Source organism: Ixodes scapularis, unplaced genomic scaffold, assembly GCF_016920785.2.
Source record: "Ixodes scapularis isolate PalLabHiFi unplaced genomic scaffold, ASM1692078v2 PGA_scaffold1__304_contigs__length_218370807, whole genome shotgun sequence".
NCBI lineage: Eukaryota > Metazoa > Arthropoda > Arachnida > Ixodida > Ixodidae > Ixodes > Ixodes scapularis.
Window position 1 is genome coordinate 192,403,448 of NW_024609846.1, and position 144,179 is coordinate 192,547,626.

Genomic DNA, 144,179 nt, shown 5'->3' on the forward strand with positions numbered 1-144,179 from the left:
GCTGCAAGAGGAAGTCGGCGAGAGCATTTTTTTTAACACCACTCAAGCCAGAGGCAGTGTGCTCTGATATCTGCGATAAATCGGAGCCGCGCGAACGGGACGGGTGCCAACAAATCTGCACGGCGCCGTCTCTTTCCGTCCAGTAAATTCGGTCGGAAGCAAGAGAGTTTGCCGCAATTGATAACATTCCCAAGAGTGAGCACGATACTTCTAGAAAAACTGGCTTTTAATTAAGTGATAACCCTGATAACAAACGCCGGGCATCGAGCCCCGAACGCCTTAGTGGAGGTCCGTGCGTTCCCTTTCGGCCACGCAGGCGGTTAACCCCCCCCCCCCCCCCCCACACACACACACACATACACCTTATCCCCTACCTTTTTTTTTCAAAACCGCATTGCCCCGATGCAACCTAGAATAAATTGTCACAAATCTAAACCACATAATAGCAAACACTAAACTACGGGGTCGTCTGAACCCTAAACGGTGCCATAGAGCATAGTACGGCTTGAGACAAACCACGTTCACCACATCAGGTCGTGACTGACGGCGTCCTTGTGGTCGGGTCCCATCGGAGAGCACCTCGCATTTCAAGCCATCAATGCGTCGAATAACCTCGTAGGGCACGAAGTACCTTTTTGGTACTTCCTCGCTGAGACCACGGCGATGAATAGGTGACCACAGCCTCACTGTTTCTCCCGGCTGAAATGGCAGAGCCGGTGCACGGCTCCCCCATTTTAAACGCGCCAGCACCTTGTCCTTTACACTCTGGAATGTCGCTGGAGCTGTGCAAAGTTTGAAACACATCACTTTAAACTCCTGCGGTCTATCGAGCGTCACGAATGCTGTGTTCTCGCCTCCAGTTGGTTGACTTCGACCTGCTAGTCGCAACTCTTCCAAGTCCATCGACGAAATGTATTGGGTGTGGCGCAGACGGTCTAGCTGTCGTCCTTGAGTAGACGTCTTTCTTCGTTACGGAGTTCATGCATCGATAGCCCACGCAAAACCTCAGCGTTCCGTCCTTCTTGACTAGCACAACCGGCCAAGCCCATGTACTGCTTGAAGTCTGGATGATGTCGACGTTTAGCGTTTTCTGCACTTGTTCTTGAATGATGTCCCTCTCTTTTAAAGAGACTTGCCACGGCGACTGGTGGACTGGCGGCGCGTCGGCATCGGTAACAATGCGATGCCTCGCGAGCCCCGTTTGGCGCACCTTTAATGACGTGGAGATACAGTCGCTAAACTCGGATAATAAGGTTGGTCTGCTGTCAACGTTCAGGAGCTTTTAACCACTGGTCGATATCGAAATTCGAGGGCTGAGTACACTTGTGCGGCGGTGGTGATTCTTCAGAGATGGCGGTAATTACTCCCGTGTCCCGGATTTCCCTGACGTTGCCAACAGCAGTACCTTTGATAAGCTGCTACGCCTCCTGTCGAAAATATTTTAGGAGCACCACAGCGAGCACGTTTCAATGTTCCGTTATCTCTCTTGCAACGCCGATTCCTCTCCCAAGGAGCAGCTGGGCGCTGCCCCTAAGCAGACCATCGCCGGAGGGACAGGCGCATGAACACTCGACCGCGGTGGCAATCCACATGGTTAGGGAGGACCCGGGCAGCGGCTGACGTCGTTTCGGAGTCATCCGGCGTCAAGGGCAAATCCAAAACTCCGTTTTTTTTTTTTGTTTTTTTTTTCGTTTTGTTTCGGGGGGGGGGGGGGGGAAGGGGGCGGGAAATTTGAAAGGGTACCATTCTGCCATGCTTTCTTGTGCACCGGGGGTCCACTCATGTCAAATTGCCCTCCAAGAAGGGGGGAAGGAGGGGGTTGGACTTTGTTTGAGGGGGGGGGGGGGGGTCGGGGGTGACGGCCGGCCCCATTGCCCACCCCCCCCTCCACCTTGGATCTGCCCCTGTCCGGCGTTAAGGGAGATTTCCCAAGCGTCAACTTTTTTGCCCTCAGGTCACTTACGGCGCCCTATTCAGACAGAAATTCCATTCCGAGAATAACGTTCCTGGCAGAGTCATTAAAGAAAACAAATTTTTCTTGGCACGATTCGCCGTGGATTTCGGCGCGAGCCGTGCACCTCCCTATTCGCGTGATAAGGTGTCCTCCGCCGGTTCGGAATTGTGGACCATCCCATAAATTTTTGGAACATCCCAGAAAAGGCCAGGACGACGTCCCAAACTCAGCTGAGCTGAGTTTGAGACGTTGTCCTGCCCTTTTCTGTTCCTTCGACTTATATGTTCACTTCTGCTCCAGTCTCAAGTTATTCAACGTCGTTAACATTCACCAGCTCGCCTGCACCCTTACTATATTATTTGCGAGGCTGCACGTCGTGCTGGAATGCCTGAGGACAGTGTGTGAGGGTGTCCCGGTGTCCTGCACGTTGACCGCGCTCCCCCCCTCCTCTCTATTCTCCTCTGTCACGTGGCCCGAGGGAGAGGAGGGCACCAGCTGCGCGCGAGCTCAACACCTCTTAGAAATAAGGCCGTAGCGCTCTTCTCGTGACGTCGCAAAGGAAGGCCATTGAGGGCGCGCGTCGAGGCGAAGGCGACGCGCGTGGATCGACCGTCGTAACGCGCTTTTAGTCACATACCCTTGTCTTATCAACTAAAATGAAAGCTGCACATAGCAACGGGTCTAAGAAACACTTTCTTACACGGGCAAAACATTACACCGCTAAATAATCGGTACGAAATGGCACGAGGTATGCGTAGATGTTCATAAAAAATTATTGTTTTAAGTTGAAACCATTGGGTCACGCAATTACTGCTGTAGGAATGCATATTTTATACAGAAATACTTCGACAAAATGGCGAGGCACGCAGCGATCAGACACAGCAAAACAGATCACAGTTAAAAATCAGGAAGACGTATTCAACACGGCCACGGCTCGACAACTCTCACTTACAGTCATGCAAGCGATGTTATCGCGTGCCGTCACTCAACCAAAATTAATGTAATTTCGATCGAATGACAATATGGAGTCGGCAAATCAGCTTGCGACCCACGTATAATCACTGAAGACAGAGAGCTGATTAAATCTCATATCATTTAATAAAAGTATATCAACTTTTCCGTGTGGCAGGGGCATTAAACGTACTCTTTACAGTCAACTGATTTACTTCTCCCTATGGGCTCGGACTGCCTAAGAGCAATATATAACCTATTTTGTATACAATAATACTATTACCTTAATACAGTCAAGATTCCAGAATAAACGCGGTAAAGGCAGTAAAATAACATTAGTCTAAATAAACAGATAAGCACAAACAACACACTTTCAATAATCACACAAACTTGTTATTTACCTTCCAGTAAAAACTAGAATATTACCACGCATACTTACAAATGTCAACTCATTAGCAAACGGATAACGACGAAGAACAAAATTCCATTCAATTACGAGATCTAAAAAAAGTCTACTTCAGCGCTTTATTCGCGTTTTACTTGACCAAGAAAGCCCGTAAATAACTTGTTTCTCACCTGTCGATCGTATCCATACGTCCCACAATATGCATCACGAAAACATTTGAACACGAACTTTAAGAAGTCTCTCTCTGTCAAGAGAGAGGTCATAAATCAGTGTCATTGTTGACTAGTTGCCACACACGTCACTCAAACCGCAGAAGGACTTGTTCCGCCAATCCACGTAAATGCCGTAGGATCAAGCGAATACAAATAAGACTACACGAGACTGCGGTGACGTCAGAGAAATGACGGGAACGAAACAAGTCTCAAAAGAACCTCCCACGAGAGTATCAGCAGCCGGACGAAAGGCTTAACGTTGTCGACCCATCTCTTGCTCCTGTGCGCTCCTTACGGCGATGACTGGATTTTTTTTTTTTCGGTTCCGTTCCCTTCTGAAATTCCTCAGCGTAATCATGTTTGATCCAAACGGATCGACATGTTTGTCGCCGGTTCGATTCAAGCGGGTTGACCAGTTTGCCACCGCTTTGAATTTCAAATATGTTTTTTTTTTCAGTATGGTGACGGAGCCATAGCGTGCCCGGTCGCAGATTTGGAGCACGAGGATCTGGTAGCAAAAAGCAATTCTCGGGGAGCTTGTAGTCAGCAGACAGCTTTTGCACCAGCGAGGACCAGAAAAATGGATTTCAAACCCGACGAGAAAAGAAGCGGTAGCCCGAGGAACGCGAGAAGCACGAGCGGACATTCCATCGCTCGGGACAATTGTGTTTCGGCGTCTCGCCGCAGCGGGGCGCCCGTTACATGCCTCTTGTCTGCCGCTGTACCTCATCACTTTCGGCGACCGCGTCTCGTGGCGATCTGCCAGGCATTTTTCGGTATAGAGGAGGCTATGGTAGTGGACATACTTCGGATTATGTTTCACTTTTAAGAACGTCAGTCACCACTCGCACCATTTTTCCAAATTCTAGTATAAGAAAGTCCCTCGCTTACTGGATTTGGGTACCACCCAGTGTTGGTGGTAATGCGCTACGAGTTACGGTGTTTCTGGGAATGCCGCGTTACTTTTTTTTTGTGACGTAGTAATATGCTTGTTATCTTTTCTAAATACTGTAACAAATAACGTACCTGCTTTACTTATTTTGAGTAACGTGTAATATAGTCAGGCAACCATTCCATCTTCTCAAGACCTAAAAAAAATCTGCATATCATTTTTTTTGTATTTCCAAGCGTCAAGTCATCAATTGATTGAGTATGGTTTAGTGGCACAGCAGCATCCAAGGCCATAACGCGCCAACAACTATGACTATGGCAGCAAACCAGGGTTGTAGAGAAGAAAGAGCTGTAGTAGCTTGTGAGTTGTGAAAACTATGAACATGAGAAAATACCCACATGGGCATGATTCAAGGGCACATGCTAAATTATAGCTGGTCTAGTAGTCTAATATCTCTAAGATAATTAAAACACACTTGTGTGGTAGTAGCGGTTCGTCACTGAGTAAAATGGGCAAATGTAATTGGGTATGCTCTTGGTAAATCTGTGCAAAATGTCTGTGACATTCATGGCCATACATAGGGCATACTAGTAAAATATGCAAAATGCTTGATGGTATATGACAGCGTTCAGACTCCGGAGCGTCCTCCCCTCGCAAAAGGTGCCAAGGGTAAGACGTGTATGACCAATTCGGAGTCGGCATACAACTACCTCATAAAATCGCTCGCGATGACGTGCACTCTCCCGCTTCTGAATTAAAGGTTTTACTGTTTGCAACTTATTGTTCATTTCTCGGTTCCACCCCTCCTGCCGCTTGCACTTAGTAGACTTTTTTCAGAACACGTCTATAATCTCTGTAGGGTATTTTGTGCCGGTCCACTTGTCGATCCTTAGCAGTACTCGCAGCACGGTCAGCATCCTCATTCCCAGGAATTCTAACATGTGATGGTACCCAGCATAATGTTATTTCTTTCTTCCTTTTTGATGCTGAAAATAACCGGCTTCTTATCGCAACAACAAGTGGATTTTGGACATCCCCTTTTATGTCTAGAGCAAGTAAGGCACTAAGTGGGTCAGTGTAAACAGCTGACTTACGAATCTTCTTTTTAAGAATGTTGTCTATGGCAAAAAGTAAGCCATAAAACGTGCGGCAAGAATACAGGCACTATTGTTAATTCTATGGACACACTTCACAGAAGGCCCTATTACTGAGCAGCCTACATAGGAATCAATTTTCCTCCCATCAGTATAAAAACTTCTGAAGTATCGGTACAGGTCCTGAAGTACGCAACATTCTTTTCTCAGCACTTCATTAGGGGTCTCTTTCTTGTTGTATTTTGTTAGTTTCAGCTCACAGTGTATGGACATAAGGTCCCAAGGAGCTACTGAGTTCAAGTGTTGGAGAACTGAGGGTAGCACAACCAGCCCTATGGACTCTACAGAAGAAAGGATTCTCATGGCAAGCGGTGGAAGAAATGAAGGCTTATTTATGAAAGTCTGCTCATAAAAAATGTACTTGTTCTATGCAGTCCAGGGTCAGGGGACCAGCAACAAACCTAATTCGCAGAGCGTACAGGAAGCCTAACTTGAACTTCCTTTTCTCGAGTGAGCGCACATTTGCTTCTGCATAGGGACTGAGTATTGGAGATGGGCGAAAAGCACCAGTGGAAAGCCGGAGCCCCTGATGATGAATGGGGTCCAGCATCTTGAGAACCGATGCACGCGCGGAGCCTTACACAATACAGACATAATCAAGTCGGGACCGTACGACCGAGCGGTAGATGCGCAATAAACAACACCGATCAGCCCCCCAGGACACGTGCTACAGGACCTTCAGTATACTAAGTGATTTCACACATTTCATTTTGAGGCTTTTAAAATGTGGAATGAAAGTCATTTTAAAGTCAAATATAGGACCTAAAAACTTATGTTCGTTCTTTATTGCAATAGGGACCTCATATATAATTAAAGAAGGCTCAAGTAAAATTCCGCGGCGACAAGAGAAGCAGACGCATATCGTTTTCACAGGAGCAAACCTAAAACCATTTACATCTGCCCATTTGACCAAATTTTCAATTGCAAGTTTAAGTCGACGTTCACAGAATGAAGGAAAACAAGATGAGACTGAAATTTGTAAATCATCGGCATAGAGCGACCACTGAACAAATGGGGGTATAATGCGAGCAATTGAATTCATTTTTACGATAAAAAGTATGACGCTAAGCAAACCGCCTTGCGGGACTCTATTTTTGGCGTAGATTCTTTACGAAGAGTTGCCCCACTCTTACACAAATCTATAGTTAAATTCTTTTTAATTTTTGTTGAAAATTTTTTTGGAGTCGTATTGAATTTCTTTTTAAACTTTGTTGTTCTTTCTTTACTTTGTTTTGACAACTTATTTAACTCCTAGTTAAAACTGGCCACTTAACTTTTTTAGAATTCCTTCTTACATTCATTCTTTTGAATTCCTCCTTACATAAAATTTATTGAATTCCTTTTGACGGAACCGCAGATTAACGTTAAAAAAACACTCAATCTTTTAATACATTTGAAAATTTCGTTAGGAAATAGTGTCTTTTGGTACATACACATCCCACAAATAAGCAATGTAAACAAACACAAACACCATCAAGCACTCAACACCAGAAACACAGTCCTGTTGACAGCACCAGAGCCTTATATAGCCTACATATCGAAGGTAATCATTTGGCCGGTGACCACCTCAGCACTTACTAAGTTTCCAAGTCTCCGGTCTCCTTCTCGAAAGTCTGTCAAAGGGAAGACAGTGTTTCGAAGTTCGTGGACTCTATCTCTTACTAAAAAGCATTGGTACAACTAATAATAAATTCGTGTAGTTGCTAAAACAGCATCCACACAAACGGCTCATAGAACAAATGTTATCGCTTTTCTGCATAGCACCACTCAGGACGAAGTCAGTCAAGGCGGTTGCTCCACTTTAAAATTGTTATTTAGCTCCTCTTTACTAGTTGAATAGGGTCAATAATGCCACCATAGTCATTTACAAAGTGAGAACGGCTGGGCCTGTTTGTCAAACGCCTGGCCTCCAGCACGAGCCCCATGCCTTCCGTCGAGCTTTGACTGCGCTGTCGACCTCGAGGGGTACGAGACGTCGAAAAGTTGTCAAGGATAGAAGGCTAGCGCTGGAGGCAGGAGAACGGATCTCCTCCCTACGGTTCTCAACTTGTCAGAGACTATTGAGAAACTTAGTGATTTTGACATTTAGTCAAGATTTATTATGTTCAATAAAAAGTCAACAGAAAGTCTGTAGCTTTTCTATTGACACTAGCTACAGAAAATCAACTGAATAATTTAAACACGAAGTAAACAGAACGTCTGCAGTATTTCTGATAACACTTTCAAAAGGAAGTCAACAGAAAAAGATCCAACGTAGAGTTAATAGAAAGTCAATAGCTTTTCTTTTGACTCAGGCAGAAGAAAATAAAAAAAAGTTTCAACACAAAATCTACAAACTTTCTGTTGACCATGTCAACAGGAAGTCAGTCAAAAGAAAGTTATCAGAGTGAACAAGAAGTCACCACATTTTCAATAAAAAGTAAAAAAACAAAAAACATCTGTCATATCGGACCCCGCACACGACCGCAAACAAAACAAAATAATAAAAAATGTCTCTTTTTATAAAATAATATAAAGAAATAATGTCAATAAGTTGTGTTTTTATTTTTTGGAAAATAACCTACAAAAAAACGTCGTTACAACTTTTTTTAAATTTTTTTTTTATAAATAAGTCTACAAAACAAAATCTATTGTTTTTCCTTTTGAATTTTTTTAGAAAATAACCTACAGAAAAACGTCTTTACAAGTTCTTTTTATTTTTTTTATAAATAAGTCTACAAAAAATTCAATATTTTTTTTCTTTTGAAAGTTTTTGGACAATAGTCAAAACAAAGTGCGTTTATAAAGGAATTCAGTAGGATCGCGGAAAGTCAATAAGAAGTCTAAAAAAATTAAGAAGAATGTTGAGACCAGTTTTTGTGAGGGCAAGCTTCACACGAAAAGTTCGGTCCCGGAGGTAACTATGGACGGCACCTAGCATTCTGCTCCGAAGACCAATGTTGAACAAATCCTTCAGTATGCCATAGCGCCAGGTCGTATCAAATACCTTTTCCGAGGCAAAAAAAGACAAAGAAACAAAGCTGTCTATTTACAAAGGCCTCTCGCACAGCAGTCTCAAAGCGGACATGATGGTCTACCGTCGATCGCGCTGAGCGAAAACCACACTGGTAACGGTCAAGGAGCTTGTTTCTTTCAAAATAAAATATAAGACTTTTATTTGTTATTCTTTCTAGTTTCTTTGAAAAACGACTTGTGAGCACTATAAGCCTAAAGCTAGACATACAGGTAAGATCCTTTCCTGGCTTCAGCAGGGGAATAATGATAGCCACCTTTCAAGATGAGGGGAAGCATCCTTCAAGCCAACTTCGGTAGAACAAATATAAAACAAGCTCGAGCGTTGATGGATGGAGGTGCTGAAGCATTTTGTAATGAATTCCGTCTGGCCCAGGTGAAGGAGCGACAACACCGGGCGAAGCAAGGTGACATGTTATGGGCAAGTGACGCAGCAGCACAATGCGAGCGCCGACCTCAGCTATGACAGGAGTACAGTTTCCATTACGCACCTGCTGACCGGCATTTGAATCGCCAGTTCACGGAGCTTCCGTTCGGTGCGTGGTTTAATAAACGGGCGTGACAGACCGCGGTTTCCGGCAGATGCGAGTGAAGAGGTTCTAAATGCCATGCATTTTAAACGCCTTTCGAAAATTCCAAAAAGAACGCCAATTTGTAGGTCGCATTTTTTATTGTGGCTTTTCCCATTTTTTACGTCGACAAAGGAAGAAAGTGAATCTCCTCTAATTGTTTCGTTTTTTTGCCACCCTGCATTTACGATGTGACTGAAAGGGTATGTATAGTGAAGTCGAAAACTCGACAAAAGTTACATTTCACTCCATCCATTAGTATTTGACAATGTGCATAGAGCGTCATAACCTCTCCAAGCGGTGCAACCGCCCGCGTCCGAGAATGCATGTGCGTTGCAACATCCGGGCGCTCGTCGAGATTAAAGAAATTGACTCGTCAAGACTAAAGTCAAGTAACTTTAGTCGAGACCACCGAGACCAAACCGGTGTACCAGTGTAATGCGCCGAACGTGTGACGCGGTGTGTCCTCACTGATATACGCGAGTCATGTCCCACACTGTTTTTGGACACATTTTCGTGATGTCGGTCCGAAGCTATCATAAAAAAACAGGCTTATTTCTTACGGTAGCCCCTAGCTGAGTAGTCCATGACGTAAGGTTGCGCCACTCATACCAGAGTGAAATCCGCGAGGCTGCGGTGCATCCAGCCGTTCAAACTACGCAAAACCTGTCAACGTAGAAGAGGTATTGTCGAGGAGCAAGAGAAAATACAGATTGCGTTTCTGTTCTATTAACGCTGTTTAAACACTGCTGCTTTTTTTTTTTTTACTATCTATGTGGTGATGAAATAATATTCTCTACATTAGCCACTTTCCCTAATAAGTGTAGCATACTAATTTATTTTAAATTAGCTCTGTTTTTTTTTGTTTTTGTTTTTGTTTTTTGGCACAGTGTGAAACGGAATGTCCAGAATTCGTATTAGAACATAAAAGATGAACGAGAAGATTGTTGAATTGTAAAAGAGACTCGTGAAGCCTGATTTCAATTAAGAGTACATTCCCTGACTCGGTAGGCTGTTACACCATTAACAGATTTGGATGAAGTATACGCGAATGTACTAAAAGTAGTAGCTAAATTACGGAGTTGTATATTTACGACTTATAATAAGGTAATTTGGAAGGGAAGTACATGTATACACAATTTTGAAGCTTGAATAGGAAACCTCAAATATTCGAGTGTTTGCCTATGCGCCTTATTGAGTTTCATGAGTTGTATGTCACTCATGTTATTTAGAAATATAAAAAACAAATTGGCAATACTTACCCTGCCTTTCCGTTTTGTGTTGAAGCCAAAAGCGTAGGAGTTACTATAGCTTTTCCAGTAAGTTTTACAAGAAACAAAATACGTTTGTTTTCAAAAACGTAAACTCACAAATAGACCACAGGTAATTATAATGAGACCTTTCGAGCCTCTTTTGAGGCATAATTGGAGTGTGGCTGTTTTTGTTTTTTTTAATATCCATTAGTGTACTCGTACGCCAGCTTGTAAATCGCGGGAACACTAAATACATTTACAAAAAACATCCTCTGAGGTTTGTTTGGCCAGATAGCGTGAAGTAAGCAGTGTAGAGCAGGTGGAAAGTTATGGCGAAACATTTGAGACGTCACTTAGGCATGATGGAGAGAGTGAGAGCAAGAGAGGAAGCTCGGCTGTTAACTCTTTCGTCGTTGAGTTAATATATGCTAAACCTCTCGCGCATTTAGAAACACATGAAACGCTTGTCACACGGCAGTTGAAATTCTGTGGAGAAGCAGCAAACTACTCTTGGGGACGCTTATTTGGTAAGACCTACAGATAGAACTCGTAACAACCAAAAGGGGGACATACTATGTTCGTCGGATATGATAGCCTTAGCCTGGCTACTTGGCTTGTCCGGTAAAAGGAAAAGCGTGCGAAAGAAATATGTTGACGGTTCCTACTTTATTGCGTCGTTTCACCTGGCACTTTCCAGTTTCGTCTTTACTCCTGCCGGCGTTTTCGGGAAACCATACCTTCCGATAGAACTTCCGAGAAGCCAAGGTAAGTAGCCGAAATTTCTGCTATGTCTATCTTGTGATTAAATTATCTAGTAAATTTATTTTGACCTGGAATTTTAAACATTTAATTACGCGCAAATGGCACGGCTTTAAGAGGCGAATTCGCGTATCCGTTAGCCAGATATCAAAGTTGCAATCCTAGCCGACAATATGTAATTTTTTTACAGAGAAGTTGATATGGATATGGTTACAACTTTTCTGTTATTTAGCACTCATTGAAGAGAATTAGCACCAGAAAATATTTTAACAAAATAATTGTGTAAATTAGTTTTGAACTGTATTAAAAAGAAAAAAACGTTGATATTAAATATATTTTAATTTGATTACAATACATGCCTCCACACTTGGAAAAAAACTGTTTTATGAAGCTTCCGGCTGTTTTTACGTAAATAAAATTGTTTCGTCGTAGGCTCAGAGATATGTGAAGATGTAATGATGCCTGTTAAAAACTATACATTAATCTTTTTAAAGTAAAGTGACTTGTAGAATAAATTACTCAACGAAAAAATACAGATATTGAAACGTTTGAATAACTCGTCCTTTTTGAAAACAAAACTCAAGAATTACCCAACCATGCTTGATTCTCATAAATAAGTCAGCTCGTTATTAACGTACATATGGGGAACAAATAGATTAACTCCTTTTAACGTGCATAAACAACGCTTACATTTTAAATAACAGAAAACTGTTATTCAAATAATTTAATTATCTACCGATTCTGCATTTATCGCGCGAATAAATTGAATGTCTTCAATCTCTGATTTACATCTTGTAAAATATGCGCTTGCAAACTAGCATGTATAGGCTCCATAAAATATCAAGGTGCATGAAGAATGCCAGCAAATCATCAATGGATGTGGATGGCAATCATTTGGATGTTGGGTGGCTTCCGACGCAAATTCAATTCTTACTACAGACATCATTACAGCCAACTAGAGCGACAATGGAGCGCCTCAAACAGGATCCGCTGCACGGCCAGGACTCCCCCCGAAGCTGGATCATTCTGGGATTCTGCTGTTGGGCAATCTTTATGGCTACGCTCACTTCCCAGTGCATGGGCGTGATCTACATCGGAATCCTCCAGAGGTTCGACGTCACGCACGAGGAGGCTTCCTGGCCACTCAGTCTGCGAGCAACCTTGGCTGCTATGTCGGGTGCGTCGGTACTTTAATACTCGCTCAAACGAAATGCTTGAAAATCCACCTTCATAGGGTTGCTTCATAGGCATTAGTGCCAATAAGAAAGGTACGCTTAGAGTATTGGCACTACCTTCCCTGATTCTCTTAAAGATGTACGCCGCCATTTTGGCGCTAAGAGCAGAGCGGTCGCTACTGGCCATCGTTACGTTTCGAACACGCGACTTCCACAATTTTAGATGCTGTGCCTGGAAGCTTAGATGCTGCGGTCTTTCTTTCTCGCAGACTGTTTTATTATCTCCGGAGCACGAAAAAATTGTTCTCTGCGCTTTCAAATCACTCTTCAAATAAGTGACAACAAAACTTTTAAGAACCAAAATAACTAAAATGTGGTTACTCTGAAGGGTCGCTGAGTTAGTGAATTTAATCCTCGCTTCCCTTAGGGTGGTCATATCTGGCTATTTTGATCGCGAGGATTTTTACTTTTTCTATTGTTCCGGAGCGAATCAACGATCGCATCCCGGCCAGATCATTTGACTTTGACCATAGCCTCCTAGATACTGAAAAAGCCTGGCAAATCGCCACGACAAGCGGCCGCCAAAATGGAACAGGTGGAGCGGCAGACAACGGATCAGGGAAGAGCCACGTGACTTGCGCCCCGCTGCGGCGAGACGCGAGGACCCAAAAGTGTGTTTCGGGTCCTCGCTGTTGCAGCATCTATGCGCTGACGTCCAGGTTCCCCGAGAAATGGTTCGTTGATGCTCTGTGCTTCCCGATCCTTACCCTCCAAATCTTAGACCTGGCACTCTATGGCTCCGTCGTCGAACTGCCAGGATTTGTGAGTACAGAGTAGGCTATTCTTTGACGGTGCTATGGCGGCATTTTGTTTCTGGCAATTTCTTCGTATGTTCCCTTTGAGCACGAGCCATAGGCGCGCGCATACCGGAAGTCTAAGCTGAAACACCCGGTACACTCGCTGACAGCTTAAAGAAATACTGAAACTCCCCAAAATATTCATTTTTGATTTTTCGTCAGCCGATTTAGTATAGTATCGTAAAATTTTCTTCAGCTGAAACGCACGAACCCCAATGCACATTCAGTAAATGTTCGCAATTATAAAGTTTAGGCGTTAATTTTTCCAGCTCATTTTACTCTGTGAGATTCACTAGAGCTATTCTAATCACAACAGCGTTGTCTATCTAGACTGAATGTCTCACTCCGCTAACAAGAAAATCCCGTAGCCTGCTATAAAAAGAAGTAAAAATAAAATTGGATACTGCACCTACTCCGCCCAGCTCCCTTGGCCACGCACCGTTTCGCTTGCATAAGCCATCAAATTAAAACCAGCGCGAAGCCGGAGGAAGGTTGAGTAAATGCACACAGACAGAGCGCTGTCTGTATGCACTTAGTGACGAACGGACGAAGGACGGGTAAATGTGCACAGACAGCACTCTGTCTGTGTGCTTTTTCTTGTACTTCGTCCGTTTTGGCGCTTCCTTTTTTATTTCACAATGCAAAACCAACTTGCCCCAATGTTAACGATACTACATATGCCTTTCTTTGATAGAATTTGGCCTCATGTGGTTGTCGCACAAATAGTATTAAGATCAGCGCACACACTTTAAACCACTACATCATAAAGGGAAAGAAGCACACAGTAATAGTAAAATGTGTGGACTGGACATATGTTCGTTTTAAACCGTACAAACAACGCAGAAATAACACACCCATGTTCCACCACATTTTGCTTTGTTCAACTTTGTGTTCAAGATGAGTAAGTTGTAGCACTGCGCACTACAATCATCGCATTCAACAACCACGTGAATGCCGTGTTCTTCTGCTTTTAATTATTGCGCTCTATGACGGTCGTGAGTTTCACCTTGTGGTGAATATCGTGGGACCGATATTTGTCAGACTAACTCGTACTCACTGTGGAGTAAGTAAAAAAGGCTGGCAGTCAGTCGTCGAGCAAAGCGCGGTCCCCTGAAAGCTGCTTTCTGCCGGTTTCGTCCTATCGGTGACGATAGTCAGGACACATTCGCACGCTGTTTGAAAAGAAATGACAGTGAGGGGTTAACTGTAGAGAGCGGGAAAATTTAAACTTTTTCAAAGGACATAATATGTAGTGTGCCTATTCGTGAAAAAATCCCGATGTCACGGGTTCGGGTGGAAAAAATCCCCCAATCAAACAAACTTGTGATTTGAAGGGGACAGCTGCCCAGGTGATAGGGCCACAGCTTGGCGATGGACATCTTGAGAGGCGATAGGAATTGTTAAACGTGGTCCCAATCCCTGTAAACGTGAGTCCCGCCGACGGAACCAAAAAAACTTCATGGAAGTGTTCTCGTCGTTGGCTGTCCAGTTTCGACAAGAAGAAAGACGACCTCGACGCCTACCTGATGCGCTTTGAGAGGCAAGCGAGCGGACAGAAGTGACTCCGCGAACACTGGGCCACGGCACTTAGTGTGTGTTTGGCAGGGGAGACACTTGGGGTTTTATTTAGGTTAACCCTGAAAAGTCTGCCGAATACGACAACGTGAAGAAAACACCTGCAGAGGTTTCGGTTAACCGCGGACGCCAGTTTGTCACATATTCGGGTGGAAAAGATTCCATAAACAAACAAACTTGCAATTTGAATTGGATCGCTGTCCAGGTGTTTGGGGCCAAACCTTGGCGATGGACTTCCTGAGAGGCGGTAGGAAATGAGAGCGAGTTGTGCCTGGCGTTACGAATACTATTTAATAGCAACCTAATTCAAAAGTAAAGAAAATGTTCACAAAGCGCACACATAATTCGTGACAAAAAAAAACTAATAGAACATATCATGCGCGTGTTCCACTCTTCGTAACCGTGACACGATAAACACACTAGCACTGAAAGCATAACAGCAGAAACAGAAGTTCCATCAAAGTAGGCATAAAGTTCAGTGAAGGAAGAGAGTCCAATCAGGGTCCCAAGATGTTGGTGGTGGCCCGGTCTCTTGCGCGGTCAGTCGGGGTAGAGATGTCATGGCGGCTTGGGTGCCCTCAGTGCCAAAAGGCGCTCATTCACAAGCACACAAACATCGTTGAAGATTAGCTCGGGACCGATTCCCCACAAAACTGAAGCCTTGCACAGCGTTCCAACAGTCCCACCAACTGTTGGAATGAAAACTGACTACCAAAGGGAAAAACAAAAAATAATAATAATCCTCAGCTGATGTTCCTCAACAATTTTTCTCGGCTGATGTTTTTATTCGACACGTACTTGGAATATCAGTAACCGATGTTTCTTTTATCATATTCTGAGCTTTCTTCTGTTTGAGTGTGTTTTCCTGCGTGCTTGCGTTTTTCTTGTCTTTTGGTACATATGCACGAGTGTATTTTACCTTCACAACTGTGTACCCCCCCCCCCCCCAATAATGCCTTCGGGTGCTGCGGGGTAACCTGAAATAAATAAATAAATCACAAATGTTCGCATAATTCTTCCAAGTTCGTTCCAATGCCAAGTTGGAGCTGCCTCCCTGTTTTTATTTTTAATTGGCTTTAAGAACTAAAGAAAGTATGGCCAATTACGGCCCTCATTTTTCATTTCAAATATGATTAACCCTGTTATACCGTCTGGTGATGCAGGTAGAGAGAAACAGTTTATTTCTTTTATTTCTAACTCTCACTTAGAAATTGAGTAATTGAGTGCCACCGACGAAGCCTTGCTCCGGGTTCGAACAACCACATCGCGCGCGGCTTCCAACTTTTTCTCGCCTTTTTTTCGTTTTTTTGTTTTCTTTGAGCTTGTGTCCTCGGCCCTCGCGCATTCTATTCAAAGCGGAAACTAACAAAACGAACAAGGACAAAAACCGTTCAATTTTGTGACACCCGAGATCCCACTGTGAGACATATGAAGTGTCTACTTTCCCGCCAATATTATGCAATCTTGTGGGCAGCACGGGCGAGGAAAAAAGTTGAGAACAGGACACAACTAGGCGCCTCGTTGTGCCCTGTTCTCCCCATCTGTCCTCGTCCTTGCTGCGCACAAGATTGCATAAGATGTCAAACCAACTCGACCAAATAACCACTCTTCTTGAATTTGCCGCAAAGCACTCGGGAAAGCCAACCGCTGAAATAAACGGAGGAGCTTATCAAATGACGAGTTTGAAAATATGCTTAGACCTAAATATACAGTCTGCGCCGTGGCACTGAGCACGCTGAAACGTCACAATCAGGGCCACAGAGCCAGGTGTTCTTGGAGCCAATATAAAATCTCTGACCTCATCGCTCACCCGACTCCCTGCGTACATCGCAGCGATTAGCTCTCAGGGTTTTTGAAGAAATGTAAGCACTCCTGGGTCTCTAAACTCGTCAAACACGAAGTTGAAAAAGAACGTTCGCGGATCGCGCCAATCGGACGTCGGCTAAAAAAGTGCCCAGTCATCGTCGTGGTGCCCTCCCCCCCCCCCCCCCCCCCCCAATCGGCGCAATCCGTCAACTTCAGCCCCAACTTTGTGTTTCACGAGTTTAGGGTTCCAAGGCCTCTAAAATCGTCCAACCCAAAGTTGGGGCTGAAGTTGACGGATTGCACTAATTTGGGGGGGGGGGGGGGGGGGGGGGAGGCCCACCACGACGATGACTCGGCACTTTTTTTGCCGATGTCCAATCGGCGCGCTCCGCAAACTTTCGGCTCCAACTTCTTGCTTGACGAGTTTGAAGCCCCAGAACTCTTAGAGTGACGGCAAGGCGAGAACTGCACTTGTGTACGTGACGAGCTGCCCTCACGTCCCGCCAATCCAATTAGAACTAGACGAAAAGGGCATAAAGGTTGCGTTGGACGTCTGTTGAATACAAATTAAGACCAGATAAACTCTCTTGTGACATGCCGCAGCGCTGGAACCTCGGGCGCATTTCCTGTCTGAGGTGTGAGCAAAAAAAAAAAAAAGACATTTACAATTTTTTTGTAATCCGAGATTAGAGTGCAGCTTTTGGGGAGGGCACGGAGGGGAAGGTATGCCCCTCCTTTCCCTCTCTATCTTTCCCTCCTCCTCAGCTCCCATTTAGCGAGAAATTTAGCGAAAATTTCCCCGCTAAATTTTTCAGGAAAATTTCTCCATAATGCAACGCGCGGTTACGCCCGGTTGCATCACTCCCACAATGCAACGCGCGCGGTTACACCGACGACACCGCTCATCCCGGAAACGGGCGCCTGAGAGTTGCGCTCTAAAACGGCCGGCGGGTCGGACCTTGCTATGTCGTTTTCATGAAAACCAGTAGAGTCCGGCCTTTTCAAAACACCGCGGGGGTCTGCAGCTTGGGATGCACCGAAGCCACTAGCAAGGTGACTACTAGATCACTTTTCCTGTGTTTTATGGCAGCCAAATTCGGCTTAGAACGAGGAGTAGTACTTTGAATAGAAAGACCTAGATGCCGTTGGACCACCATTGTCTGCGCGAAAATCCCGTGCTACGGGTGAATTTTCAAAGATTTGTGGTCGTCGAATATATTTATACTTTAAAAGCATAAACGACGTAGAAATGACACGTTGAGCGGACAACCTGAACCATGTCTAGGGCGTCTTCGTGTTTAAACAGCTGTCTGCGCGTTTAAACCAACATACGTTCAAAAAACAAGTACCCAGAAATCTGTGCCACTGCATGTTTCCACTATTTCTTAGCGGGTTACGGCGGCGCTCCCACAGAAGCCCATGTATTTAACATGCAAATATTATCATAGCACCGAAACGTTAGCCTTTGAACTAATTACCATGCTACTAATTCATTATATCACATACCGCTATTCGTGCGCCAAAATTTCAAGATGATGACGTGTAAACTTCTGGTTCCTCAGTCGCATAAACGTCTTGGTGTACTGCCACTACAGATAGTAAGTGAGTTTACCTAAATGTACAGCTTATCTTTTAAGTATGAAAAACCTCGTTATTATTGTATAAATTGAATACAATCTCTATCCAATATTATGACAAACTCTGTAGTCTCTAAGATGTGTATTACATCTGTAGCAAAATATATTTGGTAGGCACCTCACGAAAATTTTTGATAAATAGCGAAGTTCAAACGAGGACAATTTAAAAATGCAACAAAGTACAAGATTTTCCATGCGCCTTCAATAAACTAGAAAAAAACTATAATGTGCTGGGGATATTCTTTCTTTTTCACATCATTACTTTCTTGGGTAAAGATCTGTACATTTTACGGGCAATACCTGCCAAAATTTTGCCGTAAAAAGAACGGTGCATTCTATCTAGTTTACGGTAAATTTAAACGGTGAACGAAGAAATCTATGGTGACTGAAAAAAAATGACTGTACACCAAATTTACAGTGCACCGTTATATGTGCGGCGGAACTTTGCAGGTGCAGCATCGACTGCCTGGTATTTTCCCGTAAATTTTACGATTCATTTTACACTGGTATTTTATTCATATTACGGCCACGCACGGTGGAATGCGACCCTAAAACGTGCAATACGATGGTACTGTGCCGCACGAATGGAGTCATGTTAACGGCGTAAGATATAGCGCAAAAAACTGGGCCGGGTGTTTTTGGCTGTTACGCTTTGCACTGTTCAACTGACTTTAATCTCGTACATCTAAAGTGAATAATCAGTCATGCACAGACAGTTTTGTCTGCGGCGAGGTCGGCTGGTCTTGCGGCATCCGATGCATTAATAACCTTCGTTACACCTGCTGTATAACGAAAGTACAAATATCTTATATTTATTTGCATGTCCATTCGAATTCAGACATGTCGATAATTAACTTAATACCTTTTTTTGTTTACATATGTTTTCTTGATTTTTTTTCGGAATCCTCGGTCAGGGTTGATCCTGACGAAACATTTGTAAGAACAGATATAAGAGGTAGTGTTTACTACCATAGCTCATTAAATGCCGCGAAAAAGCAATTAGTCAATAATAAATGCCTAAATTGTCCACGGATATACTAGTACCTTCTACGTGGTGCTCGAGGGCGTGTATTTTATGATGTACCTGTTTTAAAGGACTGATCTTTTGAATGCGCCCAAGTAGCCTGGTACTCGATCTTGTAGATTATTAAATAAAGCGCCCATATAAAAATCTCAATTCACAATTCACGAAAGAGAATATCTGCCGGTTCTCAACTATAGTCTGTTATAAGGCAACTTATGATAGATTCAACATTTAGCAAGTGTAATGGAGGCTGCGATATAAGGAACCACATTTAGTGCTGTAAAATAAATCTATGTCGTTGTTGTTTTCTCGTTCCGCACTAATCAAGTTCTCTGGAATTATATATGTCCCTACGTTAAGCAACTTTCCTATTTTGGAATGGACACACTGCTATTATTATGTAACAACCATATCCAGTCGATTTTTTTTTTTAACTAGGCCTCTATATCTTCGGGATGCTTAAAATGTTAAAGCTGGGAAAACATATCTCTCCTGAATCTAAATCTGCAACAGCAGCCCTTGTAGCTGATCTATCTTGTCGTTTTGCGAAAAGCAAAAGTGGACATAAAAAGCCTTGTTGTTTTGAATAAACATCCTAAGTCTTTTTGAACAAATACTAGTCGCCGGTTGCGACATGAGGTAGATACAGAGAGTTATTCCTTTATTTTAAACTTAAAGTACTACAAATTTGAAATCTCATTTCGTAGCCTGCATCCGCACACTACCAAATAAATTTGTGGAAGCGAAGGACAGGGAACACGAAATCAAATAATCAAATTTTCTTTTTTATTCTACATCATCTCACCTTAGCATGCCGCTAGTAGTGATAGGAACTCTCGCTGCACAAGTTTTCATGCAAGCAATGGACATTATAAATCAAAGAGCTTGTAGCGACTCCCATGGCCAGCATAGACCGCTAACTAAAGACAATAAAGAAAGCGGCAATGACCCAGCACCGCAAGCAGATAAAAATCATTTCGAATCCTGCTGCTGCCTGAGCTGGTCGTCTTCGTCTCCAGCTCCTGCATTTGTGACCCGGACGTCTTTGCCTCCAGCTCCTACTGGCTCCCGTCCAAAGTCATTGGTGAAATTTTTGTTAGATCAGATACAAAGGAACAAAAAAAATCAAAGGATTCCAAAAAGCACAGATGAGTTCAATACCTTTGAATAAACCCCAAAGTGGTAAATATTTTCCCTGGGTACGCATTGTTCAAAATGTAGTACGCGCTGAATAGTACAGCCAGTGCTTGGTTGAACATGTAAATTTTGTCCGTCACAGTTATTCCATCAATGGAGATCGAGTACATGCTGGCTGAATTTATGCTTTCCCTTACAAAAGAAATTAAGGAACAATGTGAAGTTAGATATTAAATGTAGTAAATTGCATAACTATTGAAGCATTATAAAATTAAAAGCAATATTAATAACTTGTGGTTTTGAAAAGTGACCATTGAATGCACACCATGAAATAAGTGCATGGAAAGATGGGTGGTGCATCTTGATTCATCACAGTTGATGACTGGTCTTACCGACAGGTACCATCACAAAAATCTTCCGAAAGACCGGGTAAGTGGGACTCGTTCCTAGGCTTGGTCAATACCTGGCACACAAATTTTTTTTAGGATGCATTTTAGTGTTTCTTGGAGACATCCAGAAAAAGAAAGGTCCTTTTGACCACAACTACGTCCCACGTAGAGACTCACGGTTTCCACATAAGCAAAGTGCTCTCTTAAATATGCAAACAGCATGTGTGTTGTACAAAATAGGGTTGCATTCAGGTCCATAACATCATTGGACTCTATGCCACACATAACTTGGGTGGTTTCGGTTGAACCAAGCACGTTTTGAAGACTTTCTGCGAGTTTGCCGAACATGCATTGTTTGTTCAAGAGATGCAGATGATGAAGTTCATCAATGAGTTTTGAACTGTCGCTTTCGGCATAAAGGGCTTCCCTTTCAACTTCAAGTAAAAAATAGCAAAATCATTATCTTCGGGATCTTCGTTTTTCTTCCGCGGACAGACATAAACACGTCGTGTTTATCATCGCTGGGATGCATCACTTTTAGTGCCCGGTCTTCATTAGAACCCGCACCAGTCAACAAAGTCGAAGAGTCCTCAACCTGAAGCGGGTCCGCAGGCGATGCGCCGTCGCCCAAGGAACGCGTCACTCGTGAATGTGCCCTGCTCAAATGTGCCGTGAACGATGATTTCACTCCTAATACATTCTGGCAGTTGAAGTACGGACACAAAACCAAAATGCCATCACTGATGTGTACTTTGAAATGTTTCAGCAAAGCCTCCCTTGTTTGGCACCCGACTAAGCATGTTTGCAAAGTGCACTGAAATTTTTCTAAACTCCTCGGTGCAAGGCGAACTCCCATTTGGGCGTTCGTATGCCATTGACTTCTAAAAATATAACACTTGACAGCAGCATGCGTGAAAAACTGGCGACATCTTCGTCAACACAAGGAATAATTCGAGAGCCGAATGCGTGCTCATCGAAGTGTCTAGCATGACCAGCAGGCCTACTTGAACAGAAACTACAAATTCTGGAAGTAACCATTTTATTATGGTGTTAGATTTAGGCCACAGTTGCACTATCCTGTGTGTGTCTGCTACTCTCGGAGAAGGGGAATCTCCGTAGAGCCTTCCTTACGAATGCACCAGACTCCCATCCCGGTAAAGAAGGAGCACAAGTTTCTGGGTCTTATTTTCGACCGTCAACTGTCCTTCATATCTCACATAAAGAATCTGAAGATAAAATGTCAGAAATCACTGAACCTCCTTAAAGTTCTGTCCCACAAGACATGGGGCTCTGATCGTCTATGTCTTTTACAAATTTATCGTTCTGTGATTCGCTCACGTCTGGACTACGGTAGCTTTGTATACGGATCTGCTAGGCAATCAGCTCTTAAGGCACTAGACCCCATCCATCATCAGGGACTTCGTTTAGCACTTGGAGCCTTCAGAACGTCGCCTGTGCTCAGTCTCTATGCTGAAGGAAATGAGATGTCCCTTGACAGACGGCGTTTCTTCCTAGAGTTTATGTATTCGTTAAGGATACGTTCAGTCGCTCAGCATCCAGCCCGGGAGGTTGTGGAGAGCACTAGATACCAGAAGACATTTGAAAACAAGCCTAGCATTATCCCTGCATTCGTGATGAGAAGCAGGAATTTGGCAGAATCTATTGGGATAGACAGTAAGCTCCCAGTTGATACAGTTGCAAGGATGGTGGCTCCATGGGATTTTAACTGCATACGTTGTGATTTTTCATTAACAAAGTTCAATAGGAAGGATACCCCAACTGAGGTCATGCGACAAGAATTTTTCGAACTCCACAAGGAACACAATTCTCATTCCCACTACTACACAGACGGCACAAAAACTGAATCATTTGTTGGCTGTGCCATGATTGGCCCTTCAGTAAGAAGTGTTCGTAGGCTTAATTCGTCCGCTACTGTTTTCACTGCTGAACTGCATGGCCTTCTGCTTGCAGTAGATCACATCATCCAAACAAGTAACTCTCGGACAGTTGTATATACAGATTCGCTGAGTGCTTTACGGGCTCTGACATCGCTTGAAACCCCAAAGAATGCCCTCGTTGTTTTATTACAAAACAAAATAATAACGGCAACCAGGAAAGGATGTAATGTTCTATTCTGCTGGGTACCGAGCCATGTTGGAATCCCAGGGAACGAAGAGGTAGATCGTGCTGCGGGCACTTCTGGCTCCCGTGCTGTAGACATTAGGAGCATCCCGTACAGAGATTACTGTGCCCTAATTAAATACCATGTTAAAGCCCAGTGGCAAGCAGAATGGAGCCTACAGGTGTCAAACAAACTGCACATGATAAAGCCTTTTCTTAGTGAGTGGCAGAGTGCTAGGCACAGAGACAGGTTTTATGAGGTCGTCCTTTGTCGACTACGCATAGGACACACGCGGCTCACGCACGGACACCTCTTACGTGGGGAGGACCCTCCTGGATGTGAACATTGCCAGGAACCGCTGAGTGTCTCGCATATCCTTCTAGAATGTCCTGCGTATGAAGAAAAACGCCTCCACTACTTTTTCCAACTGTACAAAGAGCACGTTCCTTTACACCTATGTGTGTTACTTGGAAATGAACCACTACTCCCACCCACCCAGGTTTTTAAGTTTTTAAAAAGCGTTGATCTTTTACACAAATTGTGGCATTATTTATAATGTATGGTCTTACTCTTATTTTATACATTTTGCAAATTACGAGCTACTAAAGCTCTTTCTTCTCCAAAATCCTCTTCTGCAATAGTATCATTTCTTGGCGCATCATAGCCTTAGCTGCTTTTGCGCCACAAAACCCCAATCTACTACTACTACTGTCAAGGAAGCAACAAATTGATGATGAAATACCTATCTCAAGTATCCAATTGCCTTCCGCTCAAACTTCCCAGGCGCGCAAACCGCCGCGAACGCCAACAGCGAACGAGGGCAAAGTGGCGCGAAACGGGCGGGAAAATGAATCGCGCGACTGCCCCTTTCATTTCTTCCCGCGTTGTCCCAACGGCTCAGCAGGCCTCAACGCAGACGGCGCCTTCTTTCCTCCACGCCTCTCGCCCTTCGCAGTTTAGCTCTGTTGTTTTTCGTTAGATGTTTGCAGCTACAGCAGTTACGGTCTGCGTTGGCGGTTGGCGGGCGGCGTCGCGTGTTGAAAGGAAGGACTAAAAAAGGAGCCGAAGAGGCGAGAGGCGCCTCTCTCGGTTCCTGTAGCTCCCATGGTTATTACCAAAGGTCAAGCGTGCTGACCAGTAGACCTTTCCAGAAGGTCTACTGGTCAGCACGCATAGGCATAGGCCTCCTTTACGCATAGGCCTCCTGCTTTGCTCAGGAGGCACTGTGGAAAAACCAGAGCAACTGTATTGAGGAGTTTCAGCGAATATAGGGGGCGCTCCGATCGCTCCAACTTGGCGGACAAGAGGGGGATAAATTTGCGACGCCCGTAGACCGGTAGCGTATAAATAAAGCAAAGCGTGTCGTTCTCTGTTTGTTCCCGTGTACGAGACGATCATTGTTTCAACCAAGACCTTTCGTGATGCTACAGATGAAGTGTTCAAGCCAGTCGAACGCAAGAAATCTTGCCATAGTCAAGATATGTGTGCAAGTGTTCGGCGTGAGCTCTCACTCTGGTGCAGCTGTCATCAAGTTCAACCGAATGTACGCCGGTCCAAAGAAAAGTACTTATCAACAATTTTCGCGCGTTGAAACTATGACGCGTACTTTATACAAAACTAAACTTATCGGTCTGTGGCTACAAACATTTTCGTTGACGTTGCTTAGATGATGTAACCATTCAGGCCTCGAGTCAAAAGGTGTGGCGAACTCTTCGGTTGTTCTAGTTAATTGTGCTAAAAAGCGGTTGGATGGAAAGTATGACAACTACAGCATACAAGGGACGATTGAGGTCTTTATTCTGCGCTCTATCGAAACATCGGTATCCTTGGTGTTATATTGCGATCAGCTGGTCGCCCATTGTCCTGTTCGAAACATCGGTATCCTTGGTGTTATATTGCGATCAGCTGGTCGCCCATTGTCCTGTTCGAAACATCGGTATCCTTGGTGTTATATTGCGATCAGCTGGTCGCCGATCGTCCTGTTTTTACGCATAATGTAAACAAGTCCCGGAAGCGCCAATCTCATTCCAATGCGCTTGTGCATTGAAATGCACAAGGCAAAGTCCTCGGAGGGTGCTAGCGACGACGTGAGGCCGCGTCCGGTAGTCTAGGGCTACTGCTGTAGGCTCAATAAAAGTTTTACACATACACAATGCGCTTGTGCACCCCTAAAAGCCTCGTTTTGGCTCTTGTGCAAAGCTTTATTGTAATAGCAATAGTCTCATCGGTCATTCGAGTTGCATGTGCCACGGTGATATCTGCTGTCTGTGATCTGCTGACAAACAAGTCTGTATTAAATGCCAGAAGGAGAACGAAGGTAAAGATATACGCAGTTGATTTTCTGTTTGTTTCTGCATTGTAAATTGGAAGATATGTATCAGCAGAAGACACGTGCCCTTTTGAAAATGTCTTTTATTAGGGCACAAATAGGTTTTCATACACAACCGACGAGTTCGCAACACCATTTAATGCGAGGCCTGAATGTTTACATCATCTAAGCAACGTCAACGAAAATGTTTGTAGCCGCAGACCAATAAATTTAGGTTTAGATAAGTAGGCGTCATAGTTTCAGCCTCAAACACGGAAAATTTTTGATATGTACCTTTCTTGATGACAACTGCACCAACGTGAGAGAGCCCACGTCGTCAAACACTTGCGCACATATGTTGACTATGGTATGGCAAGATTTCTTGCTTGAAGTGAAGATCATCTCGCTACGACTAGCTACGACCACCCACCGCAGCGATGCAGGCGTCGAAGGGGCGCAACGCAGTCAGTCGCCGTCACCCGACGCTGCTCGTTTGGCATTCACGGCTTTCCGCCCAGGTGTTTCGTTTGTACTTGGCACCGAGTGTTATTTTCTCTGCTTGCTGGATATAAGCCTCAAGAGCAGTTCTTTAGGCTCAGTAGCGTTCGCCGAAGAACCTATGAAAAAAATGCCACCCAGGAACAAAAGCACGAAGACCCAACGCACCACTTGGCGGACTATGCACTGGGCGCGGAAATTGGCCCTGTGGAATATACACCAAATGCAAACTATCTGAAGAAAACAAAAAGTGAAAGCCGTTTACAACTCCCTGTAACACCGAATTAGAGCGCAGCTCTTGAGGGGGAAGAGGGAAGGGTACTGGGGGTGAAGTGACCCGGGGGGGGGTCACGTGACCTTGGGGAGTCACGTGACCATGCCGATGATGTCATCAGTGACGTCACTGATGACGTCATCAGTGACGATGACGATGCGGACTCCGATGACGTCATCAGCGATGATGACGATGACGATGCGGATGTCGGTGACGTCATCAGTGACGTCACTGATGACGTCATCTGTGATGATGACGATGACGATGCGGATGCCCCCCGAAGTGACGTGACACTACCCAGCTCACGTGACCTCCGCCGAGGTCACGTGACCTCCCCGATGACGTCATCGTCACTGATGACGTCACCGGCATCCGCATCGTCATCGTCATCATCACTGATGACGTCATCACTGATGACGTCATCAGTGACGTCACCGGCATCCGCATCGTCATCGTCATCATCACTGATGACGTCATCAGTGACGTCATCAGTGATGATGACGATGACGATGCGGATGCCGGTGACGTCATCGATGACGTCATCGGGGAGGTCACGTGACCTCGGCGGGGGTCACGTGACCCTGGGGGTGGTCACGTGACCTGGGGGGTGTCACGTGACCGGGGGTTCACGTGACCTCGGGGGGTCACGTGACTTCAGGGGGGTCACGTGACTGGGTGTCACGTGACCTTGGGGTGACCTTGGGGGCCACGTGACCTTGGGATGACCTTGGGGGCCACGTGACCTTGGGATGACCTTGGTGACGCCGACGCCGCTCAAGCCGGGAACGGGCCCCTAAGAGCTGCGCTCTAAAAACGTTTTTTGGCTCAAATTGGCTTCTGCGGACTATACGCCTGGACACTGGTGCCTGGTATTATGCATTGTATATTCACTGTTGTTTGTTATGGCTTGAGACTGCCTTCCTGTAATGATGCAGAGGGGTCCACTGAACCTTGAAATAAAGATATTTAAGCACATCTAGATGCAATGTCCCTTGAAGCCAGATGGTCAGGGAAAAGATGTGCCATTACCTAATTTGCCAACAGCACACCAATCATCACAATCAAAATTCACCAAGTCAATGGGCAGTTCTCCACCACAATATTTATTGCCGTGCAATCACCAATTTGGTCCATTAAAAATCTTAAGGCTGTAGCCTATAGCACATCCATTCTGGATCTGCAAAGCTTGTGCTGTAGAAATGCATCATCACATGAGCATGTTTCTTATCAATCTTAAACGTAAAACGCTAGTTATGCAACGAAATTCCCATATCATCACATTTTTAGCAAATTGAATGGTCCCACCTGTCACACTGTTAGCTTTGGAAGTAAACCAATTCACAATACCACCAGTGGCATACATCGTGCCAAGCATTATGCCGCATGTGGCACAAAAATGTTCTAACGAGGGAAGCAAACTTAATCGATCGTGTTGATTAAAGCACTTAAGTACGGGAGAAATTATCAATCAAAGAAGGTCACTCGAAAGGGAAGTTTTCTCGCTGAACGAATATGACTTTTTATTGGGCGTTCCGCAATGTAAGGCCGAAGACATTCACTCCGTGATCGGTACAGAAGCATTTGCTTAGCAGTCAGCCGTGCGTGCTAAAAACAACAACAAAAACAAAGGGGGATTAGAAACGCGATAGATTCGCCTTTGCACGGAGTACTTACACTCAAAATTGTGTCAACATAAAGCGACTATGACCCACCTGGCTAGCAGCAATCTTAAAATTTATCCGTGTAGTCGTCGCACCCATGCACCAACCGAAAGCGTTGCTGCAAGCCCCTCCGCCATCAACTTTGAGTCGCTGTTGAGTATGAAGAACTACTCTATGAGGTCCATATCCAGCCACTGAGCACATACACAAGCACAGGAAGTAATACTCGGTTCCAAGTACAAGCGAAGAACCCGGGGCGGAAAGCCCTGAATTCCAAACGACCTGTGTCGGGCGACGGCGACTGACTGCGTAGTACACAGGTTGCGCTCCTTCGACGCCTGCATCGCTGCGGCGGGTGGTCGTAGCTAGTCGTAGCAGTTCGTGTCACCTCTGTTGTTCGTACCGGAACACTAGAGCCGCGTAATATTCTTGCTCTCGAAGTTTATAAGCCTACGTTCGCGGCCAGTGCATTTACACAAAGCCAACGCCCAGCGAACCTATCCCCCTCGTTCTTTTTCGGCGACCGGCCGCCAGGGCGGTGACACCGTCGCTGAAACTCCTCAATAGGCTATGCTTGCAGAGCCAGAGTATCGCGTTCCTTTTTCTTTCGCCGTTATCTCCGTATTGACAGAGGAGTGGTCACGTGGGCAGAACTGGACCCGACCATCATGGCGGAAAGCGGCCTTGCAGAGCGCCGAGTTTCGGGGGAACATATTTTCCGCTTTGAGTTTGCAAAATATACATCCTAGAAGGAACCGAAAGCTTCTAAATCATTGGAAATTATGTGTAGCAACTGGGTACAGTACAATCACGTTTTGTTTTTAACCGCCAGCGATGTTTTAGAACATCCGTTTCCAAGGTATGGGAAGCAGACAACACGGACGACAATCGCGTGGCTCGCGTCTCCGGCTCTCGCGGAGTAATATGCAATACTCGACCGGCACATCTGGCCTACTTGGCGAGTCGGCGAGCTGTCATTCGAAAGCGAGGGGACAGGGTTTTCGTCAGCCTCTGCGCTGTTTGCCGCAATGAATTTTGCACGCGCGTAGAAAGAGCCCCGTGAAAATGACAGTCTCTAGTGTTACAAAGTGCACAAATCGCGCGGACAGCGGCAACAGCTTGTACAAGATTCCGTCGGCGAGAAACGAAGTGAGACACCGCCTTCTCTGGCGTTAGCGTATGAGAAGGAGTACGCTAACTCTTAATGACGCAAGAATGACTCTATGGGGAAGGCCCTTCAAAAGGTGGACAGACAGCGGGCTGACAGAGCGCTGACTATGCTATGTTCCGGCTACAGCGGCTTGACGACTTTATTTCACCACGACACGACACCACACCACCAACCGTGGAGCCATGAACACCACACACCACGACGACGCGCGATCCGCGGACATGCTTTTCGCAATCGAGAGGTAAACAGGAAATGACGGGACAACGATGACGGCGCATGCGGATCGTCGCCACACGCCGCACTATTTTGCTTACGCAGCGCGCCGCAGCACGCCACAGCACGTCTTCTCGCGTCTGCGCTTTCGTTTCGCCTGCAAAACCGACCGTGGCTTCCCGCAGGCTTGGCTCCAGAATGGTTCCATTGCGATACTCTGCTACGCAAGCGTAAGATATACAGTTACTTTAGGGAAAACCGGTTTGTAGCGCACCTTACGATTTGTTTATCGGTATTGGGTAGTACAAACTTCCGAATTTGAATTTGTCCTGCGTGAAAACGTTAGCCGTCGGTATGAATTCCTCCTTTGCGATTGTTTACGGCATGGAATCGAGCCAATTTCTAACGTGAAACGCTTCTATCGTTCCTCAACACTTCGCAAAGCGAAGAAACTCAGCGATGCATGCTACTGCAAACTGCTTCTACACTCTCAACAAAAGGGTAGTCGTTGGGTACTACACTTGGGGTAGTCAGAAGCCGTCACAGATATCGCTACCCCCCCTTTCGTTATACTAACAACCCCATGGGCAGTCACACGGCACGCAATCAGCAGGTAATCACAGTGAGCACCCCCTAAAGCAACATGGCGGCTGGCAAGCGACAGTGGCGCAATACGAGTAAGGCCTAGCGAGCTGGACTGCTTTTTGCTAAAATACGATTCTCAAGTGCGTACGCCCGTTCGCTGCCTTCCGTGCACACAAAGCACTCCGAAACGCGCCTCGAAGCACCGGCACCGCACCTAATACGAGTAGGGGCGACGATGTGAGGGGGGGGGGGGGGGGGGGGGGCGCATTCGAGGGGGTTTGTCCGCGGTTGCTTTCGCGAGGCCGGCTGCATTTACTTCGCGGCCAGAAAACATTCAAAGAAGGAAACAAAATAGCGACAAATGGAATGATGTCTTTATTGAACAGAGCATCTGCTTGCTGTGCTTGCCGCAAGTGATCCGGCGTTTTCGGTTGACAGCGGCGAGGCGAAGCATCACCGATTTAAGCGGCGTCGGTTCCGATCGTTCAACGCTCCTGCTCGCCTGTTAGCATTCGTTATCCACTTTCAAGTCCCTGGTAATCCTCACCGCGTCTGTGCACGCACTTGACGCTATTCACCGCACGGAACACCCATTCAACTGGCTATGGGACTGATCCCATTTGGACAAGAGGCCGAGAACCGAACCAGACCGAACCCTTTGTGGCTGCTACGTGGAGCTACAGTGTACTAGTACACTGTAGTGGAGCCATGGCCTCCATGTTTTTCACTCAAATAAGTAGACACATAAACGCGCGACTCCTTGAATTGGGCGGCGACACGCGCCACCTAACGGACAGCGCTCAAACTAATGAAAAAAAGAAACCAGCAATTCTTACTCTGAGCGCCTCGCCAGTTAATGCCGTATGTACGTACATATCCCACGCCACACTTCACTCATACACGACATGCAGACATCACAGCATTTTATACATCAACGCATTCAGAAACAGCACAAGATACAACATCATATATTGACACTCTACATCCCTATACACACGTCTAGTGGACAGCACCAGCTTATATACTACTGTATTTTATGTGACCGATTAGGATGGTGGCCACTGTCATATTTTGCATAAATACGAAAAGACTGTGCAAGATTTAGCCGTATATATTATTTTCCTCTACTGCCCTTAGGAGAGCGCTCGTATCTCTAATGTAGGGCCATTGCAAACGTAAACTGCAGGTTATAAATAAATTTCAATAGTTGCTACACGTTACATTTTGAACAGTTTCGTTTTCTCGCTTGCCTACACTTCAAGTATACAGAAGCCTTTTTAATGAATTGTATTAATTATCAAAACCGATTTCTGCAATCACAACTTTCTGAACACACTGATGCATTTTCTTTTTTTCTTTTTACATATCCAGACTGACTTTAGCGGCGGTTGGGTACACGTTGAGTACACTGAGCACGCGCAGGTGATTTTAGCGAAGCCCGTCCGCCGGTCCTCCCCGAAGCGTTATTTCAGTTTTCTTCTTTTCGCTAAATATGCATTCTATGCGCTCGCGCTCGCGCCAAGAGGACACTGCAGAATTGCTGATTTCGGGCCCGTGCCTTCACCTGCAACGAACGCGAAATACGTATCCTAAATTATCTAAATCCTGGTTGAGACAGTAGTGTTTGACTGCGTGCGTCTGACTGCGTTGCGGCAGCAAAAAATCAGGACATCCCTGCTGCTTATATCGCGTGCCAAGATGGTTCCTTGAATCGGATTTCACGCTTGATACGAAGCACAGACGTGCCGGTGAGTGGCTTTCGGTTCTCGACGCAACGCTGTGAAACGCTAGTGTCTGAACCGGCCTTGTTTGAAGCATTTTTTTATCGAGTATGCTCGATGAAATCAGCCAAATGAACCAGAGAAGGCGAATCATGTACCTCGAGACAGAGAAATAGTGAAATACACGGACATGATCCCAGATATCTGTGTACGTTCGTCCTGTCCGGCCTCAGTCGTGGTGTTCAATGCTTCATACTTCACTGCACTTGAAAGCAAAAAAATTGGGTGCGACAGGCGCGCAAGTTCGGCGGAACCGAGGAGGCCATTTGCAACTGATCTGCATGCAGAACTGACCGATCACACCTTTATTGAGAGCACGCTCTTTACTGAACCGCACAATAAAAGACGACGAGATTATCTCGTCCGGCGAACATTCAAGTCACTCACGCCTGTGCGTAGCTTCCTGTGCTTTTCTAGAGATTTGGTTAAATTCCTCGAGCACGACGCCAGCTGCCAGATGTTTACTGCTGTTTATGGTAAAACCCGCGACGGAACCAAAAAGGACAAGCGCGATACATTTCATCTGCCTCGGGTTTTAGCAGGTGCCTACCAAGGTTGCCTGTACTTGTTTGTTTTCTGCCAGTTTAGGCAAACTGAGCCACACGCTTGTTTCAACCGGTTCAAATTTGAATAAATGATAACCAACGCACAAAGAAAACAAGTTTCAAGTACTTTTTGAGATTTTTGAAGTGACTTTTACTATTGAACGACTGCATGCACTTGAATGTTCAATTCAAGAGTTTATAAAACGTGACTACCCCATGCTTGTCACCTGCCAACAGGGTGCTTAGAGTCACTAAATGAGCTACGCTTAGAGTATCGGCATTCCGTTCCCCGACATTGTTGTGGGCGCCGCCATTTTGGCTCGTATGCAGAGCAGACGCAACTGCCGATCGTCATGATTCAAAAGTGCGACTTCCTCGGCATTCGGTTCGGTGTTAGAAAGGTTATGTAACATTGCTTTGCTCTGCCGCGAACTGTTTGAACAATTGTGGAGGGCGGAAAAGCGCTTCCTGTGATTTCAGATAAAGCTTCAGATAACTGGCAACCATGATTTTAAGACACAATATGGCCAAGTGACGTTACTCTGAAGCGTAGCTTATTTAGTGGCACTAAGGGTGCTAACTCTCAATGGCTCGAGCCCAGTGGGTAGTTAAGTAAGCCTGTGGGGTAGTTACAGCCGTCAAAACGCACGATGACGAGGGAGGGTGCTCACTTTTTCTTAGAGTGTATGCCGTACATGAAGCCGCAGAAATGGTGTAAGCGCGCAGTCATTCGCAGAAACAGCGAGCTCCCTATGATGTCGAGTTGAGGGTGGTATAATGATATGCGTTAACGTGTCTTGTAAGCGAAAACTCCCAAACTGTTGTCCCTCCGTACAGCCAACGCGATCAGCTCATGACCAATCTCATAAGTGCGTGAATGCAGACGCAAGCGATCGAGCGGCGACCTATCGTCTGTCGGCCGAGCAGATCGTTTTTACTGAAGGCTGCTTCTAAACTCTTGCGCCTTTTCTTGCGCATTTACGCTGTAAGCTTGACGCAACATAAGGTCAGCAGTAGAGAAAGAATTACTTTATTTGGTGCCTGCAGCTTCGGCCCTAACGGCCCTAGGATCCGGTCTCACGTCGCTTACGACGACCTCGAGGGGCGTTGCCTCTCAAGGAGCCATGGCCTGCGAAGAGGAACACACAGCGTGTTCCTCTTCGTAAAATTCGCATGACACATATTTAGATGCATGCCAGGGTCGCTTGATCGTGTAGCTGTGCTTAGCAGAGCAACCTGGAGAGAGAGAAAAAATAATTGTCTCGCTTACTCAGTGCCATGGGCGGCTGGTATCGTTCCCTCTGCTTGACTTCGTACGGTTTCGATTGGAGTATGTAGAGGTTTACACCGGGGTTAAGCCCTTCGTGTTCTTGAGAGTTGATGGCGCAAAAGTACCGTCGATTGCGACGTTTCGATCGAGGCCGCACTTGTCGCTCCCGGTTTCGGCATGCTTGGGCGATGGAAAAATTACTAGCTTGCGGCGAGCTCGAGTGTCCGGGGTAACGTTGTGCGGTGACGACCGCGAGTGACACATTTCGAGTCGTGGCCACGCGAACGCACAATTAACAGCGGCGTGCAGAGGTAAACAGCTGCCCGAACAGGCTTGTTATTGTGCGGGGCCGCGGGACTTGTAGTACTCAGACACTCTATCGCCCGCCGCCGGAGGGCGCCACGATACGTTCAGAGCTTCAGCACGTGAAATTATTCAAGAACCGAGCACGAAGTTGAGATTGATTTACCACTACGCAGAGCAGGCAGAAGGAAGACAAAACAGAGTATAGGATGATTTTATTTTCCGTTCACTTTATGTGTTTTAGTGTTCTGAGCTCCTAACGACAAAAAAGAATCAATGTGCCGCTCCCAGAGTATACGAAGCGTTTGAGCTGGCACCAGTGTACATCTGAACAGCCCCACAATTCCCCACGTTGCAAGGCCTCCTGGGACTTTCCGCAAAGGCCTATCAGCAATGTGTGTCTTTTCGTTCTATGTTATTGTTCTATGCAGTTTTGCGGTTCACTTTTTCTCTATGCATTTTTGCGTTTTCTTCTCGCTCTATTTTGCTCGTTCACTGTGAATTTCAGGTCATTCCTTTTCACGGCGCATTCGCAGTTCTTATTCAGCGTATATGCCGCAAATTTCACGGTTACATTTTTACAGTGAAGCCAACAAAGACAGCTTGATCATATTACCATAAACTAAAATAATAAAAACAACTTGTCAAAATATTTTCGGTAATATTAGTAGTATGTGGTTCTAACAAAGTGATTGTTATTTTACGGTGTTGAAGCACTGTTGTGATTACCCAGTTTATGAGAGGTTGATTGTTCTTGTGAGCTTAAGATTCACATGTCAGAAGTAATATTTAATAGCGTACTAAATGTTTATATTAAATGAATTATCCCAATCACGCTACCCACAAACAGAAAAAAAAAATTCGAGATAAGAGCGTATTGAAAATTCGTCCTGATATCACATCCCTCGAAGAGGTTGGAGGCCCAAGGTTTTGACATAGCATCGGCTTGTAGTCGGAGGCACTAAAGCTTCCATTTCGTCGCCAGTTGAGAGCCCAGCCGAGCTCAAAACGTCTCCGGACAAGGCGCGTGTTCCCAAATTGGAAATGGTGAACCAATGCGTGAGAACAGTTGGACCATGATGATGATGCAATTAATTCAAAGGCGCAAGCGAGCTAGACGAGAATGACGAAAATAATCGGCTGCGCACTACTCACCTAGCTGTACATGGAAATTTGTGTTCGCCCATTGTCCCCCTTGTTCCCCTTCTCTGGGGATTATTATCGTCTCAGTTGAACCATGTCCAGTCCAAGTTACGTTTTCTCAAAGATTGCTCCTTTTAGAGGATTTGCCATGGCTGTAGCTTCTAGTCGAGAATATTAAATTTTGTATTTCGTAACCAGCTAAGCTCTCGGTCTACCTCAAAAATTCCCTAGGATGAGGCTCGATCGCTAGAATCAAAAGATGACCGCACGCGACAAAATGGCCAAACCATCCCCACTTTTGGACCGTTTTTAAAAAAGAACCCATTTTGAAGCATCTGCCATTGTACCAGGATGTGCTCGAGGCCTTTACATTTTATTTTCCGCCTTCAGTTGGACACTGCGTTACCCTCAAAATGTCCCATGGCGCGGCGCGGGCGCCCGAATTTCAGATGATCAACCAATGTGTAAAAACGGCCGAACCAACCCCAATATGTGGCCGCCTGCCTAAAAAAAAAACAATATACACTTTGGAGTATTTGCCATAGTACTAGGATGGGATCGAGGGCTCCACATTTTATATTCCACCTTCTGTTGGGAACTGGGTTGCTCTCAATATGTACCCCCGCGAGGCGCGGCTGCCCGAATTTCGCAAGATGAACGGATGCGTAAACAAAGCCGAACCTTATCCCCACTTTCAGATTGGTTTCCTCCAAAAGCATTGGTTTTGGAGTATTTGTCCTAGTTCTAGGTTGGGCTTGGGGACTCTATATTTAATATTCCTTCTTTCGCTGAAAACTGGGTTGTCGTCAAAAATCTCTTTTGCCAGGCGCGTGTACCAACATTTTAAAAGATGAAGGAATGCGTAAAAACGTCCGAGCTATCCCCACTTTGAGGCGATGCCACTTGGTACACGTTGATTTTTTTTTAATGACTTGACGTGATGGAAGCGGGTGGTGAAATTATCATGCGCGGTTTCGCCCCACCAGCCTTGCGCCTGTTGCTCGAGTAGTAACTTCAGCGCACCACCGCTTTTCCCATTTGCTTGGATTCTTTCTGAAATATAGTGGTTTTCGATGACGCTCAGCAAGTTTTTAATCTGAACAATTTGTTTACTTTTACTAATTAAAGCTATTCAACGCATGTTTGCTAATTGTTCAACTTATTGCAATGAATAGTGTCCTATATAATCTACCCCTGGCTGTATAACTTACGGGATTATACTGCATCAGAGTATTGAATTTAAAAAAAAAGAAGGTTTTGAAGAACTTGAAATAAACACCCCGTTTACATAATATACACGTAATGAATTTAATACTGTACATTTGAATCTGGTGTAAATTCATCATAGTCGATAGTTTTTATACTTACTTCAGCTTAAGTCTAGACGAAGTTTACGCTACGAGCGATATGTACCAGTGAAGCAGCTTCAAAAGAGCAATTCACTGGACTTTTTCTGTTTCGGATTGGTTCAGGGATGATGTAACACACAGAAACACAACGAACACATTGATTGTGGCTTCTGACTCTGTTTGATTTGTCACATAAGCTCGTTGCGTCGGCGGTGTCTGGACTTAAAGGCGGAACGAGGTACAGGCGATATTGCCCCGTGCGTGGCGGAGTTGGCAACGCATGGGGCTGTCGCACGGAGGAATGGGGTTCGAATTCCTCTCGGCCCTGATCCACATTTTATTAATTCTGTACGATTCTAAGAAATCAAAAAATGCCAAGCCATTATCGCTGTCACCAAGCGTCCTCGTTTAGAACATTCCTGAACATACCGCGCGTACAAAAGTAGCGACGACGCGCTGCTTCGGGTCAGTCACCCTTCCGTTGCCAACGTAAGATGCGTGGAACCTTTCCCTTTATGTTTGTACGTACTATTCCCTCCCATTGAATGTTTATTTTGCTTTCTAAATTCCCCCGATATTTTTATTGGTGACAACATTTCAGTAGGCGGAAAGTGAATACGAATGAACGGGTGATGTGCCTAAATCCATAAGCTGACAATTCATCCTTTCATACGTCCTGTACGAAATCAATCGCTACTAGCATACGTTTTATGCCTATACTCGCAACACAGTTATCTGTGAAGTTATATAACTATATCGCAATCCAAGTCAAATATAGGAACCGTGAAAATGCATGCGATATAGTTTGGTAACTTCAGCGAAATTGTTTAGAAGTTCCGATATCCTTCCTTAGACTACAGTATACGCCTCGCAAGTGGGCTCATTTTCGTCTTCTGCGCATGAAAAAGGAAGTAGCGGTGACGTCAGAACGCCGAGCCCTGATTGGCTGATCGCAACCCCCTAACTTAGCGTCGTCTGCTCCTTTGCAACGTCGTCTGCTCGCAACATCGTCTGCGTCTGTCTTACCTTTCTTGTGACTTTCGGAACTACAGGTCTTTACGAGCGAGCTCGACTTCGCCTTTCAGGGAGGGCAGACGAAATAACTCGAGCGGTACGTTGTTTTTGTCTAACAACTAGCAGACGCGCATCAAGGAGGGAAGTCAAAGGACTCACTGGCGAGGTGTCCCGAAGCGCCGAGGTTTGTTCGCTAAGAACCGAGAGTAAGCGTGTTAGTGCCCGCAAGTTCCCTTCCAAATGCTTTTCCCCTCCTCTCGTGTGCGGCGAGACTCCACTCTTTAACGGCGTCGGCGGGTTGGCGCAGTTAACGTCGTCTGCTTTTCGTCTGCTAGTCAAAGTGATGGCTGCTTTACCTTTCCTGCGTCTGTCGGAGATTCACCGCTTTTTCACCGGCGAGAGTCACCGTTGCCTCGGGAAACATGGAGATAACAAGAGGAAGAAATTGACATCTTAATCTAAAATTGAGGACAGCGATCAATGTATAATACGGGAAGGGTTCACAAGGGTCGCGCGGGCATATTCCATTCAGCACGCCAGCCGGTCGTGGGCAGACGGTCGCCGAGTCACGGAGTGCCTGCTAGGCCTAACTGCCGTACTCGCTTGGTCGTGTTCGGTGGGATCGTGGCCGTTGGAGCTTTTCCCGGGTGTTTGTGGATCCAGCGTTCTTGTTCGTCGTGGTCTGTTGCAAGTACTTTTTACTTTTTTCTTGCTGCTTGAAGTCGGGACGCGTGAGAAGTGCACGTAGAAAAATAAACGTCCGTGGGTCGTCGCGACCGCGACGCTGTCGGCCATGCTGATTTGATCGTAGAAGTGCGTAAGACAGCTTCGGAGCTGTCGTAGGATTCCGTCGTAACCTGCGCAAAACTTACAATAATTTCGTTTCGCGAATACGAATTTGTTCTCAAGTTTTGTCTTACGCACATTTTTGGCGTAAGATCGTTTTGTGAATCTGGCCTCTGCACTTCCGAAAGTCGCAGGAAAGGTAAGACAGACGCAGACGACGTTGCGAGCAGACGACGTTGCAAAGGATCAGGCGACGCTCATCAGATAGGGGGTCGCGATCAGCCAATCAGGGCTCGGCGTTCTGACGTCACCGCTACCCTTTGCGCAAGAAGCAGACGAACTTTCCCTCCGCATTGCGTTGAAATGGTAACAGAGAATGGTACATTTTTCAGTATTTCGCAACCTCAAGGCACTCATTATCTCATCATCTTTTAATTCTTGAAGTTACTGTGTTTTTTTTTTTTCACTCAGCCTACACACTGCTTCGTCGGGAATTCGCACACGGCGTAAAAGGTAAAGGTGAATACGCCACGCGGAGAGAGATAAGCGAACTAGAAACGCATGTCACAAATTTCTGGCCATGAGACCACGTCATCGATCTAGGTGCCATCGACATAGTAATTGCACCACAAACAAATTGTAGGCTTGTGATGTTGAAGGGTATCTGTGATCAATACGCTTCGTGTGAGTAGCAGAGGTAAGGAGATATTGATCATCGGAACCGACAATGATTTAGTTATCTCTGACTCACACGGTCCGGTCCCGCTGTTGCGACGTCGAACAGCGTAACTTCTGTACACGCTTCTTTCCGTAGCCGAAGATCAGTTGAGCTGAGAATTGCGAGGACAATTGCACCATGTAATTCAGGCTTCGGCGTCGATTTTGTAGCCTTCGCGCAGCGAGGGTCAAACGTCACAATATGAGCGCAAAGTTTGAGAGGTGTAACAAGCCCTGCCCATTTTGCTGTGGCCACTAAACTACTCAGAAAATTTTGAAAGAGCACGGGGACTCACACCGATGCTGACAACATCGTATTCCACTTGTTTGTTGACGGCTGATATTGAACAATGAAAAAACGGTGAGTGCGCAGGCGAGCTGTTGGAAGTTGATCATGATGCAGAATACCGGAGACTGTGGAAAAAGCTGGGAAACTTGGTCGAAGAAAAAAGAGAGGAGAAAAGAACGTCTAAAACTCAGCCACTGCGTTTATTTCCTCAAAGACTTATATACCCACAACCTAATCACCGACCACCGACGTCACAAAGTCAACCTTTGTTACACAATTCTACCCACACTGATCTTCACCACAACCGTAAATGGTGACCTCAGTCATAATCTGAAAACTTGGGACCTTGAACAAAAGAAACACAACAAAACAAACAAGCGGATCCACTTCCCTTACAGCCGTAGTCTGAAAGGGCTGCGTTTTATCTAAACGAGAACTGATATGACCTCCAACTGAACTCCTGCTCCCCAAGATGACTCACTGCACGTTCAAAAAAAAAAAAATTGACAAAACATTACATTTTAAGAAACTTCTTGGAACTACTTCCGAGTTGCATCGACATCGAAGCATGGCTGATACAATTACCCATGGATTTGATACGAACTGTCTCTCTTATGAGTATCTTAGTATTGTTGCGCTCTCTGTGAAAACAATGTCAGTTTGCGACCAATGTGCTGATACAGTCGTTGCACTCACTCATGTGTTTAGCAATCTCTGAATTGGGTGCGTCTACTTTTACATTTCTTTTGTGCTCAACCAATCTATCATTCACACACCTTGTCGTTCGACACACATAGTTGAAATCGAATTTCAGTGGCATTTCATAGACAACGCCTTGCTTGCAATCTACCGACCTATCACGGTGCGTTTTCCGACACACTTTTTGACTCGTCTGAAACGGTGTCAAACGGTTCAGTTTAAAGTCGCTACATCTATCCTAAATGTTTTTGCGAATGATTTAAGGTTATGAGAAATTGCAGGAAAATGCGGAACAACCGCATAATGCTTTTTCGCTTCCTTTTCTGGTCGTTGTTTAGCCTTTTGCTGCAATTCCAATTGTCTTTTTACGAACACACTGTCATAGCCTGCATCTTCTAACCTTGACCACTGCCTTTCTACCGCACAACCCATAAAATTGGAACGCGAATAATCCAAAGCATTGCCTATTAGAGATCTGACTACACCTGCTTTTACTGATTTAGCATTTCAACTTTTCCTACTCAAAAGAGGTTTTCCGGCAAGTTTTCTGTACTCCCAACATAAACTCCACGTGAATGCTTAGGTCCAGACTCTGTAGAATACCATTGTCCGACTTTTCTAAAGTGAAATTAAGTTCCGACGCTATCCGTTCCAAATCAATTACATCCTCTTCGTAAAATGAGCAGATCAATATGTCATCGACATACCTCCTTACAAAACCCGTATTCGATGAAATACAGTTCAGTTTATCTGTTACGGCAGCATCCATGTTGTTAAGGCATATTTCTGCTAGCATTGGAGCAACTGATTAACCTATACATACGCCAACTCTTTGTATGAATCTATGTTCATTGCACTCGACCACCGTTGCCTGAAGATACAGATCCAGAATGGAAAGAAAACTATCCACCGTTATTCCTGAGTTGAACTGAAAATGAACCAAATTCAATTCCAAAGTCTCACAAACCCTTTGCATTAGACGTGCCTTTTCTAGCGAATAAGATAAGTCCTTTGTGTTCATGGAGACTACAGAACATCTCTTTCCACGAACTCCTTTCAGGATACTGATCAATTCGTTCAAATTCTTAGGGGCCAGATTTTTTTCAAGCTGCACAAGATTCAACCCTTGTTGAAGAAATCGCGAGATGGTGTGCTGCCACGTTCCGCTCTCGTTCACCACTACACGAAAGAGCATGTCTACTTTTTGTTGTAAATGAACGTGCAATTACTTAATTTGCGGTGCAGGGGTTCAGATTGGAGGTTATATCAGTTCTAGTTTAGATAAAGCGCAGCCCTTTCAGGACTCCGGCTGGAAGGGAAGTGGATCCGTGTGCTTGTTTTCTTGTGTTTCTTTTGTTCAAGGTCCCAAGTTTTCAGTTTGGGATTGGAGTTACCGTTTACGGTTGAGGGGGAGACCAGTGTGGGTAGAATTGCATAACAAAGGTTGACTTTGTGACGTCGGTGGTCGGTGATTCGGTTGTGGGTATATAAGGCTTTGAGGAAATAAACGCAGTTGCAGAGTTTGAGGCGTTCTTTTCCCCCGTCCTTTTTCTTCGACCTAGCTTCCCAGCTTTTACTACAGTCTCAGGTATTCTACATCACGATGTTGAACCTTCTTCCCCGCACCCCTTCGCACTTCTAGGCGCCGCAGTATAAAGAGCCTCGATTTAGGGGAGAGAGCAACTCAAACCATAAAGAGCGTTTGCAATTGAATGGCGGTCGTCTCCTGCGCCCATTGGCTGTAAGTGCGCATGCGTTGCGTTTTCAAGTGAGCTGGCAGAAAGGCGTAGTTTTTTGAAGACAAACGCAGCTCATAGAGCACGATTGAGTAGTTGGAGACACACTGAAATCTAGGCATACGATACAAACATGACTCGGTTTATCCGTGGATGAGTTCAGCAAGCAACCGCACATTTTTAAAACGGTCCTGTATAAAAACAAATCATGCAATTAATTGGTAACTTAGTACGTGTTCTTTTTACACATTCTGAAAGCGCAGCACAAAAGTGTTTGTTTCATAAATATTGACCCCAGTCATGGGGTCGAGTGACAGAGTGCGGGATCACTAAAGAAATACGGTTAAACATTTGCACGAAATATCGAAAAGATATTGCCTGATGTTTAAATATTCATGCAGCCCCGGCCTTCGGCTTCTTGTGCGAGCTGGTGTCGTGGAAAATCCTCCTGGTGACCTCTACATTGTTGACGTCTTCTGGGATCATGGCCTGTTACTTCTGCACGAGTGTGTCCCTAGTTATTTTTTTCTATGGCGTTGTTCACGGTAAGAACCTTTGTTTGAGCCATATAAAATATTACTCTGAAAGTAACTCCTTCTATTCATTTTCTTATACAGCAAGAAACACGGACAGCGCAAAAACACTTCATAGTGCATAATGACATTTACGAAACCCTACTTTTAACCAAGTCCCCATAATTGGCTATGTATTTTCGCCAGCAATGACCAAGAACTTCCATACCGCTCCCCGGTTAAAGTCTGTACTGATGGAGGAGACCTAATGCTTCGAAGCACAAAAGACGGCATCGCGGCTAGAATTATGTTTCCCACGCGGTTCATCTTTCGTCGTCCTGAAGTGATAGAAGTCATAAGGTGCCGAAACCTGGCTGTATAGGTATTGCTTCAGGACAGCCCAAACACAAGTGGCAAGGTGCTGCGCGGTCTTCGAACTGGTGTAAAACCTGGCGTTATTGTGTTACGTTTTACTTGCTCTCTTGCATGATCCTATCAGGTCGGGCATTTAGCTCAGTCTGCGTCGCACTGTAGCATTCTAAGGTACAAAGTTTTGTGGTAGTAATAGGCCGATTCGAGCGGATGAGCTGGTCGAGTCCCCTTTTATTTTGCGGTATGACACTTGTACATGGCCATCCTAAACGTGGCTTGTCTTTCACGTCGCAGTCGCCAGTCCTAAGACGAGCGGCCCGTCACTTCATATCAAATGTGCGATTTCCGTAAACGTCAAGCATGCAGGAATTCAATTGCACACTTTGGTGTTATGCGCACGTTAATGTCAGATGCCATTTCGTCAGAGTGCCCCAGCACTGCCATTGGCCGCAAGTAACGACATTTACTTAGTATTGCCGAGAAGGGTAAACCCCGTCTGTGTACTACCACCGTCCTCTTGTATCGGCCTGAACCACTGATCTCTATGACAATTGCTGGATCGCGTTTGCCCGCCCCGCGAATGCGGCCACTGGCAGCCATCGTTTTGGTAGAGTTGTATCACCTCTAGACAAGGTACAGTTGCTGCAGCCACTATCATCCATCCATGGCAGACAGCGTTGTGGCAGTTGTGGTGGCAGGCTGCCATCAAAATAGCGTGGGTGAAATTTCGTGCTTGATTGAAATTGCTTGACGAAACATAATTTTGAAACCTGGCGTGAACGGTGGCCCGATCCTTGAGGACCCGGTGAACGTTTCATGAAATCGCAGCACCGGGGAAAAGCAGCCCAGCACGCGTCGAAAGTCCCATCGAAAGAAGTACCGAAAGCAGACGCCGGTACGCGTAGTCTGCTTTCGATGCAAGCTGCGCTGCTTTCCACCGGTGCTGGGCTTTCGTAGAACTTTCGCGAAGTCCTCAAAGGTGAGGCTACCTTTAACGCCGGGCTTCAATAATTTGCTTCCTCGAACAACCTCAATCAAGCACGAAATATCACCCACGGTACAGTGAACTAGATCCACGGCTATTTTATGGTAGCCTGCAGCCATTGTGCTGTCCGTCATATTACTATGATCGCTAGAGATGATATAACTCTACCAAAAAGATGGCCGACCGTGGCCGCACTCCCGTCCATAGGCGGAGCTGGCCAAACGCAATCCAGCAAATATACATAGAGATCAGTGGCCTGAACTAACATAATAAAATAGGAGTAGGGCTGTGCGAAGAGTTGCTGGAATCGAATAGCACTGCATCACTCATAGCCATTACACTGCAAAGAAAGGCTACAGTGTACCGGCTCGCTTTCCACTGTTGAAGTTAGGAATGATGCGACGCTATTCGATTTGAAGCAATATTCGTTCACCCCCCAAAAAAAGGTATTACTTTTGAAGCAACCCTTGTACTTATGCACCTTTCCAGCACTTATCATCCAGGTAAAAAATAAATGCCGACTCATTGCGCTGTGGATGCGCGCGCTGCATTCTAGTTTCGAATAAGTCTACTTCTCGCACTCAGAGTGCGCCCAGCACCCTTGCGGATAAAGGAAGTAGAGCGCGGAACACGGTTACTAGAATTGTCTCCAGTGTCTTGCAACATTAGAACTGCAGAATAGGCTTTCTCCCAAAATTCCCAGAGACAATTTCTGTCACTATGTTTTCAGTACAAATTCGCCATTTTTCTTGCGTCATAAAAAAGGCAGGAGTGCCTGCCAGCTCCTTTTTTTTTCTTTTTTTAATTCGAGCTCACAAAATCAAAGCTTGACCTAATGCACAAAACTCCTTGGCGCATTGGGCATTGGTGGAGCCTTGCATTTTACGGACGGTGCATGTACTGCAGTATTTATACTGAAACAGACTTTAATATGGCGCATAATGATGGTACATATAACATTGTTTCATTGAGTGTGTTATAATACCGTTTTCCAGTTACAAGCTTCATGTGCTTCGCTACTTTTACTACATTTTAGCACACGATCGACTTTTCAGGTGGCACTGTATGCGGAATTTTTATCATCGTGGATGTCCTGTGCTGCCAATGCTTCGTGAAGTGGCGAACCACTGCCTGCTCCCTGTCCTGGGCCCTCTGGTCCCTGGGAACTTACTTTACCCCTCAGCTGGCGAACTATGTCCTCAACGAATACGGCGCGCCCGAAATGTTCCTATTCATTGGGGCCCTCACACTGAACGTTTTGCCTTGTGCCTTCGTCCTCAAACGTCCGCCTTGGATGAATCGCCAAGCATTTTTCAAAGCAGGTGGTGATTGTGAGAAGCTGGGAGAAGGATCGCTTGAGGCGGTGTCAACAACAAAATTCAATGAAAGTATAAACCTAAAAAACTACAAACTACTCAACGTCGAAGAAGCCCTAATCAACGAGCAGGAGATAAGAAATTGCCCGGACATCGTACCGTCTCCCAGAGAAAAAAATATAATAGATCCTTCGGGGCGAGACTTATATCCCAAAGATACGCAAATGACTGCAGCTTCCACTAGCTCTAGCGTCTTCTTCAAAGGCGTATTAAGTGTGTTTCTCTCGCCCATATTTCACATAGACGCAATTGGCTGGACACTTATCGACTACACAAATAGCGCTTTCATTTTAGTGCACATCGACATGGCTCGAGACAGAGGCATAGACGGGAGCCAAGCAGTGTATCTCCTTCACGCTTATTCTTCTACGAGCTTCCTCATGCGCCTTCTCGGAGCTCACATCGTGGACAGGGGTTATCTGACACTACGGTCCGCCTTTCTGTTGAGTTTTCTGGGTACCTCTCTTGCGTGTATCTTCATGGCCTTTTCTAGAAAGTTGGCCTTCCTCCTACTGTGTTCCCTGCTCTTGGGCCTCAATCAAGGCTTTGTAATCGCTGTGCCATCCCCAATGCTGGTAAAAGACTTCCCGGACCAGCCTATTCCTATCATGCTTGGTGGTGTACTCTTCATTGACGGCCTGGCGATGACGACTTTGCCTTCACTTGTTGGTAAGAATCCGTTCTTTAGCCTAATTAGTGGCTTATATAGCTTTTTTCTCGTACTCTCGTCCCCGGCCACCTGGTAGACCTACGCGGGATGGGTGACAAGAAAATAACAAAATATTTCAACATGTAAATATAAAAAAATAGAGGTGAGGCGAAACGAGTACGGTTGGCGGTTACGGTTATACCCTGAATGTGTTATGTTAGTGCGGATACGGCAAAATGCTTTAGACTATACTGGAAATGAGAAGATTCAAGATGGCGGCGCCCACGTAAGAAAGGTATATAAAGGAATGTGAATATCGAATATCTCTTTGAATCGAATAGCGGGGTTTCATTCCTAGCTTCAACTCTGTTAGGAATCCGGGTATGTCATGGCATTCCCATCCCCCAAAAGGTTATGATTGACGCAGCATTATCCAGTTCGAACACCTACTCGGAAACTCTGAATGATGTATAATAAGAAAAATATTTAACCAATTTCTTTGAGGGTCCCCGGGGTTATATCAGCTTTGAAACTGAGCTTTAAATGTATCCCACTTCCAAATATATTTGAGACTATAAATATTTATTAAAGCGGCATACACAATATGCCAAACTACCCTCGCACCAAGCAAACCGCTCGCAACGTAGGTTGACTTGCTAAAAGAGCTGCCTTCACATTTATGAAACAGTAGAATTAAGCACGCAAAAAAAGGACGCTGGGAAATCACGCGAACGGTGACATTTGTTTCAGGTGTTTCCTTTACAGCAGTTACTTTTGCAGACACCATTCTTCCCAGACCGTAAAATACACTCGCTGCATGCTCTTTGGTGCCTGGGTAATTTAATATAAGAACGCAAAATTGCGTAGAACTATGTGGCACTCATCATTAAAACCAATTCCTGGTACAGTCGCTGCTGCTTAAGAAATTCAGCTTGTTGAGAGTCCCGAGCAGGTTGTTGTCGCTCCTTGACCATAGAAATTGCGGCATTAGCCAATAAGAACGGCGAAACACAAATCCCGAAGCGGCAAGCATGAACACAAGCAGCCGGGCCGTGAGTTTATTAACCTGCCGGTAATTATAGTCGAATTTGTTTAACGTGATTAAAATATTATAATTATATTAATAGACTAAAGTGTTATGAATTGACGATGAGAATATTAACACACTAGTATCATGGTACCGTTTCTATTCCTGTCATAATTGATATTAGATGTATGTTTAGTCGCTAATCGCTGAGTATTTGATTACTGTTCTAGTTGGCAGTTCTGTCTCACCTACGATTACTTGACTTGTAGAAACCCGTACATGTAGTAGTCTATTCGCACCTGTAGAATTAACCTATGATTAGGAATGAGACAACATTGCTAACGTGACCATAATCAGCAATATATGGGTAGCTATCATGTCTTTTTATTGAAGCGCTTGTATGTATGGTCTGATGAAATCGTGAAAATTTCGATAGGTGGAATCGAAAACTAGGATGCCGCAAGAAGCCAAGAAAACTGTTAAACAGAAAGCAAAGACCTTTCCGTCTTCGCTGGCGCTTAATCTTTTCCTGATAATCATGCACCAAAAGCATTAAAAAAATCATCACAAAAAAAACATTACAAGGGCATATTAAGCCATTTTACTATGAGTGACCAATTAAATGGTTAGCATACCTTGTCGGTTTAAAAAGGTAAAGACAATGAATGAGTATACGGTAGCTGCATACTTCTGACGCCCCATTTGTCTAAATGTAGTGCACTGCGCGACCATGTTAGAGCGAAGAAACGATTGCGAATATGTCTTGTTTCTCTCACAACTGAAGGTTTATGGTGAAGTTTTATAACGACCCTGAAGAACATCATAAGCCGCAGATTAGGTGTTAGTAATACATCTAGGTGGAACATAAAAATGAGCCCAAGTCTTGTTCGCGCTAAACGTTTCGCACAGTCAACTCAAGTGCTTCTATTTCAAATCATCCCTGTTTGTTTCTCTCTTTCAGGTTATTTTCGAGACAACAGTGGAATCTACGACGGTCTCTTTTATACCCTGTCGGCTGCAAGTTTGTTCGTAGCCATTCTCTGGACACTAAAACCATTACTTAAACGAAGACAGCTCGGGCTCCTCTGTCACCAACGCGTTTAGTCATCATCATCATCATCATCATTTATTTTCCTTGAGGGCCCGTGGTGCATTATACAAGGGGGTGGCAATAAAACAAAAACAAATGGAACAGTAAACACAATTATAACACTGTAAGCTAGCTAAGTAGATTAGATAAAAAGAGGGTAATCGGTTGAACACATTTAATAGTATCATTAATAGAAACGACTTTATGAGGTAGTGAATTCCAATCTTCGATGGCCAATGGTAGTGTGGAAGTCTGGTGAGAAACAGTTGATTATCAAATTGGACGTAATTTACATAGGTGATCTAGACGCGGGGAAATACGATGGGGAGGTGATAGCAGTGATTCTTTGAGGTGGCTATTGTGACAAACAAATTCGGTGGAGGAGAGAAAGGCGTGATACTCGGCGGTGAAGGGAAAGTGAATGAAGGTTAGCTGATTGCCGTAATCCTGGGATGCAGGTATATAATGAGTAGATGTTATAAATAAAACAAAGGGCTCTGTTTTGGACGTACTTCAGATTATTTGCAAGGTAGGACTGCCATGGGGACCATATAGATGAGGCGTATTCTAACTGCGGTATAATAATAGTTGTATACGCTAATCGTTTTACGGAGGGTGTAGCAAGTTTGAGGTTGCGGCGCAAATATCAGAGAGAACGGTTAGTGTCAAAAATAACAGAAGTTATATGAGTAGTCTATGGATAGGTCAGAGGTGAGATGAACACCCAGGTATTTATAAGATAAGCATGCTATTACTTTAGTGTTAGGGAGGTAATACGAAAATGGTGTGCGACGCGAACTGCGGGAAAATGATAGGGATCTACATTTATTGGAGTTTAACGACATCTGCCATTTTTCACACATAATGGATTACAGACTCTAGGTCTTCCTGAAGAGCATGATGATCATGGTATGAAAGAATGCGTCGGTAAATGACACAATCGTCGCCGAACAGGCGCACAGAAGAAGCGATATTAAGGTGGAGATTATCACTATAGATTAGGAACAGAAGGGGGCCAAGTACGGTTCCCTGGGGGCTTCTGACGTTACGGTAGAGGTGGGAGATTTTAATTTGTTAACGGAGGAATATTGCTTACGGTTAATTAGGAATTCAGAAATCCACTTAATAACAGAGGGATAAATATTAATATCGTTAAGCTTTGTTAAAAGACGTTGGTGGGGTACTTTGTCGAATGCTTTGGAGAAGTCAATGAAAATAGCGTCGGTCCGAATATTCAAATCGAAACTTGAATAAATATCAGTAAAGAAGGCGGTTAGCTGGGTTTCACAAGAGTAAGATTTACGAAATCCGTGCTGATGTTCAAAAAGAAGGTTATGAGAGTCAAGAAAGTTTATTATATTTGAGTAAAGTATATGCTCCATGAGCTTAGATGGAACACTGGTGAGAGAGATGGGACGGTAATTACTTATTAGTTGGCGATCACCAGTTTTGTGAACAGGTATTGCCGCTTCACAAAACTGAACAGGTAGTGAACAGCTAGTCTGATGAATTTTAAATTTATCGCAAAATATGCTGTGAAACTAATCAAATAATGAACATTACTATGATTTGCTACGGAACTGCATGCGCTTTGGGTTTTCAAATTATATATATATATATATATATATATATATATATATATATATATATATATATATATATATACATTTTTTTTAATGTCGCAATTAATACAACAGTCACGTTTCAGTCCGGAGGATCAACGCTACCATACGTGTCCACGCCCCGTTTTCGTATGATCGAAAAATAAGTGGAGAGTACAAGTGAAATCTCAAAACTCTCCCTCGAGCTTACACATCTGCCGAAGAGGTTAAATCTGCATGATATTGTATATTTCGAGATATATGTGGTCTGCCTCCGTGCCGCTGGGGTAAACCGCAAGGCATGTGCCGCACTTAAACTTAGAAGCAAGCAACAAAATAGAAGTATGTAGTAACGCTCACAAAACGATATGTGCTGCATGGGAAAGGGCAGTTATATTCAACATCTCATTATCCTGCGGTAGATGATGGATACGCCAAACTGGCCGTTGCTTTAATGAAGGAAGAAGATGAGATGCTGCTTCATTGAACAACCTCTCAGAAGAACACCTACTAGTTCATCCCATCGACAAGAGTGCCAATTCAATGCAAGGTTGCACACCATTTTATACATTGAATACGGCAGAGTCGCGGAAACATTGCAGAGAAGGAAAACGGTCACTCGCTCGCGTTCGCCTATTTTTTTCTTTTTTCTTGCGTCGTTCTCTACGCATGTTCAAAAGGTCTACCCATCTCTTTCCAGCTGACGCGTAATATATTCCTCTACCAAAAATCATCGGCGCACGACTTGTTATAAAGTGTTTCCGGATTTGTCTGTTTCGCATTAACGAACTATCCCCTCGCTACATCTGCTACCATGCTGCACACGCACTAAAATAAATCTGGTGTGTACCCTTTCCGGCAGCGCACTTGGGAGAGCCAATCGCCGTAGTCTACAAAGAGAACTCGGCGAATGACTTGCTTGAAATTATGTTTATGCCTAAAGAACAGTTTATGGTGTGACACTGAGCGTAACAGTTTACGTGTTTTGCTAGGAGGTCTATGCAAAAAGGTTTTTAACCGATAGCTGCTATGGGTTATTTACACCACTGAAAATGACGTCCGCTGTTGATGTTATAGTATTTGATTACCATGAAGATATTAACCTGAGACTTGAGTAGAAGAAATACATCTTTCTTTTAGTGGAAGAGAAAGTAACAAGGACAGACCGCATCTTCACACTGTCTGTTCCTGTTCCTTTGTCTTCCACTGAGAAAAAAAATAAAAAAAACATTTCCTTCTTCTTGCCCAGTCTCGAGTTAATACCATCATGGTAAACTTCCACCAGCTCGCCTGCGCACTAGCCGTAATTTAGTATTTGATGTTTTGGTTGTAGATGCTGTCGGTGTTGATGCTGTCGTTGTTGACGCTGTCATTGTTGATGCTGTAGTGGTTGATGCTGTAGTGGTTGATGATGTAGTTCTTGATGATATAGTTGTTGATGATGTAGTTGTTGATGCTGTGGTTGTTGATGCTGTAGTTGTTGATGCTGTAGTTGTTGATGCTGTAGTTGTTGATGCTGTGCTTGTTAATGCTGTAGTCGTTGATGATGTAGTTGTTGATGCGGTCGTTGGTGATGCTGTCTTTGCTGATGTCGTTGTTGCTGCTGCCGTTGCTGGGGCTTTAGTTTGCGACGTAGGGTGTTCCTTGTTGAAGCTGCCAAATTCTGTAAGGAGATCGCCCGCCACCCGCGGGAATCAAATCTGGGTCCGCTGCGTGTGGAGCTGAGGCGTTACCACTGAGCTAGGCCACAGCTCTTCTTTTTTTTTTTTTATCAGCACGTATTTACGAGTGCACAATTAAACGTACGCTACCCGGTGCTTTCGGGCGTAGCTGTCAGATTAAAATTGGTTCTTTTCAGACATGCTTTCCAACACATTTGCTCAATCGAGCATAGCCTGGTTGTACATAGACATATTGTTGATTTGTGAAATCATCTCAATAAAGAGGTTACGTGCTGACTTTGGTGGTTGTTCAGCCAGGGGCGGATCCAGAACTCCGGTTTGGGGGGGGGGGGGGTGATTCGTGTGCGTGTGTGTGTGTGGGGGGGGGGGGATCTAAAGTAAGATAAACAGGACCCTGGTTGTGCCTTTTGTTTTAGCCGCCGCAGAACCACACTCCGCCGACGGCCCCTAGATGTGCGCTGCTGCGCCGAGTTAATGGCTCCAAGCCGTGCTTTGAAACCGACGCCGCGGACATCAGTCTCGGTTGAAGCGACGTAGTGGTTCTCTAAGTTCAGAGTACAAGTGTGCCTGCTGGTGCGACCTGCCCTATTTTGAACCCTCGCGCTTGAGTACCGAGCCTTCTACCACCTGGCAGGCCGGTGGTAGGATTTGTTTCGGGGGGATTCGACTTTGTTTGGGCCGCCCCCGTCACTCCCCCCCCCCCCCCCCTCCCCCTTGGATCCGCCCCTGCGTTCAGCGAGTGTCATAGGCAAACGGGACTTGCACATACTAAACAACGCAAGAAGCATAATTCAATTGTACAACACAATCATGCTGTTTGACAGGAAGAAAACGTATCCAGTATGCTGTTATACAAACATTTTTATAGTCCCTTTCAGGATATCCCACAGAAATATCGTATCCTAACAATACAAAAAGGGATCCTCTTTCGTTTCAGGTTCCTCACACAATAGGCAGTTGATCCCTCCAGGAACAAATGAATCCCCTTCTCCCAACCAGATTTTCACTTGCAAGCTAGCAGTGTGTAAGCGAAAGAAAAAATGAAAGACGTTTACAAAATCTTTGTAATACGAAATTAGAGCGCATCTCTTGAGGTATTTTCATTTTGCGATATACCGTGGTAAACAATTTGAGAAAGAAATATAAATATATGTGTACAAATATAGATCATTCCCCCCACATACTGGTTCTGCACCCTCCTTTTCTTCCGTGCCCTTGTCCTTCCGCGTACCCTTTCCTCCGTACCCTCCCCTCCTCCCACAGATTCCCCGCTAAATTTAGATGGAAAATTGACTCCACGTGCCCTCAACATCAATTCAATTACTCCGCTGAATTTAGGGGAAAAAGGACGCCACATGACTTCGTGTCCCGTCACTAATAAACAAATTCAGTTTCTTCGTTATATTTAGCGGGAAAATTGACGTCACGTGATCTCAACACCAATTCAATTCCCCGATAAATTTAGCGGGAAAATTGAATTGGTGTGTAGGACTGTGACGTTCCATAATGAAACTCTACGCATTCAGTTTCCCCGTTAAATTTAGCGGTACAAACATACGATACCTTTGTCAGGTATTGTAAGTTTGCCGCCAGCCGCGCACGTTAGGCGAGCGAGGGAGCGTGGGAAGCCTCGAGGACAAGTGGAGCCATCTGTGAGATGCGGTCGGAAACCAGCATTCCTCCTGCTGCTTCTCACTTACGGCGTCCTCTCAAAGACTAAAGCAGTTTTTTACTTCTAACTTTTTATTCCGGTACTGGTAAGTTTTAAAACTTCGGCATCTTCCTCGAACGGCTGGGGCTACGTTCTGACATAGTTTGAGCTCTCCGAGATAGTTTATTTTTGCGCGGCGAAAAACAGGGTACGTGTGTCTCGTGGACGCACGGTATATATGCTATACTCCGCCGAAATTAATGCGCCTGAATATGATCATGCGCACATTATGTACCATATCTATTTTTATTTTCCCACCATGAAACGCACTATGCATAATTCTGCCTCTAGTTAATTCTCGCTCCTAAATTCGGAATACACTTAGCTTATTTCTTTAAGCGGTGTAGCGTCACGAATGAGTAAGGAAGTTATTTAAAATACAAAACACACAGTTAATAAAATGACACTGCCGCCTACTTTTTGTTACTTTTACTTTTCAAAATTTAAGACTTTCATACAAACATTTGATGCAATCCAAAGAACTCACTCGGGGCACCAACCTAATGGGGTCGTGCAACGATATTGGGCGTGAATGTTTCTTACTTTACAAAAATTAGTGGCACTCTATCACCCAAGTATACCCGCACTCAGCACCACTGAACAAGACCCGCTATTGTCGTCGCGCAATATCGGTATAAAACAACATTTTGATTCAGTCTGTCCTTCAGAAAACTCGATGACGTACTGACGGGGTCTCATTGTTGTCGTGGGCAAGGGGATTAGCAATTGATGATGATATTTCAATATAACTCATTGGTCGTGTTCACGCAGTGGTCGTGGACACGACCACTGCGTGAACACAAGTATTAAACTTGTGACGACCAATGCCTCGACAATGAATCTGGCAGTGTTCCGTGTCAAATGTGAAGGTCACGTGGCCACTTGTTTCAGCTGCGAGTCAAGGAGCAAAGCACCGCTATACTTCGTTTCAGCCAAAGTCCAGGCGCACTCGACCCTACGAGGTATTGGGACTTATCAAGCAGAGTCAAACGCGCAAGTGATTTTTTTGTTTGTCTATGATTAGTTAAGTGATGGTACAACGCGCACAGAAACTTGACGAACACCGAACACCACTATGATGGTACTGTTTTGACGCTGTCTGATTAGTTCCATCAGGTCGTAGCGTCGGCAGCGTCTGGACATAAGGTGAAACAAAGACCGTTAGTCTTCTGTTCTTTTTTTTGCGATTGCACCAATGTGGAGAAGAAAAAAAAAGTAACTCGTAATTCCTAGCTCATAAACATTGAAGATTAAGTCTAAGCGGTATTAAATGAGAGTACGAAAATTGGTGCACCGCCACTTTAAGTGCTAAGCTTTGATGCCTGTCAGAGTAAATGAAAAAAAAACTGCGCCGACGTTATGCTTGTGCTAATGGGGTCGCGTGGCTGACAGAGTTAAAGCAAATGGTTGCATTACGAATAGAAAAACAAGTATATTTAAACAGTTCGTTTAAATTGTGTTTGATAAAGCATCGCGTCAAACAAATCTCTCCAGTCAGTTGGGCAGTACCACATTTGTAAGCGCTCTCTCAGGGCCGGCTATACACCATCAAGCGCCCTGGTCAGACTCCGACCATGGCGCCCCCTCCCTTTCCCTTTTTATACGCCCCTATCTACTAGACACGACATCACGTTGGTTAGTAAACATGTGAGCAGTGACCAAACACGAGTGTTTTGTTACATGAGAACAGCGTTGCAGAAACGACTGGCGATCGAGCATATAGCGTCGTGTCGGACGCTGTATTGGAATAAATAGAAAAGCGAAGAAAATTTAAAAAAGGACGAGGGCGCCCTGCGGCAGCCCCATATTGATGGCTGCCTGGGTGACAGTCTAGATCGCCCACCCCTAGGTTGGTACTGCTCTTCATACCCTGGTCATCTTATTCAACTAACATCGTTGTTCTGAGTATTTTAAGCAAGCTTTTTTCAGATATAACTGCTACCACTTTTGAGTCGTGAAGACTTATCATACAGTCGCTTTGCGATTATTAATTATTAACCAGATAAATCGAACATCAAGCGTTCCTTTTTTTCTAGCCAACGTCCTTGTTGTCCCGTGTCGTGAAAAAAAATTCTCCTGAACGTTTATTTCGAGCAAATATTTCTTTTAATCCACTAAATGGGTATGAGGCAAGCCGCAAGATCTTTAATTACTGGGCGATATTCTTCATTAGGGCTTGAGGCAATCACTGGGTCACTGATCAGAAGCCTATATCAGAGAATAAAACCTGCCCAGCTTGGCACTTTCCGATAGATGAACAGGCTGGCTGGGCTAGATGGGCTTGCTTAGCAGCTGTGCAAACTGAACAGCACTGGCACCACGTGACATGGGCGAATAACTTGGTGAACTCACAACGTGCGCATAAGAGCAGCAGAAAGGAGGCAATTAGGAATGGAGGAGGAACATCAGTGTCGCGTTCCATACCACAGTTTTTCGGCCACACGGATCGGCGCCGCCATCTAATCGTTCAACTAATGGCTTGGTCAAGATTGCCGTCCTGAGACAATCCAAGTAACTCAGATACTTACCTTGACCTCACTCTTGGCAACGGTGTTTAAGGCTGAATTCCTGACGTTCTAAAAAATAATTTAAGTTTAAATTGCACAACGTAGTTGGCCGGTAATGAGAAAAAAGCCGAGACTAAAAATCATCAGTAAAATTACAGGTCACTATGGTCATCTATAAACACAGATCTCAAAGATTCCTTCATCAATTTTTAATTAAAAAAAACGAAAGATATGTACACTTTACAACTGAGTGGCATTCATTTCTTGAATTTCATGAGGCCCGAGGGCATACTTTAAACCAGTAACAGGATAATGTATTCTCTGTGGTTCTTTAAAATATAAGTTTCAGAAGTTGATGCAGCAGTTGCGTCAGCGCGTGTGACAAAAAATCTACAGAAGTCACTGCCGTTACTACGTATGTTACTATTACATTATTCACAAAACTATGCGCAGATCATCACCTTTATTACTGAGAAAGCTGGAGAGGGTGGAGAATGTTAGAGTCAGCGTAGTCTATTTCAATTAACCATACCAAATTGTCATCATTGAAAGCTCCTATTCAACAGAGCTGGAAACTTTGGAATAAATAATCGATATTTTTCCGAGTTTCTAGCGAAATTTAATTTCTATAGTTTTAATCAATATAACCCTACGTCTACTACTCTGGACACACAATTAAAGAAAGAAATCAAACAACTTAACTAAATTGTTTTGAAACAACTCTGTCGTGATATTCTCAGAAAGTATTCTTCAGCATTCAGAATGGTATTTTATTTACTTTTCTAGTCCTCATGAGGCGTTTAAGTTAAGTGTCGTAAATGTTTCGCACATTCAAACACTTCTATACAAATTCTTGTATGCGTATATGGGAGAAAACATAATGGAGCCATCCCAATATTGTACATGGGCAAATGTGTGATCAAATCACAGGAATAAGGTTGCACAAGTTCAACACTTACAAAAATTGCTCACGTCGTCTCATTTAAATTGAATTCCTTCTTGACCTGTTCACAAGATATGAGTGATTACGCTTTTTTTTATTTCTGCGCGAACAGTCCAATGAGGTAGATGGGCTTATAGCGATAAACCGGTATCTCGGTCACGAGGCAAAAGTGACCCCCATCACTGCAGCCATGTTCTACAATTTAGAACAATAGACACGTGACCGTACCAAATACTCAGGCTTTTACGCAAACCTCAGCCGATATTTATATTTTGATCGCTGTAAAAAAAAAAAAAAAAAAAAAAAAAAAACATGAATTATTTTTTTAATACTGTCAGCCCCAGAGATCAGTGTCTAGCTCCGATAAAAACACAAAATACAGCACCGCGGCTGACGGCATCTAGCGCAGCCATTGCGAAGCTGCCCGAGTCTTTATTGTAAAAGCACATTTTGGACTTAAAACTCCATAAACATAACTTATCTCGTCGGTACTGTTATTAAAGATCATTAAGCCATTATCTGTGCGCGGTACTTCGTTAAAATCTAGACGTAAAACTTTAAGGTCACATGTCTAGTGGCCAAAAATGTGCAACATGGCGGCGGCGAATTGGGGGTCACTTTCAGCTGCCAGTTTATCGCTCTATATGCCCCATACTTCGTTGGAACAGTCAATAAGCGACGAGATGTTGTTGAACGAGGGGGTCGTGTCATTCTTCGAGGCGGGCAGCAGTGAGCTAAATCCTGCACTGGCGCCCCACGTTGGTCGCCAGTGTAGGATTTCCTTTCGTGCACTCCTCCTCGCAGAATGACACGAGGCGCTCGTTCAACAACACGTAGTCATTTATTAAGTGTTCACGTCGCGGGCCCCGGCACAAAAAGCCCCGCGCATACTTCTGGTCGGCCTTTTATCAGCGCGGAGCGCCGCTGGGGTGACCAATTACGCTTCGAAGCCTCGCGGTAAAAATCACGAGGGATAAATTAACATTCGGGCAAGCTGCTCGAAGGCTGTGGATCACCAGGTAACGCGTATATGTCAAAGAAATGAGACCAATGTTTAGAACGATGTTGTCCAGTACGACGGCCCACTTCGCGACAGCGTGCGGGGTAAAGAAAATGTCGTACTCTAGCCGTATCTAGGGGCTCAAGGCCGAATAAATAACAAAAAAATAAAGCTTCCCTAGGCGGCCACCGAAGCAGTTGCTGCGGCGTTATCAGAATGGGAGCGGATACAGACGTCGGCATACGCAGCTCTCGAACTTCCGCTTCAAAGCAGAGCAGTCTCTTCGGTCACAACGGCGTAGACAAGGCAAGTTTGGCGTGTCTAGTTGCCGTTTTATTTAGGCAAGTAACACCGACAAATGCTACTAAGGTAGCGGCCGTGCGTTACGATCCTAAAAGTCTATGAATGTGATATGGGGGTTTCCGCTTGCGAGTAAATGCAAGCACCGCCCAGCCGCTGAAACGTATCTCGTAAAGATAGCTGCTTTCGCAGACATTCTTCCGTGTGCGAACTCCGGGCAGCTACACTTTTATAAATAATTCATCGCACACTGCATGGCTATACCCTTTGAATTCTGGGGTGAGGTTTGCAAGTGCTCCACTGTGCTTTTTATTACTTTTTATGTAAATTGCTTTTGTTATATATTCTACAAATCTGACAATACATACTTCTGTTGCAAGTTAGCCCCTGTGTGTGTATTCTACCTTATTCCGTGTTTTGTGTCCGCTATACGTACTGTTATAGGCGTTCACTTTGGACACAAATCATTAAACTTAATTTAGACATTTTAGTCAGTAATGAGGTTGATCGTCGTACACTGGTCGATGATATGGGCTCAAATGGATGAGCAGCGATCATACAGTACTGACCACACAATCGCACAGCTTGTATGAATGCGTAAGAGGGCGGGGAAGTATCGGGCGGGGGGTTGAGTTTTCACATTAAAGAAAAAAAAAAGCCATTGCCATTCTCGCGCTTCGCTCCCTGACAACTACATTGCGTGGTCTGCACGTCTACTCGTTGCTCGCGAATTCCAGCGTAGATCCCCGGCCGCTGTATATCGGTAGGCGCATGCTATTTTGATGGCAAGAAATGTCAAGCTTTTTTTTAAAATTGTCCCAAACAGCACACCATTCTTGAACCAACCTCGGCCCAGCACAGGGAAAAATTGGCTTCAATATTGGCTTAACGTTGGCTTTCTCGAAAGCGCTACCCGATCCCGTGTTAGGCCATTCACTACTGCCAATGTTGAACCACGATTCAACCAATATTTAAACAAACATTGGACCATCACTTATGCCATCGTTGGACCGTTTTTTAACCAAAATTTTAGCCAATGTTGGGCCACAATTACACCAATACCTAAGCCATCATTGGGCCACCGTTAGTTGTGGGTCTTCGAACCAATATTGGAATTCATGTTTAATCATTGGCTTATCAAATATTGGATCCCAGCTTTCGGCATCCGATTTCAACCGCAGACTCTACTATTTTCGGCAGCCATTCTAGCGGCCATGTTACTGAACGCTATAAAGGCATCTGAACAGAGAGCTGCGGTGGGCCAGCTACATTCACTACGGAACATCTTAAATCAACATTTTATGCAGGTAAATATAATTTACCTGCATGAAGATATGATACACATTTTGTTAAGAATTTCGACTAAGAAAAATTAAAACAAAAATTAATACCAGGATCCATCACTGGAAGCTGTGAGCCGGGCAGGTACTTGATGGGATTCCACGAACGGGGCTGGGCACAGCGTTCTGAAAGAAACAGAAGAGTGGGCCTGAATTCAGGTGAAGGGTTTAAGGGGACACATCTCAACAAGTTCCGACTAGACCGCCCTGTACTACTGTCATTTCGAAATATTCCTTTGCTTTTTATCTTCAGTCCCTGTCAGTTTTTTTCTTACGCGTGTCAATAATGAATATCAAAGTAAAAAATCGCTTTATCATTCGTCGCCCTTTATTTCACAAATCGATCAATCGCTTCAGTCCTCCTCCAAATATAAACTCTCCAAAAGGCCCACCGAAGTTTATATATATATATATATATATAGGAAAGTAAACGTACCTCGAAGGCTTTTTGTAGAGTTTTATTTTATATAGGTCGACGTTTCGGCCTGAGCCAGGCCTTTTTCGAGACTGGTACATGAGATGTCAGATTGACGCTCCTTGACTACGTCACGTGGTATTCCAAACATCTGGTTTCTCTCAAGAGTTCATGGTACCCCCCGACGCAGGCGTCCCCTCCCCCCCGCCCCCCCCCCCCCCCCCCCCCGTAAACCTGACCCTGGGGAAAGAACTCATACAATATCGGAAAATCTAACTGAAGCAAAGCGGTGGGGGAGGGAGTAGGAGGTGCAGCCACAAGAACAGCAGGCTCCAAACTCTCGCCGGGAGGGGAAAAAAACAAAAACAAAAACAAAAACAGCTTTTGAGAAAAAATTTTTATATAATGGCGCTCCACCGATAAAAACTAGAACTTAGAAAAGCTTTCTTTTTCAGCAAAATATTTCTTCGTTATATTGTACATTATAAACTTTGAGCGTTCTAAGAGAAAACAGTACTGCCTTTAAAAATAAATAGATGCGCAGGTAAGACACTTTGGCCGACTTGCTAGAACCACCGTCTTAGCTGAGGCTGTATGAAAGAATAAGCACTGCCTTAGCCTCCTATGTACTGACAAAGCCTGATCGATTGCCACGAGAAGCGGCCGCCGAAATTGAAAAAGGTGGAGCGGCAGACAACGGATGAGAGGAGAGCCGCTTGACTGGCAGCCCGCTGCGGCGAGACGCCCAAAACACACTTCTCCCGAGCGAACAAGTGCGTTTTCGGATCCTCGCCGCTGCGAGAGCTGTGCGCTGACGTCCCAGGTTCCCCGAGAAATGGCTCCTTGATGCTCTGTGCTACCAGATCCTCGTGCTATAAATCTGCGATCGGGCACTCTATGGCTCCGTTGTCAAACTGCCAGGCTTTGTGAGTACAACCGCTCATTCACACTGGAAGCGGATCCGCGTTCGCAAAGCGGTTAAGAACGCGGCTGTATAAAGATTCAGTACAATTGCACGCGCACTTGATGTCATCAAGTGCGCGTGCAATTGCACTGGATCCATAGCAGCGAGATGTTTTGGTGGCGCCCTCCTATGGTTCCCCCTTGTGACGTCATTAGCTTGCGAACAACAAGTTCGATGGTGTCTGTAAATAGCATGGTGGAAGGCTGAAATCATTGCGCTCTCAAAGCAACACTGCCAAAACCGTAGAAATTAGAGTTCTTTCATTCCTCTTATTTCCGTCGATGGTATACCCTTTCCGACGTCATAGTCAGCTTTTGGGCCAATCGTGGAAGGCCGACCACAGCGACGCTTTCGGTCGCGCACGTCGCCAATACAACCACGTTCGCAACCGCTTTGCGAACGCGGATCCGCTTCCAGTGTGAATGAGCGGTAAAGGAGGCTATAGGGCACTGCAGAAGCCAGCGCACGAGCGCAGTGGCACCTGAAGCCGAGTCTCAAGCGCTCGCGCGCACCAGGCTTGGCAGGACTTTTTTTCACACAGTTTAAGCTACAACGTTTATTCTAGCAAGCCGGCCCTGTGCCGGCTGCCAGAAGAGCGTCTCACTGAGACTGGGTGAAAGAAAGCACTGCAAAGGCTGGGGGGGGGGGGGGGGGGGGGGGGGGGGGGCGAGTGCGGGGGGCGAGCATCTTGAGACGCGGTTTGAGCGCCGGTCAGTTCGTGCGCTGGCTTTGGCTGTGCTTTTTTTTTATCCCAGTCTCAGCTGAGACGCTGTTTCTAGGAAGCCGGCCCAGGCGTTTACTGTTGTTTTGTTGACCGGACTTGTCCTAACTCAAAACTCAACTGATCCAGATTAAAATATTGATAGTGGATAAATAAATTAATCGAATAGTCGGAAGGTTAATTCAACGATTTCTTTGCCCTACACTTGCAAACTCCTAGGGCCGCTAAACCTGTCATCTAGCCTAAGACCTCTTAAAGGGGCACTGACACATCAAAAATATTTTTTTTATTATTCGAAACGATTGAAAACAATGCCGGGACATTACCCTCAAGATTCGAAATTTGGGAATTCAGCACTTGAGAAGTAAAAAAAACAATTTCCAAATGCCGAATTCGAAGTTCCCGCGCGATCCGCGCTGGTGCGTTGACGTCAAATATCGCGGAGTCCTGAGAGTCCACTTTCTTTCATGACTCCCTGCTGTTGCCATGGCGACCCAAAGCGAGGAGGAAAGGAGCTAGCGCCGGCGGACCGGTTTTGAGCGGTGTCGCCTGTTTTCCGTGGGAGGATACAAGTCCAGGAGACGGCACTACAACGGACTCCGATTTTTGGTATTTCAAGAAGAAGGGCCGTAGTGCGTTCGCAATTGCGTTAAAAAACATGTTTTACGATTGCCGTTATTAAATATTATAAAAATTTCGCCTACAAAGCTTCTAAATTTCATGATTCTTGACATCACGATTCCAAAGAAGCGAGGAGGCGAGAGGCGGGAGAATCAAACGCCAAAAATAAAAAGGCGCGCGCGCGTGCGGGTAAATTTTTATTTCGCGATGCGTTTTTTTTTTTTCGTGTTTATGACTGCAACTTGCATCGTTGTAGACAATAAAAAAAATACGACCTTTGGGGTGTCAGTGCCCCTTTAATTTCAATTTCCCCATTTAAGTTCACATCTATATTTCCACGTTGACATAAAAAAAAACCTGATTTAAGTCTCGCCGCATTTGCAGTACAAAAATATGCAGTTAAAGATGTGCCCCTTGTTGCCTCCATATTATTTACAAGTTATAAATCAAACAGCTGACCTCTCTTTTCAGTTCACCAGTGTAAAATGTACTACTAAATTAATACTCTAATAAGTAACCTGTTTTATACGAAAGGAACATGACAGTTGAACAGAACATAACACTTCAATCAATCGAGAATTTAAAATAAATCCCACACATAAAAAAGCGTGTCTAACGAAGACAACTACTGGCAAATACGCTCACATAGTGGGGTGAGAAACTGACACTCCACTCCCACCCAACAAATTAAGTCTTGGCAAATAACGACTGCTCAAAGTTTCTATAGTATTCGGCGATGCACATACTGAGAGGACTTTACTACAGCACACATCTCCCGCCCAGAAGTCAACTCTATCTAAAAAAAAATGATTTCGACCACAAAATTGATTAATCAGAATGTTTCTCGCGGTCTATTATGCTAAAAAAAACACTTACAAAGACAGCTGTACAGGGCCTTTCGGGCCGATCACTGTAGATTGCACTCTGGACACATCGGACATTCCTAGCCTACAGTTGAACACCGTTCAAACTTATCGGATCATTACAAAACGTATAATGCGTAGCAAGAACACCTGTCTCCGATGATCAAGAGGTCCTCTTCTTGTAACTCACAGGTAATGGAAGACGGTCCGTCGAAACTCGTGCTCACATGTATGCCCACAACAAAGAACGATCACCGGTGTATAGGCGCTGCCGAGAGAATATCGATGGTCTTGTCAATCCGAATGTTGAAGATCGCACTTAGCATTAAGACGAAATGCGCTGCTGGTGATCAGAGCTCTAGAACCAGTTCTTGCCGGTTCCACTAGAAGTAGAGTAGATGGCGGAGATAACGAGCGGCTTCGCCCGACAGAAACAATACGATAAGCAATAAAATGCACTCAAGCAATTCAAAAACAGACAACACAGTGTACTGAGATGCGAATGTTGATCTTGCCATTATTTTCACTGGGAGAAAAGAGCTCTTTCTGCCGTAAAATTGCATAAATTGCGAAGCGCATATGCCCATTTGCAGTTGGCGGCTGTGCGACTGTCTCCCTACCTTGTCATGTGGCCTTGGTTCACAAGGCCCCAATTTCTGTGTGTGTGTGGGTGTGTGGGTGTGCGTGTGTGTGTGTGTGTGCGTGTGTGCGCGTGTGTGCGTGCGTGTTTGCTTGTGTGTGTGTACGTGCGCGTGTGTGAGTGTGTCTGTGTGTGTTTGTTTGTTTGTTTGTTTCGCGGGCTGGACTCAATCACCCCTAAGCTAAGAGTGTAGAGGGAAGCTGAGGTACTCCGAGAACCAATCATGCGTCTATTTTTAATCACGTGGTCAAGCTCCCTTCCGCAACCACGCGCAGAGAGCGCGGCAGGTGATGAAAAGGCAGCGATTGTCTGGTCCGGCGGGCGCGTAGCTCCCCCGGCACCGACAGCTATGGAATGAACGGAGTCCTCCTCGCTCAAGGACGTCGAGTCCTCCTGGCTCAGGAAGGAGAGATTTGAAGAGATGTTCTTTGGGGAAAACGGGAGGAGGATCACCGTCGCTCGCCCTTTTCGGGGGAGAAATAGGGTTCTTGCGCCAGGAGTGTGGCCGAGCGACCTTCGTAAGCAACCCGTTCCAACGCCGTCGGCGCGACCCTCCCCCGGTAGACTTCCCTCTCTCAATTATTCCTTCAGTCTCTGCTCGTCGTATTGGCTATCCGGGTGTCCAAAGAGCACTCTGGTAGAGATTGCTTAGACACAGTAACTCTAGAGCAAGGGGACAAAAAGGGTCGAACAGACACGGAGCAAAGATGTATGCATTTTCCAACTGAATTCAAGCGTACATTGGGAAAAAATCTGAATATAATTACTCTTTGGAATAAATCATTATTGGAATGTGGCCTTCAAAATAAAATGGCCATGTTCTTCTATTTAAAATATTTAAATAATAAGCTGAGCAACCTTTTTTATCTCACATTATTTCTTATAAACAGGAGTGAAGTAAAACTAAGGCATTCTTGGTGATTACGAACAACAGCACACGAGAGAGTGCCCTGGCCAGAGCACGTACTATCGGGGAAAAATGAAATGCGAACAGAGGAGCGCGTGGCTCGCGGTACAGGCTGCGCCGCCTGGAAGTGAGCCTAGGAGCGAGGGTGCTTGGCCTACTCCGACGCGTTCACGCCCCTCCCTCTGTGCTCCCCACTGATCTCAATGACAATTGCTGGATCGCGCTTGCCGCTCCCGCAAGTGAAGCCACCGGGCGTCACTCGCTTGGGATACGATTTGCCGTTTTTGCTAACCTTTGCTGCGGTTTTCCAGCGTGCTGACGACACGTTTTCTACTCGTTCGTCGTCATTCGCCGAAGAAGTTTTTTGAAGACTCTGTGTATTGTTGAGACTTTCCGTTGTGAACACGTGGAAAATTTTACGAAAGTGCAGTGTCGCAGGAAAAAGGCACAACGCGTCGAAAGGAAGGGCTGGCGGCGTGTTCAAAGCATCCTTGGCACGCCGAAGTGCCGTGTCTCTGTGCCTTCGCGCGCTTGGATACCGACCAAGAACCGACGCCGTGTGAATGTGTTTAGCGAGTGCAATGTGCGTGAAGCCGTATCAAAAGGTACAACTCGTCGAAAACGTGTCGCCGGTGTCGCGGCGTGATCAAAGCTTCCTTGGCACGCCGAGTGATGCATCTTTGTGCCTTCGCACGCTGGATACCGGTCAAGAATTGACGCCGCGCCAAAGTTCTGAACGTGTGTCGCGCGTAGATGCCTTTAGATCATTTATATATATCGGCCACGGAGTTCTGGATCGTCCAGCTGTTCCGGTGAGTTGCTATCAATAAAAGGGGGAGATCCGTACGTATTCTTATGTACTATATTAACCATGGCTATGTCCCAAATCTACTCTAATAGATTCCGTGGGAGCACGAATAGGGTTGTACGTGGAGCCAGGGGGTTTTCGAAAGCAAAAGTACAAGACGGCGAGAATGAAAATCTTTGAAGCGCGGCCGATATGGTCGTGTGCAATCTGTTGACCAATTACAATTAGGCGAGTCGCGTAGGTTGATAATAAGCCAGCACTGATCAGTGATGAGGAGCTGTTGTGCACGGTATTGTGTAAATCGTCTAAGGACGAAAAAAAGACGTACCTTCTCCCCATCTTCCGTCGCTAGTGGACGCTGGATTAAGCTCGTTCCTAAACCGCGAGGGGAAAAGACGCTGATCCAGAGGCACGAACAGCTTCACGCACATTGCACTCGCTGAACACATACACACGGCGTCGGTTCTTGGTCGGTATCCAAGCGTGCGAAGGCACAGAGACACGGCACTTCGGCGTGCCAAGGATGCTTTGAACACGCCGCCAGCCCTTCCTTTCGACGCGTTGTGCCTTTTTCCTGCGACACTGCACTTTCGTAAAATTTTCCACGTGTTCACAACGGAAAGTCTCAACAATACACAGAGTCTTCAAAAAACTTCTTCGGCGAATGACGACGAACGAGTAGAAAACGTGTCGTCAGCACGCTGGAAAACCGCAGCAAAGGCTAGCAAAAACGGCAAATCGTATCCCAAGCGAGTGAAGCCCGGTGGCTTCACTTGCGCTGCAGCGAACAAGCGGGGAAGCGCGATCCAGCAATTGTCATAGAGATCAGTGGTGCTCCCCAAGCTTCAGCAGTGCGCCTCTTAGTGCGCTGAAAGCTATCACTGCTATCTTTGCTGGCTCAGCGCGTGCGGTGCAAAGAAGCTCGCCGCACTCGCCGAGCAGGCAAAGATAGCGGTGACAGCTTTCAGCGCACTGAGAGGCGCACTGCCGAAGCTGGGGGAGGGCCAATCGAGGGGCGTGAACACATCGAAGTAGGCCACGCACCCTCGCCCCTAGGTTCACTTCCAGGCGGCGCAGCCTGTACCGCGAGCCACGCGCTCCTCTGTTCGCATTTCATTTTTCCCCGATAGTACATTGAATGAGTCCGGCTACTAATGCACACACCATTATAGCAATAAGGGAACTTCATTTGCCAAGGACAAAATAGGTGTTCGAAAACACGACCTTTAAAAATAAAAGGAGGAAGGGAAACTTATTTTTACGTGCTCACAAGCCACTCGTGACCTTCAGTGTGGTACTCAACAAATACATATTAACTCTGAAAGAAGCACATATATGATTTATTGAACAATGATTTTGGGCAGCTACAACTACTCATTGGTAGTGGCATAATACACACAACTTGAGAGCCAATGATCCGTTACTCAGGTAATGGGTAAGTGGCAGTAAACGTTCTAACTCCCGACGACTGAAAATGCAGCTCACGTGGTAATCTGGTCCTTTCTAGCATTACTAGATCTTGATTTTTTTTGTCGGTTCCTGAAATAAGCGCGATTCTGGATGCTGGCTCTTGCCCTTGAATTGGCTTGAAATCTTTTCTCTGATGCGCTGTTTCCTAATGCTTTTTTTTTATTACGACTAATGTTCAAGGAATAAAAATATTGTCATAAAAAGAACGAACTCTAATTTATGTGTCTTGTAGCCTTGATGCTAATGTCGCATAATAGTTGCATATTCCAGCTTAGGTTGAAATATTGTTTGGTACGCGATTAATTTTGTTGCAACAGGGGCTTGAAGGAGGCTCCGCCTTATTTAACCAGCGGATTTTGGTGATCCGGGATGGTATTGGAAGCGGTAGGTCTATAGGCCGCCGTGCTACAAATAACGCTACTTCTGCCGCCCAAATTAATGATGGTGAACAAAATAATCGGTACCCTTCCATTTCTATCTATGAGCATCATTTGACCGACATAAACCGCGAAACATATCTTTGACGGCGACTGATGAAACGATGGAGGGCGAGCCCTGAACGCTGCCCCCGAGGTGCCACTGCCCCGTTGTTAGAGTGTACCATTGAACAAACTACGGGGGTTATTTGTGGATATATGAATTAAAATGTAACGTAAATATAGGGTGAGTAATGTCAAAAGTGTAGTTTTATTCGCGCGATTTAAAACAGTACACGAAACCTTATCAGGCACGACTAGAACGTCTGAAATAAAAAAAGGAAAAAAATCCGCGTAGTGTTGGACGGGTCCTAATGAAACAGTTCGTAATTGTTCTTTTTTTATTTTTAACATCCCGCTCGTCTTATTTTAAATTCATTTCTTTTCATAAGCGCCGTGACTATTAGCAGTTTTGACTATATTGCTTGATATGTTACCGCATTATATGTCTGAATATAACCTATGAGGTGAATTAACATGGAATTTTACTTGCCTTGCTTCTTTTTCAGATATTGTAGAGGTTATCACTATTTCCTTTACCTAAACAATGCAGCTTTATCGGTACTTGCTACTTGGGCTCTTTGTAGCCGCGTCTATTATGTCTTCAACTGAAGCCGATTCAACGATGAGAGTGGCGAGTGTCACCTGGGACGGCACAAACGGACGATTTCAGCTGCACGACTCGAACCAAACATACAACAGCATTGCTTGGGCAGTGTTCACCGATCACAGAAACACCACCGGGTATGTTGGTTCTGCATTGATAATCTGTTTCAGTTGGCTTCCAAACAAAATATAATTATGTTGTGGCTATTTCTTGACAGTTTTTTATATATTAAATATTTCGATTTTAGTGCTAGACAGATTATGCGTCCACTTAAGATTTTATGCATTTGCGAGGTACGCTTTTGAACGTATTTGTTTAATTTGAAATTAGTGTGAACGTTAGGGGGTTGCACTATTTCACGCAGTCTTATGGGATCTCTTGAAAACGGTTCCCTTTCGCATCTCATCTGGTTTTGACTATTTGCGTAAAGTTGTAGTCGCAAGCTCTTAACCACGTCATTTCAGATATTTCCAACCTCTCCGAGCGTAATAATAAAACAACCTGCTCGGTTCGATTTCCAATATACCTGACCCTACCGCATGTTTCGAAATGCTTTCGCTAATCATTTTTGTCGCGATTGGTGACCTGTATTTTTTTACACATGTTAGTTGTTCATTTGTTGAAGCATCACAGCCTATTTTTTCATGCATTTGCTTTTCCCTGGTTTAATGTCTTCGGACGCTGAGGGTAGATTCCCTGAATAAATAAATAGTGCGGCCTCCTACGTCATGCCTGGTAGCATGCCCTTTTATTTGGACCAGGTTTGTAGACACGGTAACGTAACGATGAGGTTCCCTGTGGAAACAATGAATGAACAGTGCATAAGTCTCGTTCCTTAAAACAGAGAACTAAACAAGAAAAAACCACTTTTGCAAAGATACCCAGGCAGCACGCAAAAAAAAAGTACCCAGCTCGGCAATCCTAGATGTATAGCTTGAACCTAATACGGCTTTTCTCCAAGGTTAGTGCCAAAGTATTTGTATGACTTTTCTCTGGATTGTCACATAAATGCCAACTTTCCAAACACGAGCCATATATGCCAGGTATCAACCGAGCAACTAGCAGTGAATCCTAATTCTGGCACTGGTTAGCCAATTTTGGCCCAAAGTTGCCAGGTGAATACAAACAAGTAAAACTTAATTCTGGAATTTTCTCCGATACTGAGGCCTAAAGGAGCTAAGTGACAACAAAACAACCAGGTAGTGAAGCCTAACTATGGCACTTGTTTTTGTAACTGAAGGCCAAAATAACAAGTATAGTTACACCCTGGCACTTCGCACCTTTCGTAGGCCTGCACTGCTGGACCATTATAGAAACAAGTATGATTCCAGAAAACCATTATGCTTAATGTGAAAATAATTGAATCCAGCTTAAAAAAAGAAGTGCTTCTGACTCTCAAGAAGGGCGTGCGTAGATGGTTTTTGTTAAGTATTTCTTCGGGGGGAATTGTTCCTATGGCGCGAAAGATCCTCAGAAACTAGTTTATACGATTTGTGTGCCATTTATTAAAAACAAATTACTTTATTCCTGATGTAGAGTAACTCATGGCTTTATTGTCTTCGACGTGGAATAGTTGTGCTTTGCGAGATAGAACCATAAACCTCTTACTCGCCTATGTCAAGGAACATCCACCAACGTTGTGTTTTTTCTTCAAACGTTTGTCATAATTAGTTGAGCATCACTTCTGATAATTTCTCTACATTGAACCCCCAAAAAGAGTTATCGGGTGTTATCTCAAGCATTGACTGTTTCGCGGTCAAAAACATTTCAAAGAATTTATTAAATGATTTCAAACATTGGTTTAGGAGTTCAAAGGTTGCTGGAAAAGGATGAAGCCTAGCTGTTTTGTTTCAATGCAAATCTAGTAAAAGAGTACATTGCCGATAGCTGAAGAGTTATGTTTAATATTGGTAAGGAAAAGAAAACATTGCCTAGCAGAAAGAGACCCAGCACTTTTTAGGCGGGTTACGAGCACGGGAAGAAAATATTCAGACTTTATTTAAATAAGACCTCTGAAAAACGTGAGTAATCGGTTCACAAAAAACGCACGAATCTATTTTGAGGAGATGTGGTGGTTTATGTTCGAGTAGTTTTGTGGCGGTTCACGCTAGAGTTAGTAATTACCACGAGAGGAGCTCAAATCGGGAGCGTCCACTTTCCCGCAAAGCAGTTGGGAAAGCCAATCGTTGCAATATACGGAGGATACTCCACTGAAATGTGTTTAGATCTCAAAAAACCGTCTCAGCTCTGGAACTGCTCAATGTTAAAGGTCATACTTAGTGTACGATCGCCGACTGTATTTTTTTAGGTATGCGGGGAGCAAGTCATTTGCTTCATTTGTAGGAGTTGAGGTGACGTCAGAAAGACGCCGAGCTCTGATTGGCTTTGAATGAAGGATAATGGGTAGAGCTCAAGGCAAGCCGCCTTGAGGTCTACCCACTATTCTTCAATCAGAACCAATCAGGGCTCGGCATCTTTCTGACGTCACCGCAACCCCTGCAGAAGATGCAGACGAACTCCCCTCCTTATGAACATATTTTCAGGCTCGTCATCCACCGAGCTGCCTCCGTATATTGTAGCAATTTGTTCTGCCAAGTGGCTCACGGAAAAGTTGACGCACCAGATTTCTCAAGGCTAGGTTTTAACTGGCAGACGATACGACTGATTCAATGTGCTTACCCAAAAATAAGTTAAAGAAAGAACACACTAAGGTAATGATTCACGTCTCTATGTCCTCCAAGGGCTACCATTGAGAGCAAGAGGGGCGGAGGTTGGTAGAGGAAACCAACATAAACAAACGCATTGAATACCTTAGGCTAATGCTGCGTTAAAGCCATTAGTCGTTCGTTAGACTACTGATTAATTTAGTATATCTTTTTCTGGAGCATGGAGGAAGTATGAGGGGACGTAGTTTTTAAGTAAAGGATGCAGTCATCTCCAGGGAAAGAGATGGAGCACCCAATCAGCAGTTGAATAAAGTCTAAATTTTCTTACAAGAAACCGTCTTTTTATTTTTATTCTTTAACATAACATTTGTCTTACATAAAAACGCGTAATTCTAAAATTAAAATGTGTAAGGACTAAAATGGTTCCACGTACTCTTGATGCAGAAAGCATAGCTCTCTCTGTCGGCCTCAAAGGGTACTTGAAAAGTAATAACCAAACGAAGAACCATGAGCCTCTCTTCACTTTGGTGTGTCCCTTAGCTAGACCATACAATGCACGTGCCTTTCTTACCGCAGGTGGTCATCTATAGTGGTGCACACAAACGAATTCTACCTGGACGACCAGCAAGCATTTGCTGCGGGACTGGTGGAAGGCCGACTCACACGGACTCTAATTCAAGAGCAGTTTACAAATGAGTTCAACAAGTACTGCGAGGAGGACCCCCGATTCTGCGCTGAGCTTTTCAAGTACCTTCACGCAAATATAGAGTCTATGGTTGCGAATGTAGCGGAATATTCAAGTACAGATCCTTACTGGCATCAGGTGAGAAAAACTGCTTTCTATAACAAACCTACAGAACAACGCAATAAGGCGTGTTTTGGACGTTCCAACCAGCCGGTCAATGAGTTATTCTATACGAAAAGGTAAGCGTGTATTTCATGGAGTCTTTTAGGATCATACGAGTTTTAATTATTAAAGGTACATTTCAAGATTGCAGGTTCCACTTATAAGATACAGTCTCTCTTCGCATGATGTTTCTTGTGTAGACAGAGCGCTTCTTATGTGCTTTACAGACTTCAAAGACAAAAGACAACGAAGGTACACGCGCTCGGTCTGTGCAGATATACCTACGCAGACCGAACGTCTGTATCTTCGTTAACTTGGACCAATAACGCATGCATTATGGTGGACATGAAATATGAAGCTAATCGTCACGATAAATTGATTAAATAATCGGAATGTGTTAAATAACTTTTTAACTTCCCAAGAAAAACATATGGGCACAATTACAAATGTGCGGAACGCAATAAGAAACACTAGATGAGTTAACTTATATTAAAAAAAAAAGTTAGAGCGTGTGGGAAGCGCAGTGATGCAGTGATGCGGTAAGAGGCGCAAAGCCGGCAGTGCATGACTGAAAAACCGCGCATGCAACGGGCACGAGGCTCCGGGTGCGAAAACAAGTCTGAGCGATTTCTCTGTTTCTTATCACCCACGTCTGCGCACTGCCAGCTTGTCGCCTGTTGCACGAATGGTGAGTTTCGTGTATTACGATGCTTCCCTCGCGCTCCAAATTCTTCTAAAATTTGTCGATTAATTTGTTTCCGATGACGCACAGCAAGTGTCTCATTGAGACCATATGTTTATTTGTCCCGAATGAAAAAAGAGTTCAATTTATCAAACTTTGAATAATTAGCCATGTTACATGACTATTCGACCCTAGTATAACTGCACAAACGTAGATAGTAAAGCTTGGAAGGCATTTTATGAAAAAAAAAATTATAAAGCCTAAAAAAACACTTGGTATATTTCGCTTTCAAGTGGCAGCTTACTTCAAGATCCGGTAATTTTAGGTAACACATATTTCTAATATGGAAGATCTTCGGTAGTATATTAGGCTTTCTGGTGAAATGTGACTGTCACTTTTCGTGCTATATTATGCCGAAATTGTTATAAGATCAATATTTGGCGTGCACCTTCTTTTCAAATCACGCAATAGTATATAACAGCGCCTCTGCTTTAGGCTGTGTGACTGCGCTTCAGGAATAATTCTAAAAAATGCTGCATTACACTGTCCTTCATCGCTAGAAGGACAGAATATTTATCCTGTCCTTTTTGTTTGGATATGCACCAAAACTAAAAGCAGCTTTAAAAAATAAGCAAAAGCTCAGTGTTCGAACCCCCTCCTAAGTATTCCCTTGACTTTCACAGGGACCTAGTCAGGAGTTGTCAAAGAATGCATTACGGCTGGGCTCCAGAGGGCGAATACATGCTGCGAAGAATCGACGAACTTTGCCTGAAAGCTTTAGCTCCGCGTGTTTTATCGTCAAGCTGGCTGCTACGTTGCGCGCAAAGCGAGCGTGCCGTCGGACGACGTTCGTCAGGTATTTTGCGCATAATTCACTCCGTGGAATTCAGGCTTTAATTGAGCGGAGCAAGTGCGCCAGAGGACGCCTTTACGCGCATCAGAAGGTAAAGAGAAACGCTCCAATCAAAGGGCGGCGGTGAGAATGCCAAGAGAACGTGCGATGACGAGGCAGCCAAACGCGCGCCGTCAATGGCTGATGTCGAGGGTAAATAAAAGCACATGAAATTAATTGGTGGGCCATAGCCTCCTGTATACTGGCAAAGCCTGGCAGATTGCCACAAGAAGCGGCTGCCGAAATAGAAAAGGTGGAGCAGCAGGCAACAGATGAGAGGAGAGCTACGTGACTGGCGCCCCGCTGCGGCGAGACGCCGAAACACACTTCTCCCGTTGAACAAGTGCGCCTCGGGTCCTCGCCGCTGCAAAAGCTGTGCGCTGACGTCCCGGTTCCCCGAGAAATGACTCTTTGATGTTCTGTGCTACCAGGTGCTCGCGCTCCAAATCTGCGACCGGGCACTCTATGGCTCCGTCGTCGAACTGCCAGGATTTGTGAGTATAGAGGAGGCTATGCGTGGGCAAGCAAACGCAGGTGGCGCGCATAGAGCCCACGAACTCTCGTGCCGTAAATTTTGTTTTCAAGATAAGTTATTGGGGGGGGGGGGGGGGGGGGGGGGGGGGGGGAGTGATTGACCAGCCCGTAGACCAGTCATCCCTTTTATGTGTTTCTATTCTGTCTTTCTTTTTGTGTTGTCTACAACGCGGTCGCCATAGCTAACAAAAATACAGCGCGACTGCGTTCGTCGACTTTTTTATGGGTCGGCTCGTTCAGCTTTTAATCAAAACAGTCAGATCGTTAGTTTCAACGTGGAAACGACACACTTTATGTCGCAGCCTTTCCTTACACTGCGAAAGCTGTCAATGACGTAGCGCTCCTCGATTATGGCTGCTGTTCGCGCATCCCTACTTCTTTGTCGTCTGTTATTTTCCACCGACCAAATGGGTGCCAATAGTGCGCCGGGGCCTTACGCTTTTAGTCGGTGTACATATTTTGTGTATCTGTCGGCCTCTGGCCATGTTCTGACGTCTAGTGTATCGAAATATTGTCAGTATATTGACAACCGCGCCTGCAGCCATTCACTTCAGGTCGGAGGTCAACACACAAAAATTACATTGTTTCTGCCGCAAAAAATCGGCTGACGTAGCCGAACCCTGCGTCAGCGCTCGACTACGTCACGAGTCCCAGCTAAACGTGGCGTCAGCGTTCGGGAACAACAGCATTTGGCTACGTGACTAGTCACAAACTATGAAGCGCCTGTTAATCACTACACTCTAAGAAATGTCTGAGCGTTTACTTACCTGCAAAAATAGACAAAGAGCTAATCTCTGCCATCTATAAAATCAGCTCAGCGAATGACGAGGCGGAACATCCGTTTAGAACTAAAATTGAAGTCTACGCTGTGGCATTGCGCAATGCAAAGCGTCATACTTGCATTGCGTAATGCCACCGCGCAGACTTCATTTTTTGGTCTAAACGGATGTTCCGCCTCATCATTCGCTGCGCTGATTTCGCTGATCGCAGAGATTAGCTCTTTGAGTGTTTTGAAGGTAAATAGACACACAGGCATTTCTTAGAGTGTACGCTCAGCGGAACCGTCACGCAGCACTCCTGTCCAGTCTGCGGCTCGCGCTTGATCAATATAGGTGACGTGAACAATCGAGGGCACGGCCCTTGAGTTGAGTAAATTCCGAGATTTGTAAACAAGCTGGAAAAAGCGCCCCTTATAGTTTCCGGCTGATAGGAAATCGGGCTATATGTTCAAAATACTAACTCTTATTTACCTTAAACTTGAACACTCTCCGGCAGTTTTCCACAGTGCCAGCCTCCGACTATTCACTTCATTTTCTTTGTTTCAGCATAGCATGTGTTTCTTTCTTCTTTTTTTTTTAAGTCACCACGGCGAATTGAATGCCTTCTCATTTCCCCAGGTTGGCCTCTCGCTCAATCAGTTGGCGGGGATGCAGATGTCCCTGTCGGGAAACACCAACTTTGTTTACGTGGGCAACAACATGGTGCCTGCTGTGTCTGAGTGGATGTAGGTAAACATTAGGGCAGATATTTAACGGATACTTTGCGTTTTGAGTGTTAGACCTTTTACCGAGAACGTCGTATTTTTGTCTTCCTATACACTCAATGTGTGACAAGATGCAGTGATAAGTTAGTCGGCACCAGTTGGCATCTGTCGTGTCCGCTGTAGATGAGAGGTCTAGCCAGCAGTACGACTGCTAGCCTGGTGTCTTTAACGTGCACCACGCAGTAGTGATACACGACCGCACGCCGGTACGATGCTCATCCAGATCGAAACGGGCAGGGGTGGGGATTGAACCGAGGATGCTCTGGATTCTGCAGCGTGAGCTTTGTCTCCGCGTGCTCGGGGATGTGGCATGCTAACACACTCGACCACCAATCTCCCCGTTTTTACTAGGCCGTTCACCTTCACTCCCAGTTAAATTCCAGTGAACTCAATTATTAACACGTGTGACCTTCATACTTATAAGTTTATATGTTCAATTTCTACCCCCTTCTCGCAAAACGCTAATTGTTCTGTAATCAATGAGTGTCTCAGATAGCAATGAAGAAAACTATTCTCACAGCTCGATGGCTTTTTCATAATGTGTTGGGGGCCGATAAAGTTCTAGAGCCGTAGTTGAGAAATCCTTCTTCCCGTTCATTATAAGGAACTGAGTGTTTTGGTGTTTTTAGAGTCCAGGGTCACCTTTTTATTTTGTTTTTATTTCAATACCTAACGGGCCCGTGAAGGACATTATGTAAGAAGAAAGATGGACATAAAGAATAAAACAAAAGTTCAGCCACTCGAAATAATACAAAATATGGCATATTTATACAATTTAATTTATTGTAACACGATATGTTGCGGAAAACACTAACAAAGTTTCAACAAATGAAAAGTAGCTTGACGAAACATAAGAGGGTCAGAAATGATAACAATTTCGTCAGTAATGCCGTTCCAGTCCGCAACGGTTGAAGGCCAAAAAGAGAGAGAAAATAAAGCTGAAGATCAATTAATAAGGCACTCTTACAAGAATTATCGAGACGAGCAGAAATGTAGGAGAGTGGTACGAGTAAAGATGAACGTAGTGATTAGCATAGTCAACTTTGTAAAAGAGACTGAATTTAGACAGTCTGCGTCGAAACTGTAAAGGTTCAAGATCCGCAGAAAGCTTTAAGTTAGTGTCATTCGTTTAAGTAAATAATTAGAATAAATAAACCGCACGGAACGGTTTTGGAATGCCTCCATGAACTTTGTTAACTAACACAGGTGGGGGTTCCAAATATTAGAAGCATATTCCAAGCTAAGACGGAGTATCGACACGTATGTTAGACGTTTCAGAGACGGGGCGTTACTAAGATTGCGTTTGAAGTAACCGAAGCTGCGATTTGATTTAGAAAGGACATAATTACGTGAACGTTCCATGAAAGATCAGATGTGGTGTGAACGCCCGAGTATATATATGAATCGGCCGGCAGTCTCAAATGGAGTATCATTAACATAGTAAGTCACTTGAAAGTTAGAGTAACTTTTGCTGAAAGGAACATGTTTGCATTTGTTAGGATTTACCACCATTAGCCATGAAGAACACCACGATTGTATTGTCAGCGAGTCAGTCTACAAAGCATTAGATTCAGTCATGTCACACACACGAGGATAGATGACGCGGTCATCTGCAAAGAGTCGTACTGACTATGGTGCCTGGAACGCGTCTTCGACTGGCGTGTTTACTGCGCCCAAAATAAGTGGTCCCTCGATATTCGCCTGGTGACGTCACAGAAGTGTCCTGCTGTCGCCGGTCGCAATCCTGGCGGCGTCCCAATGGTGGTGGTGTATGTGGCAGACGCCTGTTCTGCTGCAGGTCGCACTCCAATCTGGCAGTCCACGGAAGCTCCGGCAGCCAGAAGTTGGGACGCCATGACCACAGCGACGCTCGTGTTCGCTCGTGCTTTCCAGCAGCAATTTTACGACAACCACCATGATCACGATATCCAACAGCATGACACTCCGGCTTTTGTGACGTCGTTTGGTGCCTCTTCGGGACCACTTTTGATGTAAGGACGGGATAGGACGCTAAACACACCGGTCGAAGACGCGCTCCACCAAGCACCATAGTACTGATGAACGTAGTGTTAGCGAGGTCAATAAAGTATATAGAGAATAGTAGAGGACCCAGAAGTAACCGTTGAAATATTGAATGCAGAGTTATTGAAAGTAGTATATTGGAACCTATCTGTTAGGAAATCAGTTATCTATGCTAGAATATTGGCATCAATCCCAAGTACAGAAAGTTTAAGGAGTAGACGTTAATGAAGTACGCGATCGAAGGCTTTTGAATAATCCAGAAATTGGGCGCTAGTCTGATAAACTCTATTAATGTTAAAATGAACTTCAAAAACAAATCCAGCTAGTTGTGTTTTGCAGAAAAACTTCTTTCAAAAAGTATGTTGATGAGTAGGGAAAGTTGTCCTCTGGGAATTTTGCAAGATAGGAATATATTATATGTTCCAGTAATTTACAGGAAATACTGATCAAAGAAATGGGCCTATAATTATTCACGTCAGGTTTAGAGCCTCCCTTGTGGACCGGAACGACCTTACCAATTTTCCAATCAGATGGTACGTTACCTAAAAACAGACATTGTGAAAAAATATGATAAAAACAACTGGATATTTTCTTAGAATAAATAATTAATTTAGCGCTGATACCAATTTCACCTGCTGAGGAAAATTTAAGTTATTTGTTACGTTTAGAACACCGTTTCGGGGGGGGGGGGGGGGGGGGGGGGGGGTCATGTTAGAATTTGCTATTGTATTTAAATTATAAGAAAGAGAAGTCGGCTTGGCTCCAGAGCTCTCTTTAGTAAATACTGTAGCAAATTCGTTGTTAAGAATCTGCGCAAATTCACTCTCTGGAACAGCATTCCCTTTAGTGTTTTTAAAGTTCAAATGAGATGAACGTCGGGGGTTCACTATGCTCCAGAATTTCCCCAGACTATTTTGTAACATTAACTAAAGACCTTCATTATCAAATGTACTACGCACTTCGCGACTCGCGTTCTTGTATTCAAGATGATAAATATTATACTGATCCCAGTCATTGAAAGTGTTGTTACATTTAGCTTTACGAAAGAGGCGCTTTTTTAAGTTACTTATTAGCTCACGGTTAAACCACGGAGCAATAGCGTGATTTTTATTGAAATAGTGGGAACGTACTTGTTAGCTAATTCAAGCGCTTTTATCTCATATGAAAGCCAGGTTTTACTGACGCGAAAAAAAAAAGAAACAGGTATTCCTGAGAAAACAATTAGAGGCTAGTGTTGATACTAACATAGTGACCTTTGCTATAGCTTTTTATAACTTTTATACAAATATTTTTATTCAAAATTGCGAAAAACATTTTAAAATGAAGAAGCTTATGGTCGCTTATTCCGTCTCTATTGGTGTCTGTCACACAACAGACACCAATTCGGGGGTGGTCGTTAACACAATATCCAATATCGTGCTGCATTCGGGGTCACTCTGGACACAAAAGTGACAAGCTCTGAAAAAGTGAAATCAGAACACTTATCTCGGAATCTTCCAGCATCAGAACTACGATGTAAATTTACAGGGACAGACCAATCAATGGAGGAGTAGCCAACGTCACATAAAAGGGAAACTGAGCTTTCTCGGAAATGAAGAAGAAATATGTGAAAGCATTTCGTTTAATGCGCCATTGAAAGTATTGTCACAATTGGAGGACAATAGGACACACCCCACACGTGACCAGGGAATTTGCTGTCTACTGATATCTAAACCGATTCTAAACACGTAGAAACATTTAAGCGTGAAGAAGCAATATCTTCCTTGACCGCCATGAAAACATCCCCACCCCTCCTGTCAACCCGGTCGCCAAGATAAATAGAAAATGATGACGCTGTGTCGAAAATCTCTTTATCTTTTACATCAGGGTATAACCCCGCTTCAGTTAAAACGGCGATATAAGCACAACTTGATTAAATACAATGCTTCACTCATCTAGTTTTGAAAAAATACTACGTACGTTAGTGAAAATGACTGCCAGTTCGGGAGCACTTGAGATATGAGCTGGCTTCTTTGCTAGCTATTTGGGCGTTGGAACAACAGAGTGGCTGGTTATTACTAGGCTATATACTTTCCGGTTTTAACCCAAAAACACCGATAAACATCCGCGGGTGTCGAAAATACCAAATCGGTTAAAACCGAAAAACACCGTTTTTGTATATTTTTGAGCAAGCGCTTTTTTTTTCACTGAAAAAGTCCTGTATACTTCCCAGTTTTAACCATAAAACACCAATAAACATCCGTCAGTGACAAAAATGAATATCGTTCAAAACAAAACAAAAAACACCGATTTCTCAATATTATTTATTTATTTATTTATTTATTTATTTATTTATTTATTTCATAATACTATCAGTCCACCAGCGGGGACTATAATAGGAGTGAGTACAAAAAGCGATAGACAATGTAATACACATGCCCTAGCAATGTGCTTAACGTAAATTTACGTAAGATTTTTTCAGTGAAAAAAAAAATCTTTTTTTTCGCTGAAAATATTTTTGCGCAAACTTCCGTCAAACACATTATCTTACCCGTAATCATGTACTTTTCCTGTCTTTCTTTTGTGACCTATGTTGTCTTGGATTCTTGCAGGACAGTAGCTTTAATTCACTGTTCTCTGAGGTCAGTGGTCCTCCAGGGCCGCCGAGATTGAAGATCACTTTCAGTGGCCTGAGAGGCTAGTCGCAGCTGGCTAGTACTGTCCCAAGCCTCGTTGGTCGTTTTGGGGCTTCCCGTGTCCAGCGCAATCGTTGGGCAAGCAACCTCAAAATTGCGCGTCGTCAACAGGAAGAAGCGGGCGTCAGTGACAGACACGAGCCTATGCGTGCATATACTACAATAATCGAGTGTAAAAGGGACTGTGTAAAAGATGTAAATGCATTGTGGTCTTTTTTACGTTTTCAGTGGTAAATTCGCAATTCCCTCTCCCCCCCCCCCCCCCCCCCCCCCCCCCCGATAATCACCGTTTTTAGCTCTAGACGAGAGAATTCACCGAAAAGCACCGGTATTGGTGAAATAAATAAACACCGATAAAACATCCGCCAATTTTTGCCATAAATAAACACCGGAAAGTATACACCCTAGTTATTACGTATACATAACACATATGTCCCACAAACATTTTGTTAAAACGCAGCTTGAGTTTGTTATTCTGAGCCTTGGCAAACTCGCGAAGCTTCCGTTAGGCCTCTCGGACTGCCGGTGAAAAGTCTTCTCTAATAGAAATTTCTGTTTCTTTTAGTTCATGAGCGACCCCTAATGATTACTATTCGTGCTTAGTATGTGTGAATTTAACGGTAATTGGTCGATTTCTTTTTCAATTAAAATGCTCAAGGCAGTGTGCTCTTTCTATACAGTTGCTATCTCAGCGCAAACAAAGCTGTTTGGTGTACAGCTCAAGAACAAGTTCCTCGGACATTGCTCAACTCATTCAAGCCACATACCCGTGTCTCAACCGTAGTTACTCTTACAGCTAGGTTAGCTGATGTGGCTTCTGTACGTTCCTGATCTTCACGATATGATTTAAAGTCATTGAGGACAGTAGCGTGACCTTCCTGAAGGTCACGCTACTTCCTGAAGGTCCATGAACGCGCTGTCTTGCCTCCTGTAGAACTCTCAGCACTCCACTGATCTAGGTTATCAGCAAGTAAATAATTGTAGAAAGCTATTAGAAAAGTGAACACATGTATATGTGGTTGCCAGTGTTGGTGGTGCCATAATTCGATGTTAAGAGAACCTAAATCACTTCGTTTTTATAACTCTAATGAAATACATTATTGGCATATTTTCATAACTCTTTTTCTTATTTTGCCATGTTTTGCTAAGATGGAAGTATCCGTTTCCCCAAAAAATCGTCCATATTTTGAGACTTTAATCATAACGAATCATCACGCGACGGCCTTTACTAAATGTAGGGGGTGAGGGCGTATATGGCCTTCGCGTAACCCATGCAGTTGGAGAAGAGGGGAAGGAGGAACTCCTTGAGTTTAGACTTTTGAGTGTGCATGTCGTTACCTGCAGTATCGCTTTTTTTAAATTATGTTTAATGTACACCAACTCGTTTGCACACTCACATTTATTTCATACGAACCCTCTTTCGTGTGTCCGAGACGTCACTCTGTCCCCTCAAAACATTCACTCAATTTTTCTTTTACAAAAGTGGGATTCTTTTTTTTTTTGTCATTGATAGCACTGCGCTTCATTTCGTCATTGATAGCATCTGTCATTTTCTCATTGATAGCACGTGTCTCTCTCCGACGTACTGATTGGCTCGCTTGGACCGTAGCTTTCGCCGTCTGCCAAGTATCAGTGAAACGGCGTATAGGAGAAATTAGCCTAAGGGATCCAAGCTCTCCCGTTCCCCAAACAGTGACGAGTTCTACAGTGAGGTGACCTAGCTGCTTTAGGGTTCATTCTTCTCTGTTCCCGGTTGTATGTCGCAGACGAGCCCAAACAACCGTAAACTGCCAGCGGTAATGACACATTTTACGTAAAATACAAAAACCAAAACATCTATTGGTGCGCAACTCTTATCGCAAGACCTGCAACACACATCTGGGTCACACTGTGACCCCTTGGGTTCACTGATATATCGGTTAAAAATTAAAGGCAGCGCAAAACGCGGGCAAGAAGGAGAAGGTCGAAGAACAACAGTGCTGACATACAACTGAATTTTATTTGTGCTAAAATTGAGTAATAAAACTGCAACGCCAAACAAACAAACCAAGAAAAAAAAAACTTGAGAAGGACTCCACGTGCTCCTTAAAGGAATACTGACAGGGTACCGCTCGCCAAGGTTTTCATTTGTAGATGACATATGAGAGCCCAACTACCCAGAACACAATTTACGGCTCGAAATCCGTTGTTTTTCCGCCCGAAAAACGACGATCGAGAACTGGCCGGTTTGAGTAGCGCTCACTTTCTTCTCTGTGGCCACGTACCGTTCTATGTGGTTTAAACACGCAGACGAAATATAATTGAAGTTGTGGGTCAGCAAAAAAACACACTCATTATTAAAAAAAATATAAAAAATGGAACACATTTATAGTGGTTTCTAAAAAGCTGTTAATAAGTTGACTAAAAAAATAGTTGAACTGAGTACCGGCAGTACTATGTGAATTCTCTGCTTAAATCTCAACATGGCGCCGCATCGCGGAAGTCGCGGGCTGGTCGACTGTACGGAGCGGTCTCAGTGATGGCGGTGGATGACGGGCGGGGGACTTTTCAGAACTGTCGTTCGCTGTACCCAAGAACCTGTCACGCTTCGAAACAAAATTTTTTATCGATTATAACAACCAGGGTTTATTCCGTACGCCTCGCTCTACAACCGAGTTGATTCGCACGAAGACGTCGCCAAGTCGTCGTCCCTTTTCCTGACTGAAGACATCGCTCGTCTTACGAACGGGAATTGGTAATTAAGAGCTTGAAAAACATGCAGGCGTCAAGTACGAAGTGCTTGACGTTTGCGTAACCAATTTAAGTTCTTGCAGCTGGATTAATCCTTCCATTCTCTCCTTTTTTTGTTCTCTCCAAGCCGGGATAGGTTAAGTTAGTAATGTCTCGGTAATACAGGCTTCTTTTATAGAGATACCCAACTATATTCTCATTATTTTCGGGGACAAGCTGGGCAAATAGATGTATTTTCGTCTCGTTATTATAGACAACTCACATTATGGACGCATTTAATAATAATAATAATAATACTCTTTATTGGCTCACAAGGGCCGCGGCAGCGCAGAAAGGCAGCAGCCCGTTCTTTGGAGCCCTGAGGTGCCGCGTCTAGTCATTGTGATTATGCGATGATGTAATATATAAGATTGAAAGTGTTAGTGATTATTATATGATATGAACAAGTGCATTAAGCCTGGCAGCGATCTTTCCGATGGTGGTCTTCGCGGGGCCGCCACGGGCTGTCACTACACGAGCAGGCCGGTCTCGAGCGCCTGGCCAGGGCTCCCTGCGTGCCCGGCATACGGACGAGCCGGCCCAATTTCCGGCGCCGCAGGGAATTCAGCACCACCGTGGTGCGGCTCCAGGGGTTGGCGCCGGTGTTAGCCGGGTGGCGGTCTTCGCAAAAGCGGGCCTTAAAGTCTCCCAGCTTGCGGTCGAGCTCGTAACTGAGCAGCATGAGCACTTTCTCTAGCTAAGACATGGTGTGCACCACTGGTCTGGCTGGCTCTCTGACGATGGAAAAGACACGTCTTACGCCCAGCTCGCTTCGGGGGAACGGAGGTGTCTATGTTAACGGGGCATCACTATAACACTACAATTAGCAAATTTCTACGGAGAGCTCTTAATAGATTACAAACAACATTTACAAAAGTCGATTCAACATCTTTCAGTTTTATTAAAAGGAAGCTGAAGAGAATCTTCTAGTTAGCTAGTTAGCGGCTAATTATATAGTATTTTTATTCTGTGAATCTGAAGATCACGTTTGTTTTACCCAAAGATATAACTAAACGCGAGAAAACACGAAGAACTACTGACCTATCGTTATGTCATACTAGGACCTTTCGGCCGCTAAGCGCGTGTAGCTCGTGTGGGCTGCGTATGCAATTTGTGTGGTATATTTCCCCGCACTGGCAACAGTTCTGACGTCTTTTTCTGGCCGCTTTAAATACAGCAAGAGTGCGCAAGCACAGCTTTTGGTAGGCGCTCAAGATGCGTGAGAGTAGAGATTACGAAATCTCTGAATATGACATCACGCTCCCGGAAGGAGGGGCTTCAGTAGTGCTTTGAAAGGGATTTTCCGCGGCCTCCGCGCACCACATTGAAAAATAATTCCGATATTCGTAAATCTGGACGACAATAGAAGGCGCTATAAGTGTTTTTCCTCAAATAAATAACCGCTTCGATTTTCCTTTAATCTTGTCGTGCTCGATTACATTCATTACTTTTGAGATAGCGTGCTTCCCGCTTTCTAACGCGTTTCTTTTTTTCTTGGCTTTTCGCTGAGTAAGTACCGCTCCGAACGGGAGCGAACAACCGTTCTATGATAACGATTTCCTCACATCTGTCCAGTCGTGTTTTTTTAAGAATATGTTTTCTATATCATTTTCTATTTGATGACATCCTGCTTGGGAAACAATGCATAACTGATCCAACCAAAGCTTTTTCTGAGCTCGTTTTGAAACAACTATCTTACTCAAACTCTTTATCACCCGCATTTTTAGTTGCTCTTTGAAAACTTCAATCGCTCAAGTGGTCTGGTTCTATTCGGCTGACAGCTGCTTATGACAGCCTCTACAGTGCTTACAAATTGTGCGTCATTTGTCAGTTATATTGTATATATTAGACTTCTAAATTTTACAGCTGAAATATCGTTTTTTTCCTCGTTCGTCCTAATAGCGTTACCGTTACAATTCAAAGGTCACTAGCTGTAGCAACAGCAACCGATTTTGCATTATCTTTAATGTCGTGATCGTTGTCGTGTGCAAAGCTGTAGCATTTAAAAAAAAAGGGGAGCCTGCTCGCTCGTTATATGTGTTCCTTGCGTTTGAACCATATGAAAAGCAAAGCGCACCCTAGTGTGGCAGCAGGTGCGTTTTTACCAAAACACCTCAGCTCGCGCGGCTTTGCTTTAACTTTAATTTCTTCCCGTTGAGACAGTGGGGCAATCCTCGTGGTTGACTTTATACACTAAAGCCTGCGGCACGCCAAATTTCTCCTTGGGTTTCTGCAACTTTGCAATTCTAACGACTTGCGAACGACGTCGTCAGGAATTTAGTGCAGGGTCCAGTGAATCCTGATACACACCTACGTGTTATAGGAATCAATAACATGGGAATTCCAGATCATTTGTTTTTAGTTTCCTAAATACGAGTATTTTTTTCTTTGCGGCTTCAGACTTCAGTGTAAAATGTCAGACATAGTTCAGATGAAAGGAACCAAGCGCGGCGTTTTTCTTCCTCCTGATGCATGTAAGAAGTACTTCCCCGAAGTAAACAGTCCCGTTCACTCTCGCCCCGAGGTCACACTCAAAAGCTACGGAGTTTGGCGCTCCACTGAGAGATGTTAGCGGCGGCAAAGTGATTTTGTTCTCGTCACAGCCTAATATCGCCGAGAAACCACGCTCCGAATGGGCCGCTATCGCTGCTCCTCCGGATCACATTGAGAGTGTGTCCGAACGACACTAGTACCTGAAGAGCCGATGGAGAGGGCTGAAGCTTGCGCGCCGAGACAACAAAGACTATATTGTACAATATTATACCAGATTAGCCGAGACAGCAGAGATGGTTGTCTCCACTGTCTCAATGGATTTAAACGGCTATAGATGACGACGGCTCCCCCCTCCCCCCACCCCCCCCCCCAATTCAAAAGAGAAATCCATGAGGCTGCGTGCGATCAGCCCTTTAATCTACTCAAAGCCTGTCGGTGCCAAGGCGATTGGATTTTCGCAGAGTAAGATGTACTCCCCAGTAATGTACTTGACATCTCCTAGACTAGCAGAGCTCTGTATCAAATGGGCTAGCCAGGAGCTAGCCGTCACTAGAAAGAACTGATGCTTACAGTTGCCACCAGCCTAATTGTACGGACCATAAGGGTGAGTTACTGAAGTTTTCATGGTGAAATTGTAAATGTGTAAGGGACGATGCTGAAGTTGAGGCTTGGGAGAGTTTTTAATCCCGAAGTATTTAAAGGAACTACCCAAGTTAGAGAAAATATTGGCAACAATACCTTATTCACCTAGGGACAATTAATCAATGGCACAGCAGTCGCCTAGAGAGCGCGAGTTACAATTCGTGTCAGATCGAAGTCAATTTAGTCTTGCGTATATCTTCCCCAGATATCGTAGTTGACCTAAATCAATAACATCTAACTAATAAGGCATGTTTCTATAGCGGTTTCGTCAATAAAATACACCTGTACGAAGCTCTTTCCGTGCGATGTAATTTGGCATTCATAACTATTTCTTAGATTAGCACATATATAGAATGTAGTGATATCGTACACGTGCTGAGGTTTTATTGAGCTGTTAAGATTCGTTTGCAAAGGTCACTTCACCAACAGACGCCGCACATTAGCATTGAGAATCTCGTATTGTGACATGCAATCAAGGTCCATCAACAAATTTAAATGTTAGCGTTATACGTCAATATTTCAGTAACTACCTCTTTCACTCCTGAGCATGTTCGTAGCCATATATCATTTATCTTGTTGTATACTATCTTATATATTGCATTGCCTGTATTTATGTTTCAGGCTACTGAATCTTCATGGTGACCTGAGCGACCTAGAAACCAAGTTTAATCGGACAAATTCCCGAAAAAACAATCCGACTGGTTCCGGTTCTTGTTCGGCCATCGTTAAGTTGGCACCCGGAAACATGGACGTTTACTTTGCCCACGCCACCTGGACGCACTACAATTCGATGAACCGAATTCTCAAAAAGTACCGTCTGAATTACCACTCAGCGCCTATGTCCAGTGAGTGATACAAACAGCCCTTTCTATCAGTTTGTATGTATGACGCGGTGAAGACAATGTAGTAGAGGGGCCGCAGCCGCTGCCGTTCTCGCTTCTTTGTTTTTATTTCACTTGTGACACGTTGAGCAGTATCGCAATAATATGTCATAAATTAATTTGTTTCTATAATCCTGTATTGCGATTGAATTTTTCGATCTTTATTTTCTAACTATATTTTTATGTGTATTCCCCGTATCGTGATCCTACCAGTGGCAGATGTATCCCGTCACAATCTGAAGGAATTGTTTCCCTCCAAACATCAGTTCAAGCTGAACCTTTGCCTTCTTTTCTCCATAAAGATCTGAAGGGCGGCGTAAAGCTATCGTTGAGGCCTTTGTTATCGACTATTCCTGTAGATTTCTAAAGTTTTAAGCGGTGCCGGCCCGTCGTATCAACAAATGAAAAATAGGGATTCATTCCAATTTTTCATCTGTTGAGATTTTAAAATCATTTCTGAAACAGGTACCCGAATCGTGCACAAGCACGATGACCCTTCAAGTTTTTTTTTGAGCGGATACAAACCTTATTTAGGGGCACCTGTGATTTCGCCTCAAAACGATGAGAGATCTACACTTAACAGCTCCGGTTATTACTTTAGTTGAAAGCGCTTATGGCACCCTTTAAACTCCTAGTTGATTCCCTTAGCATAAGGTAAAATGCAATACATTAAGTCTCCGTGAAATTTATTTCTAACGAAAAGACGTGAACGTAAAAGATATTGCAGCATCGTACAGTTAATCGTCACCTGTTAGTTTAAAAAACAGCTTATATAATTGTTCAGCATAATGTAGATTATGTTTCTTTGTTTTTCATATACACCAGCGGGCGCCCGAACTTGTACTTCAGAGAAAGAGAAACGCTCGAATAATATTGTTTTAATGTATTTCTATTCCTGCCCCACCAAAATGTATTTCTGTATATTTCTATCTACAAATATTTTTTTTTTCTAATTTTGTAGTACTTATTTTAATACTATTTTATAAATATAATTCAGTATCCACGTTCCTGGGTGTATTGTTCATGTATAACGGTTTTTCATTCCCTTATACGTTATGGAGTACTTCTTTTGAACCCTCAGTTTTGAAGAGCATATTTGCAACAAAAAAAGTACGATCACACTTTTTTGATGGGATACGAATATTAAATAGAAAGATAAATCGCATGCAGTTGGAAAGATTTCACACCACCATTCATTTTTTGTAAGGTATTGAAATCCCGAACAACTTATCTCGTTATCGCTATACAATGTGTTTGTCGATATGAAATCACAAGCAGCATGCCTAACACTACGCCCTTCAATTACATCCGAATTTCTTAACTTTTGTTTTGTTCATCGCAGAGGACCTGATTCCAGGCTCGTCGATTGTATTTTCGGGTTATCCGGCTAGGATTTTCTCTGGTGACGACTTTTATCTCATCAACACGGGACTCGTAAGTTTGACTTCAAATATTGTTTAAAATGACTCTCCATTATTGTCCCAATAGGCACTATTGAAAGAGTGAATAATGCAACATAATATAAAAGACATCGTTTAATATTTTATATGTTTCAGGCACATACCTCAGCGGGAACTAACACTATTCGAATCATCGGGTTGTTATTTTCTTTATCAATTGCTCAATACTAGCTCTTGGCCCAATGACGTACTTTCGAACTTGCGAAATACTCTTTTTCTTTTCGAATTAGCAGTGTTTAGAGAGCTCGTTAAATAAATGCGTGCCACCTTGAAAGTATGTCTAGCATTCAGCTGCGGAAAACCTCTTCTTACAAACCACGCAAATAAGCACAAAACAGCAGACCTTGAATGCGTGGTGGCTTCAATGTTCTGTTTTCATTATAGATTATGTGACCATGAAAACTCCCAAAACTGACTTTGACACGTGGTTTACTTGTTCACGTGCAGTAATAAGCGAAAGGTTAACCATAAAAATATTAAACACATTTTTAACAGCTACAAAATAGACTCAAGTGACACTAAAGGAATAAAATACACATTTGGGACGGACGACCAACCGTTCAATGAAATATTGGTCGTCCGTTCCAATGTGTTTTATCATATCAGTGTCAGTCATCGGTAAGCCAACACGCTCCCCAGTTCCCTTTGCAAAATAAACTCTACCCTATGCCGTAGCATATTGACAGCCTAATCAAACGCCGGAAAAATAGTGCTTGAACAGTTTTGAGGCAAAAAGTGCTGTTTCTTTTTGTCAAAACATTAATAAGTAAAAAAAGAACGTAGTCGTTTCCATTCAAACTACAGACAAGCCTATTGGTTCATAGCCATGATAAGTTCCAAAAAACGCATTTAGATTTTTATGATCGCCATGTCGAAAACATAAAAGGATTACTCGGTAAGGCGGACAGTTCGTAAGATTCCCTGCTCAATATCGGGGATCGCGATCATAATGCACAATGTGTATGAAAACTCATGCATTCACAGGCTGTCATGGAGACAACGATCGGTAACGAAAACTCTGATCTCTGGAAGAAGGTCACCCCTATCGATACCGTACCAACCTCAATACGGAACATGGTTGCCAACAGACTGTCCTTAACGGGGCAGCAGTGGACCAACACGTTTGCGAGATTCAACAGCGGCACGTAAGTCAGACCAGAAAAACATGCAACGAGGTTTCCACTCTTACGCTCTGCAGAAGACTGGAATGTTCGAGATTTGATACTCGCACAAACACTGAAATGTCAAGATGAATTCGTAGGTCGCACAAACTCTCAAAAGACAAGACGTATTTGTATGATTGTGTTTGGAAGGGGAATGGGACGGTCGCACGTCAAAAGATCCTCAGGTGGTTCAAGTTAATCCTCAGTCATCCGCTGGGGCGTGCCAGATGCCCGTCGTTGGTTTGGCAAGTAAAACCCCCAAATTTTGGAAGGGGAATGGGATAACCAGAAAAATAACGGTTAGTTAGGTTAGTGTGCACATCGTTTCAACATTCTTAATAATACAAGCTCTTTTACTACTGCATGAAATTTCTTTAGAGCAAAGCAATGTTACATGTTAGTCTTTTGCTGGTCATTCATTTTGTTGTTAGGACTCTTTGGCGGTTATTTCTTCTATAGAAACCAGCACGTTATTAAGGTACCTTTCGAACATAATGCGGAAGTATAAGTCAATAAGCAAGAACTCAATATTAAATTAGTTGGCCTCAAAACGACAGATTTTTTTTAACATTTTTTTTATAGATTTAGTTCGACGCTACACATTTCCAAAACATCTGTTTCAATTCTGAGGCTCCCAATAAGAACCGAAATTGCTCCTATGTTTCATGGTATTTGCTTTCTTTCTTTATTTGTTTTCAAAAATCACTAACATTATAAGTCCAACTAAAAATAAAAGGCTTAAACAGCATTTCGGTTTTTCACAGAAACGAGCAAGCCGGGTTTATTAAGAACGAAGATTGTTTTCTTGGAGGGGGCAAGGATCATCCCGTAACCACCCTTAGGGTCCAATATCGAAAGTGGGCTAGTCGCACAAGGGACAACCACCAGCACAGGCGCTTGTTCGTTTTTGCATAAACTGCCTATTTCTTTAATGGCTCAATCTGTGTTTAACATTTTCTTGCAGAACATTGTATATTGTAACCAATTTTATTTCTCTAGGTTTTTCTTTTTTTTTTTTTTTAGGTACCGGTTTATTTAAATATATCGCGCTTGTGAAAATTCATGTTCGCAGAAAGGGGGCGTCTAATATTCAAGACGGCACTTAGCCGAATTTTTCTCTTGCCAAAAGTTCAAAAAGTGCATGCTTGTGCACTGTAGCAGTTGCGGTACTTTATAAATTTCCTCTATCTAATGATTCGCACTTATCTTGGTTTAAAACAGCGCGACAAGAAAAAAAACAAAGTAAAGACGAGACAGACGACAGCGCTGTCGTCTGTCTCGTCTTTACTTTGTCCTTGTCTTGTCCAACTAGCCCAAACATACCTTCTAGCGCACTTATCTGCGTGGGGCGTTCATTGTTTTATTGACCGCACAATCTGGTTTTTCCATCCTTTGTAGCTACAACAATCAGTGGATGGTTCTTGACTACAAGCTGTTCGAATCGGCTTCCCAGAAACTCAACGGGGGCTTCCTATGGATTCTTGAGCAGATTCCGTAAGCTGCAAGTTTATTTTAGTCTGATATCCACTGGTTTCATATAAGAGCACATTTATCTACTGATTTGCCTAGGTCATGATACATTGCTGATAATGACATTGCAAATCACTCTGGTAGGTTATTGAGAAGAGAAGGCAAACTTTTATCAGTACACAAAATTGACTTGGGAAGATTCTAAATGAGGCTTTACAATGAAGAGCGATGAGTGTAATGGCTTCAAGTAGTATCATATCAGATACCTTACTTTATAAATAATTAGTTGAGCATGCAAATAAAAACGTCATAACTATTCGACTTTGTGTTTCAAGGAGCGGCTAAGCTCTTTAAATCAACTGCAAAATTCGGTTTCTTAACCTATCGCGCTACGACTTTGTGCAGCGTTGCCCACAGATGGTGCTTTTATTTTTTATATTTTTGTTTTGGTAAAATTTTTAACGAGCGAATTTACCTGAGAAAAAAGTAAAGAACGAAAAAGGCTTAGCTCCTATGAAAACGCAGCGAAGCCATCGGTCTTTAAACAATACGGAGCCGTTTCGCACGGGAAACAAGAGATGGCGCAAGCGGTCGTGACGGCAACTGCGCCAACGAACGAGCATACGGCGCCGAAAGCCGGCGTATTTAGCAGACGATCTTTTCGACTCAAAAGCGGAGCGCGTGCCGATGGCGGCGGTCGCAGAAACAAAAACAGGCGCGGTAACAACGATGAACTGCAGAGCAGCTAGACGACATCAGCACCCCGAAAAAAACAGTAAAATATCCCGACAAACCATTTTTACAGCGGAGCTGTTAAGGGCTAGTTTCCCCAGGATCGTGTCCCCCGCAAAGAAATCTCGACACAAAACTCTGACTGCCGCCGTCGCTCATAGATGGCGGTAGCTGTCCAGGTTTTTGTGTTTGCCGGTTGTCCGCTTCCCGCCGTCGCTCATAGATGGCGCAACCTTTCGAGCCTTTCCTCTCTGGCTTGCCGACTTCCGGCCGGTCATTACTTCATTTCCACCATGGTATAGCTTCGCTCGTCTTCCTTCTCCACCAAAGTGGAAAGGCTAAACGTTTTTTAATCGATTATGTGTCCATTCAATATGTTTTATTAGCAAGGATGATAAAATAATGCATTGGCAACTGATATCAGAAAAGATCGCGCCGCTTTTGAGTCGTAAAGATCGTCTGCTAAAGACGCCGGGTCTCGGCGCTTTATGCTCGTTCGTTGGTGCAGTTGGCGTCGCGACCGCTTGCGCCACATCTTATCTCCCGTGCGGAACGGCGCCGTATCGTTTAAAGACTGGTGGTTTCGCTGCGTTTCCATAGGAGCTAAGCCTTTTTTTTTTTTTTCTTTACTCTTTCCTGAGGTAAGTTCGCTCTTTGCAAATTTTGCAAAAAAAGAAATTCAACCTCTGTGGGCAACGCTGCACAAAGTCGTAGCGTGATAGGTTAAGAAACCGAATTTTGCGGTCGATTTAAATAGCCTGGCCGCTCCTTCAACAACCCAGTAGACGTGCTCACGGTCTATTGAAACACGAGGTTCAAACTAAAGTAACAAATATTTGATATTTTGTTGTTTTCATTCTTAATTCAAGGGGGCTCGTCATGTCAAAGGACGTCACTCCTATCTTAGAAGAGCAAGGATACTGGGCAAGCTACAACTCCCCGTGAGTAGATCCACTGACTTATTACAACATTATTTATTCGTCTTAGCTCTAGAATAATATATTTTATTTTACACGCAGGTACTTTACGGAAATCTTCAATGAAAGCGGCTTACCTGCCCTGGTGGAGAAATACGGTGACTGGTACACATACGACAAGAGTCCGCGAGCTCTCATGTTCAAGAGAGACGAAGAGAAGGCAGTGGACCTTCGTTCAGTTATGAAACTCATGAGGTACGCCAACGCGTGCTGTAAAAAATTAATTTCCATAAGCCTGTTTTCCTGGAACGTCTTCACCCAGCCAAATATATTTTCTGTTCTGGGACACAAGCCATGATATTTCACTCTTTGTCTCAATTTAGCTTTTGCGTTCTTGACATTGGTCATGTCATTTCTCTGTTATTTTCGGTTATAGTAGTAATTTTTTTTTTTTTTTTTTAAATAAGCAGGCTTGCGAGCTTTCCTTATTTTGGGGTTTCGCAAGTCTGTCGTTATATAAAGAAGAATTCAACTTCGTAATATTCTCACAGCCGCAGTGAGATCCTACTTTACGAAATAAAACTTATACAGATGTGAAATGCCGTGAAAAAGGTCTAAATACTTTAAATATCAATAACAGGCATAGTCAAACAGTTTGCACATAATATCTTAGAGGGTTTCAGAATAGATGGACCAAACGTTTAGGTGCCCCTAATAAATTAAGGCACCCAAGGCCAACAGGGTAGGCTCCTCATGTTTATGGCCTAGGGTTCTTGCAGCGCTGCGCGGCGCGGTTGTGTTTTCCGCTTGCAGCACCAATGCGGCAAGCAAGCGTGATATTCAAAACAAGGTATTCGAAAAACGTAAAAGATATGAGATTCACAAGTACTTTTTTGTTTACAAATAATAGTTAAGGTTGAACCAAATCAACCAGGCTAAATAAAAAAGGCAATATAAAAATCGATATAAATATTGTTGGTTGCTTTCCGCCAAAACAATCCAATTCATAGAGCTCTAATTTAGCGCTCGGTCTCGGATTTTTTTGGTGTTCGTTGCCCCACTGACCGTGTGTCGCCGAAGATTCAAGCTTTTAACTATGGCGAAACTGAGAAGAACGCGGGCGAGCCAACTCTGCGAGCAGATGCTTTATCTAGATCTCAGCTGAAGCGACTTGGAAGCCTTGGAAGACTTGCTTTTAAGCTGCAGGTAACGCTTGGCCGATCGAGACAAGACAATTCACTCGGAGTCCTGGAAGCAGCGAGACGTTGCCATATCAATGGTTATCACGTCTCTTTAGGCTTAGGAACAGCCAAAATCAGAAGACGATCTTCGAATTGGGGCAACCTCACCGCTCATTCATTGTGATTTGAGCGAGATAAAGCGAAGTGGAATGTCGGTTGTAGCATTCACTGGTGATGAAGGTGGCTAATACGGCAGCGACCATGACGAATTTGCACCGAAGCGAGCGGAAAGGGCGCCGCCATGTTTGCCAATGCAACCCTGCCCCAAACAAATTAGGGCGCCCCACGCTATTTCTCGAAGTTTGCGTTAGGGGCGAGCGCCAGCTCAAAACCCAGTTTCTGTTCGGCGTATGCGTAGTGGTGAGCTCCTATTCCATTATTTGTTAGTGACCCCAGAGCTTTGAGTTTCCCTATTCTAGAATTCTGTATTGTCGAAACTTGGGAACGCAAAAATACTTCAGGCAAGATGCATGGTAATTTGAAAAGTATCCTCGTAATTTATAGTTCACTTAAAATGTTTTTTTTGTGTTTTTTTATAGAGAACGCCCGTCGACAGCACGTACATTTTCCTTGTAAAATCGCGTTTGCGCCGCGTCTGATTCTAACACGAAGATTTCCAACAACAGAAGCAATTATGGGTTTTTATAGTCTAATTATGTCGGTACAGGGAAGTATGAATTAATTTTTATCCAGTTAATTATTGACGCAAGTTAAACTGTTCATGCTATTTTTATAACATTTATTATTGCATGAATCGAAAAAGTCTAACCTTATAAGATTTTTAACAACTCATTTTGTATTCTACTGAGTGTATAGAATAATTAAACAAACTGCCCCAACAATAGGGGTCCTGAAAAGGATTACCCCCGAATAAATTCTCCAAAATGAAAGGTTTTCTTAACTTTTCGTAAAAACAGCTTTAGCTGATTGTGCGATGTGTTTGATTCTTGAAATAGTATTAAAAAATGTCCGGTATAAGGGCGATCTATTTCTGAAAACGAAAAAATTTATTTTTTGATACAATGACAGTTTCATATCTGGAGTTTGTACCAATTCACGTTTTCGTAAGTACGTTTTCTGCTAGTGCATATTATATTTGGTCAAGTACAGAATTGTTGAGCACTAAATACTGCTCTAAATACTGCTGTTAGATTCCGCTTGTGTTCCGCGAGCCTATCATTTATATATATTTGAAAACGCACTCTAAATGTATCCGATATACCACGCCACTTTCACATCCAAGAGACGCCTGTTCACTGCCTCGAAAGGAGTAAGACCACTCAACATGAAGTCACAAGTAGAAATCGTCTCAATACCAAACTTTCCGCATACTCTTTCAATTTATGTAAAATTGCATAGATATAAGGGATGATAGCTTGTCAGTTCCTTACACTCTGCTCGCCTTACTTGTTCTTCGTTTGCATGATAAATTGTCATTTCATGAATGCATGGTCATACCCAGCACTCTTCAGTCTTCCTCAGGGACTTCTCAACGACCGATTCAAGAAGTGGGTGCATTACCTTTTCACTGCATTTCGTATCAGGGATTTGGTCACTCCTACTTTTACAGAATTTGAGTCACAGCTCTGCCTTCAGAGCACCGGTATGGCCATTTACCTCCCGTACTCCCAACACGACCCATTTCCTGCATGAACACGCTTAAAAACTGAATGATATTTTCCTCCGGTTTCTCTTCAGTGAACCGTAGCTCCGGAGCAGCTCATCTTATTACATGTTTTATGTATTTCGTCAATCCATCCTGGAATATGCGCACGATGATGTCTGCTACATACCTACTACAAAGCGTGCATCACATGACAACGCAATCATCTTATCAAACACGACTCTATCAGAGGTGGTGAGGTATATTTCGGTCAAAAGTGGTGCAACCGAAGGATATTCCTTCTGGACATACCTTCGTTCCTCATATTCAAGAACCTTTGATTGCAGGTAATGATTGAAAATGGCAAGAAAACCTTGCACCGACCCCCCCGACTCTGATTGGAACTTGAGAAGATTTTACTTCAACAGCTCTTTGACCGAATTCATCAGCCTTTCTTTTTCTCGGGGAAAATACAAATACTTTATAGCCATTGAGAACACTGAGCGCATCCTTCCGTGGTAGCTTTTGCGGATCAACTCTCCCATTGTGGTTTTATGCTTCAGTCTGATCTTTCAATCCCTCGTTCGGGTGTAGATATGTAGGGCCGCTTCAGTTTCCCTATTGTGTCTGCCGCGTTGGTCGGGTCTCGGTGACCTTCAGGGTGCTTTGGTGACGACCTTGGGACAAGGATACATAAGGCGTGGAGAAAATAAAATCTGCAGCTGAGTTTAAGGTGTTGCCTGTCCACTGCTTTCTATTTTTTCTACTGAGTTTTTTGTTTCGGTTTTCTACACCAGCCTTTGGTTTAGACCATCTCACCAGCTCGCTTGGAGTTTAACCATTTGTTTACGCATTCTTTGCAGTCGTTTCCTTCGACACGTATCACTTAATACCTTCCTTAAAACGTTGTTTAATGTCCACCGTATTTTCTTTTAGGTACAATGACTTCACTAATGACCCCTTGTCCCGGTGCACTGGTTGCGATCCCCCGTACAGTGCGGAGAACGCCATTTCAGCCAGAAGCGATCTGAACCCAGCCAACGGCACCTACCCGTTCAAAGCCCTAGGTCGTCGCGCTCACGGAGGAACTGACGCTAAGGTAGGATTTTTCACTGCAACTCGTTTCCTATTAAGCCCTACACAAAAAACAAACACTAATCCTGTCTTCACACCTGCAATACTATCGGATTGTTCAGTATTTCTCACAGCGTAACTGAGCACAGCTCTTAAATACTGCAAAATATCGCTCTACCGACCGTCGTGAACGCTCGAGCTTGTGACCGCCTCTGCTTTGCGCTGAATAAGCTGAAACACCTTGGTTTACTTTTATGACTTAAAAAGTAATGTAAATAAAATAAAACTATCTCTTAGTCAAGTTAATTAAAATACGATTCAGTTAGTTTGAATGACCGTTATATTGTAAAATGTTTGTTCCCATACGGATCAATGGAATTATTGACATGTTCCTGAAGGAGATTATCATTAAGTTTTCACTTCACAAATATATACAAAATAGTATTTAAGTAAACAAAATACGTTCTACCGTTTAATCTACTCAAATCATATAACATCTTTTTTTGGCCTACATAAAAAGAATGACGCATAATATCCGCAACCTGCACCAACGTGGCTCTGACATTCAAATCTGAATGTCAGAGCCTTTTGAACTCACTGTCTTTTTAATATTTAAATATCGTTATTTTCTTAGTATGAGTTTTGTGTTCAACTTAAAGACACCTTTTATCTGGTATTCGAGCTCTAGGACAATTAATGATTATTGACGCTACTCTACGTTCTAAAAAAATAATTCGACACTAACATCCATTAGAGGCCGTTCAAAGCCATTCTTCGGCAGCACACCGATAAACAAAGCGGTAAAAGCGACGAAAAAACACTTGGAGCGGTAGTTGCCAGACATGATTAATTTATTTCAAACAGCCCCTCGTTGGCAGAGTTTATTTGCGAATCATAAACTGAAACTTCAAATTCCTGCAAAAAAAAAAAAAATCTTTAAAGATTTCTTTTTTTCTTCAAATCTTAAACATACAATAAGAGCACTGCCGCTACGACTTTGAGATTTTTTACTTTATGATTCTGCTTGGCTTGTGTGCCCGGTAAACATCAAACTGCTACAACGAATGTGAGATAAACTTAGCAAACTATTATGCTCGAATAATCATTCGACTCGCAGACTCAGTCGGCGCCCAGACGCTGATCGCGGGATACATTATGTCCATTTTCTCAATGCGGGTTTTCTTTCTCGTGTTTTGATGTTTTCAGTGTGTCGGCATTGGTGCGCCTACATTTCTTTTTAAGACGCTCTCGTTTAACCTAGTCCTGGAGCACGGAAGTTAGGCCTCCGTCTCCTAAAGATTGTGGCAGATGCTGAAAATTGTGGCAAACCGCAGTGGTAGCCACGAAAGTTCCAGATCGAGTGTTGACTCTCACTTCCTCGCGCGTGTACAGCTTTATCTCAATAATTCCAACGTGTGTCTCTCGGACTTCTCGCAGGTGACAAATTTTGCGCTCTTCGAGAGGCAGGTGTTCTACGCTGTGAGCGGTCCGACCTCGGACGACCAGCGGCCGTTTCGCTGGAGCACGTCGGGGTTCGACAACGTCAGTCACGCGGGACACCCCGACCTCTGGGACTTCGACCCTATCCTGGCGCAATGGCGGTACTGACGGTCCAAGTCCGACAGTGCAGCCAAACTACAACGGTTTTCTTCTTTGGAGGTTTTGTTGAAAATTCAAAATAAATTGAATCAGTTTTCAGTAAGTTAGAAAAAAATATATTTGAGAAAGTATTGAATCCTCACAATACAGTTACTGGTGTATATCATGATACGATGGTCACTCTTACCTAAAAGCATCAGGGAGAAAATGTTTGGGGAGTGGGGTTAATGGAGTCCAGTCTCGAAGAAATAAAACAATAATATTAAAAAACAATACGTGGCAATGCTGAGACTCAATTAAATCGTATTTATGCTTGGGGCGGGATGCGGCGCACCGCAAGCATGCGCTGTAAAGTTCATCGCCAGCACCTTACCACTGGCTTCTATTAATGACAAGCATTGATAATATCAACACCAAACTCTGTAAGTAGAAAATTTCGGGCACTCTAATCCAAAAGAGGGGAAAGAAGATTCACATTACTACTCGATCATTTTACGTGACTGGTTCAGTAAAGAAAAACCAGTAACAAAAAACAGTTACAGCTTTACAAGAGAAAAAGCAACATCCTTGAGTACTGTTTGATCATCGCGAGTGGTTCATACGCAGAAATATCTTGTGGTGATTTGCTTTAATATGTTAGTGCATATTTACAAATGCGCACGAACGTCGTATTTCACTTCTCAGTATTAAAATACACCACAAGATATCCCACGCTGTTTCCTCCCCCACCATATCATTTTTTTTTAATGTGGACATAAGGGGGATTACACCTTTCATTCTTAGATCACTCGAAGTGTGGATATTATTGCATCGGAACAAGGATGGGCAGTATTTCAAGTACAAATATTTGAAATACGTATTTAAAACGCTTTGAGTATTTTGTATTTCGTATTTAAATGCCTATTGGGAAATTTATTTGGCAATCGTAATTAAATACTAAAAATGTATTATTTTAAATACTTGTACTTCAACTACTGCGTAAATACAATCAATCCTTGGCACTGTTTCTGGCGGCTATTCCGGCGCTCCTCGCTATGGAAGACGTAGGAGGAGAGCGTAACTTTCTGTGCTTTGATCATACTACACATCGAAGAAAAAGGAAGCGTTGAACAAATAATGAACGGGAGGGGCACGATCATTCACTGTGTTTTGTTTATTTATTTTCATACGACGCATTAAACATGATGTTGTTTGAAAAGGCTTTCTTCCCTCGACTGAAACCTTGAGATGAAGCTCATGCTGAATACATTGTATTTCTTGACGATCTACCCAGTTATATCATAACAAACGAATTTTAGTTTACAGCTGCAATTTGATTTGAGTGTCTGATTTTTGCTATAAACTATAGACATCACTTCTGATATGGTATGGTTGTATTTTTGTATTTGTTTTTACCTAGGTTTAAATTTAGATCAAAGATGTCGGAGTAAGGCAAACAAAAAAGTGTACTTGCAAAAATATTTTAATGTGAAAAAACATATCATCGTTATAATGGTATCTCGCATTTAAATACCTTTTCTAAATATATTTTGTCCCTATTTTATATTTGTGTTTTGATACATTTTTGGGAGAATTTTTCCCATCCCTGTTTCGGAACTAGGCGAGCCTGGGTCTCAGAATTCTAAAGTTGCTTCTACAACGGTTCAGACTTCTACCGATGAACTATCGAGAAGTTCGCCCGGAGCACACACGACTCTAAGCCTCGGAGTGTCTACTCCCCACCCAGCATCGGCTGCGCGGGGGGCGTGCCTTCCCGCAGGAAAGGCGCCGCTGATCCCCCGGTCCTTTTGTCAGCAGCCCCAGCCCGAGATCATCCGCTCTAACAAGCAGCACCCGATAGTGCTGACTTGGCAACTGGACGGTCGTCTTACTGCGCATGTCCATTTCCGATAACTATCGTTCGAACATCGCTGTCTTCGTCGTCTGGATGCCACCCAAGTTCTGCTGGCGGTGAAAAGCATCAAGGGTAGGGGAAAAGAGTTAGAATACAGCTGAACGTGCTGAAAGGCGAGACAGGTCGATTTCAGCTGGGATTAGGCTTATTCTTGTCAGCTGGTGAAACGATTAGTTTTGGGAGGAAGGCCAGGCGAGACGAACTGGATCCCAAAGGTGTGATTAATCAGGTGTCTAAGTTGTATGCCGAGATGGCAATTACCTTGCCGGGATCTGGGCAAGAGGAAGTTAGCAGCTAAAAAAATGTTGCGCAAAATCGAGAAATATATAAGCTACAAAAAGTTCGCAGATCTGCAGACACCCCCGACTCCGACTGGAACTTGACTAGATTTTACTTCAACATTTTTTTTTTACGGGACTCATCAGCCTTTCCTTTTCTTTCGATAAGAATACAAATCCTTTATAGCCATTAAGAACACTGAGAGCATCCTTTCATGGTTACTAATTGAGAGGCTGATCAGCTCTTGCGGATCAACTTACCCATTGTGCTTTTTATTCTTCTTTGTAATCTTTGAAGCCTTCGCTTGAGTGCAGATATGTAGGGTTGGTTCTGCTTCCCCAGTGTGTATGCAGTATTGGCCGAGTTGGTCTTCAAAACGTTCGCAGATGTGCATAAAAGTGGGAATACTTTGATACACAGCTACGAAATTATCATGCACTTTACAAAGAGCATTACAGACAAAATGTCGGTGAATATGCCGCCCTACTTGTTTTATATTCCTGGCGGCATTGTCACTGCTCCTCCTGGATCAACAATATAAATTTTCTTTACGCAGTATTCAATCCGCCGGCAATTCTCTCCCAAAGACAGTACAGTTCCATTGCCCGGTCCACAACAGGCCCGCTACTTCTCCCCGCTTACTTTTTGGAAACATTTATCTGTGTTGCATACAAATTGCGGCTATAGTTATGCAGTTTTTTCTCACCTATCTTTATTTATTCGTGCATTCGCGCTTTTTTTGAAAAATAGAATAAGGTCAGATGGGCAACATCTTTATCTTGCAAGCTGATATTGCGAGGAACCTATATTGGAGAACAATTTATCTTTGGTTTTATTTAGGCAACCTTTTTTTTTTATGAGCCTACAACAATACCCACACAAAACCCAGGCTAAATAAAATTCGGCCTGCCCTATCCCATCGTACCATGTACACGAATGATGATGAAGGAGAATCGTGTAATCATTTCATATTGACTCCAGTAGTAAACTCCGCAAACTATATTTGATGCAGCACGTGGATGAATCAATTATTTTATTAATTACCGTATTTTCCTGAATATACTCCGCGGACTACACATGTTTAAAAGTTGAAATTTTACCCAATGCGGACTGTTTACAGGGGCAAACTACGAGATAATTTCTTTTTTTTTTCTCTAGATCATTTGCTATGACAAGACGTGGAGGATTTTATGAATACCGGAATATATTAATGTTGATATATCTACGATACACGATGTTTTGTGAGCTAATGCAGCAGGCATTTGTCAGGGTGTGGTTTGTGGGTGCCTTCGGACTAGGCATTAAGTGCCTAGCCCGAAGGCAAAAACTCGATTTTCAAGCCAAATATGCCCCTGCAGACTGTGCACCGGGTACGGATTATAGTTCGGAAAATACGGTACTAATACATTAAAAAAACACGTAATCCGCGTTTTTTTATGTGTTTCGGCTTTAATATGAATTATAATTGCGTAGATGGGCCAATGCTGAGTACTCATAATTTCCTCAGTGATGAGAAAACGGAAGGCAGCTGAACCTTGCCGTTCTTAAGCTTCCAGTGACAATTGAGTTGTTTGCAATGCGTTTTTTTTTTTTTTTATTTGGCCGCTCCAGTTGCGCGCTTCTCAGATCTGCATCCATGCGGACCTTGTGATTATTGATAACTTTTCCTATGCACCCATACTTTCTGCCGGTAACAAAAGACTACAAAAATACGCTTACCGTAAATAAAACCCCAATTAACTTAATATGTATTTGGGACTATAGTAGGTGACAGGTCAAGAACGAAGTGGGTGGAGGTTCCACTTCGTTCTTGACCTGTCACCGACTGTAGTAAGTGCGCATATCACTTACAGATTAGTTGAAGTATCATCGGCGCTTCCTCTAGTAAGCAAGTTTAGAATAACCAACGTATTTCTTTTCAATACTGGAAATTTAGTTATTTCGGAGACGGAGCTGCAATGTACTCAGCTTTGTACTGTGTCACGTGAAAACATTGTCTATTACACTTTTGTTGTTGAGTTTTGATTGGCAAAGTTTCATATTAACAAATATTGTGCCCATACAAAATACACGACAATTTAGACCTACTAATTTGAAGCACTTTACACATTAATAAGAACTTTTATATAGGTTCATGCAGATAGCCTAAAAATGTGTAAGAGAAAAGTAAATAAACAAATATAAGCAGAATTCGTAAACTGCCTCTGCTCGAATAACTAAAAATAAAGCGCCAAGCTGTTACATGTCTGCCCGAGATCAGATCCAGGATAGGTTGCCCCATAAGGGCCGCCGTGTGTCTTCTTATTAGGTATGTGCTTGTTGACAAGCGGAGATGGCACACAAAATTCTCGATTTTGAGTAAGAATCGACATGGTTGGTTTAAAAGAAACGTTCCGATTGTGAGTGTGTGTGTGTTTTTTTTTGTGTTTTTTTAACATTCGTAGAGGCGACAGTGTGTTGGTGGGTTCATAAAGTACTGCAGTCGCTGATTAGTGGACTGCTTAACACTGATAAAGGTGAGGAGTGGAAAGTGAACTTAATCTGTCTTTCTTCCTGTTGTAAGGACGACCACTTCTAATTTGCACACCTGGGTATTGATCTATGGGCAAGGAATAATATTAGTAGGTAAGTCATGTTTGTCACTTACAAAAAATACTGCTGTGTGCCCTGCTGCTTAGCGATTTACAAGATACTAATGTCAAAGGTAATAGGCTAACAAAAATGCCTGTCACCCTAAGGGTAAACAAGCCCAGGAAAAATCAGGATTGTGAGAGCAGAGTGTAGATTCATTAAAACAGAGACGCAGCTTAAAAATAAACTAAAATTCAAAATACATGGGCTCACGGCGCGACTCTCGAGCCTGCTAACTTGAATTGCCGATGGTAGGGATTCTGAATGCTCTTCTCAATTTCGTTTCCCCCCTCCTTCAAAAAAGAACACTTTCAATAAAAACGTGTATATTAGAGTCAATTCTAAAATCCTAAACATGCGACCCACGGCTGTCGGAGTCTCCTCCAATTTTATCATTTTTGTTGTAAAGAGTCGTTTCGATCGCTTTCCTGCTCGCGCGACTCACAGCGTTTATAAGGATTGCTACTTCCGAGAGAAACTGTATTAAGTTAACAAATTAGGCCACTTGGTAAACGGTGCGCGTGATGGAGATGAACAGCTCAGTAAACGTAGACGAAGAAAAGCCACAGCACGAGAAAACTGCCGTGTTTTTATATGTCGGCGTTTAATAAACTGTTCAGGCTCATTAAGTACGAGAAACTTTGTGCCCACTGGAATCCACATATGCCACAGGGACACCCAGCATCTACCATACCGACATTATTAAAGAGAATAACCTGCAGTAGACACCCAGCACTCCTCGGGGAACACGACGAATATGAGCCACCACTCAAACACTCGTTGACTCACAGTTCAGCGAGTAACAACCAATTTTTGTCCAAATATAGGGAACACGAGAAGATGAAGAGCCCGAGAGAACGGAACGAAACACAAAAAGAAAATGGTACAAAGCAAAACATTCACCCTCATCCCGCCACTCTACACCGAAGCCGTCTAAACCACAGCGACAACGGAGACCCATCCCATCCGTCCATCCCCTCCGCTGTAGCTGGGGGAGCACGCCGAAAGGCCCGACTCGATCGGGCGAGAGACTCGCCAGAAAGGCAAAGAGGCTCACGATCCTCTTGCCTAGGCGCTCCCTCTCCTCCTCCCACTCCCCCTCCCTCCGAAAGTCACCCTCCTCCGTCGTCATCCTCCTCCTCTTTCTCCTGGTTCCCTTCTTCCGAAACCTCGAAGGCGGGGGACGGACGGCAGAGCGACGGATAAATGAAAAGAAGAGACCGCCGGATCTGCTCCACCAGCACGCACACTCGTGATCGGGGATTGGCCACGCCGGTCAGCACGCGGCTCCTTCTGTTCTCCGTTCCGGTTCCGCCCTGCGAGCAACTGGTCGAGACAGGATGACGAATTAGCGTCTCGCCCCTCGCCCATCCGACAACGGTACTCAACTCAGCGGCAGACGTCATCGCCGGACAAGAGAAAGCGAGGGAAGTACCGCGTTCACCGAAGGACCACTTTGGAGAGACGACCAGTCACTTTCTCCAGCCAAGAGTCCACCCATGACCTTCGTCCGGGCACTCTTGTTGACGGCGACGGCACTCACGGCCCTGTCGGCCTCGGAGAAGTCCCTCTACCACTGGTCCGAGGACGTGCCCGGGTTCAGCCGAACGCGGGTGTTGAGCGACGGCGAGCGTGAACGCCGAGTTCACTACGGCCGGTTGACCGCAGTCGAGACCTCTGTTGACTTGGACCAGGACAACGCGCTGGTTTTGAGGCAGGTTTCGGACGGCAGCAGTTTTTTGCAGCTCATCCTCAACCGCCATCAGGAACTCGTCGACTGCGAGTACCTCAAGGATCCTCGGGCCGTGTCACGGTTCTTTCGCAACCTCGCCGAAGACTTTGCCTGCGCTGAACATCGAAGCAGCCTGCATCGCGGCAACGGCAGCGTTCTCTGCGAGCTGAGTAGCCTGAGCACGCCTCCGTCGACCAATGACACCTTCCGCTTGATTCGGAGCGCTAGGGACGTCGGTGCTGACTGGAAGGAGCTGCTGGACCTGAGGCTTCTGCGGCGGAAATGCAGAAAGTTGCACCGCCAGATCAGACTCGCTCTCCGAGAGCAGCAGGGCACAGCTGGAAAGTCCCACCCGGATGAAACTTCCGTGGACACGGAAGACTACGCGGAATCTCCCGATGTTGGTTCGAACCAGGTTGAGGTGCCAACAGCGCCGAAGACTTCGTTCCAGCTGCTGAGGAAAAAGCGCGACCTGTTCCTCTACCCTGGAACCAATTGGTGTGGCTCGGGCAATTCGGCGCGCAAGTTTACGGAGCTCGGGGTTAACGCCCGGGCTGACCGCTGCTGCCGGGACCACGACCACTGCCCGTTCACCATCGAGGCTTTTAAAAAGAAGTTCCACCTGTTCAACTACCGGTTCCACACAGTCAGCCACTGCGAGTGTGACGAAAGGTAAGCTTCACTGATTTACTAATCGCTCTCTTTCTAAAGATAAGAATCTTTGCTGCTTTCACAACGTAGATTCGAGTTCGCTTAGCATATTTTATAATCTCGTACAAACTCTAGTAACGCAAAATTCACTTTCTTGTTTCAATGAATATTCAAACATTCTTTTCTTCGAGGCGGTTGTCCCATCAACAAGGCCAGTTCGGACCCCCATCTGAGGTTGATAACAAAGCGTTCGTGCTCTTATCAGAAATGACAGCGGGCCTGAATGAGAAAGAAGATATAAAACCCATCTGCAGGGGGGCAATACCGCACTTGCGGTCCTAAGCGGCACACATCCGAGTGTTGCTTTGTTTATTGTTGCTTGTTGTTTTTTTATGCATTTTTTTTGTCGCTCATGTAACTGCGGCACCACAGACCTACTGGTATGGGCCCCTCGCCTTGTGCAATGTCGCAACTCTTTCCGAGTTGAATAAATATTATTATTATTATTATTATTAATCGTAAGCGAAAATCACTGATGTTTGTACAACCCAGAATAGTTGGAAAACTCTAAAGTATTGAAGATAATGTTAAATAATATGTTTATGTTTGTGTTTACGTTTATGCTTATTTATTGATGCTCGCCAACTGCAACATGCATTCCCGGTGAGGACGAAGAAGAAACATACGCACACACATCAAACACATTAACGTTATACACAAAAAAGTACGAAATACAAACTTCACATATTCTGCTATAGTTCTGACATTTCTAAGTTGTTTATAAAATAGCTTAGAACTAAAACACTTAGAATATATAATAATATGGTAACGCTGCTTTCTACCTGATACTCTGTAACATTCTTCGTTAGAAATATAGGTATCTGATGAAAAGCCTCAGTGTGTACGAATAATGCTGATCATGTTCACTTTGCAACGTCATATATATTTAGTCGTTTCTTCCAGTCATCTTTGCACATCAAAAAGAAACTTGAGTACTGTGTACGTCTTGAGAAATATGTCCGGAGGCCTGCTCTATATCAACCATTTCAGCGACGTCGTGTCGTCGTCTGTTATATCCTTAGCATATCACTTATATTTACAGCTAAATGTGTTTGTGTTATGGAGTTTAATATAATGAAAAGTAGGAAGTACCAATACGTACGGCTAAAAACAGCATAAAAAATCTAAACCTCGTAGGGGTGTCGGCTGTCGCGAGGCTTCCGAAGTTCATGTTTTGCATGTAGCTTGCGCTTATCTATAATCAGAAGTACTCTATATCGTAAATGTGCATATGGCAAATATAAAGCTAGACAAATTTGAATAGCTTTGAACTAGTGAAGTTTCTAATCGATTAAGCTTGGAAGTAGTCCCGTGCACTTCATTCCTCAAGCAGCAAAATAACAGAATGACACCAAACATGACGTTTAATGCTTAGTTATTTTAAGGTGATAAAGCGCAGACCGCACTTATGAATAAATAAGTATTTTTAGATGGCCTTTAGACGCAAGCATTGGTGCTCCACGCTCACTGCGTTGAAGTGGAAGCGCGAACTTTTTTCTTCAGTGCATATTAGAGTATAATGAGTTCTGCGCGGCAGACCGTTCAAAAATTAAACGAGAAAACGGTCATTCGTGACTAATGTTGCTACAGCTTAAATACATTAGACTTGTTATGAAAGATGTTTAAGGAGCACGCCTTTTCAGCAGAACATTCCTCGGCAGTTCAGCCAGCGAACGGTCCAATGACGGTCTCAAATGATCAAAACAATATACCTTGGAGGCTATCCCCAGACTCATTGCAAACATTTTCTAACTCTTTCTTTTTACCCTCCCCTTATTTCATTAACAGACTAAACTGCATGTGCTTAGCACAGCACTGTGCAAATCACTCTTTTTTTTGTACTATAGTTAAATACTTCATGTATTTAGTTTTGTAAGGATTAAAGTGCATTTGTAGTTTAATTTTTTTTTCTAAACGCTTATTATAGAAACTTACACAATTTTACTGACGCTTTGAAACTTGAGTGTATTACCAAACACTTCATCAATTATCTGCCAAGTTAAATTAATATATCAGTCTCAGTCACAGAAGTATTTTGCTTAAGAGAACAACGAAAGGTATTAAAAACGCCACAACTGAACATCAAGAGAGTCAGTTCGGAAAGATTAACAAGCTCATTGCGATCCAGGAAGTAGCCGTTAACCGTGCTGAATTCCTTAATCGTTTAATCTTGCGAACTTTTTTTTCCAGGGGCATTTTATTTTATATAGAACGGGATCTTTAAATCGGCACAGGTAATATTATTTGAGAATGTTGTTGCTGTCACGAGAAAAAAACATTTAGTCAAATGCATTTCGGGCCAGCTGGAAATCAGTTCACGGTCCTGAGTTTGCGAGTGCCATTCGCCTTGCTGTTCTATTTTTAACTTCTTTGTTGTGATGGCTTTTGAAATTCCTATCTAAAACAGGTATAAAGTTTATTTTGAGATATATTTTCGAGCACTTTCTTCTAATAATCGTACCATATTATCTCAAATAGGTAAAATTCATAACGGAACTCGTACAAGTCTGACATAGCATTTTAAATCTGACAAGTACTAAACATCGTTCGTAAATTTAAAACGTTTCAAAAAAAGAAAGATATACTAAGTTTTGTTACTCGCGATTTTATGTTAAAAACTATCGCTGGGCAGAACGCCTGCGCCAGGTGCTCACGGAAGCTTTTTTTTTTTCTGCTAGACAACGTATGTATATTAAAATTAAAAGAAAACACGGTTTGGCAACACGGAAGTCAAACATATATATGTTAGGTGAGTTGCGGCAATCCACCGTTCACGCAAACCATACATGTTTTGAAACACGAGGTCGTATGTCCCGCGAAGTCACACTTTCAAGATTCCTATTGCATCATCAGCAGTTCCTCGGGCCACAAGCAAACTCTGTGCCGTGATGCGTGTCTCGCCCGGCCGGCAGTGTCAACGACATAGTCACGTTTCTGCGAAAGCAAAAGGAGAACCGGGCTGTGGTGGGCACACGACACCGCCGCTGTGACCGCGTGCATTTGACTCCTATTAAGATTCGCCCTTCCAGGCTGCAGCGATGGTCGTACTTCCTTTTTACTCGGTCTTACTCAAGCTCTTACGGAGAAGATGCATAAATTGTTTTTTTTTCTTTCTTTCTTCAGTAATTTCATACAATATGGCTGTTTGGTAAAGGAAAGCCACGAGACGCCGTCATCGCTTTGCGCTACTTATGAATTGCGAATGGATTGTAGGCATTTTTCTCGCAAAAATTGAATCCTGAATGGTCAGAAAAAAAAAAGCAAGTCACTCATCGTAATATTAAGCTATACTCCTTGTCAGATTTAAAAAATAAAACTAATTTTGAGCGCTTTTGATACGTTGAGCAAAGCAGTCCTCGCAAAACTTTATTGCCGGTGGAAAAACGATGCTTTTGGCTTTTGAGACGTGCACGTCTTGGTAAAATAACAGACAGCCAATTTGAAATGCACCTAGATATATCTTAACTCACGACATAAAGGGGAAAATTGGTATTGCTCCCTGAGGAGGCGGACATTTTTTGACTACGGTTCTTGAGGTGAACACTAGAATAAGGCATAAATCGTTCCTGGGCGCTTCGAATGAGGCTAACATGCTTTAAATCTTGGCTATCGCTATATTGCCATAAATTATTTCAAAACAAAATGTCAGGTGACGCTGATCGCCGTGCATGGAATAAGCTTATGTAATACGTTTAGTTACAGCTGTATATGAAACTCAAGTTGCCTTTGGTTCAAGGACAGTATAGGTTGAATTACATATTGAAGGTCAATTCGAAATACATTTGAAAGTAATCAAAACAATTAATTGTATTTGTCAAGGCTTTAAAAAACAGTTCCAAGAGGCATCTAGAGCGTGAAGTATATCATTTCGGCACTACGTTCTTCATGTTATACAGAAGTGTTTTAGATGGCACTTTATGTAATAAAACGCGTCAAGGGGGTTATGAAAGAATGTTTATTGTTTATACCACCAATATTTCCGGTCTTTCTATAGGCAATTAAGGAACCCGCCGTCCAGTTTAAGGACAAATCAAGGAATTTTGAACTGTGAATGTGGATTATTCACAAGTTTTTTTGTTTGTTTTTTTTGCACCGAAGATTATCGAAATGAGCTATGAAGAGATATTTTCAAATTTCTATATAGTAATTTTGTAGATACGTTCTGCTTTTACGCATTGAAAACAGACGTAGAGTAAAAAACGAAACCATGTATTTTGTAACACACAGCCAGTTGCCCAGGAGTCCGGTTAAATGTGTAAATGTACACAGGGCTAGGTAAGTCTCCAAAATAACGCCACTGCTTCGTCCCTTCCCGTTCATTACACAGCGCCTGTCAGGAAGGTCAAATAAAAACTATAAAACAGTGTTGTCAATCATTTCACTTATGGGAGTATCCATACTGCTCTCGTCGCAGTGGTAGGATTTTCTGCACCAGCGTTAGCTCAGCCGTCCGGCTTTCAAATATCCACTGGATAATACCAGTGCGGCTTAGGAGGAGAATGAGCCAAAGAACAAATTTTTGTTTTGGTACTGAATCATTCGTGTTACTTTTTAATAAATACTTGATAGTTACTTCCTATATGTGGCTATTTTCTGTGGACCAAGCATCAAAGCAGGACCGCAAATATCTCCCATTGGTCGAATAAATAAGTAACCCGAATATGTATGCGGTTCCTTTCCCTCCCAGCCGCCCGAACATAAACAGCTTCGGAGCCAAGGGACCCTAGGACTCGCCGTACCGACATTAATTATTGCACTTGTCGAAGTGTATTTGGAAGCACTCTACAACGAACGCGGAGGACACACAGCGATCTGGGAAACGCAAACAGCGCTATCGGGCATATTCCTCGCTTCAGTATTTGTCAGCATCAGTCGATTATTGCCCTTCCACAACTCGTATCTAGAACCCTGGACACAAAAGGCAGCAAACAATGAACCGTGGTACGGTCCGAACCCGGCCTGAACGTTCAGTCATCCGCAAACAAGCTCCGTGGACACTGGGCCCCCACTCACCCCTGACCATTCGCTCTTCCCGCGCTGGAAACCATGGTCCCCTCTTTGGGCTTAGCTACAGAGTCGGCGTCTAATGGAGGGGCCGTCGTGGTTTTAAGTGGATTACACGCGTAAGGGGGGATCCGGAGACGCGGGGACTGGAGGATGGCTCTGTTACACCTAATGAAAGCTCAGTCATTCACTGAACCGTTCGCTAGATGGGGGCCTTGGGGCGTTCGGGGCAGACTTCAGGGACGGTTATTTTATTTTGTAGGTCAAGTGTTGTCGCTTTCTTGGGGTTTGCGAACATTTGCACTGAGCGTTGTGAACACTTTACGCCAACTACAGATTTTGGGGAAGCGTACGTGATGTGTCAGGCATGGCAGGCGTTTAGAAGTCTACCTCTTAATTAAATTTTGATCCTTTAGATGTCATAGAATATAGCGAGTCATGGTCACTGGCAAGATGAGAACGGCAGGACGGGTCTTTCGAACGCCGGGCCACCAGAAAGCACTCGTTGCCTTTGAACGTCCTTCGGCCACGCGAGCGCGCTCCAAGCTCACGAGACGCCCGAGTGTTATACAATAGCCTCCTGTATACTCACAAAGCCTGGCAGTTCGACAACGGATCCATGGAGTGCTCGGTCGCAGATTTGGAGGGCGAGGATCTGGTAGCACAGAGCATGAAAGAGCCATTTCTCGGGGAACCTGGACGTCAGCGCACAGCTTTTGCAGCGGCGAGGACCCGAAACACACTTGTTTGCTCGGGAGAAGTGTGTTTCGGCGTTTCGCCGCAACAGGGCGCCAGTCGCGTGACTCTCCTCTCATCCGTTGTCTGCCGCTCCACCTTTTCCATTTATGGCACGTTTACACCTGAGAAGAAATCCGCTGCCGCGAGAGCGGATCCGCTCCCGGCGGCGGCGGCGACGAGCGGGTTGCGTTTACACCCAATTCCTTCGAGCCGCGGCGGCGGCGACGGCTGCGGCAGCTGTTCTCGTAACATTCCGTAAAATATGATGAGAAGGCGCAGGAGTTCCCACCTCGGCTGTCTCTCCCGGGCGTTGCTGCTCCCGGAAGAACGCGTGACGTAGGCAGCGTCGCGCTGCGCAAGAATGCGACTTCCGGTCAGCGAAGCGCCTCGTTCGGCGGCAGAAATAGGTCCCGGACCAACACGGCTCGCCGCCGCGTTTTCCGCCCAGCGTTTCTCCCAAGCGGCAAAAGCTGGGCGGTTTCGCTGGCGGATCCGCAAGTGTAAACGTACCATTAGGCGGCCGCTTCTCGTGGCGATCTGCCAGGCTTTGTCAGTATATAGGAGACTATGGTTATACACTCTTAAACAAAGTGGTCTTTATATACCTTCATAAAGGGATGAATGATCTTTTGACCTGTGTTTCTTTAGATAGGGAGGAACTTTCGTCCATGAAATCAGGGTGGCAAAGTTTCACCCTCGGCTGGATTTCATTATTTCGACCCCGAATCGAGCGAATCGAGCTCGATACGAGTTAACAAGGAAGCCACGTCTATTCTCGATCTTTACACTTAACGCTGCCGTGATTCAATGGAACACCCTTTTCGTAGTTTTAGGACAGGCAAAGACCTCGGCTACTAACGTTTCCCCCTCCTCCTCCTCCTCCTCCTCCTCCCCCCCCCCCCCCCCCCCCAGTGCCTGCAAGCAGCTATCGCAAGAAAAACAGACAGCTGCTTCGCACCCATCCGAGCAAGCCACTGCTTTCAGGACGAGAGGAGCAGGAAATAAAAGCATGCCACGAGCTTTTCACGCACGGTATTTATTCCAGAAGCCAGCTTGCTGCGCAGGTAAAGATACTTGCTCTTCCAACGCAGTTACTCTCTCCTCTCGCTGTCAGTAAAGTTCAGCAGTTAATCACGGCGATGTTAAACGGATAGAACCGAAACCCGGCCACTTCGCGAAATTCACGTCTCACCTTTGCTACTACTCTTGCCATTTATCCTTCAACACCGCATCTCACTAAGAAGTTGTAAAACATTCGCGAAAAAAAGAAAAAAAAAACGCTTTCGAAAGAGATAATCCGAAGCCACATTTTTGGCTCTTTGCGCAGTAACCAGAAAATACACCGAAGCGTGAAAGAAGGTTTAGACAACTCTCCATCAGATGGCGCGGTCAAACAGAGTAGTTTATTTATTTATTTATTTATTTGATAATACTGCCAGCCACCTACAAGTTGGCCAAGGCAAGGGTGGGCATTGCTTGAGCAAAATACAAGAAAAACAAGACAGAAAAAAAAAAGAACAACAGCAACACGATATTAAATAAAAGCATTACAGTAGCACATGAGGTAATAAATACAAGAGAAACGCAACAACCGACAGTTTAAGCGTATAATTTAAAGCAGATGACATACTTATCTAAGGTAGCAAATGTTTTGTGAGAGCCGCGACAAATGCATGAGTAGCTAGACCAGGGTGTAAGATAGACAGGTGGGGAAACGGCCCACAGAAACCTACCACAGCGCCGTGACCGGATTGTGTACTCGTCTGCTTGCGGGTGGCTTGCGGGTACCCCCGATTCGCGACAGATGGCGCTGCGGCGAGAAGAAAAAAATTGGAATCGAATTTGCACGGAACTCTTCGGGAGAGTGCGCAAAATAAACTGAGAGCACGACAGTCCTCCATTGAAAATCCACGAGAAACCTTCTCCATCAGTTTAACCGGTCGCCAGCGTTCGCCCACTTGGAGTGAGAGTTCGCGGTTCTCCACATAGATGGCGCCACAGAAAAAGAGAAAACCAAGGGGGACACAATGCGGTCGCTCATTTGGCTCTCGTTTCACCACCTGTTTATCTTATACCCTGAGCTAGACTAGGTGTCGCACATGCCACAAAAAAACGAATAATTTTGCTCGCTCGCGCAGCCATCGCGCTTTGAGCATCTTTACCAAACACACATTGACGTACATTACGCGTGTGTGGGGTGTGGTACGCACCACACGATAGCATCAGTTGAACATCATATACAGTGAGCACATACAATGAACATACAAACATCAAAATGAACCCTTTTCAAAAGTCCATCGAGCAACATTGACGTTCATAATTGCATGGTTGTATTTTTAGACTTAGGCTAGGTGGCGCAAGCTACCGCCGGTTACATTGCTATCCCCCCCCCCCCCCCCCCCAAAAAAAAAGAACCCGGGCACAAAAAAACATTGTTGGAACATTTACTTGTATGAGAATCATTGTTATTTTTGTTCTTTTGTTATTATTATTGTAGTATTGAGAGACAATTCGTACCTCGCGTGCGGCATCATTCGTTTCTAGAGGTAACCGAGGGGCGAACGGCAAAAACTGGTGGGATTTTTTTTCGCGTCATATGGGAAGAAATTTGTTGACTTTGAGTATGGAGGGGACAACGGGAACATCCAGGTTATGTGAAAAGTTCTGGGGGAAGAAGGGCAGGGCACACACGTAGGGCCCGCCAAACAGCGCGCGCCCGTGCACAGCTCTTCTCGAGAGTCTTGCAGAAACTTCGAAACACGTTTCTCTTGGTGGGGCTGGACACACGATCACCTCCAGAAGGCAGTTCTTGAGCACTCCGCTGCGTGTCGTTTTTTATGCGGAAAAGGTCCATTTTCAAACCGTGTTTTCCGCTGGAAAGCATGATCGCAGTCTTTCTTCACAACCAGCGCGGCAATTACTCGAGTAAATACGATAAGAAAAAGTTGCGAACACGATTCAAACATTTCTTACGTCAATTACATTTGTCCCGAAAGCACGAAAGCATAAAATTAAATCCGCATGATCCGGGAAGCCTATTGCTTCGTATACAATTGCCGCTCACGTGCAAGTCTGCAAGAAGTGTTTTTGCTAAAAAAAATATATATGTAAAGTGAAAGATAACATCGTGTCTATTTGTCTAGTATGACGCAGCTACAAACCTTGATTTACGCGTTTGACAGGCGAGCTTGTCTAGATAGCATCTTGATGGGCTGTTAAGGTGCATTCGAACTTTCTCCGGTGACTGCTTTGCTGAGCCGAACGCTGTAAGCCAGACTTCACGCTGCTTTCGAGGTAGTAAAGCACGATTCGGTCCTTCGATCTAGCGAGTGTCATAAATCAAAGGAACTCTACGCAAGTATTCCGAAGGCAAGGTTTACACTCTGACTACGCACATATTCGCGACGGGAGCGAAACTCTGGCGGTGACTTTCGCCGACATTTGTCTCTCCTAGAATGAGCATTCTGTGCGCGGCAAAGCACACACATGTCGTCGACGTATATCCTTCTGATCTGAGACGTCCAGCCATAAAAAGAGGTATTCGAGTTTTCCTAGAACCACAAGCCCCACGCAGTGTCATCTTTGACTGTGGGCCTCGCCTGTAAAGTGAAGAGTGGCAGGTGGATTTCAGAATGTGAGCCTCCTTGCCGCGGGATTGGCGGAGCAAACTTTCTCTCGTTGTTTCTGGTTTTATGTATAGTATTGGACGTCGTTACTGCCAGGAGGTCATTTTCAAAAGGCAGCTCATTGACAAGCCTCGTAAAACAAGAAAGGATAAACTGAAACAGTGCTTCTGGCGAGTATCCTGTTTTTCGCCAGCCATTTTAAGCAGTGTCATTAATCACCTTCCCCTGCAACGCGCGATCACGCGTGCTTACATGCGAAAAATATTTTGTGTTAATCAAACATGATCGAACGTTCTGGTGGTATTCCAGGTTTAAGCCGGAAGGTTATTGCAGGTATCTTCTTAACAAAACCAAAAATTCACACCGATGCACAAAAAAACCTTTTGTGTGTTGGTGTGTGTGGTTGATCTTGCGCTGTTAACCTTAGAATATGAATCACCAACTCGCCCAGGTTTTCGTTTTATCAAAAATATATCGTTGTTTCAAAAATCGCACTAATATTATCTGGCAAATAATTTTCAACAATACAAATCTGAGTTACGTCGCGTCTGTTATATATTAAATTAAGCATACACCTCGCGCACAATGAAAGCTTAGTTAACCTTGCGCTAGGGTAAAAAAAAAAACTAATATTGCATGGGTATAAATATTGATCTGGATAGATCGCAAACTGTTTACTATTGTTTTCTTCATAAGCCGCCTAGGTGGCGGGGCACCTGCTTACGAACCTCCGGATGGGGGGTCCGAATCCCGGCAGAGGTGCCCGTAATGTGATCTGATGGAGGCTTATTCCGAAAAAGGTGCCGGGGTAACCGAGATTTCGGTTGCAAGTCAGAGTCTTCTAGGTGGTCGAAATTAATTCTCATTCCTACGCTGGGGCGTGTCAGATGCCCTTCGTTGGCTTCCCCCCCCCCCCCCCCCCCCCCCCAATTTGACTTTTACAGAGCGAAGCTGTATATGACTCGCAAAACGGGCGTTTTCATGTCCGTCAAAAAAAAACAAAAAAACATCGCGTGCGTCTTATTACCATTTGCGCGCCTTGTCATATATCAAATGGTTTTGACACTTGTTTCAGTGAGAAAACCACAAAACAAGTGTCAAAACCACGTGATAGACAATAAGGCGCTCGCGAACGATGATAAGCAAGTAGCGCTCCCCGCGTGCGTTTCTCGGTAAAGATCGCGATTGCATAAGCTGCCGCGGCAATGGCAGCGTACAAAGTCTTTCATATGTACAGCGTGTTTTTTTTAAGCTTTACACATTTGTTTAAAAAAAAGCCGTGTATGTTACACTTATGCGATCTGAACAGGTGAGTTATACGGCCAAGGAGACATAGTATTAGGTGCTAATCGTAACAATTAGTCGGCTAATCAATTAAAAATTGTTAACTTTTTAATTAATGAAAAGAGACATATGGTTCCAAATAGAAACTTGCTGAGCGTCATCGAAAACCACTAAATCAGCAATTTTCAGAAAGACTGTGAGCGCGTCAGAAGCGTAGTAGTGCACTAAAGGCTGGTTCACACTGCCCCGTTTTCTTACGTTAAGTTACGTTCCGAAATATTACGTTGAAGTCACGGGGACCCCTGTACGCCATATTAAGCGAGGCTACCAGTTCAACGAGAAAGCGTGACACGCGACATTCGACACACGAATGTTTCGGTGACTTAGACGTAACGTAGCTTAACGTAAGAAGACGGGGCACTGTGAACCAGCCTTAAAGCTACCACTCGAAGAGCGGGTACAAGGCTAGCGGTTTTGGAACGCGGATGATTCGATTATCATCGCGTTCCGCAACCGCTAGCTTTGTTAACACCGCAGCTTGGGCTAGTTGGTTTTCCGTAATTTGTACTTCACAACGCATAAACGTCTCACAATAGCAAGCACACACTCAATCACAGACACAAAAACATATACACAGCGCTGACTCACAACTCTTTGTATTTTGTCTTCGTTTTCTTCTACTTCGTAATAAACAAAATCTGGAAATTGCTTTGTCATTTTATTCTCCGCCTATTAAAACGAATTTGTAAAATAGTCCGCGATTATCATCTTAAGGTTAGATAAGCCAATTCTTTTGCCGATAAGGTGAGTGATGGGCTGCCCACACATCCATCGTCAAGCAATACGCTTTGCTTCAATTATGTCTTTTGTTAGCTGGTTGTTGCTCCGGTCAAGCACGGTGCAAACTACGCAGTTGTGTCGCACACCCGTAATCCCGGCAGTGCAGACCTAAATGTCCTGTAAACGAAGACAAAATACAAAGATTTGTGAGTCAGCGCTGTGTGTATGTTTTTGTGTCTGTGATTGAGTGTGTGCTTGCTATTGTGAGACGTTTATGCGCTGTGAAGTACAAATTACGCTAGCTTTGTACGTGCTCCACGAGTGGTAACTTTAGTGCACTACTACGCTTCTCACGCGCTTAAAGACTCTCTGAAAATAACTGATTTATGGGTTTTCGATGACACTCAGTAAGTTTCTAATTGGAACAATATGTCTATTTTCACTAATTAAGAAGTTAATTGACGAATTTTCATGAATTAGCCGATTATCGAAGAGATAAGCCCTTTGCGTAATGTTCCCCTGGCAGTATAACTCACATTCACAAGCCGCATAAGTGTAACTTTCACGGCTTTTTTAAAACAAAGCTGTAAAGCATTAAAAAAAACACACTTGTATAAGAAACATTTTGGTACAGTGCATTTACTTTTCTTTCGGGAATCATTTGGTAAAGAACCTTTTGCTATTTACGAGCATGAACTGCCGCTTACCTCCCAAGCGAATTCCGGTCGCACCGTCTTTACAAGCCCGCTGAGCTCGCTTATGTCACCAGTGCTAGAAAGCATAAATGCTGCACGGACCACAAAGTTGGAGACGATTAACAAGGGTCTTCGGCTGCACAATATTACATCTTGGACGAGGCAAGTTGGTTTACAACAATATTGGACACATTTTAACAGATCGCGCACGCCTTCGTCCTCTTGGCGTTCACCTGAAGAATTGGTGGTTCAACGTTTCTTCAACATTTTGAGCAGCGGTGTTAAGGTGGCCTTTGTTCATACTTTTTTTATAAACCGGAAGTTCTCTGGGACGTCAAAGACTGGTGCACCACCTGGTAGCGTTTGCCATAAAAAGGATGTAAAGTGCAGTGGGCAATCGTTCCAGATGATATTACAGCTTCGCTATCCAACCACTTTCCCAGCTTGAATTGGAGCCTTAATTTCTTTTTCTTTTTCTTATTCTTGAGGTTCCAAAGCATACTTCTACTTCCGGTTCACGTATGCAGCGGACTACTGAGGTGGCGCGAAGGGAATGCTGCATCAGGCGCTAGTGTCAGCGCTGACTCGGCGACGACTTAGTGCTGCATTGTACGTGTAAACTAGAAACGACCGGCACGCGTGCAGCATAGCGGAGATAAAACGCTGATATAGAGCAGAGTCATCGCTGAGTAGCGCTGCGCTCTATGCTTGAACAGGCTTTATTTTAGAGAAAGTGAGCCACTCAGTTAAACAAAGCTACGCTGTTCCACGCGACACTAGAAAGCACAATCATTCGGTAGGCGGGATCCGGGAACAAACGTCACGATCAGCGAAGAAGCCCGCGCAAGTCAAATATGAATCTGTGTCGAGCGATCCCGTTGTTCCGCTGTTACAGTGCATATTCCATCAAAAAGGCATGAAGTGTTCTTTCTTTAATCCTGTCGATTTTTATAACATATATGGATTCTCGCCAGCGTACGTACGTGTATGCAGGCAAAAAACAAATACCAAAGACGTTTATTCCCTCCTCCCCCTCCGTCCCCTCCCCTCACTTGCTGCACTTTCATTTAGCGGAAAATTTTTGCTAAATTGCCCGGTAAATTTAACGAAAATTGCTCCGCTAAATTCGGCGTAGAAATATTCCCGTTAAACTTAGCGGAAAATTTAGCGAAACTTTTATTTTTAAATTTAACGGGAAAATTGAATTGATGTTTAGGCCACGTGAAGTTAATTTTCCCGCTAACTTTAGTGGGGAAAATCTTCACTAAATTTACTGGGTGAATTTTTTCGCTAAATTTAGCTTGGAAATTCAGCGAAAATTTTTCCGCTAAATTTAACGGGGAAACTGAATTCGTGTTGAGGTCCACGTTACGTCAATTTCCCCGCTAAACTTAAAAAGAAAATTTTCAATCTAAATTTAGCCAGGAAATTTTTCCGCTAAATTGAGCGGAAAATTTACCCAAGCTTAGCGGAAAACTTTTTATGGTAAAATTAGCGGGAAAATTTGCTATAATGCAAAGCGCGCGGTTACGCCGACGCCGACGGCGACGCCGCTCAACCGAGAAACGGGAGCTTAAGAGCTGTACTATAAAAGGCATTGTGCACGTTCTCCAAACAGAAGCGAACACTGATACTGTATACCACGCTTATTCATCAGTTCATTTTATGTTTGTGTCTTGCCAACATATGGTAGGCACATTCTGCGTCCGCCTAAACTGACTCGAGGCACGTGCGGGTCTTTAACAACGTTTGAAATTCTGCCAATGAAAGATGGCATCCTGTGCTCTTTCAAACCATAAAGATACACCAATTCTTAGAAGTATGCTGCACGCAGCAGCACTATAAATGGGAATGGGCCCCGATGTTCGAATATGCTTTCTTAGCGTGATAACCTAAACCAATAGGAAAAGGAAATAACATAGGCTGTTTTCGTACTTCGGTGCGAGAAAGGCCCATATGTTAGCGCTCCCGCATGTTGGTTACCTTGCAGGGCCCCAACTGGTATATTCAGTTATTGATTTCCTTATTTCTTAAACACCCCCAAAAGCCCCGAAGGGACCATCACAAACCGGGCATCATACAGAATAAAGGTTGCGAAAAAACGAACCCGCAGGGTGATGCTAAGCAGAAGTAAAACAGAAGATTGAATAATAAAAACTCACGAATTAACGAATATACAGGTATTTGCAAAAACAAGGCACGCTAAATAATCTATTAGACACATTACCAATAATAAAACTACACGTGATAAAAATTGTCCGCCATTGTTATGAGTCAGCAGTGAATTTTTCATAAGGATTCATGATATGGCATTCCTTGTGATTCGTGGTGTATGTATTGTTCCCACTAACCTTTCCGTCTTAATTAGAGCTCGGTGTTTACGTCTCTCTTATACTTATTCGTTGCTTTTCTTCGTTTTGCGGTTCAGTCATCATAGTTTGCAATACCAAGTCGACCCTGCGCACACTTTTTTGCTCTTAGTTCTCCCCCACCACTTTCCCGTTCGCCTCCTCGCTCCTCGGCCTCGCCTATACAGATGTCATACGCGAATACAGAGCCAGCAAAGAGGGCAAGGACGGAGAAGAAAAGAAAGACCGCAACGAAGAATTCCGCCGCTCGGATCATCCCAATAGGAGACCGACGAGGGAGCAAGTGATCCCGGCTGGAGGCCATTGTGGGCCTTCATCAGCAGCCTCCTTGTTGCGATCGCCCTTACATGCGGAAGGCAAGGCGCGATTGAATTCCGCCTTGCCGCCTCCCCCCTCCCCTTCCCCCCCCCCTCCCCGCCCCCTCCCTTCCCAAGCCTCTGTGAAATGGCCGTGTTTTTTTGGTTTTCTTTTTGTTGTTTTTAAAGTCAAGTTTGAATAGTGCCGCCGACTTCGTCTTTTTGAGAGGACGTTGTGCTCGGTCGAATGGCAGTGTATCAAGGCTCTTCTTTGCCGGTCGCGCAACTTGGAAGTTCATCGAGATCGCAGAATGATGGGATAACATCTTAGAATCCTCCCCCCCCCCTTACCCCATCATCCACCTCCCTTGGCCTCCCTCCCCGCCTCTTACTCGCGCTTTTTTTTATATATCACATATCAATAACACCCATGACAGCAACTAGAAACTTTGGTAACACTATACTCCGCATCGAGTTTCCCTTGCAGTCGCGCCCGGAATGTCTTTTTATTTTATCTCTAACTTTTGACGCTGGCGGAATGCGAATAAATTAAAGAGGATTGCCTTCTTGGTTTCTTATCTGAACATGGAATTGTCCGACTCGTTTGCGAACATTATTTTTTAACAAGTGCCGCTGAAACTTGATCAGTAATTGCGACAGAAGATTAAGAAAGGCTTGAGTTTGAGCAAAGTCGAGCGTCGTGGCGAAATTCCGCATTTTGGGACTTTTAGATCGCTAACCTAGAGAAACGATTCTGGGATTGATAGCTGGCGCTGTTATGCACTTCGAGGCATGCCTTGAGGCGTGTGCTCTTAAAAGCAGCCTAAAAAATGTTCACTTTTTAAGGTTTGTGTTTATCTCTCCTCATACATTAAGAGATATAAAAAGGTGGTAAAGGAGTGCAAAACTGCTGGACTAAACAAAACCCCCTCCTCCTTCGACAACAGAAGAAGCAGTCTAAAGCCAAAAAGGAACAAACAAAAAAAGTAAAGACATCGCTCATATACACAATTATAGCATTGAAGCAAGCTAGCATGACGCGAAGATTAGAGATCATATACAGTGATGGAAAAGAAATTAATTATAGGAAGATCCGTTGGGTACGTCCTTAGGGAATGCGTTAGCATAACCCTTGGGAAACGCCACACACGTCCCTTTTTGGAGAACATTAACGCTAATTCCTTCTCTTTTCTATACCGGATTTTTCTTTGGCTTCCTTTATTTTTGGCTGCCTCTTTTTGACTCGGTTACGGGGTGAGTGTTAGTGTTTCCCAAAAGGGGAAGTGTGTGGCGTTTCCCAAGTCATGCTGATACGTTCCCTAAGGGTTCACCAATAGAACTTACTTTAATTTTTGCCACCTACTTATACAAGCGCTAGTACTTGGCTCACACTCCATTTTGTAGTACAAACCAAGGCAGACGCCCTCCGCACACCTATAAGTTTAGACTCGCCCACGGTGGACTCGCCCCAGCATCAGCGCGCGCATCGGCTTTCGCGCCCGTGACGTCGCCTCCCTCTCGCTTATGTCCTTCACTACTCTCCTCATCTTAACGCGGCGCGCTTCCCTTTCCGCTGTTTTGTCCACGGACGATCGCCGTTAGCTTGTCCTTGTCATGCGAGCAATAATGCTGACGCATTAATAATTCAAATCCTGTGGTATCTTGTAGTTAAATATAATTTTCGTAGTTGATTGCGGAGGTCATGACTTTACAGACATGGGCATGGCGAGTGGCCTACGAAGCCCTCGCTAAAAATAAAAGTGAAAGTACACTAGTGCCTGGATTTTTGAAAGATGTTTCATATGCTAGATCACGTTTACAATGACACAATTTGTTACTTCAACAATATAAAAAACACTGATTGAAACGAGTGTAAAAATTAGGCAGAGTATATAGATGGGGCAGTGTATTACTATACTTTTACAATATACCTAAAAGCGTTGTAAGATGTTCGGCAATACCGGCTTCTTCCCACCGTATATATGTGTTAAATATTATACCAAGCATTTTATATTCTCCACACTTTCTATTGAAATAGAGATACCAGGCTTGAGTGAGAGCCTGGTTATCACAATCTTTATTCATTTTAACTTGAATACAAAAGTTTAGCTTTATGATTGATGATTACTAAGAAATTCGAAATCATTTACAAATAAAAATAAGAAGTGTTAGCAACCACGACTTGCTAACACGCTCTCTCAGAGAGCTGTAGAGTAACGCCAGAAGAGCATTCAATATTGTAGACAAACCTAATAGGTGTCATGTATAAATGTCATGATGACGGTATTTTTAGCCTACGTAACTGCTCTGATATAAAACTTCAAACAAATTATCGGTACTAGAAGGTTTTAGCATACTGTCTGCAGCAACGCAGCCCACTGCCCAACTGCGCAAGCCCTTGCTATCAAGCGCATATACCTGCGAGTTGTGGTCATGGTAACGTATTACGCCAACGGTATGGTAAATAGTTGAGATCTAGAGTAGCATGACCATCATACCACTTCCTTCATCGCTTATCTTTCTAGTCTGTAACGGTAAGAGAATAAAAGAAGACGCACAGCTCTAGCAAAGCTGCTTTCGTGGGCACGTGGCATGGCGTTTCATGCAAGTTTACTACATCAAATCCAATTGACAAGCTTCCTAAAACGTCTGGCGCCTTTTCTTGGCGCGTGCGCTCGGTGGCGCTTCCTCCACTATCATCTCGCCTTATGGACAGACGTGGCGGAACCAGTGGAATGCACATCACTTGCTGTGGAACACAATTCTATCTCGGTATTCACGTTCAAAATATAAATAAATTTTGCTCAAAAATTTGCGCAAAAAGGGCGTCGTTAAAACCGCTCCTTCTACTCGTGGAGGCGTTGACACTGATGGTACTATATAGGAACGCTATCCGCCTGTACCGGATTGCATGCAGGCCACAGAAACTAACCGTTTTCAAGCGCCGCTGTTTCCGTGGAGATTGGCACAACTTATATATCTCAGAACGTTGATTTCACGTTGACACCCCTTCGTGCCACAGGAAGTGAGAGACAACCGTGATCTCACTCCAGTTGCTTCGACGGCGTCGTTCACACTGCGCATGAAACAACGTGTGAATACAAATAGCTTCATACTTCCTCTCAGACATGTTTTTTTCCGTGTTTTTGCTCGTGCCCGGTAAAACAACAATAAGTTCGGCGGAAAGGCTCCTCTGGCCGCACCGCTTTTATACTTCGTTTCACGCAAAGTTGGACAAGAAGCGCCGAAAGCGCATCGTCACGGCGGTTGTCGTCGTTGTGTGGAGGCTATCATCGGCAGAACATATCAGGTAGAATGAAGGCGCCGTAAAACTGGACTTCTAAGGCGAAAGCCTTTTATGTCCCATTACGGAAAAAGGCGGGGTCGGCGTTGTGCCCGAAAGATGGCCATAAAAATACGTCATCAAGCACGCGCCGCTGAAGGTCAGAGCGGACGCGCGTCAGAAAGAAAAGCACAGCAACGCAGATGCTTCGTCACGGAAGCCACGAGGCCGGCGGGGACGCCGCGCATGCGCAGTGGGGGAGCGTGATGTCACCGCCGGAACAAAAACATTTCACCCGGGGGATTATATATGCTTTCACATTTCTGCACGTAAGCAGTCTTGAGTTCTTCTTTACTTGACAGCTATCCTGCGAAACAGAGTTGGGTATTTGTTTTTATTTCATTACGTGATTGCTTTAACCGGTGACAGCAGACGAACATAGGCTACGAACGCTCCTTGGTTCGCTCAATGGAATATACAGCGGGTACGCTAACGCCTCAATCCCAATGTGGGCGGTCCGCATAAATCGGGTTTTTAACCGATCGCGCTTGGATTTACTACAGGGGTGCCCCAAGGTGATGGGAGCTTTTATTAAAATTGTGAAAAGATTGGCTCAACCGAGTAAAGCCGAGTAAAGTACGAAAAATAAAAAGAGGTCTATGGTTTCTCCATACCTCGCATGTACGCTTAAATATTATTTTGTGTCACTGTGCCACTTATTTGGTCCAACGCATCAGCAGACCAATCAGCGGCCTGCGCCTCCTTCGCTCAGCCCCCACCCAGATGCTATGACGAGAGATAAAAATGCATCGCTCGAAGCATCTACCTTTGGTGTTTTCGGACTGAGAGTTTAGAGCCTGTAAGTATTGTGAGGAAAAAAGAAACCTCAAGGACTTTAATCTACTCAGTCATGAACTCTGAGCACAATCGGACACAGGGGGAGGACTCGGCCACAGCGTCTGAATTAATGTTTTAATGCCTCGTCAGAACTGCATCTCAAAGACAGACAAATTAAAATGCATAATATCTTCAATCGTGATTGTTTTTTTAGATATTACCCTGCTAAAGTGATGCACAAAAGATTTTCTTTACTAATTTACCTGTATACACACTTCCTCCCCCTCCCGTCCTCTCCCGTATGTTCCTTCTAAACACACAAGATATAATCCCACGAAGATTCCAAGCCAGTATTTACGGCAGCGATCATATTGACAGTTGATTAGAAATAGAAACAAAAAAAAAGAAAGTGACAAGTTAATTTTACGAACTGCAGAACGGGCACTTTCTCCGAGTTGGTTCTCCTCCAATACCAGCCCAAGCTTCGAAGTTCACTACCACCCGCCGCATGTCTTTCTCGTATTTACTTCACGGCGATGGCTGCAGGTCTACGTCTTCGGCTCTCCTTTTTTTGTCTTTTTTCTTCCGCGTTCCTGCGCATCTTTCGGGCCCGGCCCGGCCCCACCTCTTAGCTGTTCTGGCTTCTTACCCCACCCCCTGACTCCGCAGCCCGCCACCGATTTCTCCGCCGCGGCCCGTGCTCGCGGTCGCGGGGAGAACCCAACCGTCATCGCCATCACGCCGTCATTCCGAAGCAGACGACCCGTCTGCAAATCGACGTTTTTTTCCTAGAAGAGTGGATCGAAAAAGAAAACAAAACATAGACCGTCGCGTTGTCGTGGACTGTATTTTGCCTTCCAATAAAAGAAAATCGGCGAGCAGGGAGACGGCGGTGAGCCTCGGTCGCACTTTTGCCCATCATCCTATTGTTTTTACTTAGACGCGAACAACAACGCCGTAAAGATTGCGTGGCCTCCCATTCCCCGATTCAAATTACAATATGCGCTTGCTCTAGATATCGTAATATACGAACTTAAAGTAAAACTGTTATTGCACAAGGTACTCAGCTTAGATATTCTGGAAAAGTGCAAGCAATGGTAGGATACCATTATCGAACTCGGTGATAGCGATCGCTTCGTCAAAAGAACAAAACGACACACACACCAGCCACATTGTGTCTAGGACTAGTGCTCGCATCTTATTGATGGACGTTATAAAGTGCGCACAGCGAAATTGGGTGATATGGACAATCCCTGATCGCGCGCAGGATTACGGTTTTTCTCGCTTGATATAAGATGAAATGGTGGGGGTGTTGGCCACGCTCAAATGTCGCCGCTTCTTTGTTGCTTTACAAAGAACTTCCTGAAATCGTGGAAAATATATTTATATATAGACCAGAGGTTTTTCAGCCTTGATAGCGAGCGGCGATCTACTCTTGACATCTTCGACATCTGCCGGCGCTTGTGGCGCAGGGGACTGCGGACAGAGGACAGCGTGTAACAATCCCCAGCCGCTTAAACCACTATCATGTTGCGAAATATTAGATCCAAATATTTCGCGTGTGGCCTATTTAGGCGATACTGAAGGGAATGGCATCGTTGGATGGGTTTCATGACCCATGAAGCCAGACCCGTCCGAGCCACAAACACCCCCATTGAAAACGGCGAAAATGTCTGCTAAACGCGACAAGGTAGAGGGGCTTAGAGCGATAAACTGGTATCCCGTTTACCAGGCACAAGTGGCCCCCACTTGGGCTGCTACCATGTTGTGCAATTTCGACCGTGACCGTACCAAATTTTGAGGTTTTTACGCAAAACTGAGCCGAAATTGGTATTGCGATCGCTGTAAAAAAGAAAAAACGTGATAAATTATTTTTTCAATAGTGTTAGCCCCAGAGATCACTGGCTAGCTCCGATAAAAACCCGAAATCGCGGCTTACGGCATCTAGCGGAGCCAGTGCGAAGCTGTCCCAGATTTTGTCGTGAAAGCACGTTTTGGACTTAAAACAAACGAAACATAACTTATCTCGTCGATATTGTTGTTAAAGATCAATATTCAATGATTTGTGCGCGGTACTTCGTTAAAATCTAGACCTAAAACTACAAGGTCACGTGTCTAGTGGTCAGAAATGTGCAACATGGTGGCGGCCAACTTGTGGTCACTTTCAGCTGTCAGTTTATCGCTCTGAGGCCCTCTACCTCGTCGGCTAAACCGCAGTCGCCGCGAAATGCCCACACTGCGGCGCTGCAGTCGGCAAAATATGGTCGCGCGCTAAAACGTCGAAAATTCTGGTTTGTACAAATTCTCCTATACATTTTATTTACCTCTCTCCTACCGCAAGAATATTAACAAATCAGCAAACAATTGTTTTAAGATCGCTCGAGGGCTTACATATATACGTCTTGACTACTTCAGTTGAAGCCGCGGCCTAGTGTAAAAATAAAAATGCAGCTGTACCCTTCTTCAGCACCAAATCCGAGCGCTGCCGATGCTGCGTTCCAATGGAGTGAATGCGGAGCGCAAGTTCGTCTGCTTCTTTTGACGTGAGAACGACGCCGAGCTCTGGTTGGCTCTGATGGAGGGATAGCGGGTAGACCTCCAGGCAGCTTGCTTTGAGGTCTACCCACGCACTATCCTTCGATCAGAGTCAGTCAGAGCTCGGCGCCGTTCAAACACCCCTGCAACCCCTGCAAAAGAAGCAGACGAGCTTCCACTCCGCATAGAGCAGGCGCCAGAAGTGCATCGTCGCACCTGCTAAACCAATCACCCGTAGAAAAAAAAAAGCAAAAAATTACTGCGCATTTACTCTGCATAATTAGTTTAGCCATTGATACAACCCGTCCACCCTTAAGCTGAAACTATACGAAGAGCAAGTTCGCCTGCTTCTTTTGCAAAAGTTGTGTTGACGTCAGGAAGACCCCGAGTTCTGATTGGCTCTGGTTGAAAGAATAGTGGGTAGACCTGAAAGCAAGCTGCATTGAGGTCTACCCGCTATCCTTCATTCCGAACCAATCAGAGCCCGGCGTCTTTTTGACGTCATCGCAACCTCTGGAAAAGAAGCAGACGAACTTGCTCTCCGCAAACGTTGGAGCTACGTGCCCGCCGGACAAATCAACGCCCTCGCTCTTATCACCTAACCCGGCTCTCCGCTCGTTGGATTTGTCGGAAGCGTGATGACGTGCCGAAAACGAGGTGTACATATTGGTACAACGAGGACCTAGCTTCGAACGCAGTCTCAGCTCAGGGGTGAACAGTGTACAGCAAACGCACACAAGGACAAACGAGCGACGTAACGATGCACATTTTGGCACTGCGTGATCAACTCCGTCGGACTGGAACGCCGGCTGCACTTGAACTTAGAGTTAATTCGAGTATAGTACAGATAACTAACATCTATTATTACGAGCGTCTAAACGAATTCAAAATGAAGCTCTAAGCGTCCGCCTCACTATCTTAGAATCGATCTCCGTACCTGAATAGACCGGATGTGCTGGCTGCCCACGCCTCGTCCGACGAAGCCCATCTCTGTCTACCTCTTTAAGAGCACGAGCCGGGTGATTAGGGGGAACGGATGCCCGCGTGGCCGCCTGCTTCTCCGTTTACAAACTCGATGCCGCAGAAACTAGTTGTACATCTCAGCTTCACTGCATTCGCTTTCGCTGTTCAAAGTGGCGCCTCTCGGGGCACTTATCATCGCAGATTAGATCTTGTTTGTGTCTCTATTGTCGCTGAGACGCATCGGAATAACCGTATATTAGATTTTTACTGATGTTACAGCGCTGTGAATCACCGGATACGTCTGATAGTTTCAACAGTGGCAAGAACAGGTGAGTGCCTTGCGTAGAAATATACACGTCGGTTGTAAGTAAGAAAAAACAGAGGCATAATGTACACGAATCTTAGAGTATCGCGAGCACGCCGAGATTGTAAAAAGAAAGCAGGGAAGCTGCAAGTAAGCAAACATTAGCCTTGCTGTAATCAAAATCCTTTATTCATTTCATTGTAATGTGGCTTTGGCGGAGCGTTCGTAAGCATACAACTTACGAATAATTACAAATAATAAAATAATTATGAATCGTGTTTTAACAAGAGCGAGCATTGGCATTTTGTAATCAGATGCAACATTTATATTTAAAAAACGGCTGCTATTTTTATTTTAGTGCAAAGTACACATATTTGGAATGACGGAGGAACAAAATAACCTACAAATGTGCAATGTGACTCTGTCATACTGCGCGCTAAACGACTGAGTTGTCGCGGTTCGCGGGCGTGTCATCTTCTGCAAGGGGCAACACAATCGACCCAGTGTTGCCGCACTACCACTTCGGTTTTTCCCTCGCCAAGCGGCGAAAATTCCCTTTTTTTCCCACAACACTATTTTAGTGACATGAGTCGTTTTTAAGATACGCATGACGCCAAGTATATTTAAAAGCACCAACACCTCCCCTGCGTTTTTGTTATGCAAAAGTTTGGATTGCATAAATTACGAAATGTAGTTGGCATTTGGCAAACTGGTCTCCCCTCTCCTTCCTTTCCGCACTATACATTGGTTTAATGAACCAGGGGAACTGAGTAAAGGAAAGCGGGCCATTAACTAAACTAAAATCGCCTGCTCGTTTTCGTGATGTGAAAGGGACCCTACCCACTGTGCAATTCATGATCTATCGCACTGCCAGAGAATTAGTGCGCGTATAGCGGTGAGAAAAGCGCGCGAACCGGCAGTACTGTACCGGCAGGCTTGCAGCACGCACATGATGTAAGTCGTGATGAATTAGGTTGACTCTTCAAAACAGCAAGTTACTTTGCTGGCTAGTGCCACTTCCTTTCTCTTGTTCGATGTAGATAAGAAAATTACGAAATTTTGTTTTAGTTTCGTATTAAAAAATATTTTCCACGTTTTACAAGTGTTTAATTATGGTTTCCCTTTTTCTCTAGCTGTCCTGCTTTTTCCCACAATATGGGAAATTTCCCACGATTCGACAACACTGAATCGACCTCCGATTAATTTTACAGCGTGTTACTTCTCGCTTTCGGTGTTTGTGAAACCTTATGTTTAGGCCAACAAACCACAAAATATTTCTAAGCTAAGGGCAGGAATCCGACGTGGGGAAAACGGAGAAGATGTTATGCGGAAATGTGACCGATGGATTCATCAAAAGAGGAAGAGTGCGCCAGCAGTGTCATGGAAGACATTTGTCGGATATTGGGCTCTGCGATTTTTCGTGGTGTGTATAGTTTATATGAAAATAAATGTATCAGCACTTTTCAAATACATGATGTGTATTATTCGCTCATGTTGGGACACTCAAAAAGTGCGCGTCATTTTACAAATATTTAGCGTAATCACCCAATAAATGCCTGCCTAGAAGCAGGAGAGAAAGGTGGTGGACATTGTCTCACTGTATGCTTCGCGTCCAGACCAAGCAAACATTAAACCAACAGGGGTTGTAATATTTATCCCATCCTTGTCGACTATTTCGGTGGAACTAAGCTCAGTGTGGCAATTTCAAGGGGTAGTGTAGCTTGCTATACAAATTACATTTCTTGGGGTCCGCTTAATTCATGGCGCAATGTAAAGTTAACCATGCTTTGAGCAAACCGGGATTAAGTAGAGCTAGGTTACATGCCTAGTAGAGGCACACTTTGATTGGGATTCAAGTATAGGCTTCTGACAAGGCATTTATACTTTCCTAAATGTTTACAGAAGCATAACTCTCAATGGTACAGCAATCAAAAAAAGTCATTGAAGCCTAAAGAAATGTTTTTTTTTTTTAACTCTCCGGTCGACAAGCGTTAATCTGCACTAAAGAATTCCCAACTTCCGTTTACCCGGTCACGTGCAATGATGTGACGTACATAGAATATTTAAAAAGGCAGTAAGACCTGTAGGGCGTGCCTTTCTCAATGCAAAAAGCGGCACTCGAAACTAAGCCGTTATGCAAATGAAGTCTTTTATAGCGGTGGTAACAAAAAAAAGAAAAAAAATATATATTAGTAGATTCAGTGATTTTTATTCGGTCATATAATATGGGGGGTGTCATAGAGGACGCAGATTTATTCCGATTATTTAGACTTTTTAAAAAAAACGACAGTGCGGCTGTTGTACTTAAGAATGGCTAGTCAGTTGTCTTTGTTGGAAGGCTTTAGCTTGCGATTCAGCAAGAAAATGCGTAGGGGAAACCGGGTTCTTTGGAATACCGTCCCGTCGGACATTACGAGGATCATACTCGACTTCCTCTGACAAAAAATCAAAACACTAAAGTGTAATAATTTTCCTTCTTTGCTGTTGTTGTCGGACGCTTTCTGAAAAAAAAAAACAAATAAATTTCTAGGGGAAAAATCAACTGTACTTACTATAGGTTGGCTGTGTGTATACTTCTAACCAGTGTTGTAGACGTTACAAAAAAAGTAACGAAATACTTCGCTCGTTACATGAAAATCAAAGGAATGCGTTACCGACCTACGTTACTTCGTCAAACAAGGAACGCGTTACCGCGGCCGATAAAAAGTAACGAAGGTTATTTTTGAGTTACTTATTTATGAATTAAAACGTGTCACTGTCTTGGTGTTACAGGTCCGCATAAGCGCCATACTTAAAACAAATGACAGGAAGATCCATTGATAAATTCATGAAGAATGCGTCAACATGACCCTCGGGAAACACCGCACACGTCCCCCTTTAAGAAACGCTAACGCTGACCCCTTCACTTTTCCGTTTTGGCTTTCTCTTTTGGTTTTCTCTTTTAACACCTCTATCTTTTTTTTCTGTGGCGCTATTTTTGATGTGGTGTGTGTGGCGTTTTCTAAAAGTCGTGTTATTGTGTTTCCTTAAAATCCACGAATGGTTCTTTTCATAACTTATTTTTTCCCTTTTCTGCACTCAGAGTTCATCGATGCCCATGAATACGGTCATTTATATTACTCGAGGGAAGAACTGAATTCACACCACTTGTGGAGGGAACCGCATATAACGTTTCAACTCTACACACACACACACATCACAGCTCATCACCGTTACTACGAAAACCCAGAGCGAAGAACAACCGGCGACGGCAGAGCAGTAACTTAGCATGCCCGCCTTCCACCACGCCGCAGCGCCTTCTCCTCTCTGGCTCTGCGCCAGCTGTGCAACATTCCTCCGACTAAAACGAAAACAACTCGTTTTGACGAAAACCCGGCGGTGTCTCTCAGTTTGTCAGCGCCGGGGAGAGAGGGAGAGGTTGACGCGCGCTCACGTCAGCGCTTCGGACCAATAGGAGCGTCGCTCGCGTCACCATCTCTCCCTTCTTCTCCCTCTCTCCCCGGCGCTGACAAACGAAAAACACCACCAGGTTTTCGTCAAAACGATCGTTCTAATGCCAACGCATTAAAAAAACTGATTATGTCCAAGCAAACAGACGGTTAACCTCAGCACCTTATTTTTTTCTACGATTCCACCTGAACACTTACTATGAAAAACGCGAAGAAAAAGGTAAAACGATAAGAATGCATATAACCTTTCTCTTAGAAACACAAAAAATTGAAGTGTAATTTTTCTTTTGAAGTCATCAAAAGATGTAACGAGTAATGTAACTACGTTGATCATTACTCAAAATGAATTAGGTAATTACGTTATGCATTACTGTTGTTAAAAGGAAAAGAGTATGTCACTAATAACGCATTGCCGGTAACGCCGTTACTTATTACGCGTAACCGGCAACACTGTTTTAAGATATAGGGTGTTTGTGAGAAATCCGAACCCGGCTTTTCGCACCGCAAACATAAACAAGACATCGCAGAGAGCTCAAACTCCGACAGAGCGTAGCCTCAGCCGTCCGAGCAAGTTCCCAAAGTTTCAGCTCAAAAGTTATAACGAATTTTTTTTTTTTTTTTTTTTAATTTTTCAATGGGAAATGGAGCCTATTTTAGACCGTTTTCGATTTTAGGCGCCATAGAGATCCATGTATTCCAGGGCTCTGTCGGCCGCCATTTTTAGGTTTAATTTTTTTTAGAAAATCACTCATAACTTTTGAATAAGATGACGGTTTGTGCTGAAACCTTGGCATCCTGCTCGAACGGCTCAGGCTATGTTCTGACGGAGTTTGAGCTCCCGGCAATGTCTAGTTTATTTCTGCGGTGCGAAAAGCCGGGTTCGGATTTCTCACTAACACCCGGTACTTTCAGAGACCCTGGCAGTTTAATGAGCGCAGGGCGGGGCAAGTTCGAACCATCTAATCATCGCTCCGCTGTCAATACGTGTGCATCACGAGCACGTGATAACGCCGAAAAAGGAATCTCGAAGAGAGAAGCCTAAACCTAATCAGCGACGCCGGGCGTCTTTTTTTTTTTGTGTGTGTGTGTGTGTTTGTAGTATTATTTTGGCTTTAGCGGTGCGATCCGCAAGAACACAAAATATAGTCACCGACCCAGTCGGGAAAGGAAAGGGTAAGTGGCTAAATAAATATTAATATTCTACTGGTACGCTCCGAATATACTTGAATTAAACTTGTCGCTGTATGTTTTTTGTTTTTTTTGTTTTTGTTTTTTTGTGGATGGTGACGACTAGTTTCATTTGTGTAGACTAACACATTGCGTTTTGCTAAGGGTCGCCACGCGCCAAATACGTTATCACCGTCCGAAATCTCGGCTGCAAGAAGACGTCTCGCCGCTTCTAGGAAACCAGGCTAGGCACAGACCGGCCGAATTCCTTTTGGACGCTCATTCCCGAACCCGAAAGAACAGGATAGCTTCCATTGAGTGACAATCGCGCGGACCTTCTTTTCTTTTTACCGCAAGGGGCGTTCGACGCCGTTTAAGGAGCTGAACAAACATCCCACCCCGTGGGGCAAAGTAAATGATTTGGGGCTGTTCAGCGCTCCCGCAGTGCGGTGATTGCCGCAGCTCCGTAGTTCCCCCGGCACACCTCCGGGCCCGCAATTATCTTCCTGCCGGTCCCTTTCACCTGGGCTTCGCCTCCCGACGGAAGTTGTCGGGTCAAGGAGCCCCTCGAAGTGACCTCTTTGTCAGACGCCGCTTCTGGCGTGACTTGAGAGTTTTGTTACGGCTCCTCGGGCGCCGAACGCGAAAGTGGGGGAAGAGGGGAAAAGCTTTCGCGCTACTTTATGCCGCGTCTATTCTTACATTATTTATTTTTCGTGGGGACCAGCAAAGGGTATTACACAAAGGAGTGTGGGTGTGCATTTGAATATCAAAATATAAAACACAATGAACGCGAGAATAACTTATTGCTACAACACTGTAATCTATTTTGAGGGTAGTAACTGCTGCAAATATATTAGTGTGATTTGTGAAGAGAATGAGGTTAGGTAGTGTATTGTAGTCTTTTGTTTCCAATTGCAGTGTAGACATTTGATAAGAGATCACGGAAAAACAAATTTTACGCAATTTGAAAAAATGGCCAAGACGGGGGAAAATACGGTGAGGAGGTGATGGCAGCGATCCCTTGAAATGGCTGTTGTGATAAAAGATTCCATGAGGAGAGAGGCGGGATACGTGGTGGGGGAGAGAACGTGCGTCTAGGGTAGTTGACTGGCGTATTCCCGATGTGCTAGTATATAGAAAGTACTCGGAAAAGCTAAACGAAGTGATTTATTTGGAACGCGTTCGAGGGTGTTACATAAATAGGGTTGCCATGAAGACCATATAGAGGAATCGTATTCTAGATTGTATGCTATGTAGTGTAGGCTAGTTGTTTTACTGATGGTGTCGCTAGTTCTGAGGTGAATGCGTCACAATCTGAGAGTACGTTGAGCATCAGCAACAACTCAGAGGTCATATGAGCAGTCCATGACAAATCAAATGTGAGATGGATTCTAAGATATTTATATATTAAACGAGTCGTCACTGGGGTGGTAGCAAGACGGTATTGAAAGGATTTAATAATTAAACGGCGTGGAAACGAGATAGATTTACATTTGTTGAAATTTGGAGCTCTTTGTCATTTTTCACACCACTGAGTTATCAATGAGAGATTGTTCTGTAAAGTTAGTTGGTCATTGGGGAATTAAAATGTTTGTAAATTACGCAATCGTCAGCGAATAACCATACCGCGGAAGATATATGATTATGAAGGGCATTAATCTGTATTAAAAATAAGATAGGGTCAAGTATCATTTCATGAGGGACTCTAGACATTACTGTACAGGTCGGATAGTTCACGTTGTTAATAGAAAATTGTTAGATGCGATTATTCAGGAATGCAGAGATCCAGTTAACATCAAAGGTGTGAATATAGGTGTGAATATCGTTTTTTTTTTTTTTTTTTTTTTATTTTTCTTTTCTAAATACAAGACGTTGATGAAGGACTTTGTCGAATGCCTTGGAAAATTCAATCAAATGGCTTCCGTTTGAACATTGGAATGGAAACCTGAATAAGTACCTGGGAGAACTACAGTTACTTGAGTTTCGCACGAGTGTGATTTCTGAAATCCGAGCGGATGCTCAAAAAGAAGGTTTTGTGACTAAAATGCTTATGATGTTTGAGTAGAGTTTATGGTTCATGAGTTTAGACGAAACACTGGTGACGGAAATAGGACATTAGTTACTGATTAGCTGGCGATCGCCCCTCCGTTAGAAATTTGCCAATCGCAGGAAATTTTGGAAAGCCTGAGTGTCTGTTAGAACATGTCACAGTGGAAAGTGGACAAATCAGATAAGCTTTTTCGTGATGAAGTATGTGGTCGATGGCGTTGACAGGGAGCATGGTAGCGTCCCTCCGGTGAGCATGAGTACCGAGTCAACAAACACTGCATCTAGCCGGCTTGCTTTTTTATTGATGATTTTTTTTAATACCGGGAAAACGACGAAACTTGAAAATGATTTCGATGTCATTGAACACGTTGTCAAAGAAGGTCGGTGTTCTTTTCTTCGGTCGTAATGATAGGTTATTAGAGACTTTTAGTAGGTTGTTTCCATACCTTCGATTACAATACACGAAACTACATATTTCATGCACAAAGGCGTCTGTGGGGTATCGAGTGCCCTTATTGCAATCAACGGAACGATCTACGAAAACTTCCTACTACATCCAAAGAGGCAAACTTGATCTCTCTTCGGCCAGTCATTAACCTGCTACAATTCGCATACCGACTACAGCTTCTCAAGTGTTGTCAAAATCTACATCGACAAATCTGGCATCGCTTTTTTAGGCACTACCTGAATAACTTAATATGATTACCCTATTTCACGCAATATAATCCGTGGTCACTTTTAGATATTATTATTCTCAGCTGTGTAGGCCATCTGGTGCTGCGGAAAAGGCTATAGTTATTCAAAATCGCTCGTTAGCGGTGCGATTGTCAACATCTCTTTGTTGTATGCAAGACCTTTGACAGCGACAAAAGTGTAAACTGTAGTTAGTGGACTGCTTTCGCCCGTATTGCTCCAGTGGGTGACGTGCAGTGTAGCTGCGCCTAAGCGAAAAATGTGGACCTAGCTTGAGACTGATAAAACCAGCTGCCTGTAGTTGTAAAATGATTACTACAAAATATAAGTGACTGTCGACTTTTTGCAGGAGCCGCAGCCGCCTCGCGTTACCACTTGCATGTTTCTTATTTTCGTCCTTTTTAAGGAATACCATTTATAAAAACAAAAACTACGAAAAAATAAAATCTTCATTTGGATCTTTTATTATTCCGCAGGGAGTGCTATTTATCGCAGATCTCAAGACTGATTATTATTAAAAATAGTAAGACCTAAAGGAAAAAAACAGCTAATGCGGACTATCTAAGGAAAAACACTTATTGTCGAAGTTTTCACCTGAGGAATTTAAAATTAAAAAATAAAAAAAAATGTCTTATTAATTTTTTTTTTTTTACAATACATTGTATTAGGCCTGTCAAAGCCACAGGCATTTGTTGGATGATGCCTGGCAGTGGGTTTCGTGATTTTCGTTGTTCTTTTTTTTTTCTCTCTCTAAAACTGTTGATACCACATTTTGCAGTAAACCCAAAAAATTACACTACCAACCAGGAAAAAGGGTAAAAAAATCATATGTTCAGAGTCGTTAGCAATCTTTGTTAACTACATATGATAGCATTAACACTGCATAGAAATATACTGGGGTTGCTTTTTTAAGCTTGAGAGACTTGTTTAAAAAAAGTCGTGAAGGCTAAACTAATGCGGTTTGTACAGGTGAGTTATACGGCAAGGGGGACATATTACCGAGGGCTAATGGTGGGTATCAGTCGTCTAATTGGGTAAACTGTTAATTACCTTTTTGATTAGTGAAAAAATACCTATGGTTCCAATTAGAATCTTGCTGAGCGCCATAAAAAGCTGTAAATCAATAATTTTTAGAAATACTTTGAGCGCGTTGGAACCGGAGTAGTGCGCTAAAGTTCCCACTCGCGGAGCAGGCTCAAGGCTAGGGCTATAATAAAAGACGGAAATATAGCGCGGATGCGTTATGGCACCGGTAGCGCTTTTGATGTACGAGAGATAACTTTAGCGCACTACTGCGCTTCTCACGCGCTCAAAGTCTTTCTAAGAATGTCGAATTTGGTGGTTTTCGATGAAGCTCAGTATCCCATTGGAACCAGATGTCTATTTTAACTACTAAAAAGTTAATTGGCAAATTTCACTTAGTTCGCCGACTGATCGTTACGATTAGCCACCTATACTATGTCCCCCGGGCCCCTGGCCATATAGCTCACCTGCGCAAACTGCATTAGCGTAGCTTTCATGGCTTTTTCTTTGGCGAATCTTTTAAGCTTAAAAAAGAACACCCTGTATATTCGGATATACATTCATTGGACACTGGTATGCACATATTTTATCTGCGTTCAATATAGAACAATAACAAAATAAGCAAGCCACCATAACTCACTGCATTCATATTGAGGTATTTAGCGCACAAGGTACAGCAAAAATAGCGCTACTCACAACTACGTTTACTGACAAAAAAAGAAAGAGAAAGAAAAATAAGAAGAAAAGCCCAAATAATCCTCTCCGGACTCGTACATATACCACCAGCCCTGTGAATGATAGTGGCTCGTTCATCCAGGCTAGTGTCGGCCCTTCATTGTTTTTTTAAGTAATTCCCTTTCCTTGTTTGACAGCGTTACGGATTCTGTACTAACAGAACTGCTGTCCTCACGGAGGATGTGGAAAGTCTCCAAAACCTCGCGGATCAATTTGTCTTTGTTCTTCCCCAAGATGTTGGTCTCGCCGAAGAATGGTCTGCGCGTGCACTCCCTACAATGGATTGGAAGATTTCCGCTCTCTAAAGCCTTCAGGGAGTAATCATGCTCCCAGAGTCGGTCATTGAGGGATCTGCCCGTTTGGCCTATGTACCTTTGCCACATGAAAGTGGTATCTTATGGCAAATTCCACATGTCGTTTTAGCACGCCGGGATCATTTGACCAGATCCGGACTGGAGCACACGATCCGAACGGGGTCGCGCCGCCTACGGATCCCCAGTGGAACATGACCACTGCTCCGGGATCGGCGGATACCTTCTCGTCATTCAACTGCCCGGGAATCCCCTTTCCGCGGCCGCCGCGGTCGTTTCGAAGACGTTTTCGCAATCGCGGCGCTAACACGTGTTCGACGAATGAGCGGCAGGAATGGCTCAGGCACTCCTAGCAAAGATTGCCGGAATGCCCGTAGCGCGGCAAATACCTTCTCTTCTTCCTGGAAAACGAACCGGATGTCGAGCCAAAGGGTAAGCAAGCGGCCATTACGAATTCTTCTGATGTCGAGACAATCTAGGAGCCCAGCCCGCGACGTGCTTCTTCTTCTGAGCCGAGATGGGCGAGATCAGGCGACATGCCCCGCGAGAAAGGAAGTCACGTGTGTGCGCCGAGGGCTGGCCCGGCTGGCTTCCGGTTGAATCCGCCGAAATCGTGGGAGCGACTTTTCTCGGATCCAGATCGAGATCTGGAGCGGGAGCTAATCCAAAACGACCAGTGAAACACGTCGGTTTCGATCCCGATCGCTCAGTGAAATAGGTTCGCTCCAGAAAAGTCGATCCCGGCGCGCTCCAAAACCACCAGTGGAATTCGCCATTATATACGGCGCCCGAAGCGCATGAAAGGAATTTGTTTGCATGCTTCTCGGTGCACTTGTGTTTTGTGGTAGCCTTAGCATGCGCATTCACCCAAGGGGAGTTGAGACTCATCTTTTTGTGGTGCTGAAAAAAACTACGCTAATCCCATAGCAAAGGGCTGGCCAAGCTGCGGCTCGCGAGTCGCATGTGGCTATTCGCGTGTTAAAGTGCGGCTCGCGGCTCCCTCCCCTTTTTCCCAACCCTCCCCTCCCCTCCCCTTTTCTCTCCTCCCCTTCCTTCCCTCCCCTCCCCCCCCCCCCCCATTAAAAGAAAAAGGAAATGGAACGCGGTTTAAATTGAAAGATAGGCTTTAGTTTGGTAGTCTTGTGCTACGGCTACCTTATGTATAATTGGACTGCTTATGACTCGGATAGATTGAAAGTAGTTCGAGTTTTGTTTATTGCTCTAAACAAAACTTTGCCCCCCCCCCTCCCTCCCCCCCCCCCCCCCCCCCCCCCCCCCCCCCCCCGCGGCTCTTGGAAGTTTCGTGGTTTTGTTTGCGACTCTTAGGCCGGGTCAGCCTGGCCACCCGTGCCATAGCCGCTTGCGAAGTTTTTTTTTTTTTTTTAAATATGCGACATCTTGTGCAGGTACCGTATTACTACAGGCCTTGTTTTCTCCAAGCTGGTCTTGTTGGTCTGGAAGCCTTTTGCCTTCTGCACCAGAGCGTTTGCCACATCAGCCAATGGGGCTGACGAATAGCCGGCTTTTCTTAGCCTCTCTACTTGCATACTGAAGCTGGCTGCCATAGTATGAAGACGGGAATTTTTAAGTGCCGAGAATAGACACGTAAGAGCTAAGCCCCTCTTGATGACTTTTGAGTGGACCAAGCCATTGTCTATAATGCCTTTTTTTATCGTGGACAGCATGACCAACAAACATGGGTGTCACGCAGGTGGAGCGGAAGGTTCGGGGACTAAAGTACCTTTTCTTCTCGCACCTCAAATGTAAACCTAAGGCCACCTCCGTAACCAGCAAAGGTCGCCATAGTGTCTGCTACTTCTATGTCCATACGTCCGCCACCTTCAAGAACTACCAGGAAGTCATCAACATAGCGGGCGACCTTGTTCACCCTTTTACTTCCAAGCGCACTTTATCGCACAGTCCACTGCTCCCAAGAAGATCTCACTATGGACTGGGGCGACGCAGGAACCGATACATACTCCTGACTTCAACAGACAGCACCCATCCCGTCACCCAACTATCGTAGACATGAGGTAGAAATGTAACGGCTTCATAAAGCTCTCAGTGGGTACCCCGCTGGAACTTCGGAAAGCGAGCTCTCCATTGGCTTCTATACAATTCATCACAGAGGTCAGTAGCTGGTCATGTGGTAAGAAGTAAAACAGATTCTCCACATGAATACTGAAGGCAGTTCTTTTCTCAGGATCCCCTTAACATGAAGATATTCCACTATCTCCTCAGAGTTAACGACCCGGAAGGAATCCTTAATACTTAAAGAGGACAGTTGTTTTTGGAAATAGGAAGTAACTCGCTTTTGCCACGATCCCTTTTCTGTGACAATGGTTCTAAATCACTCCGTTCCAAACACTTTCAATTGGACACACACAAGAAAAATTCTATCACAATGGACACATTACACATTTGCACATCTTATATCTGTACAAAAATGTAACCCCCCCCCCCCCCAAAAAAAAAAAAAATGCCTAAAGTTTATATTTTATCGTTTTCAAAGCGTACTAATTTCTTTAACCTCCGTGCTGGTCACAACGTAAAATGACTTAAAGTATTATTTACACACGATTAATTCATTCCCATTATAATTTAAAATGGCGCTATTGCAGTAATGAAAGTCTTGCATTCGCTAACTTGGTCTCATTGGACACGGCCCTAATCCTGGTCACATAAAAAACCTTGCGTACGCCACAGTAATTAGCACATAATTAAATGAGTCGCTGTCATGTAAGAACCTAACCGGGCCTACATCACAAATTAATGCCTGTAAGGTTCTTTTTTTATATATAGATTCTTCGCACTTTACTATGGTTACTGAGAGGGTGACAACGGCAAGGGGAGGGGGAAGGGGGGGGGGGGGGGGGGGCTTTAGTTGTACCAGCTTCGGGGCTCGCTTTCTACCTTCGATAACGCTTCCGTGTCTGGTGAGTCTCGCCCATAGCCTCCTCTATACTTACAATGCCTAGCAGTTCGACGACGGAGCCATGGAGTGCCCGGCCGCAGATTTGGAGCGCGAGGATCTGGTAGCACAGAGCATCAAAGAGCGATATCTCTGAGAATCTGGACGTCAGCGCACAGCCTTTGCAGCGGCGAAGACTCGAAACACACTTGTTCGCTCGGAGGAAGTGTGTTTCGGCGTCCCGCCGCAGTGGGGCGCCAGTCACGTGGCTCTTCTCTCATTCGTTGTCTGCCGCTCCACCCTCTCCATTTCGCCGGAGGCTTCTCGTGGCGATCGGCCAGTCTTCGTCAGTACATAGACCATTCCATTTAGCGCTCTCTGGGCGGCACCATTTTGTTCGACAGCAGCGCCCTCTCCATACATCCGGGAAATTCAGCCGGTTCGGCGGGGTGAAACGAGAGAGAGGGCACGCGCCCGACTCCGCTAGCAGACGACAAAACGGGAGGTTGTTATGCTCCATCTTTGGGCTGTATCGGCGGGCCGTACGGAACATCGAACTCTCGCTCGTGACTGCCGTTGTGAAATGGTTCGCTTTCTTAGAATAGTCACTGCTACTCCAAAATCAGCCTAGAGCTCTCTGTTGTTCTACTTCGGTAAATGATCAACTGACATATTTTTTTTCCGTCACTTAAATAGCAGCTGAGTCAGCCGGCAGTACTACCCTCAACTACTGCGTGTATTGCGGCAGGAGAGCACGTTTTTATTTATTATTTTAGACATCCACTCATGGTCGCTAAAGGCCTACACCAGTACGAACTTTGTATAGTAAAAAACGTACAACCATCGGATTCACTTTTCGCCGAAGAGACCGGCCAGTCTGACACAGTTTTCCCTATTTTTTTTTTATTTCCACGCAAAGAAGAGCGCAATTGGACTTTATTAGTTTTTTTTTTTTTTTTTATCTAGCATAGTAATACACGATAACTGGCATACGAAAATCTGCGCATCTGCGCTTGAAATTGTCAAAACGACGCGATTTTAAACAGAGTTTGTACGCCAGCCGGATGCTAGGTACTGCCCACTCGGCGGAGCAGACGACATCGGGGCGAGAAGGGGAGGGCATTTTTTTTTTCTTTTCACCCTCTCTGCTATGACCCTAATGGAACGGTCTATAGGAGGCTATTGTTTCACGCATGCACGTGCAGCCAGGGCACGGGGAAAAAGCTGCGAGTGCGTGCTGGAGACCGGGCGTTCCAAAGAGACGCCTTTTTGTTCTCACGTACGTTATCGGTGACCATGGCCTCGCAGCATTAAAAATGTGTGTACAGTTGTAAGACTCGTCCCGTCGCCGTAAAGTTGCTCGTTTATCACTGTTCCCCAAAGGTCGTTAGTGTAGAGGTCGCCACCTATTGACTTTGTAAATAGTCTGCCGCATTCCTGTGGCGCCCCCTCGCTGTACTTACTTGTTGTTGCTTGATTAAATTCATTCCTCTGTTGTGTTCTGAAACGTGTCGGTCGCATCCTGGCTCGCTACACCCTGTCCTCACGGTACGGGCCCTCAATCCATCAAACATGGTGTCAGAAGTGAACCGACCTCGACGCTAGCCTTCAGGACACTACAATCATGTCCAAGGAATCCAGCCCGCAGTGGGTCGGCGTCAATCTGCGGCAGCCGGACGCGTTCGACTTTTCGAACGTCGGGACTTGGCCGACGTGGCGAGACCGCTACGACGACTATGTCACCGTGTCTGGGCTTGGACAAGCGCCTCAAGACGTCCAGGTACGCTCCCTACTCTACTGTATGGGTCCAGAAGCTCGTCCGCTGCTCAACACGTTCTCGCTCGACGCGGCGTCCCTCGCCTCGTACACCGCAGTGGTGTCTCGCTTTACGGCGCACTTTGTGCATCCAGCCAACGAGCTCTACGAGTCTTCGCGTTTCCACAAACGCATCCAGCAACCTGACGAAAGCGTGGATGCCTATTACGCGGAGCTGTGTAAGCTCGTGAAGTTCTGCAACTACCCGTCAGCGGCGATAGAAGAGCGTCTAGTTCGTGACAGGTTTTTCGTCGGCCTGCGTGACACGCGTCTCTCGGAGCAGCTGTGTCGGAACGCTAAGTTAACTCTCACTGAAGCCTGGACCCAGGCACGTCAGTCCGAAGACGCCGATAAAGAGAAAGCGTCTGCGCGGCCAAGCAACGAGAGTTCCCGTGCAGTCCAAGTCGACGCTACGAAAAAAGATAAAGTTCCATCCCGTCGGCGCTCGGACACCAAAGCAGCTCGTGCAAGCGGAGCCCAAGCCAGAGCAGGGCATCCTTGTGAGTATTCGGCCTCTTCGTTTTGCGGTCGCGCGCCTCACGCGCGTTCAGACTGCCCAGCACGGGACTCGCTCTGCAACTACTGCAGAAAGAAGGGACACTTCGCCGAAGTGTGCCGTGCAAAGAAAGTCAAGCAAGGCAAGCTCGGCTCTGTCCAGATGCACGCTGTGGGAACATCCGCTAAAGCTAGGTACGTGGACGTCACCGTGAATAACTACACCGCGGAATTCAAGGTGGACTCTGGAGCGGAAGTGTCTGCCGTACCGAGTGACTTTCCCAACGTGCCGGCCAAGCTTGACAAGGTTGAAAGCCTGCTGACAGGACCCGGAGGTCAACCGCTGCGTGTGTTGGGGTCGTATCTGGCACGACTGCAGTGGCAAGGGAAGACAAGCTCTCAGCGGCTCTATGTGATCGACTCCCTTTCCGTACCTCTTCTGGGTCTTCCGGCGATTGAGGCTCTCAAGGTTGTACAATTCCTAGGTGCTGTGGATGCTCCCGAGACAACACTACATGCCGAATTGTTTCGCGGATTGGGCACACTCAAGGAAGAGTACACCATTCGCCTGAAGCCAGACGCCGTGCCATTTTCACTCAGCGCACCTCGTCGGATTCCCATCCCGCTGCGAGAGGTCGTCAGGCACGAGTTAGATAAGTTGGAGAGCGACGGAGTGATTCGTCGCGTCGACAAACCAACCCCATGGTGCTCCGGACTCGTCATCGTCCCGAAGCCTACCGGAGCGTATCGACTCTGCGTCGACCTGACACGGCTCAACGAAGTGGTACTCAGAGAGCGCCACATCCTGCCGACAGTCGAGCAGGTCCTTGGTCTCCTGGGCGACGCGGCCATCTTCTCGAAGTTGGACGCCACAGCAAGCTTCCATCAGGTCAGGCTGGCAGCCGGCTCGCAGGAGCTCACGACCTTCATCACTCCTTTCGGCCGTTATTGTTTCTGTAGACTCCCCTTCGGCATCACCTCGGCGCCGGAGTACTTTCAAAAACAAATGGCCAGAATCCTTGAAGGTCAAGAAGGCGTCGCCAATATGATCGACGATATTCTCGTTTTTGGACGTAACCAGGAGGAACACGACGCTCGGCTCAAGCAGGTGTTGTCGCGGCTAGCAGGAGCTAGCATCACGTTGAACAAAGACAAGTGCCGGTTTGGAGTCTCCGAGGTCTCCTTCCTGGGAGTTATTGTTTCGGCAGAAGGCATCAGGCCGGATCCCAACAAAGTGGAAGCCATCCGGACCATGGATCCACCGAGTGACATCGCTGGCGTCAGGCGCCTCCTTGGGATGGTAAACCACCTAGCAAGATTCCTGCCTCACATCTCTGACGTCACTGCCCCAATTCGAGTCCTCTTGAACAAAACTACGAGCTGGACTTGGCAGCATGAACAAGAAGCAGCGTTCGCAAAGATCAAGGAGCTGCTCACTTCAGACCGTTGCATGGCCAAGTACCACCCGGCGTATGCCACGACGGTTTCTGCAGATGCAAGCTCTTTTGGACTCGGTGCCGTCTTGCTGCAGACTCAGCCGTCGGGAGAACGTCGACCGGTCGCCTTCGCTTCGCGGTCAATGACAGACACCGAGCAACGATACAGTCAAACGGAAAAGGAGGCATTGGTGACGGCGTGGGCCATCCAGTGGTTCGACGAGTTCGTTCGTGGTATAAACTTCGAAGTGGAGACGGACCACCAGCCCCTTGTTTCGCTGTTTGGAAAGATGGAGCTTGACATGCTACCTCCGCGGGTACAGAGACTTAGGCTCAAGACTATGCGCTATCAGTTCCAGATGCTCTATGTGCCTGGAAAGCTGCTGGCTACAGCAGACACCTTGTCGCGGATTCCTCCAAAGGCACCCTGTCCTTTGGACACTGTGGAACTTTTTGCCACAGAGGTAGTTGACAGCACCTCCGAAGTACTGCCTGTCAGCTTGGAGGATGTGAAGAAAGCACAAGGCTCTGATGGCGAGTGCAGTGCACTGATCTCCTTTTGCCAGCGCGGGTGGCCGCAGAAGTCAAAGTTACCGCTGCATCTCGGAAAGTATGCTGCCGTGATGGATGAACTATCTGTTTGCAACGGTGTTCTTCTTAAGGGTGCCTGCTTAGTCATCCCTTTTTCACTGAGGCTGCAAGTGCTGACGCTGCTGCACGAGGGACATCAGGGAATTAACCGTAGCAAAGCCCGGGCTCGAGAATCGGTATGGTGGCCAGGCATAACTGCGGAGATCACTTCCATGGTTACCAATTGTGAACAGTGCGCCTCCACTCGTGTGAACTTGTCGGAGCCGCTGGTCTCCACCCTTCTCCCCGGTCGTCCGTGGGAAATGCTCGGCATGGACCTATTCCACCTCAACGGACAAACCTTCATCCTGGTGGTGGACTATTACTCCCGATTCCCGGAGGTTGTAACGCTAAGAAGCACGACAGCTCAGGTTGTCATCGACGTGATCAAGAGCATCTTCGCTCGCCATGGAATTCCTCAGCGCGTAAGGTCTGACAACGGTCCACCATTTTCTTCGAGAGAGTTCACATCTTTCGCTGAATCTTCCGGGTTTGACCACATCACCAGCAGCCCTCACTTCGCCCAGTCTAATGGAGAAGCTGAGAGAATGATCCGGACGGTGAAAGACCTCTTTCGGAAGGCAGATGACCCCCATCTCGCCCTCCTCAGCTACCGAGACACCCCGGGAGTGAACGGTTTCAGCCCAGCCCAGCTTTTGATGGGGAGGCAGCTGAAGACCCGAGTTCCTAAGCGCGACGAGCAGCTCCGTCCAAACTGGCCAGTGAAAGACAAGGTTGCCAGCAATGATTTAGTCTACAAAAGACAACAGGCTGCAGACTACA

At 44.5% G+C, this 144,179-nt stretch overlaps 3 protein-coding genes across 5 annotated transcripts in view; all 3 read left to right on the forward strand.

Moving 5' to 3' along the window:
- Positions 1–12,128: 12,128 nt before the first annotated feature.
- LOC115329416 (monocarboxylate transporter 9) lies at positions 12,129–47,251 on the forward strand. The gene is made up of 4 exons (XM_029991016.4): positions 12,129–12,339; positions 41,628–41,771; positions 44,151–45,140; positions 47,109–47,251. The coding sequence occupies exons 1-4, from the start codon at positions 12,129–12,131 to the stop codon at positions 47,249–47,251; spliced, it is 1,488 nt and encodes a 495-aa protein (XP_029846876.2).
- A 9,634-nt stretch (positions 47,252–56,885) lies between these two features.
- LOC8033665 (putative phospholipase B-like 2) lies at positions 56,886–96,991 on the forward strand. Of its 3 annotated transcripts, XM_040213622.1 has the most exons (13): positions 56,904–56,987; positions 66,716–66,950; positions 70,056–70,302; positions 71,692–71,864; positions 73,832–73,942; positions 85,200–85,423; positions 86,802–86,893; positions 87,904–88,064; positions 89,481–89,576; positions 91,154–91,225; positions 91,304–91,456; positions 94,982–95,144; positions 96,557–96,991. In XM_040213622.1, the coding sequence occupies exons 2-13, from the start codon at positions 66,754–66,756 to the stop codon at positions 96,725–96,727; spliced, it is 1,860 nt and encodes a 619-aa protein (XP_040069556.1). In that variant the 5' UTR covers positions 56,904–56,987; positions 66,716–66,753; the 3' UTR covers positions 96,728–96,991. The 3 variants fall into 3 exon arrangements, with proteins under 3 accessions (XP_029846877.2, XP_040069556.1, XP_029846878.2); XM_029991017.3 differs by lacking the exon at positions 71,692–71,864 and having other exon boundaries at positions 56,886–56,987; positions 73,832–73,938; XM_029991018.2 differs by lacking the exons at positions 56,904–56,987; positions 66,716–66,950; positions 70,056–70,302 and having other exon boundaries at positions 71,790–71,864; positions 73,832–73,938.
- A 6,030-nt stretch (positions 96,992–103,021) lies between these two features.
- LOC8033657 overlaps positions 103,022–144,179 on the forward strand; it is a 51,223-nt gene continuing 10,065 nt past the window's right edge. Inside the window, exon 1 of the mRNA XM_029991015.2 lies at positions 103,022–103,926. Coding sequence (XP_029846875.2) covers positions 103,022–103,926 — 905 coding nt within the window. The remainder of the gene's footprint in view (positions 103,927–144,179) is intronic.

Coding starts and splice junctions, on each gene's coding strand:
- LOC115329416 (XM_029991016.4), top strand. CDS start 12,129: ATGGAGCGCCTCAAACAGGATCCGCTGCACGGCCAGGACTCCCCCCGA. Junction 12,340..41,627: donor AACCTTGGCTGCTATGTCGG/GTGCGTCGGTAC, acceptor ATATTCATGCAG/CCCCGGCCTTCGGCTTCTTG. Junction 45,141..47,108: donor GACTTTGCCTTCACTTGTTG/GTAAGAATCCGT, acceptor TCTCTCTTTCAG/GTTATTTTCGAGACAACAGT.
- LOC8033665 (XM_040213622.1), top strand. CDS start 66,754: ATGCAGCTTTATCGGTACTTGCTACTTGGGCTCTTTGTAGCCGCGTCT. Junction 88,065..89,480: donor GCGAGATTCAACAGCGGCAC/GTAAGTCAGACC, acceptor CATCCTTTGTAG/CTACAACAATCAGTGGATGG. Junction 89,577..91,153: donor TGGATTCTTGAGCAGATTCC/GTAAGCTGCAAG, acceptor TCTTAATTCAAG/GGGGCTCGTCATGTCAAAGG.